Source organism: Oryzias latipes, chromosome 8, assembly GCF_053564925.1.
Source record: "Oryzias latipes strain Hd-rR chromosome 8, Olatipes_Hd-rR_3.1".
NCBI lineage: Eukaryota > Metazoa > Chordata > Actinopteri > Beloniformes > Adrianichthyidae > Oryzias > Oryzias latipes.
Window position 1 is genome coordinate 12,189,968 of NC_136244.1, and position 141,602 is coordinate 12,331,569.

Sequence of the window (141,602 nt, forward strand, 5' to 3'; positions counted from 1 at the left end):
CCCCATTCTGACATTACCATTGATCAAAAATGGCAAAGCTGTCCAGCCATAAAGTTTTGAACCAAATGCCAGCTCAGACGAGGAAAATAAAGACGTGGATCTATTTGTTTGCAAGTGAATGCATAAGAATGGAGCAGAGCGGGGAGCTTGTGGCTCCCAGCGTTTTTTCTATGTCACAAATACAAACTTTTGTAAACCTTGTGCTATCCTAGGCACTTTAACCTTGGGAGTTGGGTCATCTAGACCCACTAGACAGTGCCCTGAAACTTTTTTCTTCAATGATTTGTGAACCTCACTGGTGTCCATGGATTACATGAAATCTTTCCACCTTTATCCACCTTTGTCATGGTAGGGAGAACACGTAAGGGTGGGGTCATTGGATAGCACACGGGTTAAGACCTTGTGACATAAGAGTGCAACGTGAGACTGTGCTCATCCTCCATCATCAGAAAAATGACTCAAGAATATATTAAAAACACCAAAAACACAATTTCCACTTGAGTGGGTCTTTAAAGGGCTAACAAGATCTCTAGAGAATGACTGTATTCCCTGCATCATCTTTAAAGTGTCTTCACATTTTGCATTTGATAAAAAAAAAGGACAAAGCTGCTGTACACAACTTTTGTTTGTTTGTTTGTTTGTTTGTGGAGCCCCAGAGTTCAGTTTGACAAATGACTGATGAGAATCAAGGTCATTGGCATTTATTTTTATCACCTTCTGGTGTTTACATTCAGACTGCGGGGACATGGATGGCACGATACATGACAGAGGAGGCTTGTCAGTGCTGCTCCTCCGTTCTCCCACATGCCATTCTCTCCTTTTCACCGTGGTCTCCACATTTTTGCTCTCCTTCCAGCCCTTACATCATTATCCCAGCTCACTGTCACACTCTCCCTTCCTCTGTGTGTTTGTCTCTCTGGGATATAATTAATCTAATTACATTTCATGACACTGAAGGACATCAGGGTGAAATTAGGCAAAATAGAAATGAAAGAAATGATTCCAACAACCATAGCTGCCATGACAGCAAGAATTACATCCAACTTTTAAACGATTTGTCATATCTGCTGCTAGTATTTAGGGGAAATGATTTCTTGTTCAAACTAAATTGCCTTTTATTTTTGCTCTCTTTTATGTTTAATTTAATTCTAGATTCTGAAAAGGCTGAAACTCAGGTCACACGGACCAATCACAGCGCAGCGAGCTTCGGTTATTTGTGGTCCAAGGGGGGGGATCACCAAAGAGCAAACGTGACTTTGATAATTAAGATGATGAAGGGCAGGTGTGGGCCTCACACTGTACTTTCACAACTCGGTCGCAAACACAGCCGGTTGCTCGGCAACTGTGTCCGCAGAAAGGGGTTCCTTGTAAGGCCTGGATCTGAGACGAGACAAGAGGTCAACGCTCGCCTAACTCCAAACCCCAAAGAGAGCTAAAAATAGCCCAAAGGTGTGCATGTCAAGTCACAACGCAGTAAATCACAGATGAAGACAAAGCTTCCATGGAATATGTGGCATCAGCTGTGTGGAGGAAGATGGAGGAGAAACTCTGTGTGGGATAGAAGTCTGCAAATGAGGGTAGAGTGACGCATGAGCTGCTGGCTGCGTGAGGATTGTTGTAACACAAGCTTCTTTCTGTGTGTCTTCTCCCAGAAATCCTCATCCCCTTCTGCCTTACTATCGTCACACATGCAACTTTTTTTTAAATATCCAAGGACAATCCTCACTATTAATAGGAAGTGTTGTCAACTGGCTCTGGAGAAATGGAACCTTCTGTTCAGCTAACTATTTTTGCACTCCTTTGTACTCATGACCCTTCTGACTGTCAATTACAACTATATGGCACATTAGTAAGATCAACTTAAGTTTCTCAGAGGCCGTTCTTTACGTAATATTATTCAATCTTAGCTCTTCTCAACATTATGTGTCATTTCAGTGGTTCTCGGTCAGGGGGAATTGTTCTGGAGCAGCAGAGATGTTGTCAGCGTTATATTATTTGCTTGGGTCTTCTTTCAACAGTGGGCTCTGTTGATTCCAGCTCTGGTGTGGTAATCAAACTCCCGGCATTCTGCAGGTGATTTATTAGGCTTGGGTTGACGTCCGGTGGTAGCGTCCCCTTGGCACTCCCCTGGGTCTGATTGCTTAAATAAACTCTAATTCACATCTTGTGTACACTTTCAATGAGAGGAACTCTTGTTTCTGAGTCAAGAACACAAGTGACTGAAAGTTTGTCCATAATAATCCATCAATTTATAAGTTCGCTTCTTTCCACTCCCTTTCAAGCAATATTTATTAATTATGTCTAATTATCCTAAGTTTGATTAGTTACTGTATGAATGTATAACTGATGATTATATTGTTTTTGTGTATTATTTCTATTTGATTGCTTGAAATAAACCATTTCAAATCAACATCAAATCAAATTTAGGTGAGATTGTGAAAATGTATTTGAGTCTGTTTCAGGTAGCATTAAAAATAAGTCAAAAATACTATTTTCTTAAATTTGTTGTTTATATCCTTGTGGTGCATTCTTCTTAATTAATTGAATAACAAAATACTTTAAAGTGTACATTTTTAATATTTTGTATTTTGTAATATTTTGTTATATTTTATTATGTATTATTATGGACTATTTATTTTTATTCCAATTAGTTTAAGTAAAAGAAAAAATTTCTCACAGAAAATGCAGTAATCCCCGTTCTGTATAATACACATCATCCAAATCTGATAAAGAGATGAAACTCCGGTTTTGCATAAAACAAAATAATAAATAAATAGGCAATTTTTGTACCATACAATACAAAAATTGTCTAAAATCACCAATTACACAGAAAAGCTTCTACTTTTCTATTTTCCAAGTTTTTATTACCATTTTCTACAATTGTATCTCAGAGGTCCACAGTGTTCTTGAGCAGAATACTGAACATAATGTTCCCTTGATGCTTCTACCAAAGATGAAAGAAATATCTAAAAAAAAAAAAAAGTACAGCAAGAGAAGCAATGTGTGGAAGTGCAATGGTGCTACATGAAAATATATGAGTGGCAATGCTTATTTAAATTTTTTCAAACTCGTATGATATTTGATACATTTATGAGAACTCATAACTCATTAGCATGTTCAAAAGTTTCCGTAAAAACCTATTGAATAGAACTAGGTGCATGTTCTCTGCCCTGTAGTTCATCCTCATTCCACTAGGGGCAGTAGAAGGGCTTTGCCTACTCATTTCTAAATAGTCGCTTCCATAAAATCTCAAAAACACTTTTGGCGGGAAAAGTGTTGCTAATTTTCAAAATTTTATAGTGAGAAAAACTCACCTCATGTTATTCTTTTTTTTTAAACTATTCACTGCATTAAAAAATGTAAGATTTGTTGATAATTAATTCTTTACAATCCAGTTACACCATGTTAAACATTTGAGACAGTGGGTAAATACAGTGTTTTTTTCCTAAACACCCATGTCAATATTTTTGCATCTTAAACCAATATTGTTGGGAACAAAACTTCCCAAATCACACAATGTGTCACAATTGATACTATCTAAATCTTTCTTTTTAAACCCTTTGATTTTATCAAGGGGTTTAAAAACATCTTAATTCCAAAAAAATTGAATTTTCTGTTCATTCTTTACAGTAGTGCAGGGTTCAGGAATTTGTATTATTTCTATGGGGCCTGTTTTTGCAGTGAATTGGATTGTTTTATTCTGAAATTCCCACACCAAAACCCTTTTTCTGACTTAAGCAACATGCTATGAGGTTGGAAAACACTCTGCAGACTTGATGGTTGAAGCAAACAATCAATTGGGCCCTAAACACGTCGCTGTTTGTGCATCTGTATATCAGGAATAGGGCCTGGGTTGGGATGGCACTTCAAGCTTAGCACCATTCCAGCTAAACACCTGTCACAAACACACACAGGCATGCACGCACGCAAACACACACATGCTCACATCTGCGCACACACTCTTCTGGTGCATGCCGCGCACTCCGTCTGTCTGTCTCTGTCGATCTCACTCTCTCTTGAACACATTGTGACATGCACAGAAATGTTGACACTTGTGTCTGCAAGGTCACATTTATAGTCTCACATGGCTGCTCTTTACTGTCTTCTTATTACAATCTGCATCTGTACTGCCAAGCAGCCGCTGCCAAACCGTGTGTACGCCAGCAAGCGTGTCCTTTTTTCTTGAACACGCTCTGGTTTCAGTTGGACTTTTTGAACTTGATCATGTTTTTTGTGTGCCTGCATGATTAAATGAAAGACCCAGACAAACATCCAGATCAGTTAGATTAACAAAAGGAACTAACTAAGACAACAATGTCCCTGAACTTCACACTTGTTTCCTCTCCACTGCCCTCTCTCAGCTTCCTTACTTCATCTTCCTCTAACCTCATCCATCTCCTTGTCATCGCTTGTGCGTCTCCCGCCCTGCAGCCATTCTCAGCCTGCCGGCGCTCAGGCCCGTATAAGGAGGAGCCATCCGGCGAGGGAGCCAAAGGGTTAAATATATTCTGAAGCTTTGAGAATCCCAAACATGTCCAACAAACCTGCTAACATTGGCACAGTGGGGCATTCAATAGGCCCATTTGCTCATAGTCTCATTAACATAAGCATTTTTCAAATTCAACTAAAACTGCAGCAAATAAAGTCCGTCCTCCAGTTTCAACATGGAGTCAAGTCCAATTGAAGTTATACAATCAAAGACTGTAAAGAAAAAATCTTTTTATAGGATTTCTGGCTCATTCTCTGTCATTGAGTGAGGTGAGTGGATGAAGAATGACATAAACAACCGTCCTCCCTTCTGTTTACAGTTAATTTCAGGCAAAGAGGAAGTCAGAGAAATAAGAAAAATCCCTGGTCTGCAGAGGGGGATCTGGAAAACCAGGTAGAACACTCAAATGTGATTTAAACTGAAACCACCTCAGCTCCATTGAGACCACGAGATAAACCATAACACCCCCATGTAGCCACATCTAAAGCTTAATATCTCATATTTACAATAATATGACACAATAGAAAAAGTTGTTGCTGCTTGAAAACAGATTGAACTGTTTTCTGATGTGATCATTTTATTTTGCTTGCTTCACAAGGCAGGCCTTTCTGCAATGCATGGTGGGTATTTTGTCGTGCAATCCTGTTTATCAACTATTTTACTGCTTATTTAAGGCCAGAAGTCTCATTTTATTATTGTAAAAGTATAAATACAAAGTCAAATTTTTACTTTTTAATTAAATGTTTTTTTTATTTTTCTCTATTTTGTTTATTTCAATTTTAAAAAGAATAGTTCAAACGTTTTTGAAAACGGGTTTTAAAAAGGCAGGTTTCAGAATAAATGAACCATCCTAAATCTACTGATTGATTAAAGTAATCTAAGTAAGACATTTTATTTTAAGTTTTAATTTAAATTTTAATTTTAATGCTCATTTTTGAAATAGAAACCTGCAGAAATGGCTAACATTGAAATGCTACATACTGACAAAAATATACTTCCATCATTCTCATTTGAATTTAAATTAAATGGAATTGGAACTATTGGCCTTTACGCAACAAATTCAAGTATTTGTCTTCAAATTTTGACAAAAATAATCTTTAATCTAATTTTATTAATGAAGCAATGCTAAATTTGAAATATGCAAATCATTTCTGTCCTATAAGTTATATTAACAGTCTTATCAAGTTTTAAAAAACATTGAATCCAAACAAAGTTGATTTAATGAGGAGCCGAAATGAAAACAATCAGAAGCTGAACAATGCAACAACAGCAGGAACAGACCTATGACAGATAGATTGTGGGTTTCATTGCTTATAAACTTTACAAAGAAAATAATCTCTTCAGAGATTTTTAGTATCATCTCAGTTTGGGGAGTCAGGATGATAGTGGCTCACCTTAAGACCTTGTGACATAAGAGTGCAACGTGAGACTGTGCTCACTCTGTTCTCAGGGACACGTATTTCAGAGGGTGTCTAGCCTTGGTTTACTCCCAGGGGGAGTTTTCCAGGTCACATGACTACCAAGTGACGAGGCAAGACAAAACAGGCATCATAGACGGGTGAAACAGGGAATAGGGCGAGACATTGTGAAGATGGCAAAAAAGATTTTCACACATCTGAACTGGGAGACAGCTGTAACTATTGTCAGAGGTCGATACTTCATGTCAAGAACAGAGAGGTCCTTTGGAAGTTTTTTTTAAAAACAATTATTTATTTGATTTTCTATATTTAATACAGAGCTGTGAGCGGTAAAAGAAGGAGAATCTCACAGATTGTCAAGCAAAGGTCAGCAATTTTAACAACACTTTCTCTGCCATACCAAGCTTACAAGCTGAAAGTATATTTGTGGCAGGGATTGCAGTTTTTGCATTTTTGTTGATGGTATGTTTCAACACGGCCACAACAACCCCTCCTGACAATCTGTGTCTGGAGCCAATCAACTCATGTCTAACCTAGTAAGTCACACATATCAACTACAGACATACAATCCATTTTGTTTACAAATAAAAAAGACTTGTGCAGCGTAATAATATCAGATTTTCTTTGGAAAACCGATGTCGCTACGTATGATTTCCCTATTGTGGAACACGGTGGTGGTGGGATTATTGTTTGGGCTCTTTTGTTTCCTTTGGTGCAAGAGGAATTCCCTGTAGTTTGCAAATGTTGCGTTAAATGTGTCCCATTATAAGGCTAATGATAGACAAGTAAACAAGATTATCCCTGCTGTGCACAGAGTTGGAGGATAACTTTAAAAAATACTATTTAATTCCATTACAATTAGCAGCATCTCACCAACAACTTTTTTTTAAACAAAAGTTGTTGGTGCAAAGTGCTGGACAAACTGATGTAAATTATATTATTTTTTACTTCCTCAAGTCAAGACCAATGGCTTTTGCTGGCGCAGTTTCCAGCTGAATGAGGAGCAGCCAGTCTGAGACTCAGCACCTCCAAGTCTGATGTCAAGTAGACTGCCCCCTCGGGGGTTAAAAACAAATCAGTTGAGGACTGATCCTTCGGGGAACAAGTCTGTGACAAAGCAGCATGACAGGTTGCAGAACAGCGCCTGCTGAAGCTTCATTTTTAGGGTTGTTGTGGCCATCAGAGATAATAAGGTGCAAACCTCGGCTCTAAGGAGAAACTTGGACCAGTCTTTTTTTTTTCTTTTTACACTGAAATGGACAGTAAAGGTAGTTTGGATATGTGGACGGATTTTGGCATATAGGATGAAGAGGTAGCTGGATGGATAGATGGATGATGAAGATTTTTATGTTCATAAATGCCTCTCTAATCCAATCCGGAAACAATTAAAAGAAAAAGAAAAACAATTGAGCATTTCTTTATTCAAATTGTTGTGAATCAGGAGCAGACACAAAAAAGAACCAGGAAAAAGCTTGCAGCAGTGATATGGGACCTACAACGGCAAGACAGGAGCTCCCTGCTCCGCTCCATGCTGCTGCATCCACTTGTAGACAACTAAATCGACGTAGATCTTTATTTTCCTCATCTGAGCTGGTATCTGGCTCAAAACTGTATGTCTGGATGGCTCCAATACTGCTCGCAATTTTTGTTGCCCCCTTTAATGTTAGGTTGGGGCTATGAGGGGCTGTAAGTTAACAGGACAGCGCATAAACAGAAGGATGATGGGAATTGGAGGTGGGCTTACTCCGCACCAACAGTCCCGCCCACAACTTAGATATGAATTTCTCATGAATTCTTGCAGCTATCCAGCAACTATCCCCTGGAAAACAACACACGTTTTTTATTTTGGCTGAAAACGGCATAATCATAATTAAAAGACCACTGGGAACGATTTTAACAAGTGATCAAAAGATGATTGGAGTGGGACTCAAAGGACTTCTTTATTCTACCCAAACCTTTGGTCATTTGTATGTTTTGCATGAGGGTGGCTGCTCAGAATCCAGACATCTGGGTGGAATAAATAGTTCATTTATTTGCCAAAGATTGGCTATTAATATAGAACTCTGTATTTATTTATGATCATTATTAATGGAAATAGTTTTCCCAGCCATAAACATCATGCACATAGTTATGCGAACTGGAGTCAACTTTTATGTGAAAGGAAATTCTTTTTCAAAGCTTGACCACATCAGGGTCTTGTCTTTCCAAGGCTCACGTTTTCAAACCTTCTCAAAAGAACACTGAAATTCTGCCATTGTGTCATAGCTGCCTGCCTACACGCCCCTCACACTATTTATACCAGAGAAGCACAACTGCTGCTATAGGTACAGTTACAGTGAGGCACTTCAAACCCAGCTGCCCGGCCTCAGCTAAGAATATAATTCAACTTACACACTTTACGCACACACCAATGTTTCACTGCTGCTGCTTTTGCCCCTCCACCCGCATCGTCCTCCCTCAGTGGGCTCCCTGGATCTATCACACTGATGAGGTGCTCCAGGCAGGCGCACCTCCCACACTGAGCTGCCTGCCAACAAGCCCTCCCAAACACTGGTTACATCATGATGGGCCTGTCTACTTCCAGCTAGAAATTATTATTCATATAATGACTTTATAGGAAACATGGATGTGGCAAAAATCAACGGGAGAGACATTCTACTTAAGGTTTGCTGTTTGGCGTTTTCATTCCAGTCTCAAACAATCAAAACTGCCTAATTTAGACAGGGGAAAAAAACCCAAAATTTTTAACCAGATTTTTCAGTCTGGCCCTGTGACCCATTGAAAACGTTCGGTATATTATGTAATGGGTGATAATACTACAAAGGAGGCCCTGAACTGAATAAGAGCAGCTGTAATCTAATTTCAAACAGGAATGGGAAGCATTTCACTTTAAAAAAAAACAGCAGCTTGTCAGTTTCTGGAAAAGCAGAAGGTGTTCTTTATGAAAAAATCAACAAACATTTCAGCTTTTTATCAAAAGAGCGCAGACTCTCAGCTTTATTTGGGATTTTTATATTTTATTACAATGTGTCATAACACTTTTTTCCTCCTAAAGAGGATAAAAGCACAAAGCAAACAGCACCAGCCTTGTGGCTTAATCACTATTGTTCCTTCTCTTGTTCATGAGATCCCACCCCTTAAAATAACAGCAAAAACGAAAGAAGTGAACATTTGCGAGGGGCTGCATTCTCATTCCAAATGCTTTTTAGGAACAGCGATCACACTGACGTATGTTTGTGCACGTGTCCCATTTGAGGACAGCACATCATTATCGCCACTGAGCTTTACTAGCATTAGAGTCCCAGTGATTGGACTGAGCAGCCTGATACTTGCAGGATATTGAGCTAAATGTCAGGGAGCCGCCTTGAGCTTTAGTTGAGGCGGCCCCCCAACACCAATCTGGGTCAGAGGACAAAGACCATGGAACACAGCAATGGTGTTCCTTTAAAGTAAAGTTCCATGTAAAGCATGCGTACATTGTTCCGTAGAGGTTCCTGACACTGATACTACAATTACACTGAATGTTATGAATGATCACTGTGCGTAGAGGTCAAATAGCTGTCCACGACAAGAAACCAAATATGAGTGAGCTAAAATGCACTTCAGTGTTTCTGAGAACATCCCTCCTCTGCCCCTCGAGAACCCCCCAAACCGCTCTGCTACACCATCTAAACCAAGGGTCTGCAACCTTTAATGCTAAAAGAGGCACTTGGACCAGTTTCTTACTGACCAAAGCTAGCAAGACCTACAAACTCCAACTATAAAAATTTACAATTTATAAATGATTTTGTGGCCCTTAATTGTGCTGTCCTAGGCACTTTAACGTTGGGAGTTGGGTCATCTAGACCCACTAGACAGTGCACTGAACTTTTTTCTTCAATGATTTGTGATCTTCACTGGTGTCTATGGATTCCACCTTTATCCACCTTTGTCATGGTAGGGAGAACACGTCAATGGTCATCTTGATCCGATGGGATAGCACAAGGGTTACGCCAGCTTTTTTATGAAATGTAGCTTTTAATTTTTTTCCAAAAATTAAATTCTAAATGTAGCAATTTTAACTTCTTTTACTTTTGACAGAAGCACACACATTTTCCTTTCAAAATAAAATTCATCCTGTGTTAAATAGGATACTCCTGAGTACAGTATTTTGCAGCTACATACTGTTGTGCAGCATAAAATGAGCTTTAAACGTATTCTAAAGGACCCCCCCCCCCCCCCCCGGACAGTAGATGAATCTTTTTACCATCACTTTGCTGAGTAATCTGAAATGTTACAGAACTAAACATAAATGAAAAAATGTAAGTAAAAAACGTACCTTTAATTCAGATTGTTAGCATTTTTCTTCAAAGCCAAAGAGCCACAACGAAGGGATAAAAAAGCCGCATGAGGCTTCGGAGCTTCAGGTTGCAGACCCCTGATATAAACGATAGATAAACGATAAATATATATAATATATATAAATAAATAAATATATATATATATATATTTATATATATATATATATATATATATATATATATATATTTATAAACGATAGATATATATATAATATATTGTCCTTTGTGTTTAAGGATTTGGATCCATGTCAGACATGTCATTTTACTCAGAAAGGCACAGTAATGAAATCAAGAACAGTAACCAACCTCTCTGAACTGAGCACAAACTGCTGCCTTGAGGTCTTCCCAAAGATTGTTTTCAAACTATTTCAAACTTTTTAGAACTGGAAAAAGTACAAATGACAATTCTCCCTCCACTCTGCTCTAAAGTTAATAAAGATTTTTGCACAAATTAGTTTTTCTTTTCTTTCTGAGCAAAAAACACAAATTCTATAGTTTGGTAGTTTTGTCTGAGTTTCTATCCTCAGCTGTTAAATTTGATTGATTGATTACATTTAAATTATTAAATGTAATCAGACGGTTATAACACAGACTATTTCTGCTTAAGTAGAGATTCTTAATGAAAATTGAAGACACATCTTTTAATCTTAGCATTTAAATAATTCAATTAATTAAGTTTCCTATTTATTCGGCTTCCACTTGCTAAATGGCTATTATGGTTTATCATTTGAATATAAATCCTCTTCCATCTTTTAACTTATGCAGCACCTTCTGAAACAATGAATGTTAGTTATTAGTTGGCTCGATTCAAAATTACCTAAATTGAATTACAATATTAAATCATTTTAACAGCAACTATTTTTTTTAAGTTTAAATGCCTTCATCATGAAGTGAACCTATTTATTTAACACTTTTTAAAATTATTTAATTTGTCTTTCATTTCATTGACTCATATACAAACAATAATTCTTAATATAATTTTTTTGATTTTCTCTCAAAACTGCCTTTAGACACTGGCTACTATTTTGCTCATTTCAGTCCAGAATTATTTTCTTTTTACTAATAAGCATAAAAGGCCCATTGAAATGGTTCAAAGACATGAACAAATGTATTTACATTTCTGTTTTCGGTTTTCCTTATGGTAAAATGGCGTATACATATATAGAGCTTTTCTTTTTTCTTCTTAGAAGGCCGAAAATGTTTTACAGTCCCATGCACACACACATTCACACACTGATGGTGGCCCCGCTGCCAAACACTTGCACCAACCTATACCCACCAGGAGAAAGGGGGGGGGTTTACCCAAGGACACTTCAATACACGGGCGCGCAGGGCGGGAATCGAATCTGCAATCTTCCGATCCTGCTCACACTTTGGGAATTACTTTCATGGTGCAAAAGACATAATTTATGTCACATATGTAACAAAAAAATTGAGATACATTTATTTGTTTCACTCTGACAGAATCAAAATCACTGAAATGAAGAAGTGAAAAAAATGTACATAACTGTTAATTATAAAAGAAAAGTGTCCAAAGAACTTTTTGTCCCTTTATAATCTTACAAAACAACCTGTAATATTGGAAGCAATTGATAAAGAAATGGGATGTTTACACCTTCCATCCCTCAAAAGCTGTTGATGTTTACATCTTGGGAAGCATTTATGAGTTGGCAGACATGTAAGCTCACATGTGCCAGTCACCTCTAAATCAAAGCTGTTCTTCTTTGTCCCTTAGAATGCATGCACTCCTCAGCCCATCTCTTTTCAGCTTGCAGGGCAGTAGACCCCTCTGCAGTTGTTGCCCTCTCTTACCCCCTTATCTCCCTTCCTGTCTATTCTTTACCACAGGCCATCCCTGCCCACCTATCTGTGACGTTCTCCACCAATGGGAGGTGACTGCATGTCCAGTTGGGCACCAATGAGGGGACTTTTACAGCTATATAAAACTTTTCAGGGCAGTTTGGAGGGTTGCACTTTCTGTCAGCCAGGGCTCAGAGAGGGGAGCAACAGCCCAGAGAAGGAGAGAGTAAATGCAGGGGGGGTTTGCCGGTTTTTAATCCCAATCCCACGCGTGAAGAAAGTGGTGGGTGAACACACATCCCTGTTTGGTTTGAGTTTCAGCCTCAGTCGCTCAGACTGATATGCTCATTTTTTTCTTAATCCCCTTTTTTTCTTGAAGCCTCTCCGTTTTACTGAGGATGGAGAATGCGCACAGCAAAGAGTCTGCCGAAGTTCTGGCCCACTTTGGCGTCACTGAAGACACTGGCCTGTCACCTGATCAGGTGAAGAGGAACCTGGAAAAATATGGCTTCAATGGTGAGGGAGAGAAAGAGGTGGATGGATGGATAATTAGATATTTTTTAAAAGCAATACCATGACTGGTGAATCACAGAGTGAAGTTATCTGATGACTGGATTCAGATTGGATAATAGATGACAGATTAACAGGGAGGGTTGGGTTTGAGGGGCAAACACAGAGGAGGGCGGAAAAGTGGAAATGGAGCCTGATAAAAACATTTTTATGAAGCAGAGGTGTCTTGATTTCACTTTTTGCAATAAATCTACCAAATTTAAGAGATCTGAAGATCTGGAAATGGAAACTGTCAGGAGAAAACTTTAGTCAAAACTCTCAATCATCTCTACAGATATCCTCCCATGCATGTATCTACAGCTTCGGTTGGTCTTTTGTCTTTTTGATGCAAAAATCATGTCTCACCTATTACGACACCCTAATGCTGTCCCTATGTCTCCACCAACAGAGTTGCCGGCAGAGGAAGGTAAGGCCTCTATAAAGTCGGTGTATTTCTGTCGCCCCTGTTGCAAATGCATGGTTTGTCTCAAAGATTGCATCCTCCAAATCTGTTTTACGCAGAAACACCTGCTCCCCCAAACATCCTGTTGAATAAAACACACTCTATGACAGCATGTCTCGTCAGACAGAGAAAAGTGACCCATACCACTAATAACCCACAAACAAGAACAATCGTCAGCTTTTAAATGATCAGTTTTGCACTCACAGGTGTTGCAAATTGAATCAGTTTGTGAGTTGTGCATGGATGACCTTGGACTTTGTTCTGCAAAAGCAAAACACAAGCTCTTTCTTTGGCCTTTGTCTTTCATCAGGGAAAAGTATCTGGGACTTGGTTGTGGAGCAATTTGAGGATCTGTTGGTTAGAATCCTGCTGCTGGCTGCATGCATCTCCTTTGTGAGTTTCCACACATTTTCATTGAACATCACATGATGTTAGTCATGTTTCTAGTAGACTCTTTCCTGGTGCAGAAACTATGTTTTATGAGTAAAAAGAAAGGATATTTTATAAAACAAAATAGTCAAAATCTGATTTTAAATGGCAGCTTTGAGGCTATCCCTTCCAAAAAAAAGATTTGCCTTTAATTTATCTTTCATATCATATATATATATCATATATTTATTGAATTTCAAAAACCAAAGAGTTTGAACAAGTAAAATGACTGATTTTGAATGGTTTTACATCAAAAGTGTTTTTAAAATTAATTCTAATCTATCTAAAAAGAAAATTTGACAAAGGTTTTGAGAACCAAAAATCAAATCTAAAAGGATTTTCCTACTTAAAGGACACTTTTATTCTAAAAAAACCCCTCTGCTTTTATCTCTAGTGAAGTAAAACATTAAACTGATTGTCCAGAGCTGGGATGCCACATTTCTCTGCTTATCAATGCAACTATTAAAGTTAGAGTTGTTAAATTACTGTTAAACCCCTTTTACTCAGAATCCTTTTCTGGATTGCTCCTATCCCTTTCTTCTTTTTGAAGCAGAGCAGGTCATTGTTTTAATCCTCAGCCTCCCTGGACACCTGTCACTGTAGCCTTAGAAGGCCTGACGGCTGTGAGGAGGGGGGATCAAAGCAAAAAAACTCAGAAAGACAGGAAGTGAGTGACAGTGTGTCTGTGCGCAATCGTTATTTTAAGAAAGTCCCAAGCCTGGATGAGAATCTGTACCCTTGGATAGAGGTCAAGGATGGAAGGAACGAGGGATGGCTCTGTGCAGCAGGAGGGACACAGAGTAGAGTGGGGAGGGGGGCAAGTTAGGGATTGGGTTGCACAATGGCATTGTGTGCTGCAATGACACACAAGAGGAATAGATTGAGAGTCGGTTTCCAGAAGGGTTAAATACTGTGGATTTATCTGTTCATACTCGCAGGAATGTTCAATCACAGGCTCTGACGCTCATTCTAGAGATCGATTGGCTCTTAGAAGGGAAGCAGTGTGAAGACAGACTAGAAATGTATTCAGAAAAAACAGAAAAAAGATGGAAGATTAAAAGCAATGGAAAACAGAGAGAATCCTAGATAATATCTTGACCCTTTCCTCCTCTAGCTTGGCCTACACTCCGCTGGCCTGCAACTAATCTGTGTCAATGTCAACACAGAGAAGTTCTGAAACAAAGATTTAGGCACCCCTGTCTCATAAAGCAAAGCACATGTTCAACTGAACAAGAGTCACGTGTACTTCAGGCACACGGAATGACGTAAGACACAAAAGCAATTGTCATTTGATCCACCGGTGGATCATAAATAGCTGCATGTTGCGCCATTTTTATGTTTGTGCTAGTCAGCAGTAAAAGATAATACAGACAACCTGAGCAACAGCTGCACAACAAACGGAAAGAGAAGACTCTTCGGGCTTAGGGGCAGTTGTGAAGTTTTATTTAACGAAAGCTAAAATAGAGTCAGAGTCATTATCTGTAATCGCATCCCCATAAAATGTACTTTTACCTTAGTGCTGATTTAATATTCTTAGACTTCATGGATCACTAACATGCTGCATCTCTCTGCACCTCCCAGGTGCTGGCCTGGTTTGAGGAGGGCGAAGAAACGGTCACTGCCTTCGTCGAGCCCTTTGTCATCCTGCTCATCCTCATCGCAAACGCCATTGTGGGCGTGTGGCAGGTCAGCGAGCATGATGCTGCAAGGACACAAAGTTGAAACAGAATGCTTTTGTTTTACACAACTCCCAAACAGGCTCATGAAGTATCAATCATACACAATGTCCTTGACAAAGGTTTGGTTTGGCGAGGACCTGAAAGTTCATGTGAAGCCAATGCGAAGTGGGAATGGAATGGTGTCCTTGCTGCCTTGGAGGTTTAAACTGCCATGTGCTTCATTATAGTCCACACTGTGAAAAAATACAGAAGGATGATCACGTTACCACAAGCCTGAAGTGTATTTGAGGAAAGGTTCAGATCGACCCGGCAGCAGTCATTTGGAAACTATGCACAAGGATTCACACATGAAGGAGAGTGGGAGAGGAAGGGCAACTAGAATAAGTTTTGTACTTTGATGCAAACAGGGGCGGCTTTGGAAGAAATCACAGTTTGAACTGGTTGATTGACTGAAATCTCCTTTCAGCAATGTTTTTTAGTCAGTGCAGAGCAAGATGTTTATTATAAAAAGAGAAAGAGGCTTGCAAACTAGCACTGTCAGAAAGGTCTAACTACTATGTGGGTTTTATAAAAAAAACATATGAACACATCAAATAAAACATATAAATATCTCAAATGTTTTTGTATTCGGATTCATGGAGACGTTGAAATGAGGGAACATCTTGTCTCGCAACAGGAGCGAAATGCAGAGAGTGCCATTGAGGCCCTGAAGGAGTACGAGCCCGAAATGGGGAAGGTTTACCGGGCAGACAGGAAGAGTGTGCAGAGAATCAAGGCCAGGGAGATCGTTCCTGGGGATGTGGTAGAGGTATCAGGTAAAATCTACCGGCTTTAAGATTCCCTTATTGTTTCATGTACTGCATTTACACTGAAAAAGTGCATTGTTCCCCAAAGAATTCTGGCATTGAAGGGTTCAAAGTTAAACGTTTGTCCCAAATGAGCAAAAACATGATATTAATCTGCATTTTCTTTTTATAAAGGCAAAATATTTCAGGTTGTAAGGAATAAACTTCTTAAAACAGTCAGAAAAAAGAGAAAATAACTAAATTAAAAAAATGAAATGAAGAATTTATTTTAAATTGAAAATTAGTAACCTAGAACATCAACCCGCAGCATATCTGTGATAAGTCTAGAGCCTTATGTCTGACTTTTGCACAAACCAATTTAAAAATGAGTCAAATACTAATTTTGCTGCCTAATGTAAAGTCCCCATGACATGAAACATGGCATAAAACCTGTACTGGTTCCCAAAAGGACTTTTTAAAGTATTTTTTTGCAGCTTTTTTAAACATTGATCTGCATATGTGCAGAATATGAATGCAATAACAAAAATGAATTTCAAATAAAGAGAGCATAATTCACCTTTTTTTTTGTTTTGTAAGACGCGATACAAGTAGTTCAAGTTGTACCAAAAACCCTGTTACTTCAACTTCTAAAATGCGCTCATGTGCATGTTATGTGCCTGAAAATTTGCACCAACTTTTAAAGGCAGTCCCAGAGAAAAGGGGGCGGAAAAGCTTCAGGGATGAAAAAGCAAGCCTGAGAATAAACGCACTTAATGTCCACTCTCTCTTGCTGTCCACCTGTTCTTTTCATTGCATGATCTCCCCAAGGTCTCCCTCTCCCTGCGACTTTCACTGTGGTATCAGCTTTCAACAACAGCACCATCCATCCAAAGTGCTAAAACCAGTCAATCAACCCTCCATTCAACTGTACAGCTGCTTTCAAATTGTCATAAAGCTTTGTTAGCAACTGTCTTGCCAACCTAAAAGGAGCTTCCTGGCTCAAAAGGCAGGTGTAGATAAATTATTTTTTATTTACCGTTTGTGTTTTCTGGATTTAAGTTGGTGACAAAGTGCCAGCTGACATCAGGATCATCTCCATCAAATCTACAACGCTGCGTGTGGATCAGTCCATCCTCACTGGTAGGAGTTCAGAACAAATCTAGAGTTTGGGATGTCCAGGACATTGTTTTCTCATTCTATCCAACCTTCCCCTTCACAGGGGAGTCTGTCAGTGTCATCAAGCACACTGATGCTGTCCCGGACCCACGAGCTGTCAATCAGGACAAGAAGAACATGCTGTTCTCTGTGAGCTTCTCTCCTGCCTACATAAACGACATTTCTGAATGTCGTTTTTGCTGCCACTGATAAATGAAATTTCCCCATTGTGGGATTATTAAAGTCATCTATCTATCTATCTATCTATCTATCTATCTATCTATCTATCTATCTATCTATCTATCTATCTATCTATCTATCTATCTATCTATCTATCTATCTATCTATCTATCTATCTATCTATCTATCTATCTATCTATCTATCTATCTATCTATCTATCTATCTATCTATCTATCTATCTATCTATAATCTGTTTAACCATATCCTGACTTCTTATATTTCCACTAAATTCCATTTTTAATCTAAAACCTGTCAGGGGACCAACATTGCTGCAGGTAAAGCCACTGGCATTGCTGTTGCAACGGGAGTAACCACCGAGATTGGTAAGATTCGTGACCAGATGGCCGCGACTGAGCAGGAGAAGACTCCACTGCAGCAAAAGCTTGATGAGTTTGGAGAGCAACTCTCTAAGGTCAGTTACGTTCCTTGCATCCAGGACGCTTTGTTGTGAAATGTCTACAAAACAGACTTCCAAAATGGGTCCTTAGTCGAGCGTGGAAGAGACATTTGATCCTGGCTGCCTCCTCTGCAGGTCATCTCCCTCATTTGTGTGGCTGTGTGGATAATCAACATCGGCCACTTCAATGACCCAGTCCATGGGGGTTCCTGGATGCGTGGAGCAATCTACTATTTCAAGATTGCTGTGGCTTTAGCCGTGGCTGCCATCCCTGAAGGTAAACCCCAGGGATGTTCTCAGGTTATCATTACAGAAGTCAAGTGCGTGTTGTGCCACTCATCTAAATGATGCGAAGGCAGTAATAATTATTTTCCTCACTTAAAGGGGTTATATATGCTGCAAAATTAAAACTAGATGAGTAAAATTGAGCAAACACTATTGTTTCTCACCAAAGAACATGGCTAGATTCTTAGATTCTTCAAGATAGTAAAAAGAAATTTTATTTCAACAAACGTAAGTGCTTTATAAGAGTTTTATTTATTTGGTCTGACCGGGAATTTCCTAATTTATAGAATTTGTGAAAGCTTTACATTTTCCCTCACAAACCAACTTCTAGAGGGATACAAGCTGGAAATTAAGGCCAGAAAACCCGATTTTCACTGAGTGACTTACTTTTGGGATAAACAGACTCTTAATTTTATCCTCTTTTTACAGTAAAACATCAAATAAAATGTCACTCATTCATTTATCTAATAATAAATTCATATTTTTTTGCAGAATCTATTTGATTTCTTTTGCAAAAATTTGTACAATCTGTGATTATTTTGTATCTAATGAACAAAAAAAACTGGAATAGGTCCAGTCCAGATCTTTGTCCCTACTAAAAGAGATCTTTTCAAAAGGTGACACAAAGATGCCTGACCTACTTTGAAGTAAGACAGAGCTTTCAATAGAAAAAAAAACATCTCTTGGTTAATAAACATCAGAACCATGTTCTCTCTTAAGTTCCACCTTTCTTTTTTTATCAGTATGTTTACATTTCTCCTTGCGTCCACGGCAGGGTTGCCTGCTGTCATCACCACCTGCCTGGCCCTGGGAACGCGTCGGATGGCCAAAAAGAATGCCATTGTCAGAAGCCTGCCCTCTGTGGAAACTTTGGGGTGCACCTCTGTCATTTGCTCTGACAAGACTGGAACCCTCACCACCAACCAGATGTGTGTGACCAAGGTGGGGTCTATTTACATGTGTGCAATCATACGTCTAGTAAAGGACAGATTAACACGTATGTCCATCTCTTTGCAGATGTTCATCATTGATAAAGTGGAGGGGGACAATGTTGCCCTCGGTCAGTTTGACATTTCAGGGTCAAAGTACACCCCCGAAGGAGAAGTGTAAGTGGAAAAAATGACACTTGTGATCCACTCTGAACAGCAGAACTTAATGAAACTTTCCTTATCAGCACGCGGAACAGTTCGCTTGTAAAGTGCGGCCAATATGACGGATTGGTGGAGCTGGCAACCATCTGTGCCCTGTGCAACGACTCATCACTGGACTACAATGAGGTCCGTGTGGCACCAGGATGTTTGAACATGCTGGATCCTGCAAGACAAGTTCAAGAATGAATTTGTTTAACTCTTTTTTTTTCTCTCTCTGCGGTGCAGTCTAAGGGTATTTATGAGAAGGTTGGTGAGGCCACTGAGACAGCTCTGTGCTGTTTGGTGGAGAAAATGAACGTCTTCAACACTGACGTGCGCGGCCTGTCTAAAGTGGAGAGAGCCAACACCTGCTGCTCTGTAAGTCCACAAAAGAAGCTGCAAAAATAGGGAGTCAGATGTGTCACAAACATTACCAAGTGTCTGTAAAATGGTTTCTAAGCAAAGACTAGCCCAGAATGACCAAGCACAGAAAATTTACCATGTAGGACAATAGGAACCATCTTGTAGGCTGACAAAGAGATTTCATAAAACAAAACATTTTAGAAGAAACAATATTTTTATACTAGAACAATCATTGGCTCTGGTTTAAACAAGCCTCAAACTGATTGAGTCTGGTGAGTCATTACTCTCCGCTGTCACACAGTGACTCAGTGCTCACAGCTAAACCAAGTTAGTCCACATGTTTTTCCTTTAAATAAACAATTAGTAAACATTCTTTTCTAAAATTTTTGTATTTTAATTTGCTTTTGCTAATTTGCTTTAAACTGATTTGAGGTAATTAAATGCGTTTACCTGTTTACATTCAAGCATGAGTTGTCTGACTGAAATTGAAATAAACTACATGTATTTAGGTTTATAGAAAAAGTAGCAAATTATTTACTCAGTTATTATGAAAAATAATTTTAAAAATTCAATAAAATAATTTAAAACATTATTTTTCCAAAAAGGTTTCTATCTTCTAGTCAACAGTTTACATAAAGAGTTTACTGTTTTCTAGTAGGTCATGCTCTTTAACCTCTTAGGACCTGGCATGGAAATCATATTTTGGGTTATATTACTATTCTGCTTAACTGGGGCCCTAGTAAAAGGAAATAATAAACATATTGAACAATAGCTTGAGGATTAAGAGGTTAATGATTAACAAGAAATACACAGACCTAAGAGCTACTAGCTACAAACCAAAAAAATGTAAAACAAAACTTTAGCAATAAACTTCATAAAGCATGTTTTCTTCTTTTCAGCTATTTCAAAAAATTGAAGCAGAAAGAAACTAAATGGGAATGTTGCACATAAGACAAATAACAATAAATAATGTCAAGTAAGCCATTAAAAAAAGAGAAAATTCAATGTAAATTAGTCTTAAATTCAAAAATGAATAACTGCTTGTTATGGGGGTTATAGTGTATTTCTGTCTACATTAATAAATACATTAATAAACTGCAATTTATTTTTGCCCACTAATTTTTGTTTTTCTAAACCCTCTACCTGGACAGGTGATTAAGCAGCTGATGAAGAAGGAATTCACTTTGGAGTTTTCCAGAGACAGGAAGTCCATGTCCGTCTACTGCACACCTGCCAAGTCAGCCAAAGCTCCCGTTGGGAGCAAGATGTTTGTGAAAGTGAGTTTGCTGATTGCACATTTACATAATGCAGGGGATTTGCATAAAAAAATCAAAAAGTAACATAGAACTTTTCAATAAAGAGTTGTTCTCTGTGCAACTCGGAACTCTTAAAACCATCTGCCTGTGTCCTCAGGGAGCTCCTGAAGGTGTGATTGATCGCTGTTCGTACGTCCGTGTGGGAACCAACCGTATCCCGCTGACTAGTCCCGTCAAAGACCATATCATGTCCGTCATCAAGGAATGGGGTACCGGGCGAGACACCCTCCGCTGTCTGGCATTAGCCACCCGAGACACCCCTCCGAGGAAGGAGGAGATGAACCTGGAGGACTCCAATCATTTTGTAGATTACGAGGCGAGTAAAACTAAAGGTCATAATCTATTATAACATTTTGGGTTTTTTATACAATACAGGTTTTATTTCTGCTTTTTGCTTTTCCATAGACTGATTTGACCTTTGTGGGATGTGTTGGGATGCTGGATCCTCCTCGTAAAGAGGTCACAAGCTCCATTGAGCTGTGCAGAGCTGCTGGAATCCGCGTCATCATGATCACCGGTCGGCATCAAAAACTAAGAGAGCGCAGCTCTATCCGTCACTGTATCTAAAAAAATGATCATGTCTGCCCTTCTCCTCCAGGTGACAACAAGGGGACGGCTGTGGCCATCTGCCGCCGCATTGGCATCTTCACCGAAGAAGAGGATGTCACTGGGAAAGCTTTCACTGGTCGTGAGTTTGATGATCTGTCTCTCTATGAGCAGAAGAATGCCGTCAGGAAGGCTTGCTGCTTCGCCAGAGTAGAGCCATCTCACAAGTCTAAGATTGTTGAGTTCCTGCAGGGCTTTGATGAGATTACTGCCATGGTGAGAAGAAAAAGAAACCTAATGATTTGTAAAAATAAATAAATAAAGCAAATGAAGAGATTTCTCAGGTTTCCCTTTGTTTTGTCTCTAAGACTGGTGACGGAGTAAATGATGCCCCTGCCTTGAAGAAAGCGGAGATTGGCATCGCCATGGGCTCTGGCACTGCCGTTGCCAAGTCTGCCTCCGAGATGGTCCTGGCTGACGACAACTTCTCTTCCATTGTATCTGCTGTTGAGGAGGGCAGAGCCATATACAACAACATGAAGCAGTTCATCCGCTACCTCATCTCCTCCAATGTCGGCGAGGTTGTCTGGTGAGTATTACTCCCACCTCACTGAAGTCGACTGTTTCTGCTGGAACTCGTCAATATATGTCTTTGCTCCTCAGCATCTTTCTGACTGCTGCTCTGGGTCTACCTGAGGCTCTGATCCCCGTTCAGCTTCTCTGGGTCAACCTTGTGACTGATGGTCTGCCTGCCACAGCACTGGGGTTCAACCCTCCTGACCTGGACATCATGGGGAAAGCCCCCCGCTCCCCAAAAGAGCCCCTCATTTCTGGCTGGCTTTTCTTCAGATATCTGGCCATTGGTGGTACGGTCTTGCCCAAATAAATTTACACCTTTATTGACCCGTGTTGGGTTTGTTGTTACTTAAATCCACCAATATACATAACCTTTGCAGGTTATGTCGGTTCAGCGACTGTTGCAGCAGCTGCTTGGTGGTTCCTGTACTGTGACGAAGGTCCAATGGTCACTTTCTACCAGCTGGTTGGTTTTGATCTTCAGAAACTTCTCCTACACAAACACTTTGCAGACAAACAAACGTTGCGTCTTCATTCTTAATCTCTTCCCTATCAGTCCCATTTCATGCAGTGCAGCGAGGACAACGAGGACTTTGACGGCATCCGCTGTGAGGTGTTCGAGTCAGCTCCACCCATGACCATGGCTCTGTCTGTGTTGGTCACCATTGAGATGTGCAACGCTCTGAACAGGTGAGGCTGCACTCCGTGCCCATCATATACACAGGACTGCAGGTACACAGAGGTAGATCATCATGGCTCTAGTTAACATTGCGCCTTTGAAAAGACTTTAGCATGAAAACTTCCATCACGACCTTTTGGAGTTTTGAGAACCTCCTCTTCACAACAGCTAACTTTTGCATCTACTCTCAGTTAAAAAGATGGATTTATGATACTTTTGCCAACAACGACTGTTCCAAACTGCGCAGAATCAAATCAAATCAAATCAAACTTTATTTATAAAATAGCGCTTCTCGTGCATTTTGTGCAGCCCGAAGCGCTCGAACATTAAAAACAGAAAACACACAATATTACAGTAAAAACCCAACCCACCCTTCAGCCTTCCCACTCCCCTCCGTTAAAACATATGACCCATGGCCCCCACGTACAAAGAATAATGACTATGTAACTTTAAATAAATAAATAAGAACAAACAAACAAGTACGGATTGGCTCTGCTGTGAGGAAACAGTATTTGGGAATCCTTTCATACCAGGAGCCAGCTTGGCCATGGGAGCACCGCCACAGCGCCCACCCAGACTGGGACAACACTGGGGTCCACGTCACAGCCGTGAAGCTGCAAAATTAGACCCCAGCCGCCCCAGCAAGGGCAAGAACTGCAGCAACAACCGCTGACCAAGCCGGCAAGCCCTGGAGGAAAAGATCCCCACAAGAAACACTGGGGCTAAAATAAGGATAAGATACTAAAATTAGAGAGTTAAGATTTATATAAAAACATAAAATTGAGCATAAGATGCATAAAATGAAAATAAATACCTAAAATAGCCTATACTAAAACTAATAGAATAAATTACCACTAAAAATCAACTAAAAGCTAAATTAAAAAGGTGGTTCTTGAGCCTCTTCTTAAAAACCTCTACAGTCTCTGCGACAGAACTGAAATTGATGGGGTGTTTATGAAGCCTCCACCTCTTGAGGGTGAGATACTTGACCCATGAAAGCCGGGATGGCAACCTTATCAATTCAGTTCTGAAAAGGATTTTTTTTGTGTGTGTGTTCTGTTCTGTTAGGTTTTTGTTTTGTGAACGTTTTTTTATGCAGAGGCTGCTGTGTCATCTATATAGTGTCAGGGGAAAGGTCCTTACAAAGAAATGTCAACAAACCTGATTAAAAAGGTGTTACAAAGAGTTGGTGGTCTTCTCCATACAATCAAGCACATAAAACTGAAAAATATATTGCAATAATATGCTAAAGATACACTGTGACCTCATGTTTCATAGGATTTCAAGGTGGGGAAAAGAAATCCACACGTTTTTTGCCAAATCCAAGGCTAAGTTCAGAATAATCTTCAAGACTAAAAACTTTCCAGATGGTGAAATCAAATCTGATGCTTATGACATCAGAAGGAACTTTCTAAGAACCCAGCCTAACCTAAAAGGGAAAAAAAATAATTAAGTAGATCTGCTGCTTAGAAGGTTCAACTTTTTATCTTGCGCCTGCATTAAGACGCTTTTTTTTCCCTCCAGTTTATCTGAGAACCAGTCCCTGGTCCGTATGCCCCCTTGGAGCAACCTGTGGCTGATGGGTGCTATGAGCCTCTCCATGTCTCTTCACTTCATGATCATCTACGTGGACCCTCTGCCCGTGAGTTTGACCCCATCTCCAAACACCACCGCTACACTGACACGCATCCTGCATGTAAAGATTTGTAGAAAGCAGAATCCACACGAATGGATGTTGCTGTTTTACATTTTATGTGTAAAGTTCCAACAGACTGCTGCTCTCATCCACAGATGATCTTCAAGCTCACTCACTTGAATCTGGAGCAATGGCTGATGGTGCTGAAACTCTCCTTCCCAGTCATTCTTATTGATGAGCTTCTCAAGTTTGTGGCTCGTACATACCTGGAAGGTGAGTTCAGACCCTTGGAGCTATTATTTTCCTTCTGCACAAAAACATTTTAGCTACAACTATAAACTATATGAAACATGAAACTCAAGTATAACCAATAAAATCATTTTTCTTTTTAGCTAATACCAATCTTAATGAAATTGATATAAGTATTTTTTTTTATCCCAAAACACATTAAATATAAATCCTTCGTTGTATTTTTCTAATCTAAAATTAAGTACATTTGATTAATGGATTGTTACAAAAATAAAAGCCAACTACTTTTCCTTTTAACCTCTTATTCTAAGCTGTCACAGGTTGGAGGTTCCCCGCCCTGATTCTAATGTCTTCTCTGATTATCTTGATCTAATTTCCTCTCCTTGATTGTTTTTCTTCGCCGTTTCCTTGACAACACAGTTTAAACCTGTTTCCCCATCCTCATTATTTCTGTAACAACTTAAGGTATTCCCCTGACTCCATTAAATGTTTTCTCTGCAATATGCATGTTGAAAAGGTAAAACAAGTGTTAATGCATCTAAAATATTCTCGTCGTTTGGTTGAAAAGTGAGCAAAAGTCCTTTTAGTTCTTTGTACATCATCATAGCTAAATGCCTAGCTCATTAGTGCATTTTGCATGCTTGGATCCCTTTAACACCCTACTTAACTTTTTAAATTATTACTTTTAAATAAAACTGAACTGCTACAACATTAGAAAGCATATTTTGGACCTAATGCACCCTCAAGAATAAGGACAGCATTTGAGCAGCAACTGTGTGGCGAATATTGTGACACAATGATCGAAAACGAATATCCAACAAGTTAGTGAATGAAAACGTGCTCTTTTCCACAATTAACTCCAAGAAATCACAAGTCAGTTCCAAAAAACAAACTAATAAAATACTCAAATAAATGTGAAATTTAATTTTTAAGCCTGCAATTTACCGCTTTTGGTTCTGTTCATACAGGGAAAGTCTAAAGGCGATGGAGACCTGAAGAATCTGAGGCGAGGAGGGCGGCGAGACTCGGAGGACAGAGAGAGACAAGCGCTCCGTGTGAACGAGAGGGCGCCAGAAGTCACATGATCAATGGAATGAATACAAAAGTGATTTGAAAATACACACCAAAAAAAAAAAAAAAAAGAGCTGAAAAACATTTTTCTGTGTATGTACTTAATATAATATATAATGAAGTTATGTGAACGCTATTCTGTTTATTTTATTCTTAAAGAATAAAGAGGTGTATAAAATATATATTCTAGCTCGTATACTTTTTAGGAAAATAAAAACAGGTGTTTGAAAATGATAAAAAAAAAAAATACTGTATAATATCCCAAAAGTGCATCACTTGTGTTTTTTTATTAATAATCCACTTAGTCTCTTTTTATATATTAAATTCTGATGGCTGTTAAGGCATAGCTTCATACAAAAACATGATACTTTCATATAAAAGCAGGTATTTTATAGAAAAGTGGAGTGTTTTGGATGTTTTTGAGTGATTTGCAGTTGCCTATAATTGACAGGTCTTTTGCAATAGTGTTGACACTTAAAGTCTTGTCAGTAAAGTACAGGGAGAATTCTGTTAAAAATGACAAAATAGTGTAAGAAACTCTGGTGATCAGATCAGTTGGGGCACATGAAAGGTTTGTGAATCAGTCCTTTGTGAACAGGATCCAGGTTTTTACTGTTCAGGTTTTTTGAAAACAAAAATTCTCAGGAGCAGCACCATTGCTGAAAATTCCAGTGGTTCCTCTACCGAAGTCTCTGTTTCAGTGGTTTTAAAAAAAACAACCCTCTCTTCTGGGGTTTTTGTTTTGGTCCATCCGGTATGATTTAAATATCATATTCAACAACTCAAGAGGCATCAGCAGACTCAGCTTCTCTGACTCCCTCTTCCAAGATTTCTTTGACTTGTTCCAGACTCTCCGCTTGCCGTATCAACTCCACTTTGACCTAGAGGAGGATGAAGGTCATAAATGTGAAGACAGAAAAGCAAATGAAAGAGAAATCCAAAACAGTCACTGAAATAAACTGAAACAGACAGGTGTAAAAATCAGAAATTGCTTTTGACTGTTCAACAAAACAGATTTGACTAAATTAAATTGATACGTCTAAAAACATCAAAAACAATTTGAACGTATTGATCAAAACCATCACTAACTGTTTGAGATATCCCTCCCCCTTTTCCGTTCACAGAGGGGAACCAACAATGACTTTTGTATTGTAAAACAGGTTAAGTCAGTCGTTCCATTCTATACCTGCAGCGACTGGGAGAGTTCTACAAAGTCTCTCTGAACAGCCTGGCTGGTGTCCAGCTGCGAGCGCAGGCTGATCACTTGGCTGCGCAGCTCCAGACACTGTTGGTGCAAAGCTGCCTGTCAGCCCAGAAAGAAAAGAAAAAACAGGACTTTATCTGGATGAATCATCTGGAGAATAAATGAGAAATATAATGCTGGCTTTCTCAAACACCGGCTGAATTCCCTTTGTTCTTTTGCATGTCTGAAAAACTGAATTTAACAAAGCTGTCACTTCAAACACCTATATGGTAGTAGTCTCTTTAACATCTTCTTCAAATCCACCTTTACCATGACTTTACCATAAATACTTTCAAAAAATATATATAATAGGGGATCAATAAAAATACTAGACTTCAATGACTTTACCCTACAGTTGCTAAAAAGGGACATTTAGTTCTCAGAGCAGGATTTACTTTTTCAGTGCCCAAGGCTTTGTTGGTGCCCTGTACGTGTGTGAGCGCCACCCGCAGGCCTTCCAGTTCAGTGCGGCAGGCCAGCAGCTCAGCCTGCAGCTGGTCCTTCCGAGCCTGGATCTTCTCTGCCTCTGTCCTCAGTGTGGACAGCTGCACTGTGCACACAATCCCAAACATGGCACTTTAAATTGAGCCAATGCAAAGACATTATTAGAGTTCCAGATGAGTCCTTTAAGTGTGACCGTCAGTTTTCACAGAGCTAGAAAATCCTGTTCTCGTCACACAGCCCAGAAGTGTTGAGGGTTAAATAAATCCGAATGAAAGGTCACCTCACACTAATCACAGCACTTACTAATTGGCTTAGCAGTCTAATAATAAAAGCTCGGGCGGCTCACTTACCCTCTAAAACCTCTGATGACAGCAGTTCAAAGCCAGAGCAGGAAGGAAGCAAGAGGACAAATTAAGAAACAATTTTAGCTTTGGGACGAGCGACAGGAAGGATGATTAACAGACCATTCTCCTCTGAACGAGTGTCCAGCTGCTCCCTCAGGTTGACTATTTCAATGCGAAGGCGCTCCTCACAGTGCGCCCCCTGATGGATGAGTTCAACCGTGAGCAGATAAGACAATCATAACAAAGCAGTGCAGAACAAAACATTTATTCTGTAATATTTTACATCTAAAAGTTGCTCATAAAAGTGACTTTTTGTATTTTCTTTTTATGAGATTTGAATGTTTTCTCCTCAACAAAAGCAGAACTCAAACGAGCTCCCAGCAGGTTTCAATTCCAGTTACCACAACATGTAAACCTCATACATGTTTCATGTATGGAGCGTCACAGGATAGGGTTAGACGGAGACGAATGAGTCACTGTGGCACCTCTAAAGGGAGGAAGAGGAAGAGCAGGAGATGCAACTTCTATAAATGTGAAGGTAAAGCAGTAACCTTACATGCAGAGTTGCTGACAGCGACAAACTGGTGTCTGAAATACTCTCCTCGACTTCTTCTCCTTTCAGTCTGGACAGATCACTGCACATTTTCCGCTGAGAAAGAGACAACTCCGCCTATATTAAATAAAAGCCTATGTCAACATCTCCTTCACATGAGTAGGCAAGGCAAGGCAAGTTTATTTGTATAGCACAATTCGTACACAAAGTAATTCAAGGTGCTTCACAAAACAGAAAAATGCATTAAAATCACAATACATCATAGAAATAATCAACGTAAAATTTACTTTAAAAGAAAAAAGAAAAAAAAATTTGAAAATTGATTTAAAATTTAAAAATAAAGGAAGGAAAGGAAAGAAAAGTGCAGATAGGATCTTTCAGTCATATACACGGCTAAACAGAAATGTTTTAAGTCTAGATTTGAACATGAACACAGAAGAGGCCTGTCTTACGCCTTCAGGGAGGCTGTTCCAGATTTTAGCTGCAGAATATTGAAACGCTGATTCCCCTTGTTTAGTTCTGACTCTGGGAATAAACAGGAGGCCGGCCCCTGAGGTCCTCAGAGTACGAGATGGTTCATATGGCACTAACATGTCAGAGATGTACTTTGGTGCTCGGCCATGGAGAGACTTGTACACAAGCAGAGCTGCTTTGAAGTCTATTCTTTGAGGTACAGGGAGCCAGTGCAAAGACCTGAGCACAGGACTAATGTGATCATACTTCCTGGTTCTGGTCAGGACTCGAGCAGCAGCATTCTGGATGTACTGAAGCTGTTTTACAGCTCGTTTGGAGAGGCCGGTGAGCAGGCCGTTACAGTAGTCTAACCTACTGGAGACAAATGCAGGAATAAGTATCTCCAGGTCTGGCTTTGACATTATGTTTTTGATTTTGGCAATGTTTTTCAGATGGTAAAATGCCGCTGATGTTACTGACTTGATATGGCTGTTAAAGTTCAGGTCAGAGTCCATGACCATGAGTAAAATGCACAGTTGGTGTGATCAGTGAAGTAGAGGCCAAACATGAAAATGAATGAAAAAAAAAAACAAGATGAAGGAGTGCCATGTGGGTCAGCTCCATCCGTCAATTTTCTTTCACTCCTCCATGTTGCTATGGCAGCAGTCCAAGAAAAGTTTCCCCAGAATTCTCTCTCCCCAGATCCTCCAGCTCCTCTGTGGGTACTCCCAGGCCAGCAGAGAGATGTGGTCTCTCCAGCATGTTTTGGGTTTTCCCCGGGGTCTCCGCCTAGTGGAACATCACCAGAACACCTTCCCAGGGTGGAGTCCAGGAGGCTTCCTCTCTGGAAGACCAGCGGTTCTACTCTAATGTCCTTACCATATCTTTAAACCTACGTTCACACCGCCCTCGGTGACGCTCGTTCAAGTGACCACTTTATATTATAAGTCTATGTTAACGCGCATTATGTGTGCTTCAAGCTTCAACGTTCAAAACTCTCGCATTCATGTGTCGCTACTCAAGTTTCTACTACTGTTTTCAGGCAAAATGCGTGTCCAAAGATTGTGTGTTGAAAGTTAAACCAGGTAGAACTTTGACCAATCAGGGACTCTGATTTGGTAGGAACATATGGATGGTGTCCCCTTTAGTTCACAGAAGTTTTAACTGTTTGAAAATTGATCACAAAGGAGAAATTAATAATTGCGGTTTGTGCCCAGCCGGAACTTTAAGACACCAAGTTTTTCATAGATTCATCATTTTTTAAACAGGTCAATACTGATAATTCCATTCGCTCTGACATCGTGTCCCACTCACCAGTCGGCTCTGCACCGCATTCTGTGATTGGCTGAAAGACTTCTGCAGATCCTGGAGGAGGCCTTCTGACGCCAGCACCTGAGACTGCAGCAATGACACCTGCAAGAGCATTCAGGGCTTCAGCTCTTCAGCTCACATGTTCTGTGCATCGTATGAGAACACAAACACACCTGTTTATGAGTTTGGTTGGTTTGGGTCTCCAGTTCTCTTTCCAGCTCCTCTTTCTCTGACTGCAGCCGACTCACCTCCCCACGCAGCTCTGACAGCTGCCCGACAAACAATAATCTTATTAAATACAAAATGCACTGGGAGGCTAAAGGTTTGACTCGTCTTTCATATAAGAAATAAACAAGACCTCAGTTTCTAATCCCTACTTGTGCATTAAGAACATCCCAGTCACTGTGCGTGACAAGTCGATGTCCAGCTGGCGGCAGGTAAATGGCTTCGGGCACCAGTGTTCCTGTGGACACCAGAGAATCCGTGTCGTCCTGAGTGAGGAGTTTTCTAGGCAAAGAGGGTGTGTCCATGGAGAAGGAAGACAACGAAGCTGAGTCACAGTTGGAGAAATACCCCTCCGTTGTGAGGGGACCCCCTTCTCTTTCCACCACGCCCTCTAGCTCTGAAGGCTGACGTTGGTCCTTGTCCCTTGAGGGAGCTGCTTCTTCCACGATGCCATAAATGCCAGATTTTGGGGAGTCACTAGCTGAGGGATCCAGGTCTGTGTGTCCTCTTGTGTTGTTGGTCTAACAGCGACAGAGACAAATAAGTCCAGCATATGCAAAAACTACATTGAATAACTTAGGGAAACGGTTGCAAACAAACCGTTTTGTGTCCTCTCCTCCAGTCTGAAGGCTGTGACTGCAAGACAGCAATCCTGGCTTCATACTGTGCTGCTGTTTCTGAAAACACAAAACACTACAATAAAAACAAACCCATGTAGCCCACATTCCACTTTTGATCGATTTTAAAAGGGTTCCCAGTAGCTTTTTAAGTATGATTGTGTCCTTTTTTGCCTAGTTAAAAACCTGTGTTGTTTTCTAGGACATAGTTTCTGCAGAGCAGCAGGAGTTTGTCAGATATTCACCACAGAGTTGTGGGCAGGACTGTTGGTGCAGAGAAAGCCAGCCGCACTTCCCATCATCCATCAGTTTACATTTCCTCCCGCTAGCTTACAGCCCCTCCACCCAACATTACCAGTGCAATAAAAATGACAAGCAATATTGGAGCTGTTCAGCCGTGCATTTTTGAGCCAGATGCCAGCTCGGACAAGGAAAACGACCATTTACAAGGATCTAGTTGTCTGCAAGCAGATGCATCAAAATGCCCAGCTAAGCTTCTACATCACAGCTTGTTACGTCCCTCTTCAGAGAGGAGGTAGAAATGTGTAACATAAAGAAAATTATGATAACCGGGCGGGGTTAAAGTTGGCCACGCAGCCGTTTATTCTGTGACAAATAACACTCATAGGGGACTAAAAGAGAAATAATCAACTCAACACCAAAGGTGCAACAAATAATAGGATAACTTAAATTCTCAGGCTTTATAGCAAGACACCGAATTACTCAAAATGCAAACAAAAAGACTACAAGAGTAAATGTAACAAAAAGACAAAGCCAGAATCAAAGCTAAGGGGGAAACCAGAAGCTTTCACAAGCTAAGGCCAGGCGGACAGCAGGGGCAGGCTGAAGAACGAATTCCCACTCAGGAATTTCCCACTGGAGCAGGGGATCCTCGGAGCTTTTAAGCTTCCCTCCAAGCCAGGCCATAGGTAGCAGCCTCAATCAGCGCTGCAGAGGGGCGGAGTCAGCAGCTGTGCAGGAGCTGGACTTCTACATGAGCTGAGAACACATATGCATACACATACGCACACACACACAAGACAAGCAGACAACTACCAGGGGTCGTAACACAGCTAGAGGCCTTTTCCAACAGAAATTCTCATCAATCATAACAAAATGGAAGAGTTTTGGAACAACAACAACTCAGCCATCAAGTAGTAGACCATGTAAACTGACAGAGGGGTCAGCAGACGCTGAAGCTCAAAGTGCAAAGAGGTCACCGACTTTCTGCACAGTCAGTCCCTACAGAGCTCCAAACTGACCTTCAGATTAGCCCATGTACAGCATGCAGAGAGCTTCATGGAATGGGTTTCCACGGCTCAGCAGCTTCACCCAAGCCCCACATCACAAAGTGCAACACAAAGCGCCAGATGCAGTGGTGTAAAGCACGCCGTGGAGACGCCTTCTCTGAAGTGATGAATCACACTTTTCCATCAGGCAATTCTGATGGACGAGTCTGGGTTTGAAGGTTGCCATGAGAACGGTACATTTCTGACTGTATTGTGCCGAGTGTGTAATTTGGTGGAGGAGGTGAGTATGGAGTGGGGTTGCTTTTTAGGACTTAAACTTGGCCCCTTAGTTCCAATGAAAGGAACTCTGCATGCTTCAGGATACCAAAACATTTTGAAAATGTCCATGCTCCCACCCTTGTGGGAACAGTTTGGAGTGGGTCCCTTCCTCTTCCAACATGACTGTGCACCAGTGCAGAAAGCAAGGTTCATAAAGACATGGAGGACAGAGTCTGGTGTGGATGAACTTGACTGAACTGAACTGAACCAGACAGAACACCTTTGGGATGAATTAGAGCAGAAACTAAGAGCCCCGCCTTCTCGTGTGTGTGTGGTGTGTGTGACCTCACTAATGCGCTTTTGGAAGAATGGTAAAAGAAATTCCTATAAACACACTCCTCAACCTTGTGGACAGCCTTCCCAGAAGAGTTGTAGTAGCTGCAAAAGGTGGACCGACATCATACAGAACTCTATGGGTTAGGAATGGGAAGGTACATAAATTCATAAATGAGTCAAGTGTCTCAGCCTTCTGTGACCAAAACCAACAGAAAACAGTCCAAATCTGAAGCAGTGACTTGTGCAGGTGCTGAGAGGGCTGGGCACTGGGTCATGCCGCTTCTTTAAGACAGGCAGGGAAACAGCAGTGAACAACAAAGTGGATGTCCTTCATCATCAAAAAAATGCCATAGAACATGTTCAAAACACCAAAAAGACAATTTTCATAACAGCAGGTCTTTCCTGAGCTTGAGCACATTTTAGAAAATATATAAAGAAATACAAATACTTGCAGCTTTTTGCCATGTTTTGAACAATACACTGACCTCTTAGGGCCTCCTGCAGAGACTGGATCTCTTGATCGCATTGTTTCTGCAGCTCTGCCAGTTCCTCCTGTTTGCTCAGCTCGCAGATTGTTGCCACACCCTGCCAGTGCTCCACTTGAGCCTGACACTCCGCAAGCTGGGCCTGCAGGCTCACCTCTGCAAAGAAAGAAAGACAAACACAGGCATATGTCAATTCCCCCTCTTAATCAAGCTCACATTTGTTCTTTAAAGAATGCATAAGGAACTGAACACAAATTTTGAAGCCTGAGTTAGAAGAATTTTGTCATTTACTGAGTAAAAAGTAAACCAAAAATCTCTTTGCAAGTTAACAACTAACAAAATAGAATTCTTTTTCAATTCAGATATAATGTTACTTATCTCTTTGAATTTGAGATAAACAAACATGCAGTTATAGTGGGTAGACTTATTTTGAAAAATCCTTGAAACTGAAAGTACCTTTAAAGGAACTAAATGAAGGACTAAACATCAGTTTGGGGGTGGCAGAATTATAAACAGAAACCCAAAGAAGTGAAAAGCATTACAAAACACAAGTCAACTTCTGTCCAAAAGGGACCTAAATTCTTCACAAATCAAAAACTGCTTAGTATTGATTGTAAAGCTCATTACATAAAGCTGTAGTCATAAAAAAAGCGTACAATACAGACAAAATGTAAACACAAAATATACAGACAAAACATACAGTGGACATGAAAACATTAGTCACAGGTAAACACCGTGCAGAAATGCAAAAACAGACAATTACCCTAAACAAATCCAGAAACTAAGTTTTAAGGTTGATTATAGACAAACTCTAGCAGCCATCACACGTGTTTCATTCTGACAATAAAAAGTCTATTTAACTCTAGAAAGAAAGTGTAGTGCAGAAAAAAAAGAGGCTTAGGGTACAAGAAAAAGTTTTAGATTTTTAGGACCAAGTGTGAGCAAAAATTCTAAAGAAAATTGTTTTAATTAAAAAAAAGTAATTTAACAGATGTAAATGTGTAAATATTCCTCCAACAGTAAAATCGGGTTGAAATCATTGATGTTTCTCTATTTAACATCATTTTTGGGGTAAAATGAGTAGCAAAGCAAAAATTATTATAGATTTGTAACATCTGGAACATTAGAAAAAACATAGACCTCCTATATGGAAAACTGAAAGCAAAAACCATAGAGTTATCTCTGCCTTTGTTTCAACTATTAACACCTAAAAAAACCATCTGGCATCTTTAAGTTACCTATTTGATTGGCTAAAAATGATTACGTTAAAAAATGCTTTGTTATAGCTTCATTGATTGTTATGTCATGCTAGTTCATTTGAATGTATGCCACAATTATTAATTTGAAAAAAAATAACAAAACCATACGTTTGCGATTTTTCTTGTAAATGTACAAAAATGATGTTGGCATTTAATGCTATTAAGCTAAAGATTAAATTAGCTAAAATCTCTAACGAACTGTACTGACCATGATAGTAATTTATGCAACAGGTTCCTTCCACTTTAAAAGTACAAAGTGGAGCTTGAACTTATTAGACAGGCAAGCAACACATTTAAAATAAATAATAAGCATTTTTGTTTGTTAGGTTATATTAGATAAGAGTTCAAAAGCAGTGTTTACACTTTTAAGCTAACACTTGTCAGTTAGCATTAGCTAGCAGCTAGCCGACTTCAAGTCTTTGGTCAGACGACAGGCCGGTTTACCTGACCAGGACCGCTGACCAGGACAACAACAGACTCCACTAAACATAGGCAACAAGTCTGATTATAATTTCATTTTAAAATGTCAGAGAATACACTTAAACTCGCAGTGTTCCTACCCGTGTCTTCACTTTTAGAGCTCATCCTCTCGTTAGGGACTTAAGAAGAAGAAGAAAAGCAAAGTGTAGTGAGGAGGAGTTTTAAAACGCTCGTCTGATCATTTTCTACACGCAAAAGAGGTTTGGCGTGGACGTTGTCAGCATAGTGACAACTTCAGGAAACAACTTTCCCCGGTCTGAGCGTCCGGAAAACACGTCAACGTCCTTCCTGTCCACAAATGCCAGAGCCAGAGGCCAGTTCAGCCCATAGACTGGAATGCTTCAGCCACTGATTCATCCACGCCTGTCCTGATCGCTGTGCGATCCAAACACATTGGATTTACTGACTCTTACTTCAACTTTAAAAATATGCTTATATTTTTAGTTCAAACTAATATGCATATTCCACGACTTGGTTATCCCCCTTTCTGTATTTGCATAGTTCCGTCAATCAGACTCTTTTTGTAGTCTGTCTTGAGGCCAGAACAGTCATATAATTCAGAATTGCAGGCACTTCGATTCAAAAATGTCATTTTATGCAAACGTGAACTGTAAATCAATGTCCTCTGCTGCTGGTTATACTTTTTTTTTTTTTTAACAAATTTAATGTACAATCTGAGCATAAAAAGGAATCTCAACTCATGCTTAAGATGTTGGTTCTTATCAAATCAAATACATTTTTTTCGGTCTAGAATTATTTTTTACCTTTGTATCAGGGACGGAAAAGAAATCTTCCTTTTTTAGGCAATAAAAATAACTTATAGCCCTTTGACACAAAATCAAAACTATTTAACCTGGTAACACTTTCCTTTAGTCCAATTAGAAAAAGAAAATAATGCATAAAAACGTTTTTCTTTTTTCCGAACTTATATTTGACCTAAACAAATATAGACCTTTCCTCAGAATCTGTGTTTAAGGTCAAAAACTAAAAAAAGAACAGAAATAAATAAGCAAAAGAGAATAAAAAAAATTCCATGAGATAAACCCCATTTAGCTTTACACCTGCTCAAATATTTCTTTGGGTTAATTTATATATATAGAACTAAGATGAAAATTGTGGTTTGGGTGTTCTTTGAACACGTTTTTGCGGCATGTTTCTCATGTAAAAGGAAACATTTATAAACATATTTAAAAAAAAAAAAACGTTTAAAGTTGCACCATTGAATATTTCTTAGTAGTACTGGCTTGATAGCTCCAGTACTGCTCGGCATTTTTGTTACACCGATAATCTTGCTCTGGTCCCAAAGCCCAAAGGTGAATTTCTAATGTCTTCCTGCCGTTGGACAGAAACTATGTCCCAGGAAACAACAAAGGTTTTTTTAATGTTGCCTGAAATTGGCATAATCGTAATTGAAAGACAGAGCCTCATCTGAGTCAATGGAGATTAAATGGATGTAAGGGGAAAACCTGTAGAAGCTAAAATAGATAATCCCAAATCGTCAGGTTAGACAAATCTAGAAAGTGAAACAATCAATTTTTCTTTTTTCCAAAATACATTTTTATTTATTTTCATAATTTCAGAAAAAAATGGTCATAGGATAAAGACGGTTGGTTACAATTGGTTACATCAGAAAATTTGAAGGTGATGGTTTGGTTGCTGATTTACAATCATCCCACCAACAATTGTGCACATAATTCAATATTCTAGAGAAGAGTTAGCGAAAAAACATCTGTGTGTAAAAAATGCTGGTGCAGCTCCACAAAACAGTAACGTTCACAAAGGTACTCAGAGAACACAGTGATTGATGTTACAGACAGGGCGAAAGTTCCCATGTCTTAGAGTGGTTTGTGTATGTTCTGGCAGCTGGAGCACAACTTGGCAAAACAATGTTGTCCCTGGTCCCATGTTTGTCTGGATTTTCGGGCTTCTTCATAAGTCCATGTCATGATCGCTGACACTCTGGCGTAGATACTCTTCATAGAGCTTTTTCTGTTAGAAGGGAAACAAAACAATTAAAAACCCTTCAATTGTTTGGTGATGGGACAACTTCAGAGTCTGACATGCACACTACCTTTTTGGCCTTGACTACCTCCTGGATGTACTCCAGCTTCTCCTGCAGCTGTCTTTTCTGTTTGCCTGACAGAGTTGATCGAGTTCTGCCGAGAAAATAAGTGAAAGTCAATGAGTTTGGCGGAATTTTTAAAAAGCAATACATTTGAATTTTATTTGTAATAATCCTCTGTAGAGAGAAGACCTGCACATTGATCGCATACAGTGGTTTAAAACCCACACTAATCTGAAGAGACTAAGGTTGATTTCTGAAGACGTCAACATATTTATTATTCAGTGTTTGCGGTTCTTTTTTCCTCTTTTAGTTCCAATTAAAATAAGGCTTAACAATGTTTTCCTAACTCTTCTTAAAGGGAGTTTTGGTGCCATTTATGTCCCAAAATTTGAAGTCACAGTTCCAGTCCGAGGCAGGCGTTAAAATGAGGGTCACTGGAAGCAGTTCAGTTAACCAAGTAACTACTAGCTGACTTGTAAAATAAAACCAAATCAGTCCAATGTAAAGAGTCCCGAATTGATAATAGAAAGTTATTCTTGTGCTGATTCCCAAAAGTGTTTTAAACCCTTGGTTCGATTAAACATTTAATATCTTTAAGAAAGTTCAGATTCTCCTTTTTTTTTTATTTTTGAGACCATTAATTGTGCATTTTGGAAGTGTGGTCTTATGACAAACAGCCATCAACACTTCTGCTCTACATGGTCTTCTCTAGACTGTTGGACTCATTTTCCTGTCCTTTAGTCCATTTTTGTAAGAATTGGCGTTCAGTAACATGACATTTAATCTAAGGTGGCAAAATTCATACATAATATCAGGGTGGGGTTATATAAATTCGCTTCCTTCCACTCCCTTTCAAGCAATATTTATTAATATGTCAAATTATCAAAAGTTTTATTAGTTACTGTATGAATGTATAACTGATGATTGTATTGCTTGTGTGTATTATTTCTATTTAATTGCTTGAAATAAATCATTTCAAATCAAATATCACAAAAAATGATGAACAGTGTAATAAATTTCCTTTTTTTTCTGAGCATTACAACCAAATCAAATCTTTAATAGAGATTTGCTTTAAAAAAAAAAGTGAAACTTTCAGAGAAACTGGGGAAACTTGGAACTTACCTGAAGAAAAAGCGTGAGATAATAAGCAGAAGGAAGGAGAGGAGGATGAGTCCACCACAGACGTAAAGCTGCTGCTCCCCAGACATGGAGTCAGTCACTCTCAGCACTGGAGTCTGTGGGATACAAGAGTAGCTTTGGGCAGTCTTGAGGGGGTTTTTGTGTAAAAGCCCAATAAAAAAGCAAAAAAATCGACACTAACCACATAGAGTGAGAGGGTCTCTGTACCCTCACGGCCCAGAGCCACCTCCAGCAGCTCCTTGGACATTGTGCCGAGCACCAGGAAGGCCAGTAACGCAAGGGGAATACTGAAACCCAGCAGAGTCAGGAAGCAACTCTTGCAACGAGCGCGACGGTTCTCTGAGGTAATCAGCCTGCAACAGAGGGGTCAGGGGTTACACTCGCCTTTCATATTATTTACATTGATTTTCATCGACTGAATAAGTCATCCAGGGCTCCAGACTAACTTTTTTCACTAGGAGCACAGTGGCCCCTAACTGAAAATTTTAGGGGCACAACCAGAAAATTTAGGGGCGCATACCGTAAATCAACATGCTAACCAAATCTACTAATTTCCACTGTATTACTAATAAATACTTTAATAATAGATGCAGAAATTAAAATGTGATGTTTCAAATTCAGTGTCACATTTTATTCTGCACTTTTGAGGATGCAGGTAAACTGACAAAAGCATCGCTGTCATGACAGTACAAATAAGTAAAGAAAACGGATGGAAATTTATCTTTGTGACACCAAATAGGTGCAGCCAGGATGCACAACAAGCGTGTTTGAGATCACCCAGGTGAACTCAACGCTGCGCAGATCACCTGGTGTGAGACATATATTTTTGTTTTTGCTCCAACATCACCTGTCAATCATCACAAAAATATCGGGAGAAAGGGGTGGGAGCAAGGGGCAAACCTACCCGGACACAGCTGGAAACTGAACTGACTGAAAGCTGCCCTACAGACTACAAAACAATGCATTATGGGACATGTGTCCTGATGGTTTTTGTAGTGGAGTGATTAATTAAAATAATTTAAAATACCAATTCATTAAAAAAGGCTACATACATCAAAACATTAGAATAATCATAAAATATATAATAACACAGATCATACTAAGGGGGAGAAGAATATTAAAACTAAATTGAATGTTAAGGACAACTCCATCTTCCTTTCCTCCTTTAGAGTCTCGCTGCAGATTCGCCTTCATCTCACAGGGAGCGGTGTGCTGCCGTAACCCGTTTGATGCGCCGCCGTAACCGTCACCAAAACCTAAACCTTCCTCCGGGACTGTGCGGCCCAGAGAAAAGTTCAGCACGGACTGCATACACTAGCCGCAGGTGGGAAGAACGAATCAATAGTTCGCTTATTCATAGCTCAGACACACACATATCAGGTTGTGATGATTCCTTCCCACAGATGTTTACGCGCGCTCGATTATCTCTAGGCCCCTCCCCCTCCACGCATTTAGCCACTCACAGTGGCTTTCCCTATTCTTCTCACACGCAGTGGCCGCCTGACAGACGGGCATCACGCGAGAGTGTACGTGCTCGTGTTTAATGAATATGTGCGCGAGTGTGTGTGTCTGCCTGCGTGCGTGTGCGCTCGCGTCTCATTGATTATTTCATTGATCATTGACGTGCCCCTTCAACGTTTGATGTATAAAAAAATACAAAGGGTGGGGGAGGCAAATTTACTGGTCGCGCATGTGCGACTGGATGTAAAATTCAGTCGCACACTCTCAAATTTTGGTCGCAAAATGCGACCAAATGGTCGCAGTCTGGAGCCCTGTCATCTGAGGCTAATTTGACTGAAAAATGAGAATCAATAGCTTTTAAAGTAATAGACAGAGATCAAAAGCAGTCAGTGTAGCACAAATTGAATTGATGAGGAAGAAATGTGTTACAGATGAAGCAAATCAGAAAAAAAAACATTTAAAGAATGAGACAATCTCTGTTTTTCACCTGTCAGTATGAATAGAATCTGTAATGGCTTCACTGATGAGTTCACAGTCCCTCTCCAGAGAGTTGAGAGTATTCTGAACAGTTTGGTTAATGGTCTTCTCGATGGTTCGACAAACTTCTTCAATCTGGTTGACACAGCGGCTAGGCTGCACACAGCAACAAAAACACACACAAACGAGAAATCAGTCCAGATCAGAGAGATACAGGAGATTTCATATGCAAAGGGAAAATGAACATGAAAATGAACTCTCACCTTGTTTGGGTTAGGAATGTAGATGGTGGGCATGTCAAAGCCACATTTGTTCAGTCCAGGCCGCTTGCAGAGTTCCTGAACGATCTGCATCATTACTCTCTGGGACAACCAGAAATACGAAAGAGTTACAGAAACATATTTATAGGGAAGTCGTTTACTGTCAAACCACTCTTTTTGATACTTTTCCAAATCAACCAGAACAAATCTACACACTTCTAATGAACCTAACATTACTGCACACTGTATTAGGATCACACACTGTCTGCATTTACAATTTACAGACAGATAAGTACAGTGGTTCCTTGTTTATCCCGGTAGTAACGTTCTAAAAAATAACCTGCAAAAGATGAAATGTCTTGTTTAAACTCTCAGAGTTCAAACATACAAAGTAAAAATTACGAGATATATATATATATATATATATATATATATATATATATATATACACACACACACGAGATGATCTTCTAAATGTGCTTTTATTAATGTTATGAATATTATGAAGTGCCTGTTCGCTAATCATTTTATTTTTAATCCGTGTGGTCCGTGCTTTTGTTTGTGGAGGAACGGAGCAGGAAGAAGGATTAGGAGAAGGCTAACACGCGCTAACAACATTAGCCTTGTTTGATGAACATAAAATCTATGCGGGAAATGCTGCAATCTGCATCTTGGCTGCACATAAATATGTGGGAATAACATCAGCCTTTATTTTGTCTGGAAACACAAATCCACGTTGATTGTTTGAACAGTTTGTAAGGACTGAGCTGCATTTCTGCTTTGAAAAGCTCACACACACCGCCCCAAAGCCGCTGTGTTCTGGCGGCCCGAGCTCCGCTCAGACACACAGTTCTCCTGAGTCCGGCAGCCGCTAAACCAGAGCGGCGGGACGGAAGCCCCCCCCCCCCCCCCCGGAGCACACACATAACAAAGCACCACCTCCCTGTCCGCAAACACAAAGCTATAAGTCCGGCTGCTCTGCTCACAGACACGGTTCATTCGCGCAGAGCAGCCGGTCGGTCCAGTATGAGCTCCAAAGCTTTCTCTGAAGCACCGCACCTTCTATGCGTGACGTAAACCAGAGCAGTGGTGACACACGATCGGAATGAACTGTTTACATGAACAACGATCGGATAAACAATCGGAATAACCCACCTATCTCGATCGGAAAGAAATTTTGATCAGAACGAGTCTGATCGGGGCAGACTATTCCGAACGGCGTGTTTACAGGGCGCATTTTTCTTCCGATCAGGCATTCTTTCCAATTACTTTTGCCCATGTAAACCCAGCTTCTGTCTTGAAAAGTTCCACAAATTCTGATTCTAGGATATAATTAGGGTTATATAAAAACCTAAATAAAGTTTTCTTGGACTTACCTGTCTGTCTGATTCTCCACCAGCCTCATCAGCCTTGCTCAGGTAAAAATGAAGCCGGTCGCCGTGCTTCTCATTCAGGCTCTCCACAATGTTAAGGGTGCGCTTGCACAAAGCCTGACCCATAGGATCAAAAAAGACCAAGATCAGATCGCAAAGATCACCTGCAAAGAACAGTGAAGCCTCATTATTTGATACAGACGGAAAAATCTCCCCAAATGGTGATTTTGGTCTCAGCTGAATGACTGTTTAGCTTTTAACATCAGTTTTGTTTTCCACTGTAAACATGAATTGTAACACCAAACTAGATTAAAAAGAAATAAATAAAGTGACTGTTCGCATGAAATTTTCTAAATACGTAATAAAAAGTTCAGTTTATAAACTTTCTTTGATTTTTTTTAGGGAATGTCTCACAACCTCATATAAAAACTCCTCACAAAAGCAGTTCCAGAGGACTAGAATAACCCACCTAGCCACAGGATGACATCATCCACATCAAACGGATACTTCATGTCTCCATCCACCAGCCCTGGTGAATCCACAAAGGTCACCAAGCTGAACTTCTTCTGCCGTGACGTGCAGATTTCTGTGCTCAGATACTCTGAAACACCTAAAGAATTCATAGAAAGTACTTGTGTAAATGAGTAAGAAAAAAAACAACAACAACCATCAAGCTTGTGGAGTTGGACTTTTTAATTGGCACATTTCTAGACTCGGTTTGTTTAACAAAGTGCTGAGACTTATCAAAAATAAGAAGAAAAGTTAATGTTGCATAAAGTTTGGCTTTAAGTCCATTCGTTCAATGTAAAGCTTCAAAACTGGACTCCAAGAATCACAGTGAATCAGACCAATACATCACATGCAAAACTTAAGAAAAACTCTCACCTTTAAAGTCTTGCAGAGTCTTGAAGTGTGGATACAGATGAAGAGTGGCATTTCCCTAAAAATGAAAATCTTTTATTTGAGGCATATACTCTGAAGTGAAAGATAGGAAAACATTATATACACATACAAGAAACATCAGAAACGGAGTGAGAAGTAAAAGCCCTAAATTCTCACCCTCATGGCCTAGATCACATCTATTACAGGGCCCAGTATGTATTTGACTCCTGTTCCCTCTCCAATCAGCACACACTCAGTTTCAAATAAACACACAACTACACATTTATAGGGAAATATACACACTCAAACACGTGGAATAATCTGACACACATTTTCATGTATAGACACTTATTTGGATTTTATTCCCCAACACACCCAAGTGCATCCTCACACCATTCAGATTTGTATTCATAAATATTTAGATATATCATAGTTTATTTATATTTTGTATATGTATGTATCAATAATAATATTCCTATATTCGTACATATAGAAATGTTAAGACATTGTTTTAAGTGTAAACTTGTTCTGATCCACGTATGGATATACAAAATTGTGTTTTTGTTTCTAGGCGCCTCATTGGTAAAAATTGAAAATAACATTTTTATGGCATGTGTGTGTGTGTTTAAGTAAAACTAAACTTGTCAATGAAATGGAAACACTCACTGTGAGGGATTCCCTCTTGCGTCCATTTGTGACAAAGCTGAAGCCTTGTGTCTCTATAGCCACTCCAGTGCGCTGGATATGTTCCTCCACATACCTGAGAAAAGATCAAGTTGGAGCACAGAAAATCCATTTCAACAAAAGATCATAATTCTTCTTTACATATTTTTTCTTTTCATAGTATAGTATAACAATTACCAGTTGATAAAGGAGCTTTTTCCAGCAGAGTGGTTACCTATCAGCATCACTGTAATTTTTTTCCTGGGTGGGAGCAACTTGACACCAACAGATTCTGCCACAGTTATCAACCCTGTAAGCATCACACAATACACTATTGCAATGGTGAAAGTAACAATTTCAACACAGCTTAGATACAGTCTTGTTTTAAGCTAGCATAAACTCTGAAACACCAGACTCAATATGAGGTGTCAGACGTGGAAGCTCCCTACAGTCACAGCAGAGCTTCAGCTTGGCTAACTTCGCTAGCATAACCGCTGTGACTGGAGCAGCGTTAGTTGACCACATCATTTAGCTAACTTAGCTAACACTTAGCCCCCCCCCCCCTTGTCATCCTAACTTATAAACGGGATTTATGCCATATGTGATTTATAATATTTCTATAACTAAATTCTTAAAGAAGAAACTCTGAGTGTGATGATGGAGAATCTGTTCACTCACCGCTTTCTGAGTCCGTGTAAAGTTGATGAATGTCCCGCAAAATGTGCTCATCACTAGAAACACTGCCAGCTATCGAGTCTGCATTAGCAACACTTCTGCTCTTGATTTTCCCCGACATGGTTACACTATGGTGAGCTCGCAAGACAAACTTCTTCTGGCAGTAGCGATGCACAGCCGGTTTTCCAGTTTGAATCAACCCGGTCCACTTGAACCGTTTTTCCGCCACGTCGTCAACTTTGGGCGTTTTTCTTGGCGCACAGCCTTATGGGAAATGGAGTTTTTTTGTTTGTTTTGTTTTACGGGTAACTTGCATCCTCGCAACATCTGCCAATGGATAATTTACACCTTTGTGTCTCATTTGAACATAAAAGGTACAAATGTTCTAAGAAAAAAGTTTATAAATCCGAACTTTTTTTTATTTGTAGTTATTGGTAACAAAACAAAACAAAACCAAAAGCTCAAGGAGGATACAGTGAATTCGTATTTGATACAGTTAAAATGTAATTGTGTAAACATAAATTAATTGACATGACAAATGCTTAAAACAGAACAAAATTATAACTTGGAAGCACAATTGTGGAGAATTGTATGGGAAAATACTCTCCACATACAAAACAAACATTGGTTCTCTTGCTGTACTTTAATGGTACTGTAAAGCAGCCGGCTGATGTGCTCTACCGCCACACCAAAGTGCACCTTTAAAGGACTTCAAGCTGCATAAGCTGTATAATGTACCTTGAATGCGCCACACAGTCGAACCATCTCATTTGTGCTGCGGGGTTCAAACTCGATGCAACAGCTGAACATCAATATTATCAGCAGGAGAGATGAATAAAGAAGGATGACTGGAAACATGATGCCTCTTAGAAGTGGTCTTAATCTAATAATGACTTTTTTGTAAAAGGTTGAGGTTGCATAAATCGAGTTGCACCCAGATTCCTTTATCTCCTTGACAGATGCTTACCGTACTGATTTTCCCCTATAAATGGGTTAATTGCATCAAAATGTTTCCATCCATTGTAAAGCATTTGGCAAAGTAAGAAGCATGAATGAATGTAAATCAAAGACTGTTATTAAACACCTATGCATGTGGGATAGTCTGTGATATATAAGCTGGACACCTTAAAGACACTTGTTTTTTTATGAACATCGGTGCTTCACTAAGAATAATGAGGTATACTGATGTGAACTTTAGGTAACGCAGTCTGTTAACATTTGAATCCCATCCTTATGCCCCAGATTTTTATGAAAGTTCTTGGTTTAAGAAGCAGGCAGTATAATTTCTTAGTTTTCCAAAATCAAGACACAATAGCATTATATTAATTATGCTTTTCTATATACATTATAGTGTATTTTGAGTGCAACATACATTTTCTGATATGATGGGATATAATTTAGCTCTTCATTCAAATAACTTATTAGCACAGAGCACTCATCTAAACATTTTCATCACAAGAATCCCTGTCTGTCAGTTTTCATTTTGACGTCCCAACAGTCCATTATCTTGAGTTACCAGTGGGCTTTTCTCTCCTTGGCAACTATCTCCAAGAAATGGGAATGGTTGGCATAAAGGTTTAGAGACGAGTCAAGGTCAACCCACTTCACCTGTCCTGCATCATCACCAGCTTGCAGTGGCAGCTCACTCACACTGTCGCCTGCAACAGCAGCATAGAGACTTCAGGAGTCAGAAAACAATTGTGCAGAGACATATGGGGGAAATAAGTATTCAAATCTGAAAGTATGAAAGCTGTAGAGAAAATGCAAATATGTTCAAAATACCCAGTTCATCGTGAAAGTTTACAGCGACTGTCTCCATCCAAGCATTGTCCGTGTTTCTAGGATCATCAACATAGCCTTTATAGACCTGAAACAGAAAGAAAAACTAATCAATTCAAGATGGAACAAAAAGCGGAAACCCATTCCAGCTAATACTGACATTATCATAATGTTTTTGTTTTGATCGTTAAGTAAACAAAACCACACAGAAGTATTTTTGGACAAATTATACTTTCTTCTATTACCCATGCATTTCACTCAGAAATCTTAAATGTCAACTCTAATCTTCTTTTGAGGAAATTTACAACTTTCCCCATTGTTTTTTTAATTATGATTGTGCCATTTTTAGCCAAAATAAATTTAAAAAACTGACATTTTCTAGGACATAGTTTCTGGAGAGCAGCAGGAGTTCATTAGAAATTTTTCTCTGAGTTATTGGTGGGACTATTGGTGCAGAGCAACCCTACCCCACTTCCCCTCTCTATTGCTGAGAGCTCTCTGTTTACATGCTCTCCCATTACTTAACAGTCCCTCACACCCCCAACCCAACATTACCAGTGCAACGAAAATGGTGAGCAATATCGGAGTTGAGCCAGATGCCAGCTCAGACAAGGAAAACGAAGACATACATGGATCTTTTTGTGTACAGGTGGATGCATCAGAATGGAAGAGCAAGAAGCCTGTCCAGTACTACCCAAAAAGCTTTTTTTCAAACAGCACATTTTTGTCTGCTCCTGATTCACATCGATTTGAATGAAGAAATATTCAGACATGCGATTCTGAGCTTAATTTTCTTTATGTATGTCCTCCATCATCAGAAAAATGCCACAAGGAAACATTAAAAACACCAAGAAACACTATTTTGACCAGATTGGGCCTTTAAGGGGCGATATTTTTAATAGTTGTGCAAAAAAAGTGTTAACTGGCTTCTTACTTGTATGTTTGTTACACATCATGTTGAGATAATTAAACAATCCCAAATATGAGTCAGAAACAGCCTATATAAAACTAAATTGCGTAACTAACTAGAGGACTTCCTGTGTTGCATTTTGGCTCATTGTGAGGACATCCTCTTTAGGGATTATTTTTTCCTATATCTTGTCTTGTCCAACAGTTGAGCAAACAATTATGAGCTGAAAGTATCTTTTGTTGGACAGATTTTACAGTTACTATAGGGGGTTATGATTCTTGTGACACACAAAGTGTATGTTTGTATAAACCCCTTAAGTACTTGAGGCTAAACTTTGTTTATATTCATTATGTTTCTATACCTTTTTTTTTGTTCGACTGGAAGAAAAAAAGGAGAGAAGAAGATAGTGGGATGGGGGATAAGGGTAACAAAGAAGAGAGAGAAAGGGGGGTTAAGGAAATTGGAGGATGATAACAGAAGTAGGGGGGTAGAATCACAAAGCAGCAGGATGCTGGAGGTTTATCATCATTACTGTCAGACGTTAGTCAAAAGGGGCGGGGCCTGTCCACATACACACTAAAATTTAACAAACATACCATTTGGCTCCAAAAATCTTCAACATGTACACAATACAACTACAGCTCACACGCACATACTTAGGCATACAAGCACACATGTAAAGCATTTCATTCTGTCACGCACAATCTTTGTGTATAGTGTTTATGTTCTTCTGTGGTGGATGATGAAATGTTAAAAGAGGGACAGTGCCTGGTTGCCCCCACACCAAGACCCCCGCCGAGGCCGCAGCGGATGCCAGGGTACCCCGACATCCGCGCGGGATAGAAGGCAGAGAAAATCTGCCTGCCGGACAATCACGTCAGCCACCCAGGCCAGGGGCAGCGGGACCGCCACAGGGGCCCCCAGTACCAGAGAGCAGCCAGGTACAGGAGCACAGAGAGTGCAAGGTGTAGCCCAGCTAGAGGAATAGCCCTCCCACTGCGTCAGGGGGCCCAGCACGGGGCCCCATCCCCATAGAGCTGCCACAGCCCCAGACAAGCAGCCCACAATAACACGGGAGTTCTGAGCACCCCCCACCCCCAACGGGCCTGACGCTCCAGGCAAACACCTAACCAATCCGCGGGAGGTCCAGGAGAGAGCAAGAAAGGACCCGCCCCCCACCCAAGAGGAGGACGCCCAAGAGAAGTGGAGGTCCTTGAAGAGCGTTGTAAACATGGGCCGACCAGGCTCACCCACCGTTGTAATTTTAGAGAGGCTCAGTGGTCGAGGGCAGGGACCAGAACCCACACCACAGGGACACGGACACCTCCAGGCTCAGATGTGATGGGATCCCCGGCTCATGGCCTTGCCAGAGAACTCAGGGTTCCCTCTCCCTCCTTGGGAGGGCTGCCTGGCCCAGGAAGCCAGCACCCAAGGGACACGCCCACCCCTGCTGAGGGTCTGGTTCCCCCTCCCCATGGATAGGGTAGGGGCCAGAAGATCAGACGTCCCACCTTCCTTGTGTAATGTATGTGTGTAGGTTTGTGTGTGCGTGTTGGATTTTGGATGCAAAATTAATGGTACCAATAACTATAAAGTAACTTCAGTTGACTTCAGAGTAGCAAACTGTCCCAAACCATCACACTTACATATTCGACTGTTAATTATGACGATGCCCTTTTCCTGAAGTGCTGTTTACTTTTACATCAGTTATAATACCATACACGCCTCCCAAAAAGTAAAACATTTAATTCAATATCATTCAAGTTTAGTAAATATGCAAATAAATAAATAAAAAAACTAGGACTGGAGTTTTAAAACACTTTTTTCCTGATTTAAATCAATAAATAAATAAAATGTGACTGACCTGAAACCCATTACAGCTGAATAGCTCGGTGATGCGCTCGTGGATTTTCTCCCTTTCAGACGTAGGTATTGCGAGTGAGTTCAAGGCTTCCTCTGAGAACTCTCGCTGCAAAGTCAGAGAAACCTGCTCTCCTGGATCTACCATCCCCTAAAAAAGCAACATGTGCAAAAATGACTGAATCACATGACTACACTCTCCCATACACCACCAACTGAGGCTTAAAAGGAAATAAAAACTTGTTTAAACACATAGTATTTTGAAAGATCAATTGCAGCACTATGTAAAGCAAGAGAATACTTCTATATATTCAAATGTAGAAGTAACTAACCCCAGGAATTGCCCATTCTCCACAGTCTCTCCTCATGATGGACACAAACTGAAGAATAGGTTGCTTGGAGACTGAATGATATACCTTTGCCCTGCTTCCATCTAGTTTCCATCTGTCAGACAAAGAAATGCGTCATACACCCAACAGGCGAAGCATGAACAACAATTAGTCAGTAGATGAAAAAGGGAAGTGTACAGTTTAAGTACAAGAGGCCAAAAAAGGGGGGTTAGGAATGGGAAACAAATGGTTACCTAGTGACAATTGGATCGGCAGCGTGATTAGGCCCCCAGCGCCCCAGCAAACCCCTGCCAGACAATCCTGTGCGGCCTCTGGGATTTCTGCATAAAAAAATTACTTTAAGTAATCCCCAAAAGTGTTTATTAAAAAATAAAACAAATGGATCAATAGCCTCCATTAGAGAAAGTCCAGCTGATCTCTATATCTGCTTTCAAACTTACAATGGGACTTTATTTTCCACTCTGTAGATGCCCTCAAAGCTTGTTCTGTCCACAGCACCATCCACTGCATTGAATTCTGGAGAAAAGGAGCTGCAAAGCAAGCAAACATCCAGAGGATGTCAGGACAAACAAGTGGAATAGAAAATCACCAGTATGCCTTTCATTCGTTTATTTCCAAATGTGGACGGCTGCTCACCCAATGTCAGGATCTGCCCACTCGGGCTTCTTTAAAACTGTAGGGGCAGTGTAGCTGACTGGGTTGTACTGCCCCCAATCCACGCTCCAGTCCACCTTATCGTCAGGTACTGGGAAGCGTGCAACTGTGGATCCGGGATACTGCGTGGATCGGGCCCTTACATGGGGTGCAGCTGAGGATGGCATGGTCTTGTACAGGCTGCAGCTGGTACTGATGTGTCGGAAGTTGTTATCAGTTCTGATCAGACAGGAAGAAGGGCTGGAGATTGAAGGGCTGAGGAAGGAGTGACACGAAGATCCAATATAAAAACACACTTTCATTATTTCTAGCACTGCAGCACCCATTCCTGGCCCAGGAATGGAAGATATTCATGCATTCATAACATATCAATAGCGGAATTAACATCCTGGTTATATCGCAGTTACTTTACACGGAAGTTCTCTTTCATAAATAAATGATTAAAGCTATAACAGAATTGTCCCTATAAACAACTTAACATTTATAATCTTTTCTGGTCATACTTTACTCCGTTGGTGCAGGATGTACACGGGAGTCCGAAGAGGGTAACCGCCAAACGAATCGGGAAGGTGCTGATCCGTCGCAATAGTAAAACCATTCCTCTTTTGATTAATCGATAGTGAATTTAGACTGAGGGCGGAAACCAGGAAGTCTGTCGTCTTGCGTGATGACGTAATCAAGAGTCGTCAAAGTCACTCTTTTTTTAAATTTAATTTTATTTTTTTTACTTTATTTACATTTTAGGTACGAATGCGAATGAAAGGAAATAATAGAATTACTGTTGTGTGAAATGTGAATAAGTACATATATTTTTCATATCACATAATGTTATGTTTTCTCTACTGTCTTACAGTCTTTTCCCTTGATGTATGTATGGCTGCTATCTGTAGGGGTCGCCAGAATGAACCATCCGCCTCCATCAAACCCGATTTTCTGCAGTCTTCTGCTTGGTCTTTGTTTCAACTTCGGATATTGGGGAGGTTACAGTTGCCTTAAATATATGAGTGACTATAGGTCCTGTGACTTTGAATATGTCTATAAAGAAAGCCTATTATTTTTGCTCTTACCAACTACTGTGTGTCTTCCTTGATCACAACTAAGCATCATTTCTGCATCACAATCATATTCCATCCTTTTAGTCTGTGTGAAGTAAACAACAGCTGTTCCAATGATGTATTCAGTCCTGATTCTAAACATCCTCATCATTCCCCAACAGAACCTCAACATCTTCAGCTCTGCCTCCTTCCCCTGTACAACTGTACAATAATATAAATATCCAAGTTCAATTAAACCACTTGATATTGCTCAACAAAGGGTATTAGTCACTCAAAATGTTTGCTATTTGGAAAACATGTACACAGCAGAAATTATTAAAGCTTAGTGACCTTAACAAATTCCATCTTACAGGCAACAAAATAAGTTTCCTTTTTTGTATATGTTTTGTTTCTTTTTTGAAATACAACCATGTGGGAAAATTTTTAACACCCCCTTCCCCCCTGAAATTCATCTATTTCAATAAAGAGTTTTCCCCTAATTAACTACAGAAAGGTAAATTACAAAATGTCCATTATGATCAATTCACGTTTTTCTTAGTGAGAATCAGTATAATAGTATAAGTAGCTACATTTTTTGGATTCAGAGGAATATAAATCGATTAATCGTTACACAACTATCTGTCATTCACTTCTTTTTTGAAAATTTGAATTGAATAGCAAGTTTTGACAATATGTATTGAACCATTTTTTTCTAGAGGTGACTGAGTGTGTGTCATTTTATTTTTTATTTTTGTCATGAACTTGCAAGAACTTTGGCCGCATCATGAAAAAAATTGATAAACACACTTGAAAATTTTCTTTTTTTTCCTTATCTGATTTATACATTCTTTTACATTATGCATTTAAAATACATTTTCAAAAAAGAAATTAATAGTTTAAACTGGCTATGACAAAATCCTATGTGATTTGAAAACATAAAGGCAAATATATGAAAGTGTGGTGCATGTGGTATATGTAGTACACATAAACATTGTCGTTGTGCATAATAAGGGGGTCTCCATCGGTCAATGTTAGACAAAATGAGAGCAAAATCATTTTACTTTTTATTTCACAAGGTGTAGAACCCCATTGCAGAACAGGATACAGCATCCATATCACAAAAACTTTGACAAATTAGGCTTCTTTAAAGGAAAACTTGATTTTAAAAAATTCATTTGCAGAGACAAAAATATAATACAGAATGAGACGCCAGGGCTAAATAACAAATATATGTTAAAACATACACTATATTACTAAAAGTATTCTCTCACTTGCCTTAATTCACATTTGAACTGAAGTTCCATCCCATTCCTAACCCATTATGTCGGTCCACCTTTTGCAGCTATTACAGCTTCAACCCTTCTGGGAAGGCTGTCCACAAGGTTGAGTTGTGTTTATAGGAATTTTTGACCATTTTCACCAAAACACAATGGTGAGGTCACACTCTGATGTTGGTGGAGAAGGCCTGGTTCTCAGTCTCTGCCCTAATTCATCCCAAAGGTGTTCTATGGTCAGGACTCTGTGCAGGCCAGTCAAGTTCATCCACACCAGACTCTGTCATCTATATCTACACACCCAATAAAAACAAAACTAATTAACAAATTTTTTTGCATTATTATATTTACATAAGCCTACAAATTTAAACAAAGCAAGAATACAGCATATTTTACTATTTGCTGGATTTGTCATGTTTAAAAAAAAGAAGCATACCTGAAAAAAGAAAGAATCTGGAGTGAAAGTCTGTATGTGTGTTTTTAAACTAAATTCTAACCTAAAAAAAATAAGAAGCATGATTAGTGGGTTGAGATTTTGGCCAGGAAACAACAAAGAACTGCCCGTATTAACATTCTTTTTTTTAAATAGATGAAAAGAAAAGTTTTGAAGGTGAGTGAATATATTTGAAAAAAAAAGGCTTTATTTGTCATTATATAAACTAGCCTATGTTTTATCACTTATGGGATATTTCTTAAGAAATGAATATATATATATATATATATATATATATATATATATATATATATATATATATATATATATATATATATATATATATATATATATATATATATATATATAAAATATTTCGTCTACATAAGAAAGCAGATAAGGAGCGCCCCGTCAACAGCATCTTCGTGAACATCTTGAACAGGATTTGGGCCACGCCCACCCGTCCTCGTGGCTGATGCTTTTTTACTTGTGGATTCCACTTGTGGGAGGAAACTCGTCTCTTTGTGCTTCGGCTCCGCCCAAACAAGCCACCCTTGTAAACATATCTAACGCACCTGTCTTACAGTAGTTTGTGGCACGCGCATTTACGTACCGTGCTGAGACCAAATCTGCGCTCGCGCACCAAATCCATTTACGCTGGTTAGAAAAGAGGTCCTGGTCGAATCGCTTTTAAAAAACAAACTAACCCAGCAGCAGAAGCTAATAAAGGGCGGCGATAATCAGTTGGAAGAACAGCCTGACGAAGCAGGAGCGGATAGGAGAGGAAGAATGGCGGATTCGTGCAGCACTGCAGCGGTTGGGGCCGAGGGCTCCGACAGCGCTGCTGCTGCCGGGGCGGTTGGTGCTGTTGCGCAGAATGAAGCCGGAGGGTCCAAGCCCTGCTCGGAGTCGGTGAGGGGCCAGAATTTTGACGTTGGCCCCCGCTACACGAACCTGTCTTACATCGGCGAAGGAGCTTATGGAATGGTCTGGTGAGTAGTTTTTTATTTATCTGTTTTTGTTTGTTTGTTTGGTTCTAGCAAACACCGTTAATTTAGCTAAATTCAATTGTTGTTTAAACAAAGACCAGCAACCGAAAAAAAGGCTCCTAAAGGTACAGGTGGCCTGAAAGTAGCCGGTTTTAAGGTTAGCAGGTTAGCCAAGATGCTACAGGCGTGGCTACGAGCTTTACAGGAAACGAGATTGGAAGTGATTGCGCAGGACGTGGTGTGCTATCTGATCTGAAACCTTTTGCTAAATTGCCTTGGTCGCAAAAGCCAGCGTAGATACACCCCGAGACTTTCCTTTTTGACGCCAAGCATCAACAGAGTAGTTGTGATTTTGGTGAGGTCATTTCCAACCACGTTACTGATGCTGCAATTGCGAAGCTGCTGCAGAGGATCATGCAGCAGCAGCAGCAGCAGCAGCAGGGACTTGACAATTGTTGTAAGGAGGCCTTTCCTCGCGTTATCTCATCGGAGTGATCTGACTCTGCAGCCTTGCACGAACGTGTTCCACTCTGTCAGCTTTTTGGCCATCGATGTCAGTGTTGGCTGCAAATCCAATCAGCCCAAAATGAGAAGCAACACAAAACACGAAGCCTCACATGATCATCCAGCAGAACACGCTGCAGAATGTTTTTTTCTCTCTGTCATGACTCCTCTGTTTTTATGCTGGTAGGACTGGAAATCACTACCAACAAGATACTCGATTAGTTTCGATTAAAAGTTCACGATTACTGATCATTAATACATATTTATCAGTCAAATTTCGAACTTGACACCAAATTTGTTTTGTTAGTAAAAAGTAAAAAACAAAAAACTAGTCACTTTAACAAAATAACTGTAAGATTTTTTAGATGTGTTATTTTTTTTATTTTTTTTATTTTTTTACCTTTAAAAAATCTTACAGTTAAAAAAAAATTGAATAGAATAATTTTTCTGTTAAACTCAGCCCCAGTAACTAGTGGTGGGGAAAAACGAATAAATTCACAATGAACTATCATATTATAGTTTTAACAGTTCCTCATAAGAACCGGTACCTTTAGGTTCTGGTAACGGCAGAGTTTTAGACACGGTGGACATAAACACCCTCTGCTAATAACATACCTGCAACTAGATTTGTACCAACAACAAACACGATCACATGGGTATCAATAGAATAAAGGAGAAGAAAAAGAAAGCTGCATCACAGTTTAGACATTAAGCAACAGCAGAGCATCAACACTTTGAAAATTGATATTATTGCAAATAATACGGAATTTCCAGATCTAGGTAATGGGTTACTTACCGTTATATTTTAGTTTGCTTAACAAAATCTCATAGATATAGGTGATATGTATAGGTATAGCTTTTTAATATACACACTTGGGCTTTTAGTTTTTTTTGGCTGATTACTGCAAACTATCTCCAACATAGGAGCTGACCGTTGAAATGGGAATGATTAGAAAATTATTTCTAGCTGCATAAGAAATGCCTTGTTTTTCTATTTAGCTGTATCTCAAAGTGAGACTTAAATATGCACAAACTGAAGAGTCCTGGAACAAAAACTTAACCAAGTTGGTTATTAAATAAACACTAAGATTGTGCAAATGAAATTTTAAACAAATGGACAGAAGTATGTGTAGATGGTTGGAAATACCCTGATAGAAATCAGAAAAGGGAAACAGGTTTAAACGTCTTTATTTAATTCGGGAACTGTTCTTTTAATTTATTTTCAGTGACACGTGTGAAGCTGACCTTCCAAAGAAAATTCACAAGCTTTGATAATAGGAGTTAGTGTGGAGTAAAAGGAGCAAATGAGACGCTACTTTGATGCTGAACAGTATAAATGTACAGTTGGGATTTGAAACCATTATCAATCTAAAACAGCCTGGAGTACGGTGCAGACATTTTCCACCATATCAGCTAGAATATCCAGCACTCATTTTTCAACTTGTTTAGAGTTTTGGGTTAAATATGTAAAAATAGTTATGCATTTTAATTTTTTTAAATTTTTTTAATCCATACATAGAATATCTTTATTTCTTTAGTAGAAATGTGGTGTTTCCATGTTTCATCACCTGAGCTGATGCTTTCCTTTCACACAGAGCAGTCAGTTATGCTCTCACCGTCATGACAAACACAAACCCACATCCTCTTCTTGCATTTTAGCCGTTGTCCACTTAAGAACCATCTTATTCTGACTTTTCACATCAGCAAGGCTTTAGAACCCCCCCCCCCCCATTATTGTCTACGGTTTTGATGCTAACATTGTGTAAACTACGCATCATGTAACATGAAATGTGTGCGTTTGTGTTGCTTTGCAGCTCTGCCCTGGATAACTTGACAAATCAGCGCGTGGCCATCAAGAAAATCAGTCCATTCGAGCACCAGACGTACTGCCAGCGCACTCTGAGAGAAATCAAGATCCTGCTGCGCTTCAACCACGAGAACATCATCGGGATTAACGACATCCTGAGGGCGCGGCACATTGATAACATGAGGGATGTGTATCTTCTCATACTCTGCAGGAAGTGTTCGGCCTCTGTGGTTACAGTTGTTTTGCAGCAAACTAAGTATTTGTAATCCAACAATCCCAGTCCAAACTGTTGCTAGTAATGGCTTTGCTGCAGAGCGGCAGCTCGGGTTGTGGTTACTCAACCACATTAGGCATTAGCGTCCATAGAGTACCAGGCAGTAATGTGTGGGCACGGCTCAGCCGTCAGCTTCTGTCACTGAGTGCTGCTCGTGCCGTTTCTCCGTGAAAAGCGCCATTGTTTCTCAAAAACCAGAAAGAATGTCCCACTCCTTTGCTTTCTGTTTCATGTTTTTTGATGGGCCTTTTCACTCTGCTTTTAATGCCGTAGTTATTTGAGATGGTGCACTTTTATTAAAGATAAAATGATGGTTTAAAATACAACTGAAGCCTTTTGAAAGCAGTTGTAAGTAATGTCTAAAAAAATGTTTGCTCCATGCTAGTAAAGATAGGGTTGCTTTTATTGGGAAATAAGTAAAACTCCAAAGTCTCTGGTGTTTAGCTGCCGATAACTTTGAATAAAAATCATTTTAGCTACAATTCTTTTATGTAGCTTTCTTTCCAAAATATTTTAATCTTCTCTTAAAATCAAGTTTAAAAATGTGCAATTCTCTGCTATTGGCAGATAAAATTGAAGGACAGTTGAAAATCTGTGTGTAGCCATGAATCTGACAATGTCTACAACGATCAGAGCTGTTGTCCTCCTTGACCTGCGCGTCCTCCCAGCTACATCGTGCAGACCCTGATGGAGACCGATCTGTACAAGCTGCTGAAGAGCCAGAGGCTAAGCAACGACCACGTCTGCTACTTCCTCTACCAGATCCTGCGAGGCCTCAAGTACATCCACTCTGCCAACGTGCTGCACCGTGACCTCAAGCCCTCCAACCTGCTCATCAACACCACCTGCGACCTCAAGGTAACCTGAAAAGTTCCTGTCCGCCGTCCTGCACCTGTGATGCTATTTTTGTCCGTTTAAACGACAAATCGTACTTTTTGAATGTTGTTTGATTAGGTCTACAAATAAAAGATATTCTTAGTTTATAAAATCCACAGTAATAACAAAAAAAAAACAATTTGTTTATAGGGATTCGATTTTGTCTGTTTCTATAAGTGTGGAGCCAGACTGCAATAGAAATGAGTGAAAATGAAACTCTCCTTAATAATAAAAATGTTTTAGAACCACTTTAGCTGCACTTAAGGCTCTTCTCAAAGTAATCGTTTCCTGTATGGCATAATCAGTGTTGCATGTTGGCGTGCAAGAGTCCCCTCCCACGCTGCTTTGCAACAGCTAACTAGTTCACTGAGGTTTGTGGTTTGTCTTTGAGTCAACATGTCTGGTGTTTGATGATGCCACATCATTTTATTTTTAAGCATGATGTGTCATTTTTTTTTTCTTCTTTTGTTTTTTTTTAAGTTTCAGTTTTGATAAATATTTTGGTAAGTGTTCCACTATCTAAACTTAAAAATAACTCCTTTGGCTACTAAAACTAAAAGCATGCACTCTGATATATAACATGCAAGCTTAAATGTGAAGAGTTTATAAAGTTGCTTCAGGATCTTATTTGTAACACATCAGGTTTTAAAAATAGAGGCTTTGAATCCCTTGCGTCCTCCTCAGATCTGTGACTTCGGCTTGGCTCGGATAGCTGATCCAGAGCACGACCACACCGGCTTCTTGACTGAGTATGTGGCCACTCGTTGGTACAGAGCTCCGGAAATCATGCTCAACTCAAAGGTGAGAATGTCTCTCAAGAAGACACAATTTTGGTTTATGAGCCACTTTCTATTTTGACTGTGTGTGGATTTCAGGGTTACTCCAAGTCTATTGACATCTGGTCGGTGGGCTGCATCTTAGCTGAAATGCTGTCTAATAAGCCTATATTCCCTGGAAAGCACTACTTGGACCAGCTCAACCACATTCTAGGTGAGAGGCGGGCATCATGTGTTTGTTGGTGTGTATGAAAGGAAAACGGCGAGCTGCCATGTTATTGCTCTTTTATTTGTCCAGGTGTTCTTGGCTCTCCATCTCAAGAAGATCTGAACAGCATCATAAACGTCAAGGCCAGGAACTATTTGCAGTCCCTGCCTGAGAAACCGAAGGTCCCCCTGGAGAAGCTCTTTGTCAAGGCAGATCCAAAAGGTACTGCCATGAAAAATGTTTTAATTTTAGATCTGTGTGTTGCCCCATCTAAGAAATATTATTGTTGATATATTTTTTGTTTGCTCATTTAATGATTACACTTTTTTATTGGGATGAATTGGATGACATCGATAAATACATGATTTAGCTGCTTATTAATGTCTGGAAGACTTAAGTGGAAATGCCTATTTTTAACCTATTATTATTTGCATATTAGGAATAAAGGGGAGAAAGAATGATGTCATACACAAAACATGTTTGTTTTTGTATCACAATTTAGAGGCCTGCTTAAAAACATGTTAAGAATATGAAATCTGATATCTAAACTCTGTTAATAATGAGTTACATGCAGCATTAAACTTTCAAACCGACTGATGAGAAATAATTTGGCCTTTCAAAGTGAATGTACAGTTATTATAAACATGTATTCAAATTGCATTTTCAAAATGAAATAAAATGCAAAGTCGATCTTAAATATAAACAGTTTTTTTACAGTGATGTGGGGAAAAATGCAAATTCTGCCAATGAACGATGGAGAATGATCCGGAAAAGCTCTGGAACTAAGGAGTGGGGGGGTCTGATGCTTGAGGCAGAGAAACTAAACAACAGATAGCCGGCTGTACATTTATTTATGGTTCATATTTGCCTAAAACTACAAACACACACACACACACAGCTTTGTCTGCTTACAGATAAACGAGCACTTTTTAATACGGAAATCAGTCTGGATTTTTTTAGGGAAAGTGTTAAGATGAGCAGAGCTGAGCTGAGCACGGACGCTTGAACCTTAGTTTTTCTTTTTTAGAGAATAAACGTTAAAATCGGCCTCGCATCATGTCTGTTTGCGACGCCAAAGCTGACTTTTTGTTTTTTGCCAGTGTTTTTGTGTTTGATCATGCAGGAATGTGAACAAAGTCACAGTTCCGTTGTGTAAAATACAGATTTCATGAAGGTGTTTAAAAACGTTTACTATTAAAATAAACTTTAATGCAAAATAAAAAAAAAAAAAAATTATTCTTTTAACTGTATTTTAGTTTGTGAAAATCTCCAGCAGCTGTTTTCTATTTGTGTGATGAGACATTTTCCAATACTAATCAACACAATAAAGTTGACAATTATTCTTTATTTTAAACATAGCAAGATTTCTTTATTTCTTTTTTTTATAAAGATGGAAAACAGATTTATTCGATGCTTGGATTCCACATACTGACCTTGTTTTTCCTGCCTGATTTGTCCAATACAGCTCTGGATCTGTTGGGCCGCATGCTGACCTTTAACCCTGTTAAGCGCATCAGCGTTGAAGACGCACTGGCTCACCCTTACCTGGAGCAATACTATGACCCCAATGATGAGGTACAAATACAAACACACAATCACAATCGATGTCGGACATTTTTAAGCAGTTTCAGGACAAAACCATGAAACCATTAAGCCAAGTTTTCCTGAAATGTTGAATTTTGAGACATATTCGCTGAAACAGGCTTTTAAAATGTTTTCTACCACACGCCAGGCAGCTTCTTAGCAGTGGCTTTTAGTACTAGGTTTGCACATTAAATCCGTTTGAGGGAGGTTAAAGAATGTGACGCTAACGACACCTTCAGAAACCTAATACAAGCACTTTTCTTAAAATGATATATATTTTGTGTTTCAGCCTGTAGCAGAGGAGCCTTTCACGTTCTCCATGGAACTGGATGATCTGCCCAAGGAGACGCTGAAGGAAATGATCTATGAAGAAACTGCTCGTTTCGTGAAAAACTACCAGGGATCATGAGACACAGGTACACAATCACCGCAATATGGCAACACAAGTCTCCGCTGCCAAAAGAAACCGTACGCAGAGGGAGATGTTTGGGGTTTTATTTTGAAATCCTTGCAATGGCTGCTGAAATTGCCCCAGTCCGTTCCAACTCTTGTTCCTTTGGACTTGTTGGCATTTGTGTTGGTGCATGTTGTGGTCATGCAGCTACAGGCTGAGATGATGTTATTCTTCTGGGGTTTGTCTGACGGTTGGTACCAACAAAACAAAACAGGACTTCCTTTTTTTTTTTTAACCCTTGCAGCTGTTTAATCGGAGTCAAAATAAGAGCTTTAATCCTATAATGTGTTTAAAACTGTTTTATTGTTGTTTGTTTTAGAGCTGATTGAAAATGATCACCAACATTACACTATTGTGTGTATTTAAAAAAAAAAAAAAAACAACAACTTTTTGTCCCTCTGGTTTTAAAATGAGAAGTTGGATTTGTCATGTGAGACCACTAGATGTCAGTGAAGCATGATGTCATTTCTAAACATATCTAACCACGTCGTGCTTTACATAACCAGACACAGCGGGTAATATACAGACTGAACTTAACACTAATTATAAGATATTTTTACACAGATATGCAGAAAGTCAATAGGCACCTTGTGTTTCCGAAATTCTTTGTTTAATGCACTCAGTGAAAACATTCAAATGAATGTCTGACATCTGGCTCAAAACTATATGGCTGGATGATGCAGATGCTGCTTTTGTTAGGAGTGTGAGGGTCTGTCAGCTAGTTTGAGAGCGCGTAAACAGATGGATGACGGTAGTGGGGGCGGGCTTACTCCACGCCAACAGTCCTAATGAACTCCTGCCGCTCTGCAGAAACTATGTCCTAGAAAACGACGCAGGATTGTTGATTTTGGCTAAAATGGCCACTGGGAACGCTTTTCCAAAAGATGATTGAAGTGAGACTAGATAGATAATTTAGAGAAATGAATGCATCGATTTACTTCCTGCATGTCTGTGTATAGTGTTACTTTAAAAAACTGTTTCCCCTCTTTGTTTTTGTAGTGCTAAAGAGGGAGAAGGCCACACTGAGGCTTGGAAGAAGAACCCCCCTCCTCCCCCCCAAGCAACATGCTACAACAAAATAAAAATGCATCTTCAAAAAAAAGAAAAAAAAGGAAAACTACAAGAAATATGAACATTTAACTGCTTATCATTCCATTTCTACTGCAAAAGAGAGCTAAGTATAAAATCCATTTCTGTGGTTGTGTTGGATCTGTCAGATCCACCCGACATCTTTATTTTTTTTTTTAAACCCACCCAACCTGTTGAGCGTCCCGGCTTGTCCAATCCCATCCACCGTTACTCAGTCTTCTTCCCCATCTGATGTGTTTGGCCCTGTGCCATCTCTCCTCATAGCAGATTTCTGTCACATATCTACATCTTACTGTATTAACCAACACCATAACTTCTTCGTCTTGAATCACGTAAATTGCGTCTTGAGAAAAAAAGAGGGCTAAAGAAACGGAGATGCTAACTGTGTGTCTACATACAAATGTTAGCTTTTTTATGTGCTTTTTGCAGCTTCTGTTTTTTGGTAAGTGTTTGGGTTCAGTTCAGGGTTGTGCTGCCGTTCTTTGGAGTTAGCATCCCTACTTCTTAAACACTTGTTTTTGAACATTTGACATTTCCACAGCATGTTGGCAGGGTTTCTTCTCTCTCTTTTTGTTTTTATATGAATGCATGCATTCCTGTAATTTACCAAAGTGACGGAGCATTGCAGAGATCCTGGCTTCAGAGAGAATTTATTTTGGAAAACTTTAAATGTGATTTGTAAAAGAAAGCCAACATACTGCATTATGATTCAGAAGAGGAAGATAAAAGCAAAAGCTTAACATTAAAGGCTACAATTTTAGTCAAAAATGCAACGGTTTATATTTTTGACCATTTTCCAGAATGTTTTTTTTGTTTGTTTTCCAACTGCACTCTTGCACTTGCAATCAAACGTTACAAGTATGACTTTTTTTGTTTTGTTTCTAAAAACTTTGTGCGTTTTGGCATTCGACCGTTGGTTCTTCAGTTGTTTCCTGTTGACATTTTTCTAAGAAAAATAACTGTTGCAATCATAAGGATTCCAAATGTCAACAAATACGTGACGTTCCTGATCATGCAGCGTTAGTCACCGAGGCATTAATGCACAGTAACTAGAGCTGGCCAATTTGAGCGGAATGCGTTTGCGGTCGATGGAAGTACGACTTGTTCTTTACATGCTTTGACACGCCAAAAACGTCTGTTGCAAAAACTGTTATCTCAGCGAAACTTACATTTCCCATGAAGAACACTCGTTCCTGATCATCCACTGGGTAAATTGGGAATCAGGGAACAGCCAAGTAAACATGATCGCGCTGTGGTTGCACAGAACATAAACTACTTTTTTTTTTTTCCTCTCTCTGCACCCAAACTTTTGTTTTCTCAGCTACTGCTAAAGAAAAAAAAGAAAAAAAGAAAACGTTTTTTTTTTTTTCTAAAAGTAAGGGACCATACCACAGTCCGGCGCTGCCTGTTCTCCAGAAGGCTCTTCTGGTGTCTGTAATCGATTGACTTTTTTCTCTCTGCTTTCATGGTGGACTCCAGTGTAATTAATGTGCTTTTTGGTGGAGCATCACTCATGGTTCCAGTTCAGTCTGCACTAATGTGTTGCTTGTTTTACTGAGACCAGCCGGAAGCCCTAAAAAAAAAAAACAACCCAACAACTTCAATGAATCGCCACGATGCAAAGCCTCACCAAACTCAGCAAAAATTAGTGTAGACTCCTTGGGCTGCAGCTGTGTCGTCATAGAAGCCATAGCCACCTCTCTGGGATCGATGTGAGGCTTTTTGGTGCAAGTTTGAGGATCTTTCTGCTTTTTCTTCGGCCTCTGAACCCTCACCACGCTTTACTCAAAGGGCTGCCCTCTCCCCCTCTTCCCCCTGCTCCGTTTTCATGCTTTCATTTCTTCCTGACTAGACCTTTCTGCCGCACTGCGCCTTCCCTTCATCGTCTCTGGCTTGCCTAGATCTCGGTCAGTCAAAAGCAGGGATCCTGCTCCTGTTGCATGACTCAATCAGCACGTCTGCACTTTGTCTATCCCGCTGCGCGCCCTGTCCCACTCTCTTTCTAGTTCAGCCGATTTTATTTATTTGTATTTTTTCCTGCATTGAATCCTGATTGATGAGCTTTAAGTTTCACGTGCGTTAAGACTTAAGGGTTGTCTTGTTTTATAATTTCTGGTGTGCAAGTATATTCTCGTTCCGTCTAAAAAGTGCTCATCATTTTCTCGCTGCTTGCGCTCGCTCCCGGCAGTTAGCCGTGCTTTTTACATGTGACAAAGACTGTCGCTCGTGTAGCGTTTTCACATTTGATCTTTGGTCCGCTAAATGTGTCGGGCTTTTTGTTTGTTTCTAACTGCCACCAGTCCAAACATCCTACGGGGTAACCACGGAAACGAACCCACAGGACCAAATTTTTTCAGCTGTTCTAACACACTTGCACACATTCTTTGTCTTGTGATGAGTTACCCTTAAACACACACATTTCTACTGTATTGACAAGTCTCCAGGCCTGCTTGTCATGAGGCCTGTTTCCAAATGTTTTTAAATGGCTGTTCTTATTATTGCTATTGTTGTAATATTGGTGAGATGTTGTTGTATTTTTTTTTTATTAAAAGAAAGGGAGTTTAAGTCGTATCTTTTTTTTTTTTTAAATAGTACGTTTGTATTTTTGTTGATTCTTTTATGGGCGTGCTTATTATTAATATTATTATTATAATTATTATTATTATTATTATTGGCAGTGTTTTCAGTCTTTGCGAAACTTGCATTTTTTTTTCTTGGGTTTCCCCTACAAAAATGTTATAAGGAATTATTTTTAAAAATATATGTAGGTTGTCAGAGATATGAGTTCTTGAGGGTTATAGTCTGTATATTCTATGGGTATTATGAATAAAATGATTAACAAAAACGGAGTTATATACATATAATAAAAATTTCCTGATACTGTGTGGTGGCTGTGATGTTTTTTTTGGCATTCTATTAAGTGACTAAAATATTTTATTGTTAAATTTTTAAAATGCATGTAAATGCAAAGTCAGCTGACTCCTTATTTAGGTTTTTCCTAGTCCTTGCTTTAATGCAGAGGTCTGCAACCATAAACCATTAAAGAGCCACAAAGTCCTACTTCCCCCTTTAAAAAAATAAAACGCTGATTGGCTTTTTTAATAAATACGCTTTTTTTAATTAAAAAAATCAAAACTGAGAAAATGGCTATTTTTAAAATGGGAGATTTTTAATAACTTTTGAATGGTTTACATGATTTCCTTTCAAAATAAAATACATTCTCCCCCATGTAGGATCATCTCAATACAGCAACTGTAGTAGCATGTAATGTGATGTCAGCAGGGATTAAAAAAAAAATGATGCACAGTTTACAGTTTGTGGTGCATCTAAGCCAGAAATTCATATATCTAACTAAAATGCAATCAAAGCTAAGTTAAATTACCGTTTGGACCATAATTTAAAACCCTTGAATCTGCTTTCTAATCTAGTGCACTTTAAGAATATATTCTGGTTGTGCTGTCAAAGTATGACTGACAAACTACAAAGTTGCACCGCTTGATTGTATCATGGGTACTGTAGTCAAATGCATGGTGAGGTGAAGCATACTGTGCTTCAACTGTTTGTGAATGATTCTGATAAAGATTCACTCGTCTGTTTTATTTCGCTTCATCGTTTTGTTGTCTCAAAAAAATACATTACTTTTTAAAATTGAAAAAACTGTTTTTTTTAAATCAGAGAGCCACAATAGAGGGGTTAAAGAGCTACTTGTGGCTCCAGAACCTTAGGTTGACCCTGATCTAGCTGCTAATTTCTATGTGAATGTATAAAAAAAACTTTTTTGTTGAGGTGTATGCATATTTTTATTCAGATCAATCACAAACTTTTCTTTTGAAAATCTGATTATAGATGTGCTTGACGAGATATTGCTATCACCTGTGGTCTTAGAAAGATGGAAAACTTAAGAAAAATACTACTCAAAGTAATTTCTGTTATTGATCATCAATTGGTCGTCACCATGGAAATGCTGGTTGTATTAAAGGTGTAACTCTCTTTTTTTCTTTAGGGAAGGGCAAATGACTTGGAGGTTACCTCATTTGTGAACTTTGAGTTGCGAGGAGCTAACCTGCTTTTCCTGCTAGGCGTTCTTCCCTTCTCTGCATGTCTGTTCATGGTTGTGAGGCACTCCCAGAGTTTTGCAACACCAGAGTTTTAATGTAACTTTAAACGTAAATACCTCTGAGATATGCTGCAAGTGTCTGGACTCTACAGTCGTGCGTGCAGGACGTTTTTTTTCTCCTTTTTTGTTGTTGCTGTAAATGGATTTGTCTGCTCAGCTGGAAACATTTCAGAGTGAACTCTGCCTTTGTTACATTGGACAACAGAATTGAACCTGCTGACTCAAGTAAACGTTGAGCAAGCCACCATTCTTCCACAACTCACCTTTCCATATTTCTCACATGGTAAAGGGGGGAAGAAAAAAAAAAGATCTTCTCACATGCCACATCCCTTTTGGCAAATACTTGCCAGGAAACCTGTTTCACACCCTTGTAAGGATCCTGATGCCAACTAAGTGCTCAATTGGTTTCCTTATTCTGATAATCTGACGAGGATATTTAACCTATGAGACTGTGGCTGTAGTACATCCAAAATAACGGCAATTTATAGAAGAATTCCTGGAAATGTATTGGCAAAGATTCATCACTCAGGTATGCCCTAATGTCATTCACTGCCAGGAGCACAATAGCAATTGGAAGAGAACGTTGAGCTGTGTCATTGACAAGAGAGGCCAGGGAAGGGAGCGAAATGAGGTTATATGCTGGTGCTGTATTAACTTTTTCATGGCTCTGACTCTGTTGCTCTTTAATGAAACCCTGAGAAGAGAAACCTTTTAAAGCCAAGGAAAAGGCGTGGCATGTGTTTTTGTCCATTCTTTTGATTTTTTTTCAAGCAGACAACTCAAGATTGTTAAACTCTGACCCATTTCACCTGTGACACCGTGCAGACTGTGAGAGATTCCTGGGATTTACTTGCAGGACGGGATGAGTCTTCTATATTTTCTCCTCCCGGTTTTTGGAGGATACACCTTGACCTCGCTGTACCTGCTGAAGAATCCACACATTCTGCACAAGAAGAAGCGCACTGCTTTCTACTGCATGCACATCTCACACAGAGGAGGTAAGAGGCAGGAGGTATCCCAGGAAATGCAACAACACACAGAAGTTTAAGCATCTTATTAAATACTCCTTAATCTAGAAAAAAAGATTATTAAAATTTGCTTTAATTCCCCAACTCTTATTTTTGAGGTTGTCTCTTTTAGCAGTTGCAGATTCAGGACCTATACATTCAAGATCGTTACAGTAAATATTTTTTGTTGAGCCTTTATGTAAAGTTTTTGCACATGGCTTCTGAATTTTATCTCACACTTTATGATAGCAGAGTCCTTTCTGTTCTAGGATGTGGAGAGCGGATAGAGAGCACCATGGAGGCGTTTGAAAAGTGAGTGCTAAAATGGCCAAAAACAGACGGTTGCTAAACTGGTCGTTAAATTATTGCACAGGCAATTCCAGTTACCCATTCAAACAGAAGCAGCAAATTGCAAAAAAAAAACAAAAAATGACTGGAGAGCTGCACGGTTGGTTGGCTCTCTCGCCTCACAGGGTGAAGGTTGGTTCAAATCCTGGCTGGGACCTTTTTGTGTGGAATTTGCATGTTCTCTTCGGGTTTCCTCCGGCTTCCTCTCACTGTCCACAAACAGGCTTCACACGTTAATTGGGGACTCTAACTTGCTCACTTGCCCCTAAGTGAGCGTGCGGCCCTGCAACAGACCAGCGACTGTTCAGGGTGTACTCAGTAGTAGCTCAGAAGATTCAAAAGAAGTCTACTTTATTTTTAGTTAAATGAGAAAGAACTGTCTATGAGGTAAAAATCTAAATGCAACAACTTAATTTACTTGTCAGGACTTCTAGATGTGCTGGCTCTAATACCGTATTTTCTGGACTATAAGTCGCCCTTTTTTCATAGTTTGGCAAGGGGTGCGACTTATACTCCGCAGCGACTTATTTTAAAAATAAATTGAAATAAATACATTGTTAACCCTCTTGTTATGTTCATTTGTGAGGAACAGAGATGATGTTCCTGGGTCAATTTGATGTATGAGATATGTTGAGTGTTAAGAGTATGTTAAGTGACTCAGAGAATCAGGAAACCTTTTTTACAGTAAGATCTTGAAGGCTAAAAACACAATATTCTATTTTCCAATGCTTTCATAGATTCAGAAATGCAATAAAAATGACAACTGTTTCTACAAATACAGGATGAAAACAGAGTATTAGTTGGCCAATGATGCTTCATGAAAGGAATAAATAAATAAGTATGAGAAAGAATTACTGTGAAATTATGAGATAAACAGTCTGCTATGATTGTGTCATATGAGGTTGTGCAAGTTATTAGTTTTTGGTCCCAGATTTTGTCAAATACATTTCCTGTCAAAATGCGACTTATAGTCCAGTGCGACTTATCTGTGTTTTTTTCTACTTTATAATGCATTTTTGGGCTGGTGCGACTTATACTCCGGAGCGACTTATAGTCCGAAAAACACGGTACTTTTGGTTATTCTGTGCAAAAGCTTGTTTTCCTCTCAGTGCAATCTTTTGTCATAGAGCGTTTTGAGTTGTTTCTTCTCTAGAGTGTTGTGGACAGAAGCTGTCAGACAAACATTATCCTTTTTGCTGTGATCAGTGCGGTAAAGCATGGTACGGAGATGCTGGAGATGGACTGTCACCTGACCCGCGACGAGTATGTGGTTGTTTCCCACGATGAGAACCTGCTGAGGCAGACGGGCCAAGATGTCAACATCTCCTCCCTCGATCTCCAGGTAGATGCTCTGCAACTGTTTCCAGCGAGAAAAACAGACACTGTTCACCTGTGAACATTTTTTTAGCATCCAAAATTTTTTTATTTCAAAATCAATTAAAGATTTATATATTTTTTTTTAAAAACTACTTTGATCTGTCTTGGCCACAATTTTGTTTTTCTTTTTTCTTTCCTAGAGATGTGCAATCACTGCAACCAAAAGTCTTGCTTTTAAATTCCCTTTAATTTAAGCAACATTTTACTGAAAGGTATAAAAGCTGCCAGTTTAGAAAAAATTCAGAAACAATGAAGGGTACACATTTGTGCCTTTTTATTTTCTTACATTACAAAAAAATGAACATACTTTGTATTTTGATCAAGTGTGGTATTTTTTTGCATTCATAAACAAATTCTAGTTTTAAGTCATTTTCATTTTTCCAGATTTAAAGTTTTATATCTTCTTATTAACTTACTTTTCTGTTATTTCAGGATTTGCCTCTTTACAAGGAGAGAATGGAGGTGTTATTTTATGAAGGCAAGTTTCCTCTTTCATTTTTTCATCATCATCACAATAAAAAAATGATTAACCTAAAAATATATATTTCATTTTTTATGTTTTCTCTCACAGGTCGCTACAGCACTGGTGCGGACAGGAAGATCGCTCTGCTGGAGGATGTGTTCAGGAAGTTTCCAGAGCTTCCCGTCAGCATTGAGATCAAAGAGAACAACAAGAGACTGATGCAGAAGGTGTGACATATACAAAAAATTAAAATTATACATTTATATATGACAGAAATATGTAGATCTTCTTCAGCTTTATTGTGAGGAAATTGCACCTCTGGAAGCTTGTATCCAAAAATGCTTTTGATCAGGAATCTTTAAAAGCCGTTGCCTTCCTAAAGCGCATGCATACCCAGTAGTTCTGTTTTTTGCGTGTTGGTTTCTGTCTGCAGGTCTCCGACCTGGTGAGAAGCTACAACAGGGAGGGAATTACTGTGTGGGCTTCTGTGGACAACACAATCATGACAGAATGTCGCAGAACCGTAAGTTGACCACGTGGGGGAGACAAAGTCACCAAAATGCAACATCACATTTAATGCTTATTTATTTATCAACTTGTTGGGTTCTTAAATTATTTCTGCTTGGAAATTCTTCATGATTAATTGAACATAAATGTAATTAAGTGCATCCTATTTATTTTCTTTTAGATTTTTTTTAAAAATCTGTTTATATTGTTAGTAGAGTCACACTTTTTAGTCTCAGTGTTGGTACTCAGTTTGTTTCTGGCTGTGCTTCCATGCAGAATGGATCTATGCCTTACAGTTTTTCCATGACGAGAGGCATGCTGCTTCTGCTGCTCTTCTACACCGGCCTGCTGCCTTTTGTGCCGTTGGGGGAGAGTTTACTGCAATTCTACCTGCCGCGCATCATGAACAGGTGTGTTTGTGAGCACCTTAGTCTAGACATAAAAATGGAATGGAATGGAACATCAATTTGCTTCAGTTTCGAAACCAAACCTATACCATAAACACCACAAATCATAAAAGCCGCACTCAGACAGCAGTTGCCCTCTTCTCCTTGGTCCTTCTGTTAAATGTACCGCATCCGTTTCAACTTGTCATGTTGAAAATGGTTTATGCCACAAGATCACGATTATTTTTTAATTGAAGGTTGTAGAAAAGCCTCCAGGAGATCATTTAAGCATGATGAATTAATGCAAAGCTGGGCATGCTTGAAGGAGGTTTATGCCTGGACTCGGTGTGCTGCTTATGCCTTGGTTCACTTTTTATGGCTTTTGAAAAATGTGTTTGTGATTGCTCAGATGTAGGTCATCTGTAACTCATCCTTCAGTTTCCTTGTTTCTGCAATCCAAGAGTCTTTAAGTATACATGAGTCTAATGTGTCTCGTCTGTGTGCCAAAGGACGTATTTTCCAGGGGGAATCCTGGCAAACAAGCTGGCCGTGTCTTTATTGGAAAAGTAAGTCTCTTTTTGTAGTCAATGGCTTTAGTATCAAAATGCATCAAAAAAAGCTTCCTAAAAACACAATCTGCTTTGTATTTCTACAATAAATGACTACAAATATACTTATTTCTGTTTCTTCACAATTATCTGACAGTCTGCCATAAATAAAACGTTGAACTGAATATACCAACTTTTTTGTTTGAATGTTTTTTTCAGAGTAACTATGAGGAGAAGTCTTTTTCAACACCTAGCAGCTCGTGGAATACAGGTATTAAAAAAAAACTCATAGGAAGACTTTGCAGAGGATTTTCTTTTGTGTAAGCAGGTACACTGTGGCATACTTTGCAAATCATTTAAGCTCTTTTAAAAACAAAACATGCCTGAAAATCTGGCGTTTCAAAATGTACACTGCTCAGCATAAAAGAGTACACCCCACTACATTTGTCAGAAAACCTTTAGTGTCTTTTGTGAAGTACTATACTACAATATACACCTACAAAGGTGGGCCATTGATTACATACAAGACATGTTCAGTTGCACACACAAAAAGTCATTTTCCTAACAAATTAATTCAAGCCCATGTTGCAAAAATGAGTACACCCCATTAAAAGTCTTTGGAGGAAAGCCAAACTTAAGACTACAAAATTCTAAACAACCACAGGTGAGATGTAATTCAGAGGTTAAGAGGTGTCCAGCACACAGAAAAGGGCAACTCTTAACAAAGAAAAGCCCTTGCCATTTCATGCTGTCGGCATTGGCTCCCCATGGAAAAGGAATCATTTCTTGGCGCAAAAACGGAGAGGCCTGGAAGAAAATCAGCAAAGCTTTACACATCAGTGAAAATACTACAGCAAAAGTGATCCAAAAATGTAAAAAAGATGGAAGTGGAACCATCTTACAGAGACGTCCAGGCTGTCCGCAGAAGCAAACATCTTGACAGGAGCGTCTTCTGATGATAAAGGTTGAAGAAAATCGCCATACAAGTTCACTGCAGTTAGCTAAAGCGGTAGAAAGCCAAACTGGAGTGACTGTTACCTGTGACACCATACGGCACACACTGCAGAGGAACGGCATGCATGGTTATTGTCCATGAAGAAAGCCTCTCCTAAAGCCTGTGCACAAAAAAGCACGGCTAGAATTTGCTAGGGCCCATGCTGAAAAAGATGAAGACTACTGGGACTAAATACTCTGAAATGATGAGACAAAGATCCCCGCTTTTGGAACTAAACGTTTCAAAACTGCATGGCGTCACAAATGTGAGGATTTCAAAGAAAAATGCCTGGTGCCTATGGTGAAACACGGTGGTGGCAGCGTCCTCATGTGGGGCTGCATGAGTGCTGCTGGTGTGGAGGAGCTGCATTTCACTGATGGTATCATGAACTCAACAATGTACCGCTCCATACTTCATGCACTTGGTCGTCGAGCACTTTTCCAACGCTACAGTGATCTAAAACAGACTTCTAAAGCTACTGCTGCATTTCTGAAGAACAACAGGGTGAAGGTGATTGAAAGGCCGAGTATGTCTCCTGATCTAAAACCCAATCAAACACCTGTGGGGAATTCTGAAGCAACTAGATGAGCATCACTCTCCATCCAGCATCCAGGCTGTAAAAGAGCTTATCTTGAAGAATTGAAGAAGACAGATGCTGCAAAATGTCGCCAACTTGTTCTGTCCATGCCTAGAAGACTTGGTGCTGTCCTTAAAAATCATGGTGTTCATACAAAATACTAGATGTAGTAGTTTTTGTTGCAGGGTGTATTCATTTTTGCTTCAACCGATTAAAGTAAAACTGAAAACAATGTGATCAAAGTTAGATCATTAACTTTAATGTCATGTAATGGAGTTACAGAAGTTTTCAAAAAACATAACATGGTGGAAAGTTTGAAAATGTCTCTTTTGTTCATTGAGCTACTGATTACATTAATGCTTTTTAAAGTGGGTGTACTCATTTATGCTGGGCACTGTATACTTAGTTAAAACTCATTTTAATAGACTAATTAGAAAGAAGAGGACATTTTGTTTTCTTCTAATAAATCTGTTCTAGTTGCACCTGAGAAGGGAAGAACATAAATAAATTCTTGGACATTCTTTGCAGATGAATTTTCTTCTGTTTTAGAAACATTTACACATGTTTAACAGATGAACTTTGGTTTATGGGATATGTGTTTTATATGAGTTTTACACCAATGTGTAAATGTCCCCCATCCTATGGGCTCCAGACATTACTAACTGAATGTAAGTGGGGTGATGCAGCACAGGTCAAACATGTCAGACATAAAAGAAAATGCTGATTATCAACAGGGTTTCCATTTTCAATTTAGACTCATTTTTGCTAAATGCCAGTTTCTGAAAATCAATCTGTTACATTATGTTCTGTGAATTTGTTTTAAATACTTGACTTTCAAGTTTACTTGGTGACATGCTACAAACAGCAGATGTAAACACAGGCTTGCTGCTGCACCAGGTCATTAGTGGTCAGAATTTCCACAAGGCCACATAAAGGTCAAACTATTATCCTGTAGTTTGAGAGAAACTAAGAACTTGAGATCTTTATTTTGAAAAACAAAGCTAATATATGAACAAACATGAATCCATGTGCATTTCTGTGCAACTGAGGTAGTTGTTTGTTGGTTTCTTCATCCTGTTGCCGAGCAACCACAAACCTACCCCAATCATTGTCATTTCTCACAGAAAATATTTGGGCCATGACAAACGGCTAACCCCGCTAATCGCTGTGAGTTTCCTGAATGCATCACGTCTGTGGTAATGGGAGTAATTCTGCTTCCATGAGATCACTGCTGTTGTCATCCCGCTAGAGAAATGTCAAATGATTTTAGAATGTCTCATGACATGGACTGGATGCATTCAAACACTTTTTTTAAACAAAATAAATCAAAATGCCCCCTTGCAATGTTATATAATCTTTTGAGAATGTTATTTTTTCTCATTTCAAGTCATTCTTCCGGTGTTTTCTTTACAACTGTGTCGTCTGCTTTAACTGCTGTCTGAAAGGAATTTAAAAAAGAACAACCTGAATAAATGAAGAGGTTTTTTCAATGAAAATAAAATAAATTTGGCATTCTTAAAATGTATAAAGTAAGTGCAATATAGATGTTTAAATTAAGTTAAACAAAATATTTAAAAACATTTTTTTAAATCCTTACCCTGCAATAGTACTGACTAAATTCATCATATCTACATTACATTACTGTGTGTAATACCTTTTTTCCTAATTCCATACAAAAATGTAATTCCTTGGTCCCCTGGATTTATTATTATTAGATGACTGCAGAATTTGAACATGCCATTAATATATTTGAATTTCTGTATTTAAATGCAGGTGCATTTGTTTGTTTGCAATGAGGAGGAAGACATAAAAGCTGCAATGGAAGTTGGAGCAACCGGAGTGATGACTGACTACCCATCTCTTCTGTCGACCTACTTCTGCAAAACCAGAAGTTCCGATTGATCCCGAGCTCCCGCTGAGCGTCACCGCAGATAATCAATTATAAAACAGTTGTCTGATGAATGAGGTCTGGATAAACAGTGAAGACGATAAAGGGAGATAAATGTGAGGTTCTGGAAACCGACCGGGACGAGATTAATTGAGGTTAAATCTATTAAACATAAATGTTGTGAAAACAATGCCACCATTCAACTCTTCAATCTGCTGACAGAACAACTGAGTTGTGATGAAGTCAACAGATCGCTTGAACTCTGGTAAACATTCAAAGAGGCTCTCTGATCAAACTGTCTCATATTACAGGAGTGAATGTTTAACCAGCTGGATCATGTGACGGGACAAACCTGGTCAGGGGCTATAAACGTCACTTTTGTTTTGACTACTTTCAGTAAGAGAAAAAAAAAGATTACACGAAAATTATTTAGAATTTTCTTGAACTTTCATCCTACTTTGGTGGCCTGATGTAAATAAAAGAGTCTTGGGTGTGAACTGAAAGTCAAAATTCAAAGTACACAACTGGGCATAACATTAGGAGCACTAAACTGCACATTTGTGCAACTCTCTTGTCAAACTAAGCATCAAAATAGCAATTAGATAAATAGATGAACATTCAGCTAATGTTGATATCTGGTGAGTGCTTCAGAAAGGGATTTTCAAAAGACAATCATCTGCAAAAGAAAAGATCTGACAACTGGTAGTTCTTGGGGGTTAAAAGGCATTATTGATGCAGGAGAATAGAGTCAACAACTTTTAATCATTGATCAACACTGCCTTGTATGAATGATTTAAAGTTCTCCCCGTTCTGGTACTTCCCATACCTAAATATAAGGCAGTGTTGGTGAAATGGTGTTTTTGAAGCCATGTGAGTCACCTCTAATTTCCTTTGCAAAAACAAAGGTGGAGTCAAATGCCACGCCAAACAGAAAGTCCATTTTTTTCTAAATATTTGGGCTTAGAAAATGAGAAAAGTCTGTTTTGTGTCGAGTCTTATTCATCTGATTTATTTTCTACCAGCCTTATAATTTCAGCAGGACCACATGAGTTTTTAAAAGCTTTTTCCTGTTGTTTAAACAAATTGCATGCACTTTCTTCTCACAATGCTATTTATAATGCATCTTTTTTTCCTGTTTAAACTGATTGGGGGTTTACTTTTGTGGTCTAATTGATGGTGCTGTTGTTTTCCCAAGCAGCCGCCTCAAAGTCAAACCCACAAGCTGAGATAATAATTGACCAATCTGCTGGTGAAACAAAGCCCACATTTTTCTGCTTTGATTATGCGGTGCCAAGCAAAGTTTCAAGTGGGTTAGCAGGACATAAAGCTGATCAAATGTACTTACCCAAAAGGCATGAATTATGAACACAAATACTAAATAAAAATAAATAAAAATGGTTTTGCTTTAAAAGACACTATTAAAGCTATTTTACGTCAAAATTCAAAGGTCTTCTGAATATTTTCTCTGTTTTTTTCTTTACTTTTAATTCAAAAAGTTGCATTAAACAAGACAAATAAAACTTTTTAACAAGCCAACACAACACGCAGTAATTAAATTGATAGCCATAAGGAGCTCGCGAGACGGATTCTGATTGGTTGACCCATTTTCTAAAGGCCGCGCGGCGGCGCTGATTGGCTGACGGAGGTTTGTTTTGCACTCCTCACATTTCCTCCATCTGCGTGTTTTCAAAAACAAAGCAAATTTTTCTCTCGTCAGACTGCTTGGCTTTTTCCGCCATTGCCTACTAGCCTTGCTACGTTCCAGCTTTTGTTTTAATAGAGGCCGTTGATCAAACGCATAAGCGGAGGTCAACATAGTGAGCTAAACGGCTGGGGGTTAGCTGTTTTATTTTTTATTTTATGATAATTATTTTTTTACCAACAGCCAGCGCGCATGGTGGTCGGCTGTTGGGTCTAGAATTGCGCTTTATTGTTTTATTTAATTGGGTCACTTTTGGACACTGCGACTAGTTGCTGGATAGCATATTTGGAGCTCGTCTCGTGCTTTCAGGTGAGTGGACATTCAAAGGAATATCCTGCAATGCGCTTTTTGTGCTGAGGTTAGCCGTTGTGTTTTGTCAGCGCGTGGCTAGCAGGCTGCCGTAGCAAAGCTAAAACCAAGCTTAAATTAATTAAAACACTCCCTCAGTCGCTGGTGTGAGCTGTTTAAGGGATTAGAGCGACTTTATAGAAAGCTGCAGCCGCATATTAGTGTTCGAAACGGTGCAGGATGCCTCGTTGAGGTTTGATATATGCTCAACAGCTAAGTTTATTATGTGAGTGGATGCGTAGTCTCTGTCTCAGGTGTGTTCCTCTTCCTGCATAACCTGTCTGCCTGCTTAAAATATTACTTAAATAATTCTGCGTTCACAGCTGACCTTTTAAAACTAATTGTTATTCTTAGATGTTTTATATGGAAATGTGTTTTTCCTTTTAAAACATCATCTCGACCAATAAATGTAAACTAAAGTTTGATGGTAAACTTGACGCTGAGTCTCCAGGCCCTGATTTCTAAAAGTGTCCGCTACAGTTTGGTTTTGGAGCAAAACAATTTATGAGTTATGAATTTATGCACCGTCCAAATAATATACTTTCCACTGTAACCATTTTGAACCATTTTCTTCAGGTTCAAAATATAAAAATATGACCAGCTAGGCCGGATATAGGCATGTGCAAAGAGGGGTAATGGTCCCCTAAATGGCCCACAAAAATCCACACTTGAGTAAATAAATAAAAATTACAAAGAATAACAGACAGATGGACAGATAGACATACATAAAAAGATAAATGCGGCCAAACACGCACCCTGTGCAGCTTGTGCCTGTCCCCAGCCTGGTAAATGCAGAGCAACGAAGAGAATTCAACATAAAACGTATAAGCCATAGCAAATCGATCAAAGAACTTTGTTTTTGTACTGTTGCATATTCAAAACCACTGAAAACTAACCCTTTGTTTTGACCAGCTGAGCCGACACACAAACAAATACCATTAACTAAGAATTTTCTCCGCTCCCGTGCGTTTATATTTTTAGACATGGTGAAGCTGACAAAAGCCAAGACTTTCCAGGCTTATCTGGACTCCTGCCACCGCCGTTACAGCTGCGTGCACTGTCGCGCCCACCTGGCTAACCATGACGATCTTATCTCCAAGGTACTGCCAGCCTTCAATCCTCGTAATCTTTTAAAACTAGAGCATTAAAACGGGTTCTATTTCTTTTGCTGTTGCTGACTTCCTGTTTCTTTGTCTCCTAGTCTTTCCAAGGCAGCCAGGGAAGAGCATACCTCTTTAACTCTGTGTAAGTGTGTTACTTTTGGTGGATCCTTACAAAATATCCTTCCAAATACGTTACTTTAGTTGCACAATCTTTTCGCTAACAAATACATTATTTGTACTATTCGCCGTAATGCCTCCCTTTGAAAGATATTTAATAAATCTATACATTTTGAATTTCTGTCTTGTAGTTTCTATTCTGGTTGTCCTATAAAACAGATTCTTAGTATTTAGATGTGTTTACATAAACTGCAGCATTAACAAAAACAATTTGCTTCAGAGAGGACCTTGAAGTTGAATGAGTGCATTTTAGTCATGCTTCTGTTGGGTTAGTGGGTCAGGAAAACGCAGAGATGTGGGGCTGTTGAACAACATTAACCCATAATCTAATAGCAAGTTCCTTTCTGTTTACACATAAATCGTTTAAGGTGAGGCATGAAGCAGCAAAGGTGTCCTTTGTGACCTCTTTTTTTCCCAAATAAGGAAGTAATAACACAGGTTTCTAAGGGGAACTGCTAAACTGAGATTGCTGCAGTTTGTGAAGTGTTTTTTGTTTGAAAGAATCTGGTTGTTTGCCTGCAGGGTCAATGTTGGCTGTGGTCCTGCAGAGGAGAGGCTGCTGCTGACGGGACTTCACGCAGTGGCGGACATCTACTGTGAAAACTGTCACACCACACTCGGCTGGAAATATGTGAGAACCCCCCTCATCCATGTGATGTTCTCTTGAAGTCATCTCTGCAAAATGTATTGGCATAAAAGTAATTTTATTAAAAAAAAATCACATGTTCCACCTTTTCGTCAGCTTAAACTCAGTGAGCGCTACACTCAGGTGAACTGCGGGATGGACAGATTTCTCGTCTGCAGACAGAGGAGGAGAGGAAAAATGAAATTACCAGAAGGAGAGCAAACTCATATGAAGCAGTTTACACAAAACGTTTACTCGCCATGTAGCGACTAACCCTCTAACTTTTACTCGCTAAAGAGGAGAAAATGCTCGCTACTGGCGAGGGTTCATTTCAGACCTTTAAAAAAAGAAAAAGCCCCAAAAGTATGAAGTAGTCATTCATTAAGCATAAAGAAAAAGCTACATGTTTGTGTAGATGCAGAAGAGTTTCTGTGATGAAACAAAGACTGCCCTATTTGGTTTGGAAGGTGCAATATCCATTTATTCAACTTAATTACACATGTACATTATTTCTATATGGCTGTATAAGAGCAATATAAGTTATTTATTATTCACAATGAAATATTACATTGGGCTATAGACACCAGGTCAATCTATTGCCCTACGACAACACTCATGTACATATTTGAGATGTTATCTTTACGTTTTTCTCTGTAGATTATATTTAAAATGTATTTAAACGTTCTATCATGACTTTTATATAGTCCTTTAAACCCTTAAACGCTAAAAAACGGGAAGAAATCAACAGGTTATAGTAAAATAAAGAAGATGGAGCTGTTGAATGTTTTTTTATTTGTCAAGTGAAATAAATCAGGAAGCATTTCTGCTTCTAAATCATGTCAAGATGATTCAAAGATTTTGCTTTGGTCAAACCTACAGCTGTGCTCAGTCTTTGCTCCTTTCTCAGAGTTTTTCATTTCTTATACCAAGTTTCATCAAACCTATTTCTAAAGTTCCTTTTACCAACCACTATGCACCCTTTTTTTCTGCAGGAGCAAGCCTTTGAACTCAGTCAGAAGTACAAGGAGGGGAAGTACATCATTGAACTCTCCCACATGATAAAGGACAACGGTTGGGACTGAGAGCAGACTCGTCATTGTTTTTTCTCAAAACGTTGCATCCCCTCCACTTAAAAGGGTTACTGTGTAGCTTCCTCCTTCTATGCTCAAACCATCGCTGTGCCACACTTTCACTTCATTCAGCTTGGAAAAGAATTGCACGTGATGCCTTATCTTCATCTTCTTCACGTTTTCCTTGGGCAAACGCAACACATTTGCTGATTCTGATTTCCCAGTTGTTAGTAGCGCTGGAGCATGAACTGAATAAGTGCATGGTTTGTGTGCGTGTGTGTGTGTGTGGGAAACATTGGGAGTTGTAGTCACTCAGCCACCAATTCTGGTCTGATTTTAGTGCAAAAGCTGTCAACGATTTTAAAGTGACCTCCAGAGAGTTTGGCTCCATTGTGATGCGGCTCCATGCAAGACAAGGAACTAGATCTGGAGAATGGAATTGAAGAATTGGGGTACTTTTGCAGCAAAGGAGCACATCTCCATGTCACGCGGCTTGAATAGTGTTTATTATCAAGATTTGTTTTAACTCGGATCATCTTGGGGTTAAGAAGGGTTTTGCAAAGAGCAGCAGGAGAGCTCTTTTTGTTTTAATCTTTTTTTTTAGTATTTTTCTTTCTTTTTTTACATTAAGATGGCAATCTGGGTGTTTATATTTTATTGCTAAAGCTTTCAAAAATCTCCTGCAAGAATCCTTACATCTCGACTGCAAGTCTTCCTCTGCACAGCTGTAACTTTTAGTATGTGCTGGCACGATTTGCAGTGCATGCCGAGGCCTTATAAGCTGGATAGTGTCGACAAGCTTAAGTTCGGAAGTTTCTTTTTAAGTTATCGCTGCACATGTGGGAATTCCTTCACATAACGCTAATGAAATCTATATTCATTACATATTTTCTAATCCTGAGCTGTCCCTGCAGATACATTAGCTATACTGTGTCAAATTGTGAAAATGTAGAATATTTTTGGTGATTTCTGATATTTGCATCAAAATGTTTTTATTTTAACCTGTTCTTTCAATAAACTACAGTTTGCCATTACATTGTAGTTGTTTGTTTTTTAAATTTCTTTTCTATTGTATTCTATAATTTAAAAAAACAGTTTTTCTTTATTCAAATAGAAATGTGGCTTGACAATTGTTAAGCAAAGAGAAAAAAGTGTTTGAGAGTTTCACATTAAAAATAATGCACATCTGTTCAGTTGCTCTCTTCTATTATTCCAGAATAATGTTGTGCAAGTGGACATGCACAACAAAATGTGGGAATGATTTCTTCAGGAAATATCTGGCTCTTAAGTGTTTTCTTTAAACATTTTGTTTTTTTTTAATCAATCAAGAAGCTTCTGACCAGCTGCCACATTATGATGATACCACTTCTGTGTTTGTTGGAAAACTTTATTTTTTTTGCTCTTACATATTCAATCATCAAACTTGTATTTTCCACTGGTCTGCCTTCACAGCTGATATTTGGGATTTACCTGTGCATTAAGTTTAGCCAATGTAAGTTGCAGTTGCGTACCAAAAAAAAACTATTTCCCTTTTTTTCTGAAGCGTTATTCCACTTTTATCTTTGGCCAGCAGATGGCAGTGTGGAGCACACCATTGAATCTATCATCCAGTCTGGCAGAAATGATTGATTTTGGGCCCTTTTTTTATACCTTGAAATCCAAACTTTTTTCCCCTAAGATATACACAAAGTAAATAAAAAGATCAGAACGATATCCATCTTGGATACATGATAATATTGAGCTTTTAAAGTACTGTTTGTATCTGTAATGGGAGAATGACTTTTATGCAGACGAACTGACTAACTTCATCTGTATGAAGGAGTAGAGGAGCAGCAATGTCCATTATATTCTGAGCCTGTGCGGTAAGTTATGCTGTTAATTGTTCTTGCTATACATTTTTACTCATTAACCAGCATATTCTGGAATAAAACCAAACAAGAACTTTTATGACATTATAGTTTTATACAAGTTTTTTATGTCAAAGGAAAAAAGGCAGTCTTCTCTGTTGCATCCACTTGTTTTTCTACTTGCTATATTCAATTCCCAGAAATGAAGACCTGCATTTCATGTCACCGTAGTTTTTCCATTACCCCCCCCACACACACACATGCACATTTTTCAAATGACATTTTAAAATGTAAATATTTTATTTTTTTAGTCTGTTATTCAGAAACAGGTTGCAGTTTTATCTAGTAATATATATATATATATATATATATATATATATATATATATATTTACACACACACACGTTCACTGAATTCACAATCACGTTGGAGTTAATGCAGCTTGGTGAAACATTTTCTTGAAGATGCAAAGAACAGCTGAGGATCAGGAGCAAATCCCATGAGTTCCAGAACTGTGGCCTTTATTTCCTCCCCATGACCAATAAAGGCCACTTCAAACTGAGTGAGCTTCTCATTTAGAAGATAGTGAACCGCTAAATATGCATAGACCATTTTTATTTGTTATACACAAATACTTTATAAGCTATAAATACTTTAACACATAAATAACAAACTATTCTGACAAATCATAATAAATTATGTGTAAAAGTTTTAAAGTCCTCTTTTGATCCATTGTAGAAGCGTTCCCATTTTAGTTATTTATGATTATGGGGTTTGAATCCAAAATGTAAAAAAATCTGTGTTGTTCAAGAAAAAAGTTCTTTAGAAATTCACCTCTGAGTTGTGAGTGGGACTGTTGGTGCAGAGCAACCATTGACTATCAGAGAGCAATCCCGCCCCCCCCTAGCTTATTTTCTACGTCATAAAAAAGCTCTTTTTCAAAAAGTATTTTTCCGTCTGCTCCTGATTCATGACACTTCGACTAAAGAGATACTCAAAAATGAAATATAAGTATACTATATGTACACATATCCTGATTTTTATTGTGTCCTGAAAATGTGTATGTATATATATATATATATATATATATATATATATATATATATATATATATATATATATATATATATATATATAAAAAGAAGTAGTGTCCCTTACTTGGCGTGCACTGAGAAACACCCATTTTTATATTCTTTATTTCTTTAGTGTCACCTTGACAGTAGACCTCCACTCGACTGTCTCCAGTTTTTCTGTGAGCTCGTCTCCTCACACTGAAAAGCAGAATTATTTTTCGTTGTGCTTGAAAACCACAGTTCAGTCATTTTGTGGTGGTTTCTGAACATTTGGTACCTCATGATTGTTGTGCCAGCGTGTAGTGACGACTAGCGTTCCAACTGCAGTCAGTGCACTTGCAGCAGATCATACCAACATTTATGATGAGCTGGACTAAATACCGTACAAAACGCACCACGAGCGCCCGACACACATAATCACAATTTAAGTCATTAAATGTATTTATTTTTAATGACATTTAACGTTGTCGTAAATATCGGGGAACAGACGGCTGTTGGAGCGGAGCCCACCTGCTCCAGTGGAATTGGATCTTTCCGGGATGGCTGGTCACGTGACTTTTCCCGTTTCGCCATTTTCCTCTTCTACACCGGTGTTCCCGCTGGCAGAGTCATTTTTGCCGTCCTCACAGTCTTTTTTTTAAAAACCTGCCGAGAGCAGACGGTGGGACAGGGGACTCCCCCTCGCAAAGAGAAGATAGTCTGCCCCGTAGCGTTGTTATCGCCCCGAGAGAGAGAAGCGCGAGAATGTCTTCTGAGGAGAGCCCCGAGTACTCGCCTTTCTTCGCTGTGATGGGAGCCTCTGCGGCCATGGTCTTCAGCGGTAACTACACCAGCTTGTTCCCTTCACGCCTTCGTTCCACCCCTATTTAAGGCTGAGTACGCGTTTACAGGGGGGTTGGGATTCACACGGGGGAGGTAAAGCCGACGTATGAGTGAAGAAAATCCGCGTGGTTGGGTGTAGAGGCGGCCGCTGAGCGCACACCTGTCGTGGATGCGACTGTGAGGCGGAGAAGCTGCTCCTCCGACCGCAAGCAGCTGACTGCAGGCCGTCTGTCTGTCTGTCTGTGGCGCTGATGTCACAGCAGGCTCCATCTCTGTTAGCTTAGGGTCCTCGTTGTTCACAGGCTGCAGCTCTGAGCTGCTGACGCAGACCATCAACCAGGTGGGAGCTCTCCCGCTCGAGCCAGAAGAAGTCTTTTTTTTTTTAATCTTTCATAATAAATGTACAACAATCCACCTCAGTATATGACATTCTCAAATAAACTAAAAATAAGACCGTTTTTCAGCTGCTTTTGCTATTAAATAAAACCCCTTCGGCTTTTAATGTGAAAAGGCGGAATGGAGGCCTGTGATGTTTAAGGGAAGATCTGCCCCTCCGTCCATCCTGATGCTCCTCTGCTGATCCTCTTGAACATCCAGCCACCCATTCAAATACCCAACTCTTTGGAACACATTTATTTTGGTTGGGAGGGATTAAAAACAATGTAATCATGCATTTAAAAGGTCATTGCACATGTTTTGTGGTTATTTTTACATTTCAAAAATATATATTCTTTTTAACTTTTTAAGGTTGCAAATATTAAGGTGCATAGTTTTCTTTCTTTCTTTTTTTATTTAAAGGGATTTGTCCATTTTTATTTATGCATTTTCCTGGTCACATGTTCGAATTCTGATCTATTTCCAAAGCACTCCCAGTTTTCTTCTAATTACAATAATGTCATTTTTAGCCAAAACCCCCAAACCTGTGTCTTTTTCTAGGTCTAAGGCTTTGTCAGAATTCCCGCCCTTCTTCCTAACTACTAAAAAACTTTATAGTACAGGACTATCCAGTGCACTGCTCACTACTTTGCTTTTTTTAATCGGCAAATAGGGCGTCACAGATTTCCCAAAGTCCAAAAAACAAATCCAGAACATTTTAGGAAAACTATTTATGAATCCACTGTGTTCTGATGATGAAAACTTGGATAGTGTCTAAAAATAAATTAAAATAACCTTTCTTTTACATGAACAATCCTTCAATTGCAGTGCATTGTTGTCTATATTTGACAATTTAGTGAGAATCAATGCACACTGGATTTCTTTGCAGAGACTTCTGGAAAATGTCTAGGGCCCTCAATTTTGAAATAGTAGATCTGGACAGCACTACAAAAGGACAAACGCACAAAGTAGTGATGGACTTCTGACCAAACGATAGTTTCTGAAGAGCAGCAGTATTTCATAATCAATTTGCCTTTGAGCTGTCCTGACTGTTGGCGTGGAGTAAGCCCACCCCCCATTTCCCGTCACCCATCTGTTAACAAGCTCTCCTGCTAGCTTATAGCCTCTGAAAACCACCAACATCAACAAAAAGCAATATTGGAACTATCCAACCGTACAGTTGGACGACGTTAACAATGGCGTGCATGGATCTAGTCGCCTACCAGTGGATACATCGGGATTGAGCAGAGCAGGGAGCTTGCGGCCTGCAGATTGTAGCTTCTAGGTCACATGCATAATCTTTTTCCAACATCATTGTTTGTCTGCTCCTGACAGACAACGATTTAAAGACGGAAATACTCGGAAATAATGTTTTAAGCTTAAATTTCCTTATAAATGTTCATTATTAGAAAAATACCAAAAGAAACATGTCAACAACACCAAAAATATGATTTATGTGCTTAAAATAATGCAACCTTTTCTTGAACTTAAATTTCCACATTTTACATTCAAGATGCATTTTTAACAAAAATTCAGGTACATTTTGTCAACCAAACAAACTATTTTAATACTGAGATGGATGTAAGATTATCACAATTGTAATAGTTTTAAGAACACAATTGGGAAATTACTTCTTAGGTCAAAGAAATTACATTTTAGTGGTATTTGACACTTGTGTGGAACCTGAAGATGAGAACGTCAATTGACTTGCATCAGTTAAAAAAACTAACTGTATGGAATAAGATCTATGCTGCACAGATCTAGGAAATTCTCCATTTCCAGCAGCATCTATGTTTTTCATATTCTTGAATGAAAATATTTTAAAGAGGTAATATTATCTCCCAATCAAATTGAGTAATCAGGAATGAAAAGTGTTCAGTTAAATCACACGATGGTTTGCTAGGAGGCATCTAAAGAAAACCTCTTTGAAACCTTCCCTGCAGCCCAGTGTGGTGATGGCGGCATCACCCTGTAGGGATGCCTCTGATTTAAACATCTTCCCCCCCCCCACACACTCACACAAAACAGTCTAAACGGACTGAAAGATTTAAGAGAAACATAAACATTCTTGACACGAGTCCTTCTGGAGTGCCCTTGAATATTAGCTTTGTCAGCGGTTACATTTCCTTTTAGTGGGACGACAGCCTGAAACCTTCTTTTTTAGAAAAACTGGAACCTGCTGTAGTGATCCAACCAGAATCTGGATCCGATCCCAGACAAACTAATGAAGCGTAGAAGCTTCTGGAATGAAGAGCCTTTCTGAAACAGTCAGCTAGAATCCAGTTTTTCATGTTGGTGTTTTCAGTCTGAAAGTTAACAGTAGGACCTGACCCCCATTTTAATGCCCCCCCAAAGGTTTTTCTGTCAATCACCAGATTGGTTAATCAAAAAAGCACTTTTGCCTGGACTTTACTAATTAATGAAGCATATTTTCTCAGTTGCTGCTGTCTTTAAAACCCACTTGTGGTTTGAACTTGTTCTTGTGGCATATTTCTGATGATGGAGAAGATATATATAAAGTGAAGGTTTTATTCAGTATTTCTTTAAAAAGATTTTATTTGTTATGTAGTAATGTGATGGACGGGCCACAAGCCCCCCCCTGCTTCGGTCCGTTCTGATGCATCCACTCATATTCAAATAGATCCAAGTCTGACTTCGTTTTCCTCGTCTGAACTGGCATCTGGCTGAAAACTGTGCGGCTGGACGGCTCAAAGATTGCTCGCCGTTTTTGCTGCTCCGCTAGTTTTAGGTTGGGGGTTTGAAGGGCTGTAAGTTAGTGGGAGAGAGTGTAAACGGAGATCTCTCAGAAGCGGGGAAGGGGGGACGGTTGCTCCACACAAACAGTTCAACTCAAAGGAGAATTTCTGATGAACTACTAAAAAACTACATTTTAAACAGAGAAAATGGCTAAAACAATCACAATTAAAAGACCACTGGCAACACTTTAAAAATGGATCAAAAGATGATCGAAGTAGGAATTTTTAATCCGCACATTTGTATTTCCATGATGTCAAGTGATCTTCAATGTTTTCTGAAGAAGAGCTTATATCTGCCACACAGCTGGTTTGTTGAATGTGCTGCTGTCCCTGCTGCCTTCTTACTCGATTTGAAACCGTCTAGTTTATATTTAGCCTCATTTTCTCATAAGGACACTGCTCTGTTGAGGAGTGGATGGACGTGAATTGAATTATGGTCACGTCATCAGAACAGGAAGTTGCTGGATTGTTTCCCATTAGCAAGGTCTTTATGGTTAAATTCAAAGGTGAAGAATACAAACAATTTCTCATCACCTGTCATTTTTGGACATTTCGATTGAAATTGTATTTATTTAAAACTCTAGAATAATTGACTACCATATATATATAAAGCATTAGTGGATCCTGCATGTTCAGGTTACTCACACCATCTTCTATTTGTTCCTATTCTGCCCCAAAACAGGCAGTTTAGGCGACTGATGGGCAGGCGTCTGACATCTTTTGATCTAATCATTTTTCCAACACATTTAATCTGTACGTGGCATGGATTTACATAAAAATAAAGCTCCAATCTTTGTCAGTTGTGTTGATGCATGTGTAGAATCATACTCCGTCTTTTCCATGCAGCATTAGGAGCGGCGTATGGGACGGCAAAGAGCGGCACAGGCATCGCTGCCATGTCTGTGATGCGGCCGGAGCTCATCATGAAGTCCATCATCCCCGTGGTCATGGCTGGTATCATAGCCATCTATGGGCTGGTGGTAGCCGTGCTTATAGCAAACAACATCTCTGAGAGAGTCAGCCTTTACAAGTAAGAAGAGCCTCCCTTTGATTTGCTGCTAACACGTTCATATATGTTGGGGAACATTATTCTCTGCTTCTCTCTATCAGGAGTTTCCTGCATCTTGGCGCTGGCCTGAGCGTGGGCCTGAGCGGTCTGGCAGCTGGGTTCGCCATCGGCATCGTGGGCGACGCCGGCGTGAGAGGCACTGCTCAGCAGCCACGGCTTTTCGTGGGCATGATCCTGATCTTGATTTTCGCTGAGGTGCTGGGGCTCTACGGCCTCATCGTGGCCCTCATCCTATCTACAAAATAAATGTCTCCATCCAACTCCCATCTCATTCATTCCACATCCAAGCAGCAAGAACAAATAGGAGATTTTCACCTTCTTCCATAACACCGTCTGGGTCTGACAGGATGGGATGGCGTGGAGAGATAATGGTGGTCAACGTTGACGGCTTTGGCCTCGGTAGATCTATTCCATATTGCTTTGAGCCGTCCAGCTCTGTCAGGTCTGGTGCGCACAGAACTGGCATGAACATGTACTGTTTGTTGTGAGATGATGTGTGGACAGTCTGCCTGATATATCGTCTATTCTTAAAGTGTACAGTGATCCAGAGTCCCCCCCCCCCCTAGTATACGTAGTTACCAGTTTGTGCTGTGAGTGTGAATATCGGTGTGTACCCCTCTCCACACCTCCTTCCTCTGATTTTTCTGTCTTTCGTTGGTGGTTTTTAATCGTCATCTTTGGTTTTCAAGACTGCTGAAACATTGTGGACACTAGTATTTATTTATTTATTTATTTTCATGTTCGGGGGACCATTCTTGAATCGCAGATCTTTTTTTTTCTTACTATTTATGTAAAGAGAGGAAAATTCTAAAAATGTCTAAATGGAAAATTGTTTATTAAATACCCTATATACATAATAATATATAAATGATCTGTGTATAGTTAGATTCAATGCACCGTTGGTAATTGTTCTCAAAATTCCTCTGGATATAGTGATAAATATTGGAGGATGTTCACATGAAGAAGACCGTATGTGAGCGTGAGTGCTTTGACTGTAACGTCTGCAAGTGGATTCATGTTTAAGATGACATTCCCAAATACTAGTATTGTTTATCTGTAGTGCTGCTGTCTTGTTTTTTTTTTTTTTGGTTTTGTTTTTTCTGTTCTTTGTTTAAAGTGAGAGCTCACTGTTCAGCCATGCCTGTCAGATTTCCAAATAAAACTCAACTTCCTCCAGAACTTGCATGTGAAGTCACTTTATTTTGAAATGCTTTGGTTTGTTTTAACACCAATGTTTTCTCATGAAAAAATCACAAATTTGTAAAATAATTCACCAAATATACATTTTAAGAACACCTTCAAAGGCCAGGCTTGTGACAATATCTGTTAATATTAGGTTTAATGATTTAAAAAAATCCATATCTATTTTAAGTTTAACTTATTTAGAAAGTTCAATTTACTGATTATTATTTTTACCAGACAAGTGAGCTGCAGGCAAACACCCTTAGAGAAAGAAAACAGCCTAAAATAAATGAGGTTTTAATTTGAAATCTATTCAACAAACTTCCTTTTTTAAAGGATATTTAATAAATCGGTAACAAGCCACCTAAGCAGTGAGGTTTGGTCTTTTTGCATGAAAACATTTTTATATAGCAGATTTGAGGAAAGGAAGATTCAAAGATGTTTGGAAAAATCCAAATGTGCCGTCTTTAATATCAAACCAGCACATTATGGTGCTTGACTGTATCAATTGAACAATGCAAATGCATAATATCTCAATCGAAGAGCATTAAACTAGACAAAGAATTTAAGGAAACATCAACAAAAAATTTAAGAGTCTTTGGTTTGAACAGGAAGTTCTTATAGTTCCAGTTTGTTGGGGTTTAGTAATTGCCAGGTTGATGTTTACTATTTGAACAGCAGGGGGCAGACTTGCACTGTTTATACTTTGAAAAACTTTCTAGGGTCTTTTTTGCTTAAAATATTTATTATGACCATTTTAATCTAAAGGCTTTACAAAATCTAAACTAATAAAAAAAAAGTCAAAATTTCTCTGGGATGTAAGCTTATTTTCTGTGGCAAGATGGCCCCTGCGATTGACACCCTTTGTGATGTACGTTTCTCCCTAAACTCTTTGTGGACATTATGCCGTTTAAGGTGGCAAAAAGGTCATTTTAATATTTTTTCAAAAAACTAATAGATAAGTCTGCTTCGAACCACATTAGCAGATTGTAAATTAGATAATCTGCAACATCTGGTGTTTTGTAACCTGAAAAGATATCATATTTACAATTCAGCGAAATTCAGTTACAGTAATACAACAGACAAAAAAAAGTACTGGTTTTTCCCAAATGACTCTTGAAAGAATAGCTTGTTCATTTTATATCATATTAAATTGTTGTAGAGTAAACCTGTATCTCTGATAAGTGACATACTGATTCAACGTAAAGCCACTCTAACGTACAAACTAGATCATTTGTTACATTTGTATATATACATTTTCTGAAATTCTTTGACTTTTTTGTGTTTTTTGTGCTGTTATTCTTCATTTATTAATTCCAATGTTGGAAACTAGTTTACTTATAGTTTCCTCTTCTCCTTTGGAATCCACTCTAAAATAAAATAAAAACAGTAAAGATAAGCAATACGCTTATTTACTTTAATTTACACTGGGGAAGCTGTTTCTGGAGCTCTGTCTCCCTCTTGTGGATAATTTAAGCAAATTCAGAAAAACAATAATGTTCAAATTAGTTCTGAACTTTATTAATAATGTTCCTACTATCATTTTTGTTCATTTACAAACTGATGTAAGAAAACCATTAGCTGTTTTCCTCACATGTTTTTTTCTGAAGGTTCGAAATAAAATAAATCCTAATTTAGTTTCTGAAGCTTCAGTTTACTTATACATACAATTTATAAAAACAATCAAATAAAAATCATAAAACTCTTTTTAAAGAAATCAATTAAAAATCAGCTTTTAATGCTGGCCTTTGACCTGTTATTTTATTTCAACATTTCTATTTTCCATATATTTTTCTTATTTAAATAAAATAGTGAAAATAAGAATTTATTCGCTCCACAATCTTTTTCTGGGGTTTCATTTTTGTGAAGTTCAAGTTTATGCATGTTTTATCTTGTCTGAAGTTTTCATCAAACCACTTGATGGTTGAAGTCAAACCTTTGACAAAGCTTATGTAAACAAAGATGAGATATTTCCATCTTCTCTGTTTTGTGTTCCTGGCATAACCACACCTCACACCTGCAGTCTGCCATGCTCTGCTGCTCTTTCTGTCCTTTCACTTCTGTCTTTCTGGACTTTTTTGGGAGCTGGGTGTTGAACAAAGCTTCCTCTAACTGAATAACCGGATCACTCTGTCCTGTCGAGCTCAACGTCTGTGAAACTGACTTTCAGTTGTGTTTTTGCAAACCTCTTCAACACCAAACTGTGTAAAGAGAAAACTTTTCATTATAACCAATAAAAAAGTTTGTCAGAATAAATTCTGAAAGCAGCAGTTCTGCCAGGAGAAAAATATCCACTTAAATGTAACGAATTAGAGGTTTGCTGTGACCAGAGATCTTTAGAAGCTATAATTCATTCAGTAAAGACAATAAAACATTGTAAACTCTTCCTTTATTTATTTTACAATGTTTTATTTTACAATAAAACATTGTAAAATAAATAAAGGAAGAGTTTCTTGGATCAGACAGCCTTTAGGAAGATATTTGTGGTTGTCTTTGGTGCTCGGGTTTGAAAACAATGTTATTTTTATCAAGTTCAACAGAAAATTTCCATAACTGGATAAATTCTTCATTCTAATCTTTAATTCTTTAGATACATTGGAATTCTAAATGAAAGTGTCATATAGCCTGTGGAAATTACTGTGTTTTACTAAGGGGAGGCACCACACAGAGCTAATAACATCAGTGGACCTGATCAAAGAATTATTGATTGCAGAAAGCCCACAATGGAGTTCTTGCACCGCTTATCAACTTAAAGCTACATCTTGAAAAATGTTTAGAAATGTACCGGTATTTAAAATTCTTTTGATTGCAAACTTTTCAAATGAGGCTTTACAAATAGAAACTGTGCCCGGTGGAGGCAACAACATTTCAAACCAATGAAAAGCTGATCTGTCATGTGGAAAATTTACTATAATCTATTTTTTTCTCTCCATTTATAATTCAAATCCCATCTCACTGCAGTAAGTCTTCCTCTAAAACAGAAAGAGGTCATTTCCTGTATTCTGGGACTTATTTTAAATTTCAATCTGTGTTTCTTCAAACCTGCAGAGTCCACTGTACTGGACTTTAAAGTCTTTGTAGAAAATTCTTAGCCTTTCGTTCCTTTCAATAAGTGCCTTCAGCAACACAGGAAGTTTGATCATATTTACCGGTACATTAAATCCTTGGAATTGCCGTTTTTTTCTCTGTCATCAAACTTCATATACACTATATTTAAATCAGGCAGGTTGACTCCTCCCTTTATCTACCCAAATGCAAATACAAAGGGCGTTTATTTCTCTGTCTGTATAACCTGCATTCATCAGTGAGAAAAGGTTCACTGACTCCATTTTCAAGATGATGGTCAAACTCTCTGTCCTGTTTATAACTCTTTATCTACCTTGTAAGTTATTCGGACCAAAAAAAAGAAAAAAAAGAAAATTATATTTCTTAATTTCACAAATCTCCTTTAAACTCTTCTTTGTCAGCAGGTTTGAATGGACAGGCTCTGGAGTCCATTCCCTCCACTTCAATGGTTAAAAAGCCTCAGGAAGTCCTCAGTCTTTCCTGCAAAGGCTCTGGATTTCGTTTTGACCAATATGGCATGAACTGGATTAGACAACCTGTGGGAAAATCACTGGAATGGATTGGGGCTATTTGGTATGATGCAAGTAAAACTGTTTATGCCGACAGTTTGCAAGGACGAACAGAAATCACCAGAGACAACAGCAACAGTTTTGTTTATCTGAAACTGTCCGATCTAAAGCCAGAAGATTCTGCTTTGTATTACTGTGCCCGCCAACCACAGTGGTTCATGTTACCATGAAGGCTTTACAAAAACCCCAAATATCTAAAGGTGGCAGTAGAGGATACAGGAAACCACGGACTAACACAACATTAAAGCAGTAGGGGGAGTTGTGGTTTCTGAATTCCTGTTTTGCAGGGTTTGTGTTCTTATTAGAGTTTACAAGAAGACTTAGGCATGTTTACTATTATTTGTGTTTTTGGTCATTTAGTTAAATGCTGCTGATCCAAGAGCTCACTATGAGAAAAAGTAACCACTATGAACACAATGAGAATGACAAACAAGACAATTATTCTCAAAATATCCTTTGTAGGAGAGCTAATACAGTCTTTTCTGGATGCCAGAAATATCATTTTCTCTGATAAAATCCGTAGAGATCATCAGCCTTTAAACCGATCTTTTCATATCATATTCTAAGACAGATAATTTCATCCATTACTTTCCTTTACATGAAGCTCAAATTCAATCTCTCTATATTTGAAAAGAGATGATAAAAGTTGGACTGAGTCTGAGGTTTGATTATTGAGCATGATTTGGATTCTAATTATAATTTTCTTGCATGAAAAGAATTCAATTCTTATAAATATTAGTTTTCTAAACTTTATATTTTACTATTTAACTGCAGCTCATCAAATGCTGCAATATGTTTAATGTACTACGTTTTAAAATACAACAGATGTACTGTGTCCAAATTCTCTCCTTTCCAGCTTCAGCCTTTGTTTTTTCCAACATATATTTCATACTTCAAACAATCACATTCACAACATCAAGGAAGAAATTCCAGATTTAAAAAAAAAAACCCTGCAAAAATGATTAAAATCTACTCTTCCGTTTGTTTTTGGACATTCTAAATGTCAAATGAATTCAAAGATCAATTGTTTTTTTTAAACATTTCCCAGTAATTCCTGAGAAGAGCAAAGGTCAGTGACTCCTTTTGTCATAAGTTGCACACTAAAAACAAGACTAATTTTCTCAGACAGTCCATTTCATTTGGCAGGTCAACTGAACACAATTCAATTCAATTTTATTTACGTATTTAGTCCAGTATTTACAACAATAGTTATCCAATGGGCTTCAACACAAACAAGGAAAGGCTGGTCCTCTTAAGAGCGACAATCTCAGTTTACTTTTAAATGGATTCTGATGCAGTTCACTTGAGTGTGAGTGGCAATTTCTGACCTGAATCAAGATAAAGACAATGTGAGAAATGTTGGCAAAATGTTACAATAAATGTTAAGTTTTAGTTTTTTCCTTTGTTTTATTTAATTTAATGACAACAAACAAAAATGATAGAAACTGAACTGTGATGCTTTCACTGTGAGAGGAAACACTTTGACATCCAACTTGTCTTTCAATAAAATCCAGATCACATAAAATGTACAATAAGAAAAGAACAAAAGGATTTCACTTGACATTTACTTTGTTTCTAAGTTTTAAGAAAATTGTATTTTTTTACTTGAATGACTAATTATTAATTTAGCGTTATTTTGTATGCAGGCATGCTTTTCAAAGTCGTTTTTTTATGTTGGAAAATAATGTTTAAAAGCAGGGATCCTTTCTACATGTGTTTGGGTGGAGATTGTGTGGGAGGAGATTAGAAAACAACACATTTGCCTTTTTTTCATTAAATATTTGTAATCATGACTTTTGCATGAGGAGGTCTTTGCAAAGCTCCTTCTTCATAAACAGACCAAAGAAACAAGAACAGGTTCTGACAGAACACTGAAACACTTTTCTTCATGTTTGTGACTTTACTTTGAAAAACTGAAAGACAGTAACTTAAAGTAGAAATGACACAAATCTGGAGTTTAGTATTTTTACTTTTCCTGCAAGGTGAGAAAATTAAATATATAATTAATAATTACAAATGTTCATCATTGGATTTATGATGATTTGTTTTTCTTACAGGAGTCTTGAGTCAGATCAAACTGGATCAGAGTCCAAATGTGGTGAAAAAACCTGGAGAAACTGTGAAGATGTCATGTGTCTGTTCTGGTTATAGCATGACAAGCTTCTACATCCACTGGATCAGACAGAAACCAGGAAGAGCTCTGGAGTGGATTGGACGTATGAACACAGGAAACAACTCTCCCACATATTCCAGTTCTTTTCAGGGTCGTTTCCTCATGACTGAAGTTGTGTCCAGCAGCTCTCAGTACCTCGAGATCAGCAGCCTGACAGCAGAAGATTCTGCTGTTTACTTCTGTGCACGATCAAGCACAGTGACTGAAGACAGTGAAGCAGCTGCACAAAAACCTCCACAAACAACAAACATCAGATCATAGAGTCATTTCAGTTCACTCAAGTTTGGAAAACATATGCGGGTAAACAAAAAAAGAAAATTAGACAGAAAAACACTTTATAACTTTTATGGTTAAATATAATTTATCTCTATGTTAACCTGCAATTTTTTTCTTTAATGATAACATTTTATTTTTATTTTATTTTTAGGAGACAGGAAACAAACATATGATAATTATCCTAATATTACACATGGCACATTAAGATCCTTAAAACTAACCAAATATCATTCAGACATTTGTTTTGAGTAAACCATTAGCCGTTAGCAGAGACTTGATTTCTCCAGAGTGATTGTTTAAAGAGGTAGAGCGATTGACATCTTGGATTGGAAGATTGTAGGTTCAGTTCTATCTACCTTCAGATGTAGTGGTGGTCACATGCACTTCGGGTCCCCTCTGCCTGCTCTGGTTGAAATTGGGTTGAGCACGGGTTTTTCTTCTGCCTAATTCCTTTTCATGTGGCTGTTTTACCTTGTTTCTCTCTTAGTTTTATCCTCCTGTTGTGTATACTTGTTTTTGTTTTTTTTTGCACCATAAGTGTGGAGAGGGGAGAGGATGAAGACATGGGTGCAATGTTCAGTATCAGTTGTGTCAAAATTAAAGCACAATAATCTGGATATTGCAGGCTTATCTTAGTGAAAGATAGCAGTATCTTCAATCGCTAAGCTACTTCCTTTGACATAATACTAAGAGGTGTGCACCCTGATAAAAGGCCACCCCCTATGACATGCCGCCCTGGGCAACCGCCCACCTCGCCCATATCAAAAACCGCCACTGGCTGCACATCAGGGGCTAGGGTCCCAAGGCGTTCATTGTCTCTACGGCGCCAAGACTCCAACTGCTCTCGTCACTTTCTTCTAAAATCTGCTTTCCAAAGCGTCTCTCCAGTGCTGCTGTCAATGCCGACAGGTCTCGCTGCTCCCCAGAAGAGAGGTCCAGCAGCAAAGCTAGGGCTAGGTGTGTAACAGTCTCTCTGGGGCTCCATCCCCAATAACCGGCCACCAAGTTGACCTGAAACTGGTATAGTTTCACTGGTGTTAAGCCATTGTATCGAGAAAGTTTGATTGGGTTGCGTGTTGTCATCACTGGCTGTTGTAGACTGCTCTGGATGGGTCATCACCGGCGTAGCGGTGTAGCAACATTGTTTTTAAAATCCCTCTTCTGACACCAATGTTAAGACTTAGCTAACACTTTTTTTTACCCATAGGTCACGGCTCCGTAGATTTCAGAGCCTTTTTGAGGAAAAGTTGAACAAAAAATGAAACGTAGCCATCCCACAATTTAAGCCAGATTTCGTAAAGCTACTACACATTTTGTGATGAGACTTGGTTTCTTTAAAAATGGGCATAGAACATTTCTCCTCTATTCATTAGACATCCTCTCACAGTCAAAGATCTTTTTAAATAGTCCAGTCAGAAATTCTGCTGCCACCTCTCTTTAATACTTCCATATCTTTACAGGTATGTTTTTCAAGACCAACTGTATTCCCATTCTTTATCATTTTCCACCACAAGGGGGCACAATCCAATGCTTTTTATCTGTCAGTCCCATGCAGAGAGTTGTGTCTGACATTAAACCAAAGCCAAATCAGTTATGTCAATCACAAACCCATTTCTAATGTAATTTTAGGAACAAAGGAGACGTGCAGAGCTGTAGAAACAGAGGAAGCTGATGAGACAAACAATGACGTTATGGGAAAGAGGGAAAGAAGAGAGGCTGAGGTCAGAAATGAGCATTTGTGAGCAACAGTATGGACTCATGCAGTGAACAAATCCATGTTTCACCTTTTATTTCTCCACTAAGAGACTTTAAAAAATCTGCATAATGCAGAACACCGATCATACCCTACACAGACTCCTTGCTGACCAAAGGAGTGCATTCAGCGACCGCCTTGCTCTACTGTGAGGTTCAGGAAGTCCTTCGCACCTAGTCCTATCTATCTAAATAATTGAAAGGGTGGTTGGTGGTGTGAGTGAGGTGGAAAAAGGATTAGATGGAGGCAAATAATTCACTGACACCTAAAGGAACCAACCAAAAGAAAAAGAAGAATTAAATTACCTTCATTTTAAGTTGTTTTTTTTGTCACATGGTCAAATTAGATGGTCTGACAAAAAACAGTAGTAATTTAGATATTTTATAATTATTCACAAAAGGGCACTGATGCAAAATTACATTTAATTCTGATGAAACTTAAAACATTTTATTGTCTTTATTTGCATTTAAGATTCATTAAAGACTTAAAGGTCAGAAAAACTGAATAGCTTCATGGCATATGTCGCTAATTTGCAATGTTCCATGAAATCTAAGAGTGCGGCTAATTTAGCTTCATCTTGAACAGAAAAACAGTGAAGAAAATGTTTTATATAATTGAAATCCGAGTCATGCATAAAGAGGTTAACGATTTATCTAGTGAGAAAGATTAGAAACATTACCTAAAAAACACTTTTATTTTAACATTCCCTAACTGCAGTTACAACAAACATAAAGAAAATTCAACAGAATCAAAAGATGCATTACAGTTTAGAAAAGAGGACATTTCAGGGACTTGCAGGGTGGAGTTTTTGTTCAGGGTTGTGTCACCGTGTGGTATAGCAACCACAGTGAAAAACGCCATGACAAAAACCTCCTGCCTTTTATAAGTCATGTGTGACATCTATTAAATTAAATCTAATATTAAAAAAAGCACAAACAAAAACAAGCATGTAAAAAAAATGCATTCAATAAAAACATTTTACTGGTAAAAATGTATTTATCAGATAAACATAAAATAAACAGCAGTGATGTCAGGAATATAACACCAAGTTGTATTTATCTAACCAATAAGTAAACATTTTTAAAAGTTTGAAAACAAAATTTATCATTATTTTAAGAGGTACAGTTTTCTCATTTATTTTAAAATAAAACTGTTTTCTTTTTTCCTTTTTGTACAACTGAGTTTTAGGGCCACCAAAAATAAATAAATAAATAAGTAAAATTGCGAGATTTCAAGTAATAAATTTATGATAAAAAAATTCGTAAATTTACAAGAATACAGTCAAAGTGAGCATACATTGCAGCAGCAAGTGAACGCCACGCAGCAGCAGAACAGACCGACAAAACTTAGTTGAACAGGTGAGCTGAATGTTTATTGATAATGTTCCAAATGATTAACCCTTGTGCTATCCTAGGTACTTTAACATTGGGATTTGGGTCATTTAGACCCACTAGACAGTGGGCTAAACCTTTTTTCTTCAATGATTTGTGAACCTCACTGGTGTCCATGGATTAAATGAAATCTTTCCACCTTTATCCACCTTTGTCAATGTAGGGAGAACACGTAAGGGTGGGGTCATCTAAGATAGCACAAGGGTTAAAAGCTCATTTGTTTGATTCACAATTTTCAATAATGTTTTATTTATTGATGGATGTTTTGCAGGATCTCTGCGACCCGTTGATGAAGCCATCGTATCCCTGCAGCTGTTCACTTTAATCCTTTCTTCCTCCACGAAAGACAAGATCTCTACGTTTGTGTGACACTTCCGTTTGAGGAGGCACACTTTATGGCAATTTCAATGTTCTAATAATAATAATTTATCAGACTATTTTCCTCTTTGTTGTTTTATGTTGAAATGGGACGTTTCATCTGGAGGAGGGGGCGTATGTGAAACTGTCTACTTTTGCATTGGTCTTCTGTGCATGAAAGGTTCATGACATCAGGTGACAAATGGACTTCTGGGTTTGTGAATGAAAAGGAAGTAAAGTTTGCCGTCCTCTCCACCCAAACGTGTCTCTGGGCTCCTTATTTTACATATGAAACTCTGTTTTATCGACACAGAACTCCGGAAAGCCAGCTACACTGACAATTATCTGATTTTAGTCGCCAAAAAATTAAGAATCTCTTTGTTTTTGTAACCTATATGGAAATAAAGCTTCACAAAATGCTCCACATCTTTCATCTTCAAGCTAGGCTCAGATAAACAGACAACTTTGGTGTTTTTTCCTTGTTAATCAAAAACTTTTTTTTGCAAATTTACAAGATTTTTAGTCGTAAATTTACGAGAAAAACACTCGCAAATCTATGAGATTTTTGAAAATCTCATAAAATAAAATTTTTTTTTTTTTTTTTTGTATTCTGGCCCTAAAACTATGTTGTACTTTTTCTTAAGTTCTTTCTTTTATTATCTTCCTTTAAAATACATTTCCATGTTTAAGTACATATGTCTGTTCAGTCACTCACATAAAAAATAAGTAAGTTTCAAATATGTTAAATCCTTAAGGCAAATTAACCCAAAAAGTTTAAAAGTCCCATCAGGTTTTGTGGGCAGGTTTTTGTAGGACTGTTTCTCACAGTGTATACTGGGGGGCCACAGTGATAAATGGCAATACAAAAACCTCTTCTGCTTTCAACTGAATTCTAAAGCCTTTTTTCAAATTTCAAACAAATATAAAAATAAAAAGTTTTCATATTTTTGGGATTCCACAGAAATTCAACATTTAACATGAGTTAAATGTGTGATTTTGTTCTTTATTTCTCTTTTTTTTTTACTATGTTAAAAACATTTCTAAGAACCAAGTCTTATTCTCTATTATTAGTTTATACCACCTTTATTTCTCATTCTATTTAAATTATATCATAACTTTGTAGCAGAAAAATACTGATGGATTTGTTGCACACAGAAAAAAAGAAAAAAATTGATCTAAACATTTCTTAACATTTTCTTAACAGAGCTTAAAGTAAAAACTCGATTTTTACCTACATACCATATTTTTAAGTCACTGGGGAAAAAATATTTGTTAAAAGTCTAGAGATTAAAATGTAAAAGTAAAGGTATCTAAGTTGTGTTATAATTCTAATAAAAAAGAATCATGCAGCGATCAACAGCGTGAGGTTTTTGTAAAGGGCTGAGTCACAGTGGAAACTATGGGAACCACAGTGATCCATGCAATGACAAAAACCTACATTCACTGAAAAAGGATATTCTTTGTATAAAACTACACATAATGACACAAATATGATTCAAAAACATGTTTATCATAAAAAAAGAACAAACCTGTGTAAGAAAATCAATAGGTAAAAAAACACAACAAAAAAATGCCATTTTTTAAGGTTTAAAAAAATCAGCTGTAAGTATTTATATTTCTAAATTTACTTAATAGGAATTTTTCTAAGATTATACAATAGAACATTTAACTATTGTATAGTGAAAAAACAAATACACAACAAGAAAAACTAAGAACGTAAATGTTTGCCTGCTCTGCTTATCAGAAAACCTGGAGGAGGTTTTTGTTAGAGCATATGTCACTGTGGATGGAGTGGCAGCCACAGTGTGAAATGGTAATACAAAAACCTGAGCTGAGCTGAAAACCCAAACACTTATTCTGAAAAACAGAAACAGTTAGAGAATTACCTGAACATTGAAATAAAGTGACATTTGGACAGGTCACATATTTAAATGATAATTAAAAGATTTGTTTAGGTTTTTTGCTGAAATGCTCTACTAAAATAAAAACGTAATACCAACTACTTCCTTCAATTGTAGCTAGATAAAACAGCATCACTTTAGATACTGCTCGGTTGTTATTACAAAGGCACCTCAGGTGAAGAGGTTGAAGAGCACAATTGCAAATATTCTACTGTCATTTAAGACAGAAGCAAGAAAGTATATATGTGTTTCATTTTTTATCCAACTGTTGACATAAAGCAAATTTTAAAACAATTGTAAAAGTCCAATTCACTTTTTTAATGTCTATCAGATTTAAATAAAATTTCAGTTTATTCCAGAAGACAATTTACTGTAAGTACTTTCGGAAGAGGTCAAAAAAATAATTGTAAATTTAAAATACTGAATATTATGTTTCAGGAAACACAGTTTTACAGAATATTTAAAAGAGAAAATAGATTAACTATAACTAATAAACAAACTAAGTAACAAATAAATAAATAACAGAAGTCAGTAAAGCATTCATCGAGTGACGTTTTTTTTTTATGACCATGTATGACTTAGCAGGGTTTGCCCTAAAATGAAATGAAACATTTAATCCATAATTTTAAAAAACAGGAACCCAAATTCAACACAGGCATTAGACAAGATTTTCTATCAAAACATTTTTTTGTTCTTCTTCTTCTTCTTTAATAAAATAAAGCTAATAAGAAGCTGCTGCTAAATCCTGTTAAGTGAGCAAACAAAATGATTCTACTACTGAATGTTTTAAAAAAAACAATCTGGTCATGTTAATATCCTCTTTTCTATTGTCCCCAAAGCATGTATTTGGTATAAGATTGTAAGGCAAAATGTAACTTTTTCTTACCTTCATACAAATGTGACAAAGATTTAAGACAATAAATAAACGTAAAAGTCTTTTGATAAAATATGTGTTCAGTTGTTCACATATTAACTTTTAGACCTCAACTCTATAACATAAATAATGTAACAAACAGGAACACCACAGAAACAGATGTTTCCTCATCCTGTTAAGAAACGGAATTTTTGGACTGAAAGACAGAAGCTTCAAAAGGAATGAGTGAAAATGGGAGTGGGGTCATCTAGACCCCACAAGACAGTGTGCTGAACCTTTTTTCTTCAATGATTCACAGGTGTCCATGGATTACATGAAATCCTCTTCACCTTTAGTCACCTTTGTCATGGTAGGGAGAACACGTAAATGTAAGGGTGGGGTCATAGGATAGCACATGGGTTAACTGACTTTAAGCATAAAATTAGTCTTAGTTTAGCTTAGTAGCATTTTTTAACACAGCAAGATTAATACAGGAAAAAGTAATAATAATAAATTGGATTTATCAGCACTTTTCCAGATGCTCAAAGTGCTTACAATGTATCTCCATTATTCACACTCATTCATACTTGGTGATGGTAAACTGCTGATGTAGCCACAGCTACCCTGAGGCAGACTGACAGGAGGGTGGCTGCCATTACGCGCCTATGGCCCCTCTGACCATCACTGGGACATTCATACACATTCACACACCAGTGGATCAACGCTGGAAGCAGGAGGGTGAAGTGTCTTACTCAAAAAGACAACGACGGTTGACTGGGGGGAGCAAGGATCGAAACACTGATCCTTTGATCACTGACCAGCCAGCTCAACCACTTAAGCCACGGCCTCCCCATACTACAAATGTGCTAATAGGAACAGCATTGGTGAAGGAAATAGTATGTATAATTTTTTGTGTGCATTGCCTAACAAGTTATTGTTGTAACACAAAAAGAGAAATCCATCCATCCATCCATCCATCCATCGGTAACGCTTTCTTTTACAGTACAGTAATTACAGTGTACTTAGGTGGTATTTACATGGTACTTATTGTGTAACTACTGGGTACTTTCAGGGTACTTACATGGTACTTTTTATGGAATTTACTGGGTACTTACATGGTACTTGTTATGGAATTCACTAGGTACTTGAATGGTACTTTTTTGTGTCTACTCTGTACTTACATGGTACTTACCGTGTATTTATGTGGTACTATTTGGTTCATACCGATGGGGTACATACTTGGTATTTATAATATTCTTCCTGGGTATTTACATGTTGTGTAAAGGTGTCTTTTGTGGTACTTACCACATGTATGAACAAGGTAAGTACAAATAAAGTACCTTGAATTTAAGTCTGCACTCGTATGTTTCATAATATTTACAATGAATTTACCACAGAAACTACCCCTTAAGTACACTGAAACTGGGCTGTAAAAGGAAGTCGGCCCTATTTCCACTCTATTACATGGTACTTTCAGTAGTAAATGCTGGGTATGTTCACGTATTACCTTCCTATACAGTGTACATACACACTTGGTCTTCTGACCTCACCAAATGAGACAATGCTACCTTGTTGGTAAAAAAAAAAGTAAAGTGCATTGTAAAATCATATTCTGGCCTGATTACTTCTTGTAACGTGCCAAATTTAAAGAGAAACAAGACAGCATTGAAAACAACAATCTTTAATATGAAACACTTCTGCAGCATACAAAGTCTCATCACAATGAAATTTGTTTTAAGTTCTCAACAAAACAGTAAAAAGGAGCATTCCAAAGAACACATTATTGATTATTGGCCTGAGGGTCGCGCTTTTTGTCTGTCAAAATTCTTTCAGCAGAGTTTGGTGCAGGACTTCTTCAGGGTTTGTAACTGCAAAAAAAATCACAATACAAGCTCAAATGAACATAAAAAGCACAAAGACTTTTATAAAGTACAAAGTATATTTTACTTATTTAATCATTTCTAGCATTGTGAATTATGACCCTCAGGCCAATAATGTGTTTTTTGGAATGCTCCTTTTTACTGTTTGGTTGAGAACTTAAAACAAATTTCATTGTGATGACACTTTGTATGCTGCAGAAGTGTTTCATATTAAAGATTGTTGTTTTCACTGCTGTCTTGTTTTTCTTTAAATTTGCCACATGTTACAAGAAGTAATCAGGCCAGAATATGTTTTTAAAATGCAGATACTTTACCCTTACCAACAAGTTAGCATTGTCTCATTTGGTGAGGTCAGAAGACCAAATGTGTATGTACACTGTATAGGAAGGTAATATGTGAACATACCCAGCATTTACTACTGAAAGTACCATGTAATAGAGTGGAAATAGGGCTGACTTTCTTTTACAGTCCAGTTTCAGTGTACTTAAGGGGTAGTTTTTGTAGTAAATTCATTGTAAATACTATGAAACATACGAGTGCAGATTTAAATTGATTTGATTTGATTTGAAATGGTTTATTTCAAGCAATCAAATAGGAGTAATACACACAAGAGCAATATAATCATCAGTTATACATTCATACAGTAACTAATCAAACTTAGGATAATTAGACATAATTAATAAAAATTGCTTGAAAGGGAGTGGAAAGAAGCGAACTTATATAATCCCACCCCGTTATACTATAACCATTTTATTACATGATTTATCAATATCCGGTTCCTAGGTTTTATCAGACAGAATTAATAATCATAAGGTATCAATAAAGCACGTGCCAAAGATGAAATTACTTAAGTACTACGTCAAAAATAACTTTAGAAATCAACATGGCAAATGCAGCATCTGAAATATATGCAAATTATGTTACTTTTAAAAGTCATTCATATGCTTTAAAACATAATACTATACCAGTAAAATAGACACAACACTGTTTCAGGAGTTATCATAGCAAAATTTCATCAAGTATCAAAAGTTAAAAACATGTGCAAAATTATGCTACATTAGGAAAGATTTTTGAATCATTTTATCAATTTTAGGAGCTAGTGAAGTAATATCATCAAAAGTCAATCAATTTAACAATTTTCAATAAGTGATTAATCATTTGTTTTACTTTTTTAATTTTTTTTTTTTCTTTTTTTTTTTTTTTTTTTTTTATAATAAGGTAATGCTGTAAGGAAAAAAATTTAAAAGGGTCCACAATCTGTCGATTGTCCAAGGTTGGTATTTCTTCTTTTACTGATAACAGCTGATCTTCTGGGTTCAAAACAGTTAATAGTTCTCTTCCATGTTATGTCTGCAGACATTAGATTCAGGTCCATATCCTTCTTCAGCTGATATCAGCTGCGGTGAAAGTTGAGGTCAAATTGTCTGCAGGTCAGAACTCTCTGCTGTTATTCAGGTGACGTCAGACTTATGGAGAAAGTGAAGATTCCAGGTGTCATATTTCTTGAAATTATTTGGCTCTGATTTATTACTCCACGTTGATTCAGACGACCGTGATCAAACACTTCTCAAAGTCCTTCATGGTGTTCACGACCAGAACCTTGGTGCGGTCTTCTGGACCGAGCGGTTTGACATAAATCCTGCAGCCTTTAACCCAAGTGTTCTCAATCTGCTTACGCTTCCTGAGAAGCCGTGCATGTTTTGAGATTTCAGCATTCCTTCTTGTCAGATGGTCGTTCAGATAAGCAGCCGAACCTTTCAGGTTTTTGCGTTGATTCATCAGAGCTAGCTTGTGTTTGTGATTCACAAACCTGATGAGGATCGCTGGTTTATCCGTCTCCTTTCTCCTGGGGAGCAGGTGGCAGGTCTCGATGGTATTGAGATCCAGGGAAATCCCTTTAGATGTGAGAAATGAATGTATTTGCTGCTCCAGCGACGCGTCGATCTCCGTATTAGCACTGCTAGCTACGCTAGCGCTAGCATTAGCAGTGCTAGCTCCTGCTGAATTCAGCTTCGCTCGAGGCTTGATTGGTACTCCAGTGAGAATGACATTATTCATCCTTACTTGCTGTTCCACATCGTCCAGTCTTTTCTCCAGAATCTCGACCCGGTTTTCTCCCTGCTCGTTTTGAGCCCGAAATCTTCGGAACTCTTCCATCATATCCCAGAGCGGTGTTAGCTTAGCCGACACTTGATCCATAAAACTTTTCAGCGTTTCTTGAATAATGTCAAGAGATTTTTTGAGCTCTTCATATTCCTGGGGTTTCTTCGGGGGCATGGTCAGCTCTCTTTTTGGAGAAAATCAACTTCTTAAGTAATTTGAAGATAGTATCCGCAGAGAGCCGCGACCACGCGTCCTGCCTTAACCCCGGAACCGGAAATCCCTAAATTCAAGGTACTTTATTTGTACTTACCTTGTTCATACATGTGGTACGTACCACAAAAGACACCTTTGCACAACATGTAAATACCCAGTAAGAATATTATAAATACCCAGTATGTACCACATAGGTATGAACCAAATATTACCACATAAATACACGGTAAGTACCATGTAAGTACAGAGTAGACACAAAAAAGTACCATGCAAGTACCCACTAAGTTCTCTTGAGTTAATGCGTGACAGTGAGCCTTCAAACAGGGTCACAGAGAGACACAGCAGAAGTGGCCGTCCTTTAGACACAGTCTCCTGCAAGAGTGAACCTCACTGTATCGGGACAGACTGAATGATCTCATACACCCAGAGATGGAGACGTGATTACGAACGCTTTAGTAGAGCTCTTCAAAAGAAATAAACTTGATCTCTAAATATCATCCATGTCTTTCATGCAATGTGAATGAATCATACACAGACACCGTTCCATATAGCGATCAGGCTGAAAACATTTGACAGTTGCTCCTCCCACACGTGTCTGGGGCTTATGAACACCATTTTGGACTGGCGGCAAGTAGTCAATTTGTCGCGCAGTAAAAGAGAGGTGGGTGATGCGAATGTGAAAGTAACATTAGAGTATATTTTAGGGCCCAATCCGAATTCTTCCACTACCCCTTTGGCTTCTCCTTACCCCAACATTTAGCGCATCAAACAAAGAGTTAAAGAAAAATAGTTTCTTTAAATCTGGACGTTACTCCCACTCGATGACGTCATTGATAGTTGCTGGTCAGCCATGCTAGCGCGGACATGCTTGAGCTCGGAAATTTGATTTTGATTTTATTTGAAATTTCAAGCAATCAAATAAGAATAATACACAAAAACAATACAATCACCAGTTATACATTCATACAATAACTAATCAAACTTAGGATAATTACACATATTAATAAATATTGCTTGAAAGGGAGTGGAAGGAAGCGAAACTTATATAATCCCACCCCTGTTCTGACCTAACCATTTTATTACATGATTTATCATTATCCGGTTCATAACTCAGACAAAATTAAGAAACCTGAAGTATCCATAAAACACATGACAATGATTAATTGCTTAAATTATTTTGTAAAAAACATAACTTTTAGAAATCAACATGGCAAATGCAGATCAGTTATCCAAAATATATGCAGATAATGTTACTTAAAAAAGTCATTGATAATATTAAAAAATAATACTATATCAGAAAAAAAGATATAACAAAGTTTCAAAAAATTTCATAGAAAATTTTTACCAAGTATCAAAAGTTAAAAATATGTGCAAAATAATGTTACATTTGGAAAAAAAATCATGAATCAATTTTTTGGAGCAAGTGAAGTAATATCATTAGAAAGTTGAGGTCAAGTTGTCTGTAGGTCAGAACTTTGCTGAGAATCAGGGTCACTTCAGACTTTTGGAGAAAGCGATGAATCCAGGCGTCATATTTCTTGAAATGATTTGACTCTTTGATTTATTACTGCATGTTGGTTCAGACTTCAGTGATCAAACACTTCTCAAAGTCCTTCATGGTGTTAATAGCCAGAACATTGGACCTGTCCGGTGGACCGAGTGGTTTGACGTAAATCATGCAGCGTTAAACCCAAGTGTTCTCAATCTGCTCAACGCAGCTTGGATATCATCAAGAGTCTTTTTAAGGTCTTCGTAGTCATGGTTTTTCTTAGGGGTGAGAAAATCAATGGAGAAAATCAACTTTTTAAGTCATTTGAAGATAGTTGTATAGCCGCCGTGAGCCACACGCGTCCGTGCTGTAACCCGGAACCGGAAATTTCCCATACATAACTAAATCAGTTTTATAACTGTAAAAGGTCATGCCAAAACAGGCCCAAATTATGACTCCACCACCTCCTTGCTGTATTTGCAGCCTTGTTGGGACATGGTGGCCATCCCCCAACCACCCAATACTTCATCCATCTGGACTATACATTGTTGCACGGCACTCAGTTAACAGGACTGTTTGAAATTGAGTCTTCATGTACATCTGGGCCCACTGCCGCTGTTTCTGCTTGTGACTGTTGTTTAGGGGAGGAAATAGAAGGTTTATGTATAACTGCAAGCCTTTGGAGAATCCTACACCTTGATATTGGTGGTATTCCAGAGACACCAGCAGCTTCAAATTTGTGCTTGCTGTTTTGTAATGGTATTTTAGCATCTGCTCTCTTAGTGTGATGCATTTGTCTGACAGAAAGCTTCCTCATTAGTCCTTTATCAGTAACGCTTTCTTTTACAGTATAGTACTTACAGTGTACTTAAGTGGTATTTACATGGTACTTATTGTGTAACTACTGGGTACTCTCAGGGTATTTACATGCTACTTTTTATGGAATTTACTGGGTACTTACAGTGTGTTTTCATGGTACTTTTTATGGAACTTAGTGGGTACTTGCATGGTACTTTTTTGTGTCTACTCTGTACTTATATGGTTCTTACTATGTATTTATGTGGTAGTATTTGGTTAATACTTATGTGGTACATACTGAGTATTAAAAATATACTTACTGGGTATTTACATGTTGTGCAAAGGTGTCTTTTATGGTACTTACCACATGTAAGAACAAGGTAAGTACAAATTAAGTACCTTGACCTTTACGTCTGAACTCGTATGTTTCATGGTATTTACAATGAATTTACCACAAAAACTACCCCTTAAGTACAATGAAACTGGACTGTAAAAAAAAAGTCAGCCCTATTTCCACTCTATTACATGGTACTCTCTGTAGTAAATGCTGGGTATGTTCACTTGAATATTACTTGGTACTTACCCCTTAAGTACACTGAAACTGGACTGTAAAAGAAAGTCAGCCCTATTTCCACTCTATTACATGGTACCTTCTGTAGTAAATGCTGGGTGTGTTCACGTATTACCTTCCTGTACAGTGTACATTCAAACATGGTCTTATGACCTCAAAATGAGACAATGCTAACTTGTTGGTAAGGGTAAAGTATCTGCATTGTAAAAATATATTCTGGCCTAATTACTTCTTGTAACATGTGGCAAATTTAAAGAAAAACAAGACAGCAGTGAAAACAACAATCTTTAATATGAAACACTTCTGCAGCATACGAAGTGTTTTTACAATGAAATTTGTTTTAAGTTCTCAACAAAACAGTAAAAGGGAGCATTCCAAAGAACAGATTTTTTCACATTATTTATCTTTTCTTCCAGAGTTTTTTGTTTTTCCAGGAATGATTTGCACTCTTTTGTATAGCTTATGAGTTTGTCACCCACCGTGAAAACAAGAAATCCTCACTTTTTCCAGCCAAAATCATTTATGCAATAGTTGCAGTCAAATCCATTGTACTTTTGTCTATATTACACTGGCGACATGTGAGGGTCGTGCTTTTTGTCCGTCGAAATTCCTTCAGCAGAGTTTGGTAACAGTGGAGGACTTCTTCAGGGTTCACAAGATAGTAGACCCAGATACAAACCAGAACATAAATGACCCCAAGGAGTTTGAAAATAAGTTCATAAATGATTATAAACAGCTGTATAAGCAACCAAAATGTGCAGATATGAACCAAATGAAAGCATTTCTGGAAAAACTAGACTTGCCAAAAATTAGGGAAATACAAAATAAAAAATTAACTTTCCCAATCACAAAACTGGAAATAGAGAAAGCACTGGGGAGACTCCAATCTAACAAATCTCCTGGTAGTGATGGCTTACCAACGGAATGGTATAAAACACTTAGTGAACATCTTGTACCACTTCTTGAACGATCATTTAACCATACTCTTCAACATGGAGAAATCCCTCCGACATGGAAAGAAGCGGTGATAACAGTGATCGTAAAAAAAAAAAAACAATAGCCAAACCTGTTCGGACTACCGTCCCATATCACTTCTTAGGCTACGTTCACATCGCAGGCTGAAAGTACCCAATTCCGATGTTTTTGCCCCTATGCGACCTGTATCTGATCTTTTCATGACAGTCTGAACAACACAGATCCGATCTTTTGAAATACAACCCAGGCCTCTTGGGTATGTGGTCCTGAATCCTCTGTCTGAACGTACGCCACATGAATCCAACCCGTACATCATCGATACACTACAAACGTCATAATTCTTCGTTGAAGTAGGCGGGAACAAGAACATGAAAATCAACCATGGCGGCCGATGCTACTGAGACCAGTCAGTGGAAGGGAAGTGAGGTCACCAATTTGATTCATATTTGGGGTGACCGCTCTATTCAGGCCAAACTCGAGGGCTCTTATCCCAACCGGGCAGTTTTTGAAAACATTTCCAGCAAAATGGCCGAGCGTGGTGTTGAACCTTTCCCGCAATTACTTTTTTTCCTTTCTGAACGTGGTCAGAACCGCGGGGGAGACCTTCTCCAAGGCCGAAGGCGGATCCTCTTTCGGGGTTCACTTCCCCGTTCGGACCCTCAGATTCTCCAGAGTGGGTTAATAAAGAGTCATAGAAGTTCTGCTGGGGGAAGCATTCTTTTTTATACTTCTCCTTCCTCCATAACACACAACATGAATGCGCACACCCAACACACTTCCGCTGCCGCTCCTCACTCCCTGCTTTGCTGCACGTGCTCTCTCCTCTCTCTTACACACACTTGCGCGGCCCCAACACATACACATCTTCATTCCACAACAGTGGGTACAGACGATCCTGGCTCCAATGCCTTCTTAAAATGAGAAAATTGTAATTGTGCAGGCTTCTTTGTGAAAATAAATTTAATAATGCAAAAAGTTCTTCGCTGTAAACAACACTATTGTTGACGTCCATTGTTAACATTAGATACTTCCGCAAACAACAAGTGACGTTGTTCACCGTTGAGTACTCTTCTGCGCATGTGGGTCACTTCTGGGTCATTTCACGTTCACACAGAAGATCACAAAAGTTCGCTCTTAATTGGAAATGTGAACGGCCTTGCAAAAAACTCAAATTTTTTCAAAAAATTGGAATTGAGCATTAAGCCCTGCAGTGTGAACATAGCCTTAATGTAGATTATAAACTTTATACGTCCATTCTTTCCAAACGATATGATCCTTTATTAGTGACATCATTGATGAAGACCAAACAGGTTTTATCAAGAGGCGTCAAACCCAAGATAGTGTAAGAAGAACTGTACATGTTATTGATCATATCCAAAGAAACAACACAAGTGCAGTCCTCATAGATCTTGATGCAGAAAAAGCATTTGATAGCGTGAATTGGTCTTTTTTATATTTAGTCCTTGAAAAATTTGGTTTCAATACAAAGGCTGTTAAATGTATTAAAACACTTTACCAAAAACCCACTGCGAGAATAAAATAAATGGCAGCCTCACTGAAAGTATAAATTTAGAACGATCTACAAGACAAGGCTGCTGTCTGTCCCCAACACTGTTTGCATTATTTATCAAACCTTTAGCACAAGCAATCAAGGAAAACCAAGACCTCAAGGAGTTAAAATTGGGGGAGAAGAACACATTATTGGACTTTTTGCTGACAATGTAGTTTGTTTTCAAGAAGAGCCTGAGACAGGAATCCCAATCCTAATTGACCATTTGGAAGCCTTTGGTTTTTGCTCTGGATATAAACTTAATTTGGCAAAGACACAAGTTTTAACATTTCATTTCTCACCATTTTGTAATATACAACTGAGGTACAAGCTGAATTGGAAAAGAAACATTAACAAGAACAATGGAAGATCTATATGATGCCAATTAAACTAAACTAAATAGGGAAATGAAGAATGATCTGGGGCCTCATTTATAAACGTTGCGTACGCACAAAAGAAGGCGTACGCCACTCTCTACGCAATAGTTGAGATTTATAAAAAGCAAACTTGACGGGAAAATGTGCGGTCCTCCACGCAAGCTCTGACCCAGGCGTACGCACAAAAACGGGTGAAATGAGAAATGGCGACACCGTCGGCAGATGGAAGAAACACGTGAAAGTGACAGTGTGTGCCAAATCGTGCTGGCATGTGCTGTGCTACACAATGTGGCACAGCTTAAAAACGTGCCTCTACCCCCTGGCGCTGATTGCTGTGTTGGCCCCGACCCTGAACCCCATCCCCACGCATTTGAGCCATTTGCTGCTGCTGTGCGCCAGCGTTTGGAAGTGATGCGTCGCTTGTAAAGAAAAAGAGGTGTGGAAAATATTATTTATTTAAGAATTCCCTCATCGTGCAGTTTATTTCAGTCAGGGCGATCTTGATTTCGCCCAACTCCTTGGCCACCTCTCTTATTGAACTACTGACTTCCCTCTGCATTTCAAGGACTGCATCGGTGAGGACGCGTCCACTGCTGGAGGGTTGAGAGCCGCGTGCCGTGGAGACGCTGGGGCCAGACGGCTGCTCAGCTGCAGCATCGTAACCACTGGCCCCGCTGGAACACCCAGCAACTAAAATAAAATTGTTCTATATTAATAATCTGTAATTGTGTAGCCTGCATACATGTGACTTGACTGCATTCATTTTAATTATTTCTCTTACCTGTGTCACCCTGACCCTGGCGCGTCGGCGTCCCCTCCGTCTCAGTCAGGTGACTGAGGCGGAGGAGGACGCCGATAAGGGGGACTTAATAGGGATTCCCCAATAATAGCGGCCAGTTTCTCATCAAGAGGGGTCAGCTCCGGTCCCCCCCCCCCACCCCCCCACGTGGCGGACACACTCTGCCGATGCAGCGCTAGACGTTTTTTTGCCTCGACTTTGATGTCGGATCATTTCTTTCATTTCTTTTTTATTTTGGCCACGGTCCGAGGTTGTGAGGCCACAGCATTTACGGCGTCTGCCACCGTTTGCTGCTCACGTGCCTTTTCGGCATTAGTAATGCCCACACTGTGCCCTCCAAACAACACTTTTCTCCTCTTTTCCACCTCGCCAACGATAAATTCTACTTCACATTGAGTGAAGTTACGTTTTTTGATTTCCTCTCTGTGTTTGCCATGATCTCGCAATCAATGAATATTCATTTGTGGGCGTTTCACAGACTATTTATGGGCAACTATGGGCGTGTCATGTAGCCGCAAAAGCTGCGCTGCATTTAGAATCGGTTGTGATTTATAAAGGGAAAGATGCGTAGGATGTGCGTGCGCACGGTTTTATAAATCCGAATATTTCTGTGCGTACGCACGTCCTATGTTTCATCCGTACGCCACTTCTGACGCAAATCCTACGCAAAGTTTTATAAATGAGGCCCCTGGACAGGTGGAATGTTCTTTCATTGGATATGGGTTCAAGGATAGAGACCATGAAGATGAGTGTCCTGCCCCGACTCTTATACTTATTCCAATCCCTGCCTGTTGAGATACCAGAGAAGCAATATAGATTGTAGGATACCATTATTTACAGATATGTTTGTAATGGACAGAGACCAAGAATAAAATTTGATATTTTAAAATTAAGTAAAGACAAAGTAGGTTTAGCGCCACCAAATCTTAGGGAGTACTTCCATGCTGCACAGCTTAGACCTGTAATCTGTTGGTGTGATCACAAGTTTATATCGAAATGGAAAAATGTAGAGCAGTTTATACATGGCGGGAAAATTCATAGTTTTATTGGTGATAGACGAGAAGCCTTGAATATAATTATTGTAGCCAAATAGGAAAGATAACAGAATTTACGATAACATAGTAATTCAATGTTGTGAAAAATACAAACTAGAGAAGGGGGTTTAGGATTCTCTGGTGGATAACTTATGAAAAGGACTTTAGACCAGGTTCTCATGACAAAAAATTTATAGAATGGAACCAAAAAGGCATAACAGTGATTTGCAAATTGACAAAAAATGGAAATTTCTTAAATTTTGAAACTTTTGAAACAGAAATTGAATTTGACTAACCATGACCACTACAGGTTTTTGCAGATAAAAGATTACTGACAAGGAAATTAGAAATAATTCAAATTTAGATGAAGATGGAAATACTAGAACTATTGTTGAAACTTACAATTCAAAAAAACACAGAATTATATCAACGCTCTATAAAAATCTAATAAAAAATGAAAAAAAAGGGAAAAACACCATGTATATTAAAAAGAAATGGGAAAGAGTGTTGATTTTGATCGCGAGATGCTGTAGTATCGCGAGACCCAGCGAGACGAGTGTGGTGAGTCGACTTGGCGGCGCGTAAGCATTTGAACAAACATTTTCGATCTTGTTTCATTTTTCCGCCATATTAAAATATTTCCTGCTAACTAACATAACCTGTTAAGAGTATTAAGCTTCTGTCAGCCTGGAGGACCTGGAGAATTTCATTGACGAGTGTTTTAATACCTGCAACATGGTGAAGCCCAGAACCGCCACCACCACCCCCTCCGCCAAGCGTGAACGGCCTGAGGACTCTCCCGGGGCTGTGTCCTCTCCGGGCAGCGGAATGAGCGATATCCTGGATTCGATTGATAAAAAGCTCTCCAGCTTTGATGGCCACCTCAATTTGCTGGAGATCCTCCATAGAGAATTTCAAGGTCTGCGGGAGTCTCTGGAATTCAGCCAGCAGCAGGTGCGGGAGCTCGCAGCGGAGAACCAGGCCCTCAGAGAGACCGTGAAGACCCTGGGCAATGACACCGCCCGTCTCTCCGAGGAGAACCGATCCATCAAGGAAACCCTCCTGGATCTTCAGTCGAGGAGCATGAGGGACAATCTAGTGGTCGCGGGGGTTCCAGAGGAGGCAGGAGAAGACCCCGAGGCCACCGTTAGATCCTTTTTAGAGGTCCACCTGAAACTCCCCAAGGAGGAGGTGCAGAAGATCTCTTTCCACAGGGTTCACCGCCTCGGAGGAAGAAGGTCCGACCACCAGCGCCCGCGTCCTATTGTGGCTAAATTCGAACATTTCAAACAGAAGGAGTTGGTGAAGGGCCGCGGACGGGAACTGAGAGGCACGCATTACAGCGTGAATGACCAGTTCCCGGCAGAAATCCTCCGCAGAAGGAAGATCCTGTTCCCGCTGAGGAGGAAGCATCTTGCTGCTGGTTCGAGAGCGATTGTGGCCGTTGACAAACTTTACGTGGACGGCCGGCTGTTCCGGGACCCGGAGATCACCCCCTGGCTGTGCTGAAGGCTTTCAGATCCGCGCTGAGAACATCTGCGCTGCCCAGAAGAAACCCGCTAAACTTACTTCAATGAATGGAAAACCGGATCATCAATAATCCACACCTCGATCGCAGGAAAACAGTCTTTTTTTTTTCTTCGTCACCTCAGTCCCACTGATGTTTCTATTGTTGTTTTGTTGTTGTTTTCGTTTTCCCTTCTATCTCTTTTTTTCTTTCCTTTACTCTCCCCCCCCCTCTCCCCCCTCATTATATGTAAATCACTTGGAAGCAACTTATCCTCGGTAAGTATTTATTTATGCACGGAACGGGCGCGCGCACACACAAGCGCACACACGGGCGTGCACATGCGATCCCGCACACACACGCCGACATACTGCAATCACCTCACACAGGCTCTCATAGGACGCACGCGACACGCAGCTCACATAGCCAGAAAACGTTCACGCGCACAGCGCTTCTCAATGCGGGCACGCGCACACGGACTGGTACACAAGCACTACTTAGCTTTACACCTTTTCAGTCAGAGCAGTTATGAACAGTCTTAACATCGTTAGCTGGAATGTGCGTGGACTTGGCTCTGAGCCAAAGAGACTGAAAGTGTTAAATCACCTGGATGGTCTAAAAGCAGATATAGCTCTACTGCAGGAGACCCATTTATCGAATTCTTTGAATCACCTTATGTGCTGCTTACAATTTCCAGTTATATACTCTGCCAGTTACAACTCCAAACAACGAGGAGTTGCTGTTTTAATTAATAAAAATCTTAATTTTACTCATAAGGATACAGTTACTGACCCAGAAGGCAGATTTGTAATCATTAATATATCCATTCAGAATAAGGACTTTTGTATAGTGAGTATTTATGGTCCTAATGTTGACGACTCTTCCTTCTTTCACAGATTCTTCACCTCACTCTCAGTCCACTCGGACTCCACAATCATTATAGGAGGAGACTTCAACCTTGTTTTGGACCCTGAACTTGACAGACTCAGCACAGCAGCAAACCAGCGTACATGGCGATCTGCAAGTATTCTAAAGCAGTACATGAATGATCTGGGTCTCTGCGACGCGTGGCGCTCATGTCACCCAAGCACTAAAGGGTTCACCTTTTTTTCTCCAGTTCACTATTCACACTCCCGTTTAGACTATTTATTAATCAGTAACTCTCTTTTAAAAAATATTCAAAGCTCCAATATCCATCCAATTATTATCAGTGATCATGCACCAGTCTCTGTAAACATTTCTAGGGAAAAATCCACACCCTCTGGTACAACCTGGAGGTTTAATACGTCTCTGTTAAAGGACCAGGAATTTCTTGAATTCTTTAAAAAAGAGTGGGCAACCTTCTTAGACTTCAACAATACTCCAGACATCCCACCGTGCGTTCTTTGGGAAACAGCAAAGGCATGAGAGGGAAAATCATTTCTTATTCAACGCACAAAAAACGCAAAGAGAAAGCAGATTTATTAGAATTAGAAAATAAAATCAAAACCCTGGAGACTGCTTATGCTGCTTCTGCACAGGAACACATTCTGGGAGATCTGAAAAATTTAAAGCTGCGGTTAAATGACATCATTAATAAACAAACACAATTTCAAATACAAAGGCTACGACTTGAAAGATTTGAAAACTCTAATAAATCTGGCAAATTTCTGGCTAATCAGCTTAAAATTAACAGAGAAAAATCATCAACCTCTATTATGGACCAAACAGGAAATGTCACCCATGACCCGGTCAAAATTAATAACGCATTTGAAAACTTTTATAAAAACCTGTACACACCGCAGATCAATCCGTCAGAGCAAAGTATTGACTCATTTCTTAATAATGTAAACCTACCCAGGCTAAATGAGGATCAAATCACAAACTTAGATTCTCCGCTCTCGCCGTCTGAACTTCATGAAGCTCTGTTACTTATGCCCAATGGTAAAGCACCAGGGCCTGACGGCTTTCCTGCTGAGTTTTATAAAGAATTCTGGGAACAACTGGCACCAACATTTTATAAAACTGTCACATCTATTAATGAGAGCCAATCAATGCCACCTAACATGAACTCAGCCAACATAATTCTTCTTCTAAAACCAGACAAAGATCCCACTAGTCCTTCAAGCTATCGCCCTATTTCTCTAATCAATGCAGATGTAAAAATTATCTGCAAAGCACTAGCACAGAGAATAGAAAAAATCACTCCTCACATAATTCACTTCGACCACACTGGATTCATCAAAGGCAGACACTCGGATGATAATGTTCGTAGACTAGTTAATATAATAGACTTTGCCACCATTAAAAACCAGGAAATGACGGTACTAACGCTGGATGCTGAAAAAGCCTTTGACAGAGTTAATTGGAAGTTCCTTATTGCTGCCCTCCATAAGTTTGGTTTTGGAGTAGCATTCATCAATTGGATCAAAATATTATATCACAACCCCAATGCATCAGTTAGAACTAATAAACAGACTTCAAACAGGTTTTTTCTTGGAAGAGGAACCAGACAGGGCTGCCCACTCTCTCCTTCTCTTTTTGCTATATTCATTGAGCCTTTAGCTGCAGCAATAAGACAGAATGAGAGCATTATAGGAATAAAAACCAAACACAGCCATCATAAAATTAGTCTTTATGCGGATGACATATTACTGTTTTTAAGGAATTTACATTCTGTAAATGAAACAGCAATGATCATAAATGAATTCTCCTCCATATCAGACTATTCCATTAATTGGAATAAGTCTGTTTTATTACCACTCAACAGGAATATGGAACAAAGACTCACAATTCCAGTTAAAACAGGAAATATCAAATATCTGGGTATCTACTTTTCCCCTGAAGGAATTTATTTTTTGTGGTTCTCATTTCTCCTAGGTTTTTATCTTCATTTTATTTCATTGAAGGTTTTCTTTCTGGTTTACTGTGTGTGGGTTTCAGTCATTTCAATTAAAAGGGACTTCCTGATAATTGCATATGTAAAGAGGTTTCAGGAATGCAGCTCCAACCTCCAACCCCCTTCAGGAGAAAACAGTCTTTGATCTTCTAAGACCATCTGGAAGCCTTAACTGTAGATCTGACATGGACCAGAATTAAATTGTCTCCAGGATTCAATTCAATTCATGGGAACCCCCTGAAGGTGTCAACTCACATGAAAAGGACAAAGAGTTGGGACTGATTGCCTGCGGAGAAGGATCCGGGCGACTGTGCTGGAGCCCCATGGGGACACTGTTGGTGGTCGGACAGTGGTCCGTCTTTGAAATAACCCCCCTGGACGTTTGAAGCAGGAAGCTAGGACCAAATGCTGTAACTCCTAACATGGGCTGAAGGAAGTAGGCGGGCTCCTCTGTCAGCCAATCTCCAGCGACCAGAGGCGGAGATTCGGCGGCCATCTTGCTCCCGGGGGAGGATGTTCTGACCACATGCTTGTCTGAACTCAAGGAATTTTCCTGTGTCTCCAGACAAGCTGCATGTGAATTCGGAATGTAACCTCTTGCGTATTGCAGGCCTTGATTTTGGACACCCAGATCGATCTGTTTTATTTTGTTTTACTCTGTTTTTAGAAATATTGTTAGGGAATAAATTTGTTAAACTTAATCCGGCCGAATCCCGTGGTTTTCTTCTTCTCGACTTTATTGAACATGCAACAAAGGAAAGTAATCTCAAAGCGACAGATTATATTTTCCAACACCCCCAAACTATCAGAACTGGTGCAGCTAAACCACACCCCGTTACTGAAAAGCATACAGGACGATCTAACACGCTGGACCAACCTGCCTCTGTCCCTTATGGGCAAGGTAGCCACGGTTAAAATGAAAATCTTACCCAAAGTTAATTATCTCTTCTCAATGATTCCCACACAACCGCCATTAAAATGGTTCAAAACATTAGACTCATCCATATCAAGCTTTCTATGGAACAACAAACCTGCAAGAATTAGTCTAAAAACTTTAAAATCTGCAAAAAGCTGTGGAGGATTAGAACTACCTAATTTCCACAAATACTTTCTTGCAAATAGATTACAATATATCTTAAAATGGTTAAAAAATAATCCAGAAACCAACTCATGGTTAGACTTGGAACAGGTGTTATGTGGAAAGATCAACCTGTCACAGCTACCATTTATTAGCCAAACAGTTAAAAAACAGGATTGTTTCAAAAGCATTAATATAAATGCCACCTTAACAGCCTGGTGGGAATTTCTCAAAATATCAAAATCATCAATTCAACCGTGCAAAATGACACCCATCTGGAACAACCCGGACATCCTTATTAACAAAAAAATGATTCACTTCCCAGCTTGGCAAGCAGGGGGCATAAAACAACTAGAGCACGTAATTATTGATAGAAGATTCATAACCCCCCAGGAACTTCAAGACAAACATGGAATAAATAACTTCTTGGAATATCAGCAACTTAAATCAATTATTACTAAAAAGTATAAAATTAAAGACGACGATTTAAAGCTACCAGATGTAGTTACCACTCTGATTAATTTTTCAATGAATAGAACTCTCTCCAAAATATACAAACTTTTATGTAATTTAGATAACAATATTGCCCTTCCAACAAAAAAATGGGATGCAGATTTGAGCATCAGCACAGATGAAAGCTTCTGGTCAGAACTTTGTCTAAACACCTTTAAACTGACAAATAGTCCAAATCTGCAGCTAATCCATCTCAAAACTCTTCACAGAATTTACTACACTGGACAGAGGATGTTCAAGATGGGTCTCAGTAACTCAGACATTTGCGAGCACTGTGATAATAATCTACCCGACAGCTACATGCACGCACTGTGGTTCTGCACTCCTGTCCAGGCTCTCTGGCAGCAGGTATGTGCCGATTTATCAGTCTGGCTTAAGGTTTCAATCACTGCCTCACCGTCATTTTGTGTGCTTGGTGACATGAGTGCCATCGATATAGAAGAAGGATTAGCATCTATCATTTTCATAACTCTTTGTATTGCCAAAAAAACTATTTTAATAAATTGGAAAAACAAGAAAAATATAAACATAAGTCAACACAGAAATCTGCTGTTTGATCATATCAGCTTGGAAAAAATGTCAGCCCAAAGCTCAAGTAACTTTGAAAGAATTCAGTCTCTCTGGTCTCCTGTGGTTGACTCCATGACTTAGGGGGTGGAGGGCTTGGTCGTCGCTGCTCCTTGCCCTTCTGCCGTGGTTTGGGGTGGGGGTCGGGGCTTCCGGTGCCTGGCGGGGGCGGTGGGGGGCTCCGTTGGTCGGGGGGTCGGGTCCGGTGCCTGGGTGGGGCGGGCTGGGGCGCTGCGTGGTCCTCTGGGCTTGGGTGTGGGGGTGCGTGGTGGGGGGGTGGGGTGGTGGTCTGGCTTGGCTTGGGGGGGTGGTCCCTTTGCCTGTGCTGGGGGGGGTTGGCGGGGGGCCCTGCTCGGGTGGGGGGGGCCCAGCGGCGCCGGATGGGCTGCCCATCTGCACCTGGGGCTGGGATCGGCCCTTCCCTGGCTCTGGGACGGGACGGGACAACCCTCTCGGGGCCCCCGGTCGCTCTGGGTGTCACCCGCTTCGGCTGCGGGGTCTGGGGTGGGGTGGGGTGGGGGGCTTGTCGGCCCTGTCCTGTGGGGGGGCGTTCTGGGGGGGAGGGGGGGCCCATTATTAGTACGGGTCGGGGGGGCTAGCGGGTCGGGGTCTCCGCTGAGGCAATCAGTGGTTGCCTCGGCCGGTTGGCCTCCTCGGTCCCGTGGAGGCCTGAACAGAGCTCTTCTAGGGCCGGCGTCTGGGGGTGGGGGCCTGGGCTTGCTCCGGGGGGGGGCGACGCTTTCTGGCTCCTCTCTCTCTGTGTGGGGTGGGTGGTGCCGGGCCTGGGGTGTCGGCGCCTCCGGGGGTGGGCCCCTGGGCTGGGTGGCCCTGGCCCCTTTGCTGGGGGTGGGCTGGGGGACGGCTGTTTGACCACCGGGGGACAGTCTACCAGCTGTCCCCAACTTACCCCCTTCCTTATATAACCTCATATTAGGGTGAGGGGGTGGGGGGTCTAGCCTGGGATGCGCCTTGGGGGGGGGCTACTTGGGAGTGGCCCCCCTCCTATGGTTGCCGTATGGAGTGGGCCCCCCCTCTTTCGGTTTTATTTGCACCTTAGACATGTAGGGTCCTTGGTAGGGGGGGGTGCTTGGACATCACTGCAAGCAAGCAGCAGATGTCCTCCTGGCACCCTACCCGCCAATTTTAACCGCACCTTAGACATTTAGGGCCCCTTGGTGTGGAGGGTGAGGGGACATCACTGTGAGTAATCAGGAGATGTCCCCTTAGTGCCCTACTCGCCAATTTTAACTGCACCCCCCTTAGTACACCCCCCCCTCCCCCTTCAATATATACATTCAAACATAAACACACACACATGCACACAAACACCCTCTCAAACACCCATACACGCACACGCATTTTACAAGGAAGGTGGGACCTGGGTCCATCTGTCCCCTACCCCTTCCCTGGTGGGGGGTGCGGGCCCCTTGGCGATGGCGGCCGTGTCCCTTGGGTGCCGGCTCCCTGGGCCCGGCGGTGCTCTCTCCGCACGGTGGGGGGGTTCATATTACACCTGAGCCGGGGGTGTTCGTGTCCCTGGGGGGTGGGTCCTGGTCCTTGCCCCTGGGCGCTGGGCCCCGCCAAACTTCCAACATGGCCGAGCCTGGTCGGGCCATATTTATAACATCCCTTGTGGGCCGCCCTTTTTTCCCCGGGGTTCCCCCCTCCTGGGCGGGGGCGGCGGGCCCCTGCCTTGCTCCTACCTGGACCAACCGTGGGCCGGGTGGGTGGCTGCCTGGAGTGCGGAGCGAGTCTCCCTTGGGGGGTCCTGGCTCGTACCTGGGGTCGGGGCGGGGGGATGCCCGGAACTCCTGGGTGGTGGTGGGGTGCTCGTCTGGGGCTGTGGGCGTCCCTCTCCGGTGGGGCCCTGCGTTGGGCTCTTCCGGCGCGGCGGGGGGCTGCTTTCCTGGCTGGGCTGGGGCGGCGCTCTCTTTCCCTCTGCGCCTCCCTGCTCTCTGGCTCTGGGGGCCTCGCGGCGGTCCTGCTGGCCCTGGCCTGGGTGGCGGTCTTGGTCGCCCGGGGGGCGGTTGTTCCCTGCCTGTTCCCGTGTGGCGTTGGGGGAATTCCGGCTGCCGCTGCTGCTGCGGCGGGGGTATGGGTGTGGGGGTGGCTGGGCGCTCCTCCTCCTTCTTTTCACATTCCACCATCCATTTTAGAAGAACATAAACACTCACCTGAGCACAGGTGTTAGCTCACCTTTGCACTAATAGTTTGCATGATTGAATGAATGAAAGATTTCACACTAGTTGGTTTAAAGGCATAGGTATGCGTTCGTGAACACTATCTGTTTTGTGTGCATGTTGACATGTGGACATTTTTGCGGCTAGCAGGTGTGTTGATAATATTTGAGTGTGTGTGAACAGGCCCCGCCCTTTTTGTACTACATTTGAACCGTACCGTAACGATAAACAACCAGTAAACCTGTCTGCTCTATGCTGCTTCATGGTCTTACCCACCTTCCCCTCCTATTATCACCCTCCTACCCCCCCTCTCTCTAACGTCCCTCTCTCTTCTTCCCCTCTTTCCTTTTCCGTCCGGTCCAACACCAAAGATTTTCAAACATGATTGAAATTAATAAAGTTTGGCCTCAATTACAAAAGGGGTTTATTCAGACATACCTTTGGTTTGTCTGAAGATGAATAACCCCTCTTGTTAAAATAAAATATGTCCAACACAAGAGGCCCTCAGCTCTCATCTGTTTGCCTAGCTGTTGGACAGGACAAGTTAAAAAAAAAAATAAATAAATAAAATAAATGGGAAAGGGAACTGGATATAAATATGTCAGATGATGACTGGCTTCAAATTTGGCAAACACAGAATACATCCACTTCATCAGAAATACGTAGACTAGATTGTTGGAAAAAATCACAAAGAAGCACACTTCGGTGCCCCAGCTATGTTGCAGAAAATGTGGAGACATAAACGTAGATCATTCCCATATTTTTTGGTCTTGCCCCAAAGCTAGTCCCTTTTGAAAGAATATTCACCAGATTATAACCAAGGTCCTGGGCTACAATATACCAAGAGATGCTTATTTCTGTATCTGGGCAATATATCAGAAAATGTACTCAAAAATGACAGATATTTAGTCAAATATTTCCTATAGCCACCGGCAAGAAAACAATCACAGGACAATGGTACAAAACAGAATTGGGTAACACTTTATAATAAGATTCCTTAACAAGCTTTGTTAACGCATTAATAAGCATTATAATAGAAATTTTAGGGTGTTAGTAAGACATTTATTAGTACAATAAGTCTAATAAGGTTTATTAAAGTACTTAGTTAACACATTTACAAGCATTATTATTAGGATGTTTTTAAGATGCTAATGATTCATTTATTGACATTATAGATGCCTAACAAATCTGTCAGTGTTAATAAGCTTAATAACATTTATTAACAACCTTTGTTAACAAATTAAGAAGTATTATTTTTGTTTGGGGTTCTAGTAAGACATTTATTAGCATTATAGATGTCTCATACTAACCTTAGTGTTAATATGCTTAATAGGTTTGATTAGCTAACTTCACTTCCATTAGCTAACTTCCATTATCAATGTGCAAGATGCTAGTAAGATATTTATTAGCATTATAGATGTCTTGCAAATACCTGATAGTGTTAATAAGATTCATTAATATCTAAAGTCAGACTATTGTCTTCAAAGTCCACATTACTAAACTGCTTATGAGCTTAACAAACGTATTAACTAACTTTGTTAGCAGTTTATTGAATGTTTTGCAGCACCTCAACTAAAGTGTGACCAAAGTCCACATTACTAAACTGCTTATAAGCTTAACAAACGTATTAACTAACTTTGTTAGCAGTTTATTGAATGTTTTGCAGCACCTCAACTAAAGTGTGACCAAAGTCCACATTACTAAACTGCTTATAAGCTTAACAAACGTATTAACTAACTTTGTTAGCAGTTTATTGAATGTTTTGCAGCACCTCAACTAAAGTGTGACCAAAGTCCACATTACTAAACTGCTTATAAGCTTAACAAACGTATTAACTAACTTTGTTAGCAGTTTATTGAATGTCTTGCAGCACCTCAACTAAGGTGTCGGATGTTTTTACCACAAACAACCACAAAGCATAAAGCTTGTAAAAAGAACTTTATATATAACATGGCAACTGAAATATTAAAAAAAAGATTCTGTAACAATAAAAACAATCTACACATTTTCAAACATGCTGTAATATAAACTAAATGAAATCACTTTCAAACTTTAAATAAAGAACATTATAACAAGTGAGAAAAACTTAAACCTTTTCTGAACTCTTCGAAACTAACAGATGTTTACAAACAACTTTTCAAAACCTGCCCTTGCCTATGGGCAGTAACTGCCCATTAGCTTTTAGTTGTTTGATTTTTTCTCCAATTTCTGAATTGACTTTTATTTCTTCGATGCAAGACTTGATGAAATCACTCAGCTTGTCATTGGGCAAGTGACAGTTTTTTAGCTCTGAGAATTTGTTTTGGTCTGCGATGGCAAGTTCTGCAACTGGAGCGTTGTTGACTATTGTGTTTCGGTCCACCCCCACTTTTTGGAAAGCTCCGGACATGGTGAGTCCTTTTTTAAACGCCTTTAAAACTTTGGTGTACCTCTCCACAATGTCATCTGGATCACGAGCTGAAACATAAAAAAGGCAATTTTTAATAGTTATGCAAAACATTCATTCATTCTTTTGTTATTGTTTTTTATTTGTATCCGGTTTTTCTAAATCATCTAAAAAATAAGCTAGACAGACCCCCCTACCAAAGACTACTTATCATAACATTTTTCTTTTCTTGAATATGAAATATTATCTAAAATAATTTTTTGTGGTTTTCCCACTCTCTTTCAATGTTATATCAAAATGTGCCTGAAGTGTTTGGTTTACTATTAAACTGATGCATGTCTGAACATTTTCCAATTTCTCCAGGCCACAAAACTATTTGTACCACTAAAATGGCAAGTTGCACATTGTTTTGCCTAATGTACACGAAAGAGTAATCCACAACTCAAGTCGGCCACACCCACAACCTTTTGCTGGCAAAAGTTCAGAGGTTTTTGTGTTAAAGTTAAACTGATGACTAATTCTTTTAAAAAAAGGGCTAAAGTCTGCATACCCAACATAATTATGCATCAAATACATAATAAAGAGAATTAATTTCACTTTGTGTTGTTGCCTTTCTGTTAAGGAACAGAAAATTGCAAATATTTTACAAAGAAGCGAAAAACTTCTTGTATTTTTTAAAAAGTTCAATATTTGTAATTACCTCTCTTGACATCTCTGTAAGCTTTGTTGTGTGTCTTTTCCCCAGCCCTGTCTGTTTTCTTGTGTTTTTTCATTATTTTTGTTTTCTTCTTCTTGTTCTTCTTCTTCCTTTTCTTCTTCTTTGTAGTTTCGTCAGAAGAAGAATAGTCAGATGAAGAATCAAATGATGAGTCACTCGATATCGAAGTACTGCTTGACTCTGAAGAACTTGACTGCATGTGAGGTGTTTTGTCCCGTTTCCCACGCAGTGCAACAACACTTGATGATGGCTGAGGAGGCTGTTGTGCTGCAAAACAAATATATTGATGTAACAATTGAACACATTTGTTATTTTTAATATTTTACTATCCCAAAGAGAAATCACAACAATGCCAGTACAATCAAGTGTTGCTTAGACATACTTAGCTGTTCTTTTAGTAAGTCTCTTTCTGTTGAAAGCTCTTCAATAACTTCCTGCTGACTCAGCAGTTTTTGCTTCAGCAGCTGTATCTCTTGCTGCTGTTTTTTTAATGAAAGCTGTGCAGTTGGTGACATTGTACCTTGATCTGTGTCAGAAGAATAGCAAACTGTTATTTAAAATGTATATCAATGATTGTAGCAAGCCATTTATTATGAACATTTTTTACTTGACAGAAAAATAAAGTCCTCTTAATTTGGTGCAATGTCAGGAGTGGAAAAAACGACTTTATTTTACTATTTTAAGTTCATCATATCTCTAAAAAGTAAACTTAATGACTATGTAACTAACAAACCTTTTATACACGAATGAGGCTTCTCTGAAGCTCCATGCAAGAGGTGACTGACCCCCCCCCCCCCCCCCCCCAGCTGTTGCCTGCACGCGCCAGGACTCCTTTCCTTTTTTCGCGGAAGTACTCAAGCATGAATTAGATATCGCAACTCCTGATTTTTGCATCTGAAGTTAGAAGGATGACCTTGTTTGAGAATTTACGTGAATGTGTGAAACTTGGGGAAAGACTAAGAGTTGAAAAAAAAAAGTTAAGTAACTTACCAGGTTCACTACTAGCATGGTCCATTTGCTTCCTTTTTCTTTTCTTCTGTTCCGGGTTGGTTAACTCCGTTCTTACTCTAGAGCGAGTATTAATTATGCTGCTGCTTTTAGCATGTGGCAAAGACATGGTGGCTAGTTAAAGAAGATGTAGCACCCCAAACTCTAACGGCGACCTTATCACTCTGCGCATGCGCAAAAGGACCTTACATCTACCAAAGCAGTGACCGATCAGAGGGTTCAATAAAGGTTATTTAAAAAAAATACAGATCAGAGTACCAAACTGTAGAACTCTGAAAATTGCGCAAGCGCACTATGTTAATGTGAACTGCCAACAGGTTAGTAAAGTTTAATTTCACTGCATGTTTCCTAGAGCTCTTACGGTAGTGGCGATACGTTGACGTTGATTTGATCAGCAAGTGCAGGCATTTTGGAGGGAGAAGCCAGAAAATTTAAATCAGTTGTAAAATTCTTGAAAGAAAAAAATGACATTGGTAAAAAAATTACGGAAGCTAATTTTTGAGGGCAGATCCAAAAGAAAAACCCTTAAACTAATTAAATGGATGCAGAAAAACAAGCTTCTAAGGCAGAAAATGAAATGCAGCATCTGCTTAAGGAGAATGAAGTTGAAGAAATGGAAGACCAAAGATCATTACACTTGGTAAGTTAGGTTCTTCTTGAAATGCAATCAATGAGAACTATAGTTATTACAAATTAACAAAAATGTGATTATGATGAATACCGATTTTTTGTGTATATTTTTTTATTCTGCAGGACATGTCAGCGGGCCGCACATAGAGGAAGAAACAGTGTAAAGTCCATAAGATACAAGTCTCTGTTCCAGCGTTCTAAAATATCCCTTTTTGACTGGATGCAGTTCATATTTAGGTATGTAGTCTATCATGTGACTCTCTACTCTGCATATACACCATTCACAAGGTGGTACTGTATACCTACAACTAGTGGCTATGTACTTGTAATTTTCCTTTCGGCCAGTTAGATCTCACTTGTAATCTATAGCAATTTAAATACAATTATTTTGTTTAAGCTGTACAGCTTCACTGTTGTTAAACTCAGAGGAAAAAAAAGCAACAGATACCATGGTTATTTGTATCCACCATAGCATATTTCATGGAAGACTTACTTCTGAAGTCTGTATAACCGCATAAAAAAACAAAAACTGGAGGGAAAAAGAAAATCGTATTTCCAGACGTGCTCAACGTGATGACATATGTATCTCTGTTTCACAACTAGCACCTGGTAAAGATAAAAACTTAAATTATTTGACAGATCAAAATTATTTAAGTACATTTTACATATAAATCTAACTGTTTTACTTTCACTTTGACAGTGCATTACTTTTGAAAGTTGGACAAATTTACCAAGAAATGAAACTTGTCTAAGCCTATGCTATGTAAAATAATAAAATAAGCATCACAATGCTGGTTAGAGCTAAATTTGTTGAAATTTTATAGGTTAAACTTAGTTTTAATCCGATTTGCTTCTCGAGGATTCACATGGTTTTGGCCCTTATTACATCTTGATGTGGCTTAGTATGGAGCCTTTCAAGGGCCATTAAGTAAAAATTTCATAGTTACTTTTTTTTTCAATGAATTTATTGATTTATTGTAGCTTGATTTGATACCATTTTATCCCGTGTTTCTTTACTCGGGGCATGAGTTGAGAAAAATTGTTTTGTCTGTCCTTAGGTTTTCCCAAGGTTTGCGTCTACGACAGATAGACATGATAGAGGATGACATCGCAGCAAGTTCAGCCACACTCACCAAGATGGCAAAAAAAATACGTGAGGTCTGCACAACGGCCGTGGAACGAATGAGATTAAGAAATGGACAAATCATTGGTGGACAACATGAATTTGTTGTCATTGATGAGAGTCACTTCAGACATAAAAGAAAGGTAAAGGCAATGCATTATTTAATGTGTAATTAAGTGTGTGTGTCAGTCAAACTTGTTAACTTACCATATTGTTTCAAAAGTTTCAAAAATGTTGAATTTGGATCAATTTGAGCAGTGTCCTTATATCCCCTGAGCATATTCCATGGATCACAGAACACTATCTTAATCTTTTAATAATAAGTGAGCAATAAAAATTAGGACTAACAATTCCTTATTGAGTAAATCTGTGCATATACTGAATATCTCAATATTTATTCCTGAATAGTTAGTTATGTTCTGTTTTTCTTTTTAAAAAAATCATAAGCCAGGCATTTGTATAAACCGTACTTAAATTATTTTTTTCCTTCTCTATTCATTCAAACAGTATGGAAGAGGAAGACTGTCAGGAGCATGGAAGAGGAAGAAATGGGTTTTTGGCATGCTGGGAGTTCGTGGCCAGAGGAGTGGAAAGCCAGTTCTGCGACTTGTTGAAAAAAGAAGTCGCACAGAACTTGTGCCTCTAATTGCACACCATGTAAAACCTGGATCTACTATCATTAGTGATGAATGGCGAGCATACCGTGTGCTCCAAGCACTTGGATACAAACACTACACTGTCAATCACAGTCAGACATACGTAGATGCACACACTGGTGCTCACACACAACACCTTGAAAGGGCATGGCGGACATACAAAGAAAAAGTATGGAGGCTTCGAGGAAATCGAACCGAAAACCTTTTACAAGAGCACCTGTGTGTGATTGAGTGGAACGAGTGGCTAGCTAAAAAACACAGTAATGGCATCCTTGGAAGGTTACTTCATGATATAAAAAAAAAGTACAAGTGATTCACTGATTTACTTCAGTTAGACTTAAAAATTGATTGTCAAAACAATCTGGCTTTATTTCTCGATGCCTTATTTATTTACCGTAGTTTGAAATTGTGACTGAATTCATTTTTATATTTCTTTTACAGAAAGATTTTTGTATGTTTAGTCTGTTTTAATGTTATAAAGTTCTTTTTACAAGCTTTATGCTTTGTGGTTGTTTGTGGTAAAAACATCCGACACCTTAGTTGAGGTGCTGCAAAACATTCAATAAACTGCTAACAAAGTTAGTTAATACGTTTGTTAAGCTTATAAGCAGTTTAGTAATGTGGACTTTGGTCACACTTTAGTTGAGGTGCTGCAAAACATTCAATAAACTGCTAACAAAGTTAGTTAATACGTTTGTTAAGCTTATAAGCAGTTTAGTAATGTGGACTTTGGTCACACTTTAGTTGAGGTGCTGCAAAACATTCAATAAACTGCTAACAAAGTTAGTTAATACGTTTGTTAAGCTTATAAGCAGTTTAGTAATGTGGACTTTGGTCACACTTTAGTTGAGGTGCTGCAAAACATTCAATAAACTGCTAACAAAGTTAGTTAATACGTTTGTTAAGCTCTTAAGCAGTTTAGTAATGTGGACTTTGAAGACAATAGTCTGACTTTAGATATTAATGAATCTTATTAACACTATCAGGTATTTGCAAGACATCTATAATGCTAATAAATATCTTACTAGCATCTTGCACATTGATAATGGAAGTTAGCTAATGGAAGTGAAGTTAGCTAATCAAACCTATTAAGCATATTAACACTAAGGTTAGTATGAGACATCTATAATGCTAATAAATGTCTTACTAGAACCCCAAACAAAAATAATACTTCTTAATTTGTTAACAAAGGTTGTTAATAAATGTTATTAAGCTTATTAACACTGACAGATTTGTTAGGCATCTATAATGTCAATAAATGAATCATTAGCATCTTAAAAACATCCTAATAATAATGCTTGTAAATGTGTTAACTAAGTACTTTAATAAACCTTATTAGACTTATTGTACTAATAAATGTCTTACTAACACCCTAAAATTTCTATTATAATGCTTATTAATGCGTTAACAAAGCTTGTTAAGGAATCTTATTATAAAGTGTTACCCAGAATTGCCAACACAGCAGAAATGGGAAAAAAGTAGGGGAGGAAATACATTTGATGTTGGTCAAAAAAGATGAAAGAAAATGACTAACAAAAATAATGTCATTATAAGGACTTGGATAATGTTAAAAAAAACCTATAGAGCCAAGGCAACCCAAGGCATTTCTATTTTTTTGTTTTGTTTGTTCTTTGTTTTGCTGTGTAATCCTATTTTTATTGTTCCTTCTGCTTTTTCTAGTATTTTTTAACTGTATGTTTGAAAAGAAAGTAAGGAAAATAAAGAAATACAGGGTCTTTAACCATATAAAAGATTTTAATCAACAATAACTTGGTTGAACTATTGAGAAACATTGAACATAGGTGGACATACTGTGAAGGAATTTGTTTTATTATTATCATTGTTTAAATGTATTTCTTTAAATGTTAACTTAGATTGACCTTTTTACCTCTTCTGAAAACAGTTGTGTGTTTGTTCATCTGCTTCTCATCCCAGCAAGGAAGAGAGGGGGGTTTACGACACACTTTGAAGTTAGAATCCACCAAATGGGTCATTATACAACACCCCCTAATGAACTTTTTCTCTTTGTCCTGAAACTGTTACCTCCTTCTTGTGTTCTTAATAAAAGGTGCACAGGGAGAGGCAGACCTTTGAGAAGAGCAGCGTGTTGGTTGTCTTCTGTCACACTGGCTTCTTCTCCCTCGTGCATGAGAAACTTGATTCTTGCTGTGGTCTATTATTTCTAATTGTGTTTTTCTTTAATGTTTAGATGCATTTATCTGACATTCTTTGGTCCTTCGAGCCGGATGACAACATATCTGCGTCCTTGGGGGGAGGACCATGCCGATTGAAGTCTGTCGACAGCCCGTGAGACTAGGTCTGCGGAGGAAAGTCCGTCGTAGTGAATTCTACGCCGGCCAATCGACTGGTCTGATCCCTGGGTCCGGATTGACGTTATCCGTGAACCAGTCAGACCACAGCAACAAGGCAAGTAAAGCGCTTTTACAGGGGTTCGAGTCCCCGAAGTGGCCCAGAATTCTGAGGGACAGGTTCAAGTCCTGTTGCCTAAAACACGTGTGGGTTTAAAGTCCCGGAAAAGTCCAGAATTCTGTATAAAGGTGTAGGTTCGAGTCCTGCAGCCTAAAACGCGTTAGAGGGTTCAAGTCCCTAAAAGGCCTATTAAAATTTAAAAATAAATAAAAATAAAAAGTTTTCTTTGGTGTGAATGTGTGTGCCTGTGTGAAAGGAGTGAACTTGTTCGAAACAGTGAGCAGCTGGAAACCTTGCGGTGTTAACACAAGGCTGCTTGTTGAAATAGAACAAGATTTCATCTCATTTGGCTTTAGGTGAAAGGAACCCAGAGTCTAAAACGTGTTTTGCTCCTGGGAGGACCCTAAACGTGTGACCGGATCAGACAATAGGTCTGACCTAGAAGCTTGTTGCACGGGGAGTGAAATTCGGTCCTGAGAGGCATTCTCTGTTGGTTCTGATCACACTCTGTGACTAACGTAAATAATAAAAAAATAAAAAAAACAAAAAAAACAAATGGGGAATTCAAATAGAAAAGTAGAATTAACAGGGGATTCAAAATACATGGAAAGAGCTCATCCAGGCTCAACTACGTTCTTGAGAAAATGGGATAAAAACTACAATTTTAAGGGGAATCTTGGAGTACAGGCATGTACTGAATTAGTTCAAAGGTTACAAATTAAAAACAAAATAAAAAATAAAAAAGAAACAAAAAGTAGTGAAGAATTAATTTGTGCTAAACTGTGGTTAAATGAAGCAACAAAAAGAAAGAATGGCATTCAGAAAAGTAAAACTAGGGAAGCATGTCTGATTGCTAAAAAAGAGGATGATGAATCAGTTGTGATAAGACCAAGACCCCTGCAGCAGGCTGCAGCTGAGCTGCAGGGTGAGCAGGGACGTGATGAAGAAGGGGGGGAAGAGAATCCAGCTGTTTTCTCACCCCCTCCCTATGAGGGGCCAACTGCTCCTTCCTTGACGGGTCTTTACCCACCACTGACTGATTTAAATAAACCAGAAAAAGAAAAAATGACGTTAAGAGGAATAGGGAAAAAACTTGAATGGAGTAAAACTATGCGGGTTGGTTTGGAAGAAGCTGGAGGGTCATCTGAACTTGCTGAGACATTTCCAATGATTGAAGTGCCCAATCCTAGAGCTGGAGAAGATGGCCAGAGACCTACACTTCTTGTGTTTAGGACCTGGACAGTGGAGGATGTTAAGAAGGCAGTAGAGGGAGTTATCTCTCACAGGGAAAATCCACAGGATTTTCATGAGCAAATGATGGAAGTTCAGAGAGCTTATCATCTGAATGGCATTGAATGTCAGCAAGCATGGATGACTGCTATGAAAGCAGACTGGGCAAAAGTAAAGGGAAATTGGAATCCTATGAATGATGACGATCCACCCAGACCTCTTCCACATAACAGTCAAGAGTTAATTCAAAGTCTTACACTTTTAGGACAAAGAATTAGAGAAGCCTTTCCAATGAGACCTGACTATGGAAAGATTGGTCAAACTAAACAAAAAGATGGAGAGTTAGTGTCTGATTTTAGAGTCAGATTTGAAGAAGTTTTTAAAGCTAACAGTGGACTCAGAGATGATGATAATGATGATGGTGCCTATAGACAGCAGCTGAAACAAGCCTTACTGCAAGCTATGAGACCAGAGATTGCAGACTGGATAAGGAAGCATTACATTGATCTACCTACAGGAGCACTACAACAGTTTATGAATTTTGCTGTTCATGCAGAAAAGGTGATGGTGAATAAGAAGAAAGTTAGAAATCAAAGTGTAGATACATTTTGGCAGGAGGAAAGTAGTGATGTGTTTTTTGGAAGGAACATGAACAGAGGAAGAAATCGTGGACGTGGCCAAGGGCGTGGTCGTGGAAAAGGAAATTTTAAAGGAAGTTTTAGAGGAAGGTTTAGAGAAAGTAGCAACAGAGGGTCAGAGCAGGTTGATGATGGATGTTGGATTTGTGGACAGAGAGATCATTGGTTGAGAGATTGTCCCGAAAGAAAGAAATCAGATTGACTAGATGGTAGAAGTAATGTCAAGATTAACAATGAATCTGAACCAGAAATTCAACCAATTTGTGATGAATTTTTAGATCTCACTGAAGTTTGTCTTATGGAAAAGCCAGAAATAACTCTTTATGTTCAGGGACAACCGTTTGTTTTTCTTTGTGACTCAGGGGCTTGTAGAACTGTGATAAAAAGTCATTACAATGATTTTCCTAAGTCAAATAAAACAATACAAATGAGATCTGCAGATGGTCAAATTGAAACTAAACATTTGAGTAAACCAGTTTGTTTTGAAAATCCTGACACTAATGAAACAACAAGCATTCCTGTGGTTTTAGCACCAAACTGTCCTTTTAATCTTTTAGGGAGAGATGTCATGATAAGATTAAAGTTAGGAATTTACCCCACCAGAGAAGGGGGGATGCAAGCACGACGTTGCCCAGATACAGACATCTGTGTGCTAGAAGGCAGAGGTGAACCATACTATTATTGGACTTTAGATCTACCGAAAACTGATCTTGGACAGACTGCAAAAAACTTAATGGAAAAAGCAAAAGCCAGAGTGTCACCCCATGCAGATTTTATGTCTCCAGAAAATCTGTATGTCATGTTAAGATGCAAAAAGTCTCCTGGCCCTGACAGGAGATATGATGAAGCAGTGAGTAAACTAGGTTTTCAAAAATGTACAATAAATGATTTTTATTGGAAAGATGAAACTAGTTTCTGTACTGTGACAGTTACACCAGAAGCAAAAAATTTAATGTATACAGAAAGAGTGACAAGTTGGAAACAAATGGCAGATGCAGTTCCATTTATTTCTTGTACTAAAGCTTCACGAGAAAAATGTGAAGAAATGAAAGAACATGTGCAGGAAGTGACTTATACTTTGAACTGGCAGACTGATCCGGAAACTGGGATTTCTACCAATCCTGAAACTAAGTTTAAAAAGATTGCATTAAACTGGGTAGTGATTACACAGGCTAATGTGCATCTGACTGACAGAAGAAGCTGAGTGAAAATTATGTTGACAGAGGAAGAGGAAGATTCTCTTAAAGATCTTCCACAGTCACTTTGGACTAAAGGGCCAGCAGATGTAGGGTTAATTAAAGGTTGCCCACCAGTGGTCATTAGAGGGAAGACAGAATATACTCCACGGAAAAAACAATATCCTTTAAAGGATGATGCAAAAGAGGGAATAAGGCCTGTGATAGATGAACTGTACAAAGCAGGAGTGTTAGTACAGTGCCCAGAGTCACCTTGTAACACACCAATTTTCCCAGTTAAAAAGGCTCCTCCTTCTACATCTTGGAGGATGGTTCAAGATCTGAGACCAGTAAATGATGCAGTTGTACAAAGAGCACCTAATGTACCAGATCCACACACTTTGTTAAATACCTTAGATCCAAGAGCAGAATGGTTTTCAGTAATCGATCTAAGTAATGCATTTTTTTCAGTCCCCTTACACCCAGATAGTCAATATTGGTTTGCATTTACTTTTGAAGGAAAGAAGTACACTTATACAAGACTACCTCAGGGCTATGCAGAAAGTCCTACCATTTTTTCTGATGCTATTTCAAACTGTTTAGCGGGATTTGAGCCACCTATGAAAAGTCAAATCATAACTTATGTAGATGACATTCTCATAGCATCAACCTCACAGGAGTTTTGTAAAAAAGACACCATAGCTTTATTGACTTATTTGGCAGAGACTGGAAACAAAGTAAACAAAGATAAATTACAGCTATGGACCCCACAAGTTAAATATTTAGGCCATACTTTAACATCTCAGGGTAGAAAATTAAATGAAGACAGAAAAGTGGCGATTTTATCAGCACCACAACTCTTAACAAAGAAACAAATGATGTCATTTTTAGGGTTATGTAATTACTGTCGCATGTGGATTCCAAACTATGCTGAAATAGCAGCCCCACTACAAGAATTGATTTATGAAGCACCTATGGCAGCTTATGATAAAATTAAATGGACAGAACAAGGTGTAAAAGCATTTTGTGAATTAAAACAAGCATTAGCCAGAACAACAGTGTTAGCTCTTCCAGATTACAGTAAACCTTTCAGTCAAACTGTAGACTGTAGAGATGGATTTATGACATCTGTTTTGTTACAAAAATATGGAGATAAACAGAGACCTGTGGCATTTTATTCTTCAAAATTAGATCCTGTAGCAAGAGCAACACCTCCTTGTGTTCAAGCAGTGATAGCAGCAGCAATGGCAGTGGAAAGCTCAGCTGAAGTAGTGCTTTTCCACAAGCTTACTCTGTATGTGCCGCATGCAGTTTCAGTTTTACTATTACAAACTAAAATGACATTTTTATCACCAGCAAGACACTTATCATGTTTAGCTACATTAGTTTCACAGCCTCACCTGACTGTTGAAAGGTGTACTACATTGAATCCAGCTACGCTGATGCCTACACCAGAAGATGGAGAACCTCACAATTGCTTACAAGAAACAACTTTAGTTTACAAGCCGAGACCAGACTTATCAGATGTACCACTAACTGAGGGGGAAATAGTTTTTGTTGATGGGTCAGCAAAGAAAGATGAAACAGGCAGAAACAAAGTGGGTTTTGCTGTTGTAACTCAAGATAAGGTTTTGAAGGCAGGACCCCTGCCTGGAAATTACTCAGCACAATCAGCAGAGTTGACAGCCTTAACTGAAGCATGCAAACTGTTTAAAGATAAGCCAGTTACGATCTATACTGATAGCCAATATGCGTTTGCTACAGTGCATTTGTTTTGTCAACAGTGGAAGAACAGAGGGTTTAAAACGTCAACAGGAAAACCAGTAACGCATGTAGACTTACTGAAAGAATTATTGACTGCTGTAATGTTACCATCTAAAGTGGCAATATGTAAATGCGAGGGACACACACGAAAAACAGATGATATTTCTAAAGGAAATGCCTTTGCAGATGCAACAGCAAAGCAAGCTGCAACAAAAGATGTAGAAATATGCACAAATGTGACTGCAGATGCAACCGCTGATGTTTTAAAGGAAATGCAACACAGTGCACCGAAACAAGAAAAAGATTTATGGTTGAAAAAGGGAGCAAAGTTGGAACAAGGTCTTTATGTCAGCACAGAAGGTAAACCTATTTTACCAAAATCCATGTACAAATGGGCAGCAATTTTGAGTCATGGGCCTTGCCATGTCTCAACAGGGGGTATGATGAACTTATTAGAGAAATATTATACAACTATGGTACACTGGGGTTCTGTCCTCTTTCCTTTTTTACTTCTACCCTTCCTCTCCTCTATTCTTGATCATAATTTATCATTTAGTTCTCCATGCCTCTGTTTGGTGCAGTGCGATTCATGTATTGTCCCTCTTTTCCTCTCCCCTCCTGGGGAGTGGGAGTGCTTCCAGACTCCAGTTGCCTCATCCGTGCTCCAGTTCCTGACCGTTTACCTCGCCTTTGCTCCTGCTCCTACACCTGGCTGTGGATCCTGCCTCTGGCTCATCTCTGGCTCGTCTCTGCTCTGTACCTGACCGAGTACCTCGTCTCTGCTCCTGCTCCTACACCTGGCTGTGGTTCCTGTCTCCGGCTCGACTCGCGCCTTTGACTGTCCCGATAACCACGGCTGGATGAAGCTCGTCTGCTGGACTTTTATATATGTAGTTGTAGATTTAGATAAGTTAATTCTTCTCTAAGAGTTCTGGTAAATCGCCTGTCCGTCCTGGGGGAGGATCCCTCCTTCATATGGGCACCCCTGAGGTTTCTTCGTTTTTTCCGGAATCCGGTTTTTTTGGGAGTTTTTCCTTACCGCGAAGGGGGGTCTAAGGGCAGGGATGCCAGTATAGCTTAGTCAGTTTGTTAGTTCATTTTAGTATTTTTCTATTGAACTCTTTGTATTCGTGATCCTTTTGATTTCATGTTTTACTTCGAAGCCCATCGAGACGACTGTTGTTGTGATTTTGGGCTATACAAATAAAATTGAATTGAATTGAATTGAACTTATGGATTTATTCTCTATTCAAAAATTTTTTGTAAACAATGTGTAACATGTATGCGTCATAATCCCCAAGGCAATGTTAGACCTAAGAGAGGAAATTTTCCTGAACCACCTTTTCCTTTCCATACAATCCATATGGATTTTATTGAATTGAATAAAAGCAAGGGATTGAAATATTGTTTAGTGATTATTGATGCATTTTCCAAATGGGTTGAAATTTTTCCATGTGCAACACAAGATGCTATTACAGTAGCTAAAGCTATTTGTAAAAGAATAATCCCAACTTTTGGCATACCACAAGTGATAAGAAGTGATAATGGTACACATTTTGTAAATCAAGTGATAGACAAAATGGCTCAACATCTTTGTATTGATTTAAAGAGACATTGTAGTTATCACCCACAGAGTGCAGGATTAGTTGAGAGAACTAATGGCACTATCAAATCAAAGTTAAAGAAATGCATGGAAGAGACAAACAGACAGTGGCCTGACTGCATAGACTTAGTTCAACTAAGCATGCGTATCACACGCACAGCAGGTCAACCTTTAACGCCTTTTGAAATGTTGTATGGACGTTCTTATAGGTTACCAGACCTTGATCCTACACAGCAACATTCTCCAGATGATGATGCAAATTTAGTGGATTATTTGAGAAAAATGTTTACCACTAAAGATGTGCAAAGGACAAATCAAGTGCCAGATTCCTTTTTATCTCCACAGGACACTTCACCAGTGTAGGTTGGTGACTGGGTGTTTGTGAAGGCCATAAAAAGGAAGTGTTGGTCCAGCCCACGGTGGGAAGGGCCATTCCAAGTCCTGCTGACTACACCAACAGCTGTCAAGATTGCTGAAAGGACGTCTTGGATCCATCTATCACACTGCAAAAAAAAGCATCTGGGTGAGGCTAATTCCAACTGCTAGGTGGGGAAGTCTGACTACAAAGGGAGGCAGCTGTATAGATGCTGCTTGTCTCAACGTCAGCGAAGCAGGGGAATCCACCTAGTCTTAGGGAAGAAAGCACACCAGATCTCTTTTGCACTACACGGATCCTACACTGTTAGAGGACTTGAGGAGGTGATGTGCTAGTAACCTCTCCCTCCCGAAGATAGGTACATATCCACCATGGCGTGTCCAACTGGGCTAAGAGACAGTTTATTTTGTTTACTGTTCCTGCTATTCCTGACAGGAGCAACCACATGGATTTGGTTCTTTTGGAATCATTATCCACCTGCAAGAAGAACCACCAACGAGGAAAGACTAAATGTTTCTCGACGATGGCTGAGTATTGATGAACATGATGTTTTGAATAGTCCAAAAATGAACATAACTCACCTGTATATGACAAATTCTTGGTATAGGTATGTTATGTTACTGGCTAAAGAAAGGAATAGATCTGATTGCTATGTTTGTTCTGTAATTCCAGCTTCATCCCTACATCCTAATTTGCAGGCAAAGCAATTTTCTGAGTGGAAAAGCGACTGTGTTATTGAATATAGTACCAGAGGGTATATTAGTACTGGAGCCGTCACCACTTCAAATGGTACTCTTGTAAGACCGAGTTGCAAGAGTTTGTATCAGTTTAAAAAACTGAAATTGACAAAATCATTAGCTCCATATGCTAGTGTGGAACCAGGAACTGTGTTTCCACATTGCGTAACTAACAATGGCACAGAGTTTTTAGGAACTTTGCCGACAAAGATGTGTCATGAACTTCTTGTTCCCTTCACAGTCCAGATAATCAATGACAGAGTTTCCCATGGTTATGCAGTTCCCTGCCCAGAGGAAGTTGTGTTGAATCTAATCCAGATTTAATGCCAGGTAACAATGGTACTTGTGTGGTTGATCAAATGTTTTGGTTATGTGGGCAGGCCCTCTACCTCAGTCTGCCTAGAGACTGGAGTGGGATTTGTGCTCCCGTAAAGGTCACAGATCACACTTTCATAGTTTCTGCAGTCCATGAGCCTCACCTTCGCCACAGACGTAACCTTATTGATGTCAAGCCACATGATTCCATTTGGGGATCAGATGTACCTGAAGACCATAAACTCTGGAATACGGGGCAAAAGGTAACTATGGCATTGTTTCCCTGGGTAGGAACTGCTAAAAACGCTCTCAGAATTGAGACCATTGATTATCGATTAGGTTTATTTTTGAACGCTATAATTAAAGCATTTAAAGGCTATAGTGAAGAAATGTCAAGCATGAGACTTATGGTTCTACAGAACAGATTGGTTTTGGACTTATTGGTTGCTCAGGAGGGAGGTGTTTGTAAAATGTTAAATGATACCTGTTGTACAATTATTCCTGACAACACCGATGAAGGTCACAGCGTCACTGAAGCATTGCATCAACTTGAAAAGGTTCAGCAGGCAATGCAGGATGACAGGAAACCCCAATCTTGGGATTTCTTCTCCTGGTTTGCTTTTGGTTCCTGGTGGCAACTTTTGTTAAAAATAGTGACACCTATTCTTATGGTACTGATCATATGTTGTGTGTTCACTATGTGCATTTTTCCTTGTATTCAATCTATGATTTCCAGAGCAGTGAATGGTGGAGTACAGAGTGTTCTTCTGAGTCAAGAATACAACTTGTTATTAAAGGGAGAACAAGATGACTGTAATGATTTTGAAATTGAAATGACTTGAGAAAAAAAAAAAAAAAAAAACAAAAAAAAAACTTCTCATCTGAGTGTAAATTGAAAGTGTTATGAAAATGAAGATGTCACAGAAAACTGAAAAGAGATGTGATATTGGATGTGAGATTTTGACATTTATCAATGATAAACAGGAGGGAGTATGTGAAGGAAATTGTTTTATTATTATCATTGTTTAAATGTATTTCTTTAAATGTTAACTTAGATTGACCTTTTTACCTCTTCTGAAAACAGTTGTGTGTTTGTTCATCTGCTTCTCATCCCAGCAAGGAAGAGAGGGGGGTTTACGACACACTGTCCTGAGCTGATAAGGGATACTGTTTGAAGTTAGAATCCACCAAATGGGTCATTATACAACACCCCCTAATGAACTTTTTCTCTTTGTCCTGAAACTGTTACCTCCTTCTTGTGTTCTTAATAAAAGGTGCACAGGGAGAGGCAGCGTGTTGGTTGTCTTCTGTCACACTGGCTTCTTCTCCCTCGTGCATGAGAAACTTGATTCTTGCTGTGGTCTATTATTTCTAATTGTGTTTTTCTTTAATGTTTAGATGCATTTATCTGACACATACCTTATTCCACAGTTTATCACAACAGCATGAAAACAAAATATGAGGGATTTTATAGTTTCCTTCAAACTATTTGGTGAATGTGATCATTTTGAAGACTGGGATGCAGCAGAAGAGAAAGAAAAAAGGAAGAGATGAGACACAAAGAGGTGACACTGGAAGAATTAAACAATTTAGAATGTAGGCTTTGTTTCTTTTGCTTAATGATCTAAAAAATACAAGCAATAGTAGGATAAATTCACTCTGAAATGATGCTTTGTTTAACTTCTCATGATGTTTAGAATATAACATTTTCCTCCACTGCTGCAAAACAAAGTCAGTAAAGCCACTATTTTGTCAAGGCAATGTGGCACACTAAGTATCAACCAGTCCTCTTTTAGTGAAAAAATAATTAAGCCTAAAAAATAACAAGATTAAAGTATTAATAATTGATCAGACAGTTCAGGCCTCCAGGTCATCCGTTGATTTCTGGTGGGGCATTATCTCTTATAGTAAGGAGAGCTGGAAAACAGTCAGGGGGGTAGATCTATATGTTTGGGACAATTGACGGCATTTGATTTGTTGCCAAATATAGGATTATTTTTGCACAAATAAAAAAAATTGGAGAAAGTAAGAAAGTTCTTTGAGAATAATCTAAAGCACTTAGACGTGTCTTGGGTGGACAGACCGGCTAACACCCACTGTTCTTCATATCATAGTTTGGACATTTTTCTGCTCAATAGTTCTGCACAGACGTTACAGCATGATATTAACTATATCAGGTCTATCTGGTGTGAGTCCACATTGAAGGAAGTAGAGTTGACAGTGAGACCCACAAAGAGGAAGTGTGCTCCAACTGTTACCATGGAGATCTAATTTTATGTAACTGAGACAGGAAAGACAGTTCTCAAGGGATGAGGGTATTAAATACAAAAATGTGGACATTTTTTCCAGTAAACATTTTTACTCTCATTGATGTTAAGAAACTTAATATTTTATCATCAGAACATGGAATATATAATATATTGACTACTGAGGGACACAAGTTACATTAGTTCTGGTAAGTCATCATCTAGAATATTTAGTTTTTCCAAATGTCTTTATTAACAAATGCATGTATTTGTTTATTCAATTTACTACAACTACAAAGGTGAAGGTTTGATTTTTTCTGACTGAATCATTAAGTGTATGACAAAGGTGTGAGAGACATTTTTGTACTGAAGTGCTGTTGAAATTCATCACTGTGACGATTACTTTGACTACTGGGGAAAAGGAACAACTGTGACTGTAACATCAGGTAAAAATCAAAGATTTTTATCCTTATTTTGAATTTGTGAATTTTTTTTACCTTGTATTTTAGAACAATTAGAACTCAGAGGGCTCAAGAATAAAAAGAAACTAAAAAAACCTGTAGATCTCAAGTATTACTGACCACGTCTGATAGAAACTGTCAAAGCACACATAACATTTTTTTTGAATCTTTAAAAATAATTTTTGTTAAAAGATGTCTTCTGGACAATATTGGTATCATTGATGCATGAGAAGTTTTTGTATGTCAGAGATGTTGGGATGTTACACTGTGACAATGCTTTTCACTACTGGGGTAAAGGCACAACAGTCACAGTTACTTCAGGTAAAAGAAACTTTATTTTGAAATTGAAATTGAAAAATTGTACCTGACTTTTTTTTAAAACAGTTAATTTTTAAACTACAAACTGGTCAATGACAGACCTGGACAATAATGTGTCTTGGGTCTGTAGAAAGCTGAACAGGTTTTAGCATGGAGTAGTTGATCGTTTGTTTTATTATGACGATGCTTTTGACTATTGGGGTAAAGGCACCGTGGTCACCGTCACTTCAGGTAAGACAAATAATCATTTATGATTTAACATCAGTAGTTTAAAAATCTTTAGTTTTAAATGTTTGTCTCCACAAACCCCAAACCACTGGATGTTAATATTTCAAGATCATATTTTTATGACTTAAAAATATGTAGACATGAGCAGTTTTCTTCTGATTCAAAGATGAATATTTAGCAGGTTTAATTTGGTTTTGAAATATCTATAAATCAAAGTTTCCAAAAAGAAAATCAGGATAAAACAGCAAAGAGGTTTTCTGTTGGGGAAGTCACAGACTTGTTTTACTGTGATAACTGGGCTTTTGACTATTGGGGAAGAGGAACAACGGTGACGGTTTCTGCAGGTAAGATTGTTCTGTTTTCTTTCAAATGTGGATATGGAATGATTTAAAATCCTAAAAGTTAATTACTTTTTTATGATTTGCTGTAAAGCTTGTATAATTTTTAATACATTGGCCTGTACATTTTTTTATAAATGGACTTTAGTGATGTTTTAAAAGTGTGTAAAAGTTTACTTTAAAAACAGTAGCAGTGAAAATAAGAATGAATCGTAGTCAGAAGAGTTTTTACACTAAGAGTCCAGTAGATTCAGCACTGTGTAGCTGGGTTGCTTTTGACTATTGGGGAAAAGGAACAGTGGTAACAGTGACATCAGGTAAGACTTTTTATTTTAAAAATATAAAGCATTATGTACTTTAAAATTTTAAAGTCAAATTGTGTTAAATTACCCGTTTTTTCTTTCAGAATAAACTCTTTCTTTACTGTGATTTCAAATTCAGTATAATTTACATTGGTGTAAAACTTTTAATTTAGATAAATAAAAATAATTCACTGTTGATTTGAATTGTTTAGATTTAGATTTTTAGAAATTATGATAATTCAGACATGAAGAAATTATTCAGCCATTATTGATATCGAAATATTTACTCTGAGAGTCAAGCAGATTGAGCACTGTGTTACTACGGAGCTTTTGACTATTGGGGAAAAGGTACAATGGTGACTGTTTCTTCAGGTAAGATCTTTTGAAAATGTGCTGCCAGCCCTATTTTACATTTTAAAAGTCTGATTTATTTGATTTAGTAAATTTTGGTTTCAAAAAGTTTAAGAATATTTTTATTGTCATGTAAAAATGAATTCCTGTTTAAAAAGATACACACTAAAGTTTTTAATGTATTTTACAGATAGAGATAGATTTTTTTTAAATATGATTTTAATGATTGATGAATGCTGCAGTCACCATTAGTAGAGTTGCCTTTTTACTCTGAGAGTCAAGCAGATTGAGCACTGTGTTACTATGAAGCTTTTGACTATTGGGGAAAAGGTACAATGGTGACTGTTTCTTAAGGTAAGATCAGTGTTTCATTTATTACAGAAGTCTAATTAATTAACATCAAAATTCAATTTTAAAAGATTTTGATTAAAATTATTTTCATTCTTTTCAAGTTTAAGAAACAACAGTTACAAAAGTTTCTTTAATCTGCATTCAGAGTGAATTACCAGTGTTAATACAAAAAGTCATGAATTGTTGGAGATTTTTTAGGAGGGTGAAATTGCATGCCATTGTATATTTTGTTGTTTTAATTCTTCATTCCTTTGTCTTCTTCAGCCACTCCTACTCAGGCTCCAAACGTGTTTCCTCTGATG

At 38.9% G+C, this 141,602-nt stretch overlaps 9 protein-coding genes and 2 long non-coding RNA genes across 17 annotated transcripts; 6 read left to right on the forward strand and 5 right to left on the reverse strand.

Annotated features, from left to right (window-relative positions):
* Positions 1 to 12,190: 12,190 nt before the first annotated feature.
* atp2a1 (ATPase sarcoplasmic/endoplasmic reticulum Ca2+ transporting 1) lies at positions 12,191 to 25,778 on the forward strand. 2 transcript variants are annotated; one of them, XR_013657733.1, is made up of 26 exons: positions 12,191 to 12,330; positions 12,427 to 12,563; positions 13,006 to 13,023; positions 13,370 to 13,452; positions 15,070 to 15,174; positions 15,844 to 15,982; positions 17,012 to 17,092; positions 17,172 to 17,257; positions 17,605 to 17,760; positions 17,881 to 18,022; positions 18,806 to 18,972; positions 19,048 to 19,136; positions 19,205 to 19,307; positions 19,407 to 19,538; positions 20,675 to 20,800; positions 20,937 to 21,155; positions 21,245 to 21,356; positions 21,438 to 21,661; positions 21,754 to 21,974; positions 22,049 to 22,251; positions 22,342 to 22,427; positions 22,518 to 22,651; positions 24,165 to 24,282; positions 24,432 to 24,549; positions 25,494 to 25,587; positions 25,629 to 25,778. XR_013657733.1 is itself a non-coding variant. In XM_004071530.5 (25 exons), exons 2-25 carry the CDS (start codon positions 12,446 to 12,448, stop codon positions 25,502 to 25,504), a joined length of 2,991 nt encoding a protein of 996 aa, XP_004071578.1. In that variant the 5' UTR covers positions 12,191 to 12,330; positions 12,427 to 12,445; the 3' UTR covers positions 25,505 to 25,778. The 2 variants fall into 2 exon arrangements, 1 of the variants encoding a protein (XP_004071578.1); XM_004071530.5 differs by having other exon boundaries at positions 25,494 to 25,778.
* rabep2 (rabaptin, RAB GTPase binding effector protein 2) lies at positions 25,427 to 35,255 on the reverse strand. 2 transcript variants are annotated; one of them, XM_004071735.5, is made up of 12 exons: positions 34,935 to 35,255; positions 33,116 to 33,271; positions 30,770 to 30,846; positions 30,322 to 30,690; positions 30,118 to 30,213; positions 29,948 to 30,046; positions 28,184 to 28,297; positions 27,748 to 27,826; positions 27,634 to 27,645; positions 27,235 to 27,389; positions 26,783 to 26,899; positions 25,427 to 26,477 (listed from the first exon to the last, which is right to left on the reverse strand). In XM_004071735.5, the coding sequence occupies exons 1-12, from the start codon at positions 34,957 to 34,959 to the stop codon at positions 26,379 to 26,381; spliced, it is 1,398 nt and encodes a 465-aa protein (XP_004071783.1). In that variant the 5' UTR covers positions 34,960 to 35,255; the 3' UTR covers positions 25,427 to 26,378. The 2 variants fall into 2 exon arrangements, with proteins under 2 accessions (XP_004071783.1, XP_078807589.1); XM_078951463.1 differs by lacking the exon at positions 34,935 to 35,255 and adding an exon at positions 34,819 to 34,879.
* Positions 35,256 to 36,387: 1,132 nt separating this feature from the next.
* On the reverse strand, positions 36,388 to 44,112 carry si:ch211-11k18.4 (uncharacterized). Its single transcript, XM_023957673.2, has 12 exons — positions 43,854 to 44,112; positions 43,374 to 43,485; positions 43,179 to 43,272; positions 42,516 to 42,570; positions 42,100 to 42,240; positions 41,634 to 41,794; positions 40,261 to 40,359; positions 40,008 to 40,153; positions 38,241 to 38,412; positions 38,042 to 38,154; positions 36,926 to 37,010; positions 36,388 to 36,843 (listed from the first exon to the last, which is right to left on the reverse strand). Exons 1-12 carry the CDS (start codon positions 43,969 to 43,971, stop codon positions 36,784 to 36,786), a joined length of 1,356 nt encoding a protein of 451 aa, XP_023813441.1. The 5' UTR covers positions 43,972 to 44,112; the 3' UTR covers positions 36,388 to 36,783.
* Positions 44,113 to 44,247: 135 nt separating this feature from the next.
* Positions 44,248 to 50,071, reverse strand: nudt9 (nudix (nucleoside diphosphate linked moiety X)-type motif 9). The gene is made up of 8 exons (XM_004071528.5): positions 49,907 to 50,071; positions 49,386 to 49,658; positions 49,190 to 49,279; positions 48,983 to 49,069; positions 48,732 to 48,843; positions 48,404 to 48,550; positions 45,633 to 45,717; positions 44,248 to 45,508 (listed from the first exon to the last, which is right to left on the reverse strand). Exons 1-8 carry the CDS (start codon positions 49,999 to 50,001, stop codon positions 45,363 to 45,365), a joined length of 1,035 nt encoding a protein of 344 aa, XP_004071576.1. The 5' UTR covers positions 50,002 to 50,071; the 3' UTR covers positions 44,248 to 45,362.
* A 2,531-nt stretch (positions 50,072 to 52,602) lies between these two features.
* Positions 52,603 to 63,590, forward strand: mapk3 (mitogen-activated protein kinase 3). Its single transcript, XM_023957672.2, has 9 exons — positions 52,603 to 53,136; positions 55,452 to 55,634; positions 56,387 to 56,576; positions 57,279 to 57,395; positions 57,470 to 57,584; positions 57,669 to 57,800; positions 59,044 to 59,153; positions 59,452 to 59,578; positions 60,616 to 63,590. Exons 1-8 carry the CDS (start codon positions 52,934 to 52,936, stop codon positions 59,569 to 59,571), a joined length of 1,170 nt encoding a protein of 389 aa, XP_023813440.1. The 5' UTR covers positions 52,603 to 52,933; the 3' UTR covers positions 59,572 to 59,578; positions 60,616 to 63,590.
* Positions 63,591 to 64,600: 1,010 nt separating this feature from the next.
* gdpd3a (glycerophosphodiester phosphodiesterase domain containing 3a) lies at positions 64,601 to 74,363 on the forward strand. Of its 4 annotated transcripts, none has more exons than XM_078951464.1 (11): positions 64,601 to 64,684; positions 65,679 to 65,820; positions 66,099 to 66,141; positions 67,384 to 67,519; positions 67,987 to 68,032; positions 68,126 to 68,244; positions 68,451 to 68,540; positions 68,801 to 68,934; positions 69,420 to 69,476; positions 69,678 to 69,729; positions 72,803 to 74,363. In XM_078951464.1, exons 1-11 carry the CDS (start codon positions 64,661 to 64,663, stop codon positions 72,929 to 72,931), a joined length of 972 nt encoding a protein of 323 aa, XP_078807590.1. In that variant the 5' UTR covers positions 64,601 to 64,660; the 3' UTR covers positions 72,932 to 74,363. The 4 variants fall into 4 exon arrangements, with proteins under 4 accessions (XP_078807590.1, XP_078807591.1, XP_078807592.1 ...); XM_078951465.1 differs by lacking the exon at positions 64,601 to 64,684 and adding an exon at positions 65,090 to 65,351; XM_078951466.1 differs by lacking the exon at positions 64,601 to 64,684 and adding an exon at positions 65,091 to 65,351 and having other exon boundaries at positions 65,648 to 65,820.
* A 515-nt stretch (positions 74,364 to 74,878) lies between these two features.
* Positions 74,879 to 78,976, forward strand: ypel3 (yippee-like 3). 2 transcript variants are annotated; one of them, NM_001104710.1, is given in 5 exon segments: positions 74,879 to 74,928; positions 75,949 to 76,067; positions 76,169 to 76,212; positions 76,770 to 76,878; positions 77,865 to 78,109. In NM_001104710.1, coding segments are annotated over 4 exon segments (360 nt in total). In that variant the 5' UTR covers positions 74,879 to 74,928; positions 75,949 to 75,950; the 3' UTR covers positions 77,955 to 78,109.
* Positions 78,977 to 81,399: 2,423 nt separating this feature from the next.
* Positions 81,400 to 87,063, forward strand: LOC101159507 (V-type proton ATPase 16 kDa proteolipid subunit c). Its single transcript, XM_023957671.2, has 3 exons — positions 81,400 to 81,682; positions 85,662 to 85,845; positions 85,926 to 87,063. Exons 1-3 carry the CDS (start codon positions 81,607 to 81,609, stop codon positions 86,128 to 86,130), a joined length of 465 nt encoding a protein of 154 aa, XP_023813439.1. The 5' UTR covers positions 81,400 to 81,606; the 3' UTR covers positions 86,131 to 87,063.
* On the reverse strand, positions 81,435 to 82,244 carry LOC144994281 (uncharacterized). Its single transcript, XR_013657734.1, has 2 exons — positions 81,845 to 82,244; positions 81,435 to 81,724 (listed from the first exon to the last, which is right to left on the reverse strand). It is a non-coding gene; the product is annotated as an uncharacterized LOC144994281 (long non-coding RNA).
* A 34,774-nt stretch (positions 87,064 to 121,837) lies between the features above and the next one.
* LOC105358482 (uncharacterized) lies at positions 121,838 to 124,174 on the reverse strand. Its single transcript, XM_023957670.2, has 4 exons — positions 124,011 to 124,174; positions 123,403 to 123,546; positions 123,003 to 123,287; positions 121,838 to 122,373 (listed from the first exon to the last, which is right to left on the reverse strand). The coding sequence occupies exons 1-4, from the start codon at positions 124,135 to 124,137 to the stop codon at positions 122,054 to 122,056; spliced, it is 876 nt and encodes a 291-aa protein (XP_023813438.1). The 5' UTR covers positions 124,138 to 124,174; the 3' UTR covers positions 121,838 to 122,053.
* Positions 124,175 to 124,780: 606 nt separating this feature from the next.
* Positions 124,781 to 127,006, forward strand: LOC111947773 (uncharacterized). The gene is made up of 3 exons (XR_013657735.1): positions 124,781 to 124,895; positions 125,717 to 125,924; positions 126,289 to 127,006. It is a non-coding gene; the product is annotated as an uncharacterized LOC111947773 (long non-coding RNA).
* The last annotated feature ends 14,596 nt before the right edge of the window (positions 127,007 to 141,602 follow it).

Excerpts from the sequence above, each read along its gene's own strand:
- rabep2 (XM_078951463.1), bottom strand. The coding sequence starts at position 34,864 with ATGTTTAGTGGAGTCTGTTGTTGTCCTGGTCAGCGGTCCTGGTCAG. Across the intron at positions 30,214-30,321 it reads GGGATGTTCTTAATGCACAA|CTGTCAGAGCTGCGTGGGGA; the intron begins GTAGGGATTAGA and ends TTTGTCGGGCAG. Across the intron at positions 28,298-29,947 it reads ATGCGGTGCAGAGCCGACTG|GCGGAGTTGTCTCTTTCTCA; the intron begins GTGAGTGGGACA and ends TATTTAATATAG.
- LOC105358482 (XM_023957670.2), bottom strand. The coding sequence starts at position 124,137 with ATGTCTTTGCCACATGCTAAAAGCAGCAGCATAATTAATACTCGCTCT. Across the intron at positions 123,288-123,402 it reads CTTACTAAAAGAACAGCTAA|CACAACAGCCTCCTCAGCCA; the intron begins GTATGTCTAAGC and ends TTTGTTTTGCAG. Across the intron at positions 122,374-123,002 it reads TTACAGAGATGTCAAGAGAG|CTCGTGATCCAGATGACATT; the intron begins GTAATTACAAAT and ends TTTATGTTTCAG.
- LOC101159507 (XM_023957671.2), top strand. The coding sequence starts at position 81,607 with ATGTCTTCTGAGGAGAGCCCCGAGTACTCGCCTTTCTTCGCTGTGATG. Across the intron at positions 81,683-85,661 it reads TGCGGCCATGGTCTTCAGCG|CATTAGGAGCGGCGTATGGG; the intron begins GTAACTACACCA and ends TTTTCCATGCAG. Across the intron at positions 85,846-85,925 it reads GAGAGAGTCAGCCTTTACAA|GAGTTTCCTGCATCTTGGCG; the intron begins GTAAGAAGAGCC and ends TCTCTCTATCAG.
- nudt9 (XM_004071528.5), bottom strand. The coding sequence starts at position 50,001 with ATGGTTTTACTATTGCGACGGATCAGCACCTTCCCGATTCGTTTGGCG. Across the intron at positions 49,280-49,385 it reads TGGGCAGATCCTGACATTGG|CTCCTTTTCTCCAGAATTCA; the intron begins GTGAGCAGCCGT and ends CTTGCTTTGCAG. Across the intron at positions 49,070-49,189 it reads GTGGAAAATAAAGTCCCATT|AAATCCCAGAGGCCGCACAG; the intron begins GTAAGTTTGAAA and ends TTTTTTATGCAG.
- si:ch211-11k18.4 (XM_023957673.2), bottom strand. The coding sequence starts at position 43,971 with ATGTCGGGGAAAATCAAGAGCAGAAGTGTTGCTAATGCAGACTCGATA. Across the intron at positions 43,273-43,373 it reads AAAAGCTCCTTTATCAACTG|GTATGTGGAGGAACATATCC; the intron begins GTAATTGTTATA and ends ATCTTTTCTCAG. Across the intron at positions 42,571-43,178 it reads GCAAGAGGGAATCCCTCACA|GGAAATGCCACTCTTCATCT; the intron begins GTGAGTGTTTCC and ends TTTCATTTTTAG.
- atp2a1 (XM_004071530.5), top strand. The coding sequence starts at position 12,446 with ATGGAGAATGCGCACAGCAAAGAGTCTGCCGAAGTTCTGGCCCACTTT. Across the intron at positions 18,973-19,047 it reads ACCAGATGTGTGTGACCAAG|ATGTTCATCATTGATAAAGT; the intron begins GTGGGGTCTATT and ends ATCTCTTTGCAG. Across the intron at positions 19,308-19,406 it reads CATCACTGGACTACAATGAG|TCTAAGGGTATTTATGAGAA; the intron begins GTCCGTGTGGCA and ends TCTGCGGTGCAG.
- gdpd3a (XM_078951465.1), top strand. The coding sequence starts at position 65,325 with ATGTATTGGCAAAGATTCATCACTCAG. Across the intron at positions 65,821-66,098 it reads GCACATCTCACACAGAGGAG|GATGTGGAGAGCGGATAGAG; the intron begins GTAAGAGGCAGG and ends TTTCTGTTCTAG. Across the intron at positions 68,245-68,450 it reads ACAAGAGACTGATGCAGAAG|GTCTCCGACCTGGTGAGAAG; the intron begins GTGTGACATATA and ends TTCTGTCTGCAG.
- mapk3 (XM_023957672.2), top strand. The coding sequence starts at position 52,934 with ATGGCGGATTCGTGCAGCACTGCAGCGGTTGGGGCCGAGGGCTCCGAC. Across the intron at positions 57,801-59,043 it reads TGTCAAGGCAGATCCAAAAG|CTCTGGATCTGTTGGGCCGC; the intron begins GTACTGCCATGA and ends TGTCCAATACAG. Across the intron at positions 59,154-59,451 it reads ACTATGACCCCAATGATGAG|CCTGTAGCAGAGGAGCCTTT; the intron begins GTACAAATACAA and ends TTTGTGTTTCAG.
- ypel3 (XM_078950800.1), top strand. The coding sequence starts at position 75,951 with ATGGTGAAGCTGACAAAAGCCAAGACTTTCCAGGCTTATCTGGACTCC. Across the intron at positions 76,213-76,769 it reads GCATACCTCTTTAACTCTGT|GGTCAATGTTGGCTGTGGTC; the intron begins GTAAGTGTGTTA and ends GTTTGCCTGCAG. Across the intron at positions 76,879-77,864 it reads CCACACTCGGCTGGAAATAT|GAGCAAGCCTTTGAACTCAG; the intron begins GTGAGAACCCCC and ends TTTTTTCTGCAG.